The 144179-nt window shown below is 41.5% G+C and overlaps 1 long non-coding RNA gene across 2 annotated transcripts; it reads left to right on the top strand.

Annotated features, from left to right (window-relative positions):
• The first annotated feature begins 87526 nt into the window (after positions 1-87526).
• On the top strand, positions 87527-133449 carry LOC125628343 (uncharacterized). Of its 2 annotated transcripts, XR_012665751.1 has the most exons (4): positions 87527-87655; positions 125485-125563; positions 131717-131825; positions 132848-133449. It is a non-coding gene; the product is annotated as an uncharacterized LOC125628343 (long non-coding RNA). The 2 variants fall into 2 exon arrangements; XR_007354215.2 differs by lacking the exon at positions 125485-125563.
• The last annotated feature ends 10730 nt before the right edge of the window (positions 133450-144179 follow it).

Below are 144179 nucleotides of genomic sequence, written 5' to 3'. Positions count from 1 at the left end.
ATGATATCCAGTCAAGCAATTTGTAACAAAATAGGATCCCCAATTCAGGCCAGGACTTCATTGATTTCAATGGGATTTAAGCACACACTTATGGTAAAACACGTAGTTAAATGCTGCCCTAATCAGGTGCTATATCTTTCTGATCCAAAATACACAAGGCCAGTCACTGAGGTTTCATGAGTGCAACAGAGGGGAAAATTTGGCCCATGGAGTTTGCTTTAAGGTGTGCCCCCATGAGGGAAATTCCCACTGGTGTAGCTGTGCCAGTGCACATCCCTAGTGTTGACTTGTCGCACTGGTGTAAAATGGGGCTTGCGCTGGTGTGACTTACTCCAGTAGTTATATTCAAGTGCAAATTTCCCTAATGAAGGTAGGCCCTTAGTTACATTGAGACTGATACTCTACTGCTTTGCAGCTTGCCCAGTCATTTCTATCTGTGCAAAGAGAATGTAAAATAGTGTTAGATCAGAACAGTAGCATGTTACTTGCTTTGCACAGGTGTAAATAATGAAACAAAGGTAAGGTGTATTTTTTTTTCAGTTGAAAGATGATGATGATGGTACTTTACTTTCACCTAGCACTCGACATCTGCAAAATGCTGATAAAATAATTAACTCATTCGGGTCCTGATCCTGTAATCCATACTCAGGTGAGTAGATATTACTCATGCAAGCAGTCCTTTTGAAGATATCCTCGTGCCTCCTTTCCTAGAAGTGTTGTCCTACCTGTCTCCTGCTTAAAAACCCACCTCTTGAAGCAATCCCGCCTCCCTTCTCATCATTATTATTCCCCATAGCCTCCTCCAAAATTGCTGTTTTGTGCCTTGTCTCAGTTTTATTTATCTTATCTAATATGGACTGTACCCTCTTTATCTGTCTTTGTACAATGGCATGGAATTTTACAGTACATGTTCAGGGGGCTGATCCACCTTTTGGAAAGTGCAGAGCCTCCTCGATTCCTCTTGAAGTAAGGGGAAAGATGTGGGTGCACAGCACTTTGCAGGATGGATACCCAAGTTTTTTGTAATAATGTCATTGGAATGAACTAATAGTAATTAACAAGTCCCGTGGGATTTTGCGGGGGAAGATACTGTTGAAGTTGGCTGCCATGCTGGGCCCGCCCCCTGTCTTTCTTTATCTTTAGTTTCCAAGCTGCACAGCACTCATATAGACTCTTTTGAGAGTAGGGAAAGATGCAACAGAGGCAGTATTTCCAGCCCGTTTTGCCCATCACAGTGAGACCCACAGGATAACAGCTCTCTTCATCCACAGAAGAGGAGAATATGACTGAAAGTAAAATAAGGCCTAACACATTGATAAATGCATATGGATTATTAGTACTTTCTCATATTAAATCTGTTCTGTGCTGACACTAGGTTGAATTTTCAGAGTAGCAGCTGTGTTAGTCTGTATTCGCAAAAAGAAAAGGAGTACTAGTGGCACCTTAGAGACTAACCAATTTATTTGAGCATGAGCTTTCGTGAGCTACTTTTAGGGATTTTCTGTGAAAGGGGAATATGACTAATAGTAATAATTTTAAAAAGTATTAACTGGTGACTAACACAGCATAGTTTAAAGTTTCACCTGGCTGGAGAGCCTCTCTTCCCTGAAATGTGGTTGAAATGCCCAGTGAAGGAAAATAACTAAAGCTTTTAGGACAGCTTCCTTTTGCACTTTGGAAAGGGGAATAATTCAGTTAATCCAGCACTCTGACAACGTTCCTTTAATATAAAGAAAACCAAAACACAATGGGTCAGCTAGAGTCATTTTCCTCAGCACTTTTCCCCCCTGTGCTAGTGTCTATCTGTTGATATGACTAGTATTTCACTGGTGCTTTACTTGTGTGATTATATAGGACATAGCATTAGGAATGTTGAGAAAGAGCTAAAGGGAAGTAACCCTCTGCTACTTTGTTTACAAGGTGTTTGCCCAAAGCTATGGATGAAGCTATACATCATAAAATACTTCCATTCTGTTCACAGTAGCAAAAACCAGCTGTCTAATAATCTACAAATCATCCCAGCACCAGAGGGAGGAAGGTACTTGGAAGTAACTTAAACATATCTGAGTGTCTTGATGTATTTTCCCCAATATACTTTGAAAATGGTGCTTTCTTTCGTACTGGGACAAAAGAAGAGTGGTCTTTTTGTTAGAACACGTATATGGGAATGAGAATACCCTGTTTCTCTTCCAAGCTTTGCCACAAATTTTGTATGACCATGGGCAAACTCTGTTTCCTCAACTGTGAAATGGGATAGTAATTCTTCACACAGGTGTTGCAAGGCTCAATTAATTAGTATTTGCAAAGAACTTTAAAATCCACAGATGGAAGGTGCTATTGTAATGCAAAATATTATTTAAAATATATTTTTTAAACATATGCACTAGTTCAAAAGGAATTATTCTGGGGAAGTTGTATGGCTTGTGTTATACAGGCGCTCAGACTAGACGATCACAGTAGTCCCTTCTGGCCTTGGAATCTATGAATCTATATTTATAATGTTTCAAAGCAGCAAGCAAAACTTAGACTTCTGTCACATATGAAAGAGCCTACTAGGAGAACTCATAATTGCCCAAACTGCATATTTTATGTTATGGGAATTAATTAAAACAATCAAAATGTCTTTTCCATACAAGAGTATTCATTTTAGCAATGACTATTGTAAGGGAAAAATCATCTCCTCGTCTGTGATGTGAATGGATTTTTTAGAGCACAGTAAAGGAGGTGCTATTTACAGGTGCTACCTCTAAAAGAGCAAACACTAAAAGTATACATCTTTTACTTACTCCTAAGATGTCAAGATGCGTTGTGAAGAGGTTTTGTGCAGACATAAGCAGGGCCGGCCCACAACATTTTGGCATCTGAAGCGGGGAACTCAAATTCCCATGCCCCCTCACTTGGGCCAAAACTTGAAAGGTCTCCATTCTGCCTTCTTCCTGTTCTACTTCTCTCATGGTACTGTTCTGCTGCCTACCCCAATAAAGGAGAATTAACAATTTAAAATGCCTTGTACAAAAATGTTAAGTAACACTTAACTTTCAAATGCCTCAACAGCAAATGTAACTTTTCTTGTCTGCATAGTAAACACTGGCATTTTCGTCTGTTTGAATAATCAAAGTGGTGCTTTCCATGCCTTCTTGGCTGCAAAGATTTGAACTGCTTCCTGAAGGTCCACTGTCTGGGCCAGCTCATGCTCTGTGGAGATGGTTGCAAGGCCGGTCAGCCCCTCCTGTGTCACTGTGGAGCGTAGATGTGTTTTTATTAACTTCAGTTTGGAGAAGCTGCGTTCTCCACTGGCAACTGTTACAGGAAGTGTTAGAAGTATGCGCAGAGCAACAAAAGCATTTGGAAAGATGGTGGTCATCTTATTTGTGCACATATATTCCAGAACAGCCTTTGGAGTTGATCCTGCTGAAATGTATCTTGAAAGGGCTTTCAGTTCATCACCTAAATCACTCGCATCAATATCGCACATGTCATCATGTGTCAACGCTGTCTCTAGTGCACTGCATTGCTGGTGTAGGTCTTCTTCAGGTAGAGTGAGGAGTTTTGGAATATCAGACAACATCTCAGATATACTGCTGTGTTCCTTGAGCTGCATGAAATGTTCTTCAACTGACTGTATTGCACAATCTCGCACCTGGTTAAAGAATTCAACTTTGAATTGTTGTTTCGGGTCTCTTATGGGATTATCCTGTGCCTCATAATCAAAATGTCTTCTTCTTCAGTGACTCTTGTATTCTTGAATGGGGGGGAAAATAGCTTCAGTGTGAAGTTTCTCTGCCAACTTCTGTGCACTCTTCGGAACGTTTTGAAATCTCTCATCTGACCGGTAAGATTGAAGGTATGACTTTGCTTTGTCCAGTTGTTCCCTTACTTCAGATATATCAAGGTCAACACCTTGGAGTCTCTTGCTTACAATATTTATTTCAAACAGTATGTCATGCCACAACACTAACCCACACAGACATTTGAAGCTATGTATGTTTCTAGTGATTCCATTTCCCTCTCCACTGTTCTCCCATGAACAGTTCCTGTCATAGCATTATCTTCATAATGTCAACTATGGCATCATCTATCTTCCCAATTTGGTGTTTGATAAACTTTATCACCTCCACTCGACTTTCCCATTGTGTGGTACTCAGTGGTTTCAGTGTCAGAGAGGATGTTCCCAGATGCTGCTTCTAAATTTGCCATGAGTTGATGCAGAGAAAAATACATAGATGCTTTGAATTACATTCAGAAATTCAGACGCCTCAATAGAAGCTGATGCTGCATCACTGACCACCAAGTTCAATGAATGAGAACTGCTCGGGACAAAAAAAGCTCGGGGTTTAACTCTCGGATCCGTGTCTGCACTCCTCTGTTCTTTCCTCTCATATTGGCACCATTATCGTAGCCCTGACCTCTCATGTCAGCTATTGCAATTTCCATATCTTCCAGCTTTTTAAGAAGCACATTTGCCATACCAGCTCCTGTAGTATCATCAATGTCAATAAATTCTAGAAAATGCTCTCTGACAGTCACCATTGCAGGGACATTTTCACTAGGTTCTGTGGTTTTTACAAAACGCACCATTAAAGTCATTTGTTCCATATGGCTGATGTCAGGTGTGCAGTCCAAAATAACAGAGTAATATCTTGCTGACTTCAGATCTGCCACAATCTTCTGTTTGACTTTTGTTGCCAGTAACTGTATGATCTCATTTTGAATTGTTTTTCCATGGTAGTGGTGTGTGTACATTTCTTGGGTGGTGTCTCTTCTTAGATGCTCCTGGATTACAGCATCAAACTCAGTCATCAGCTCCCTAATTTTAAGGAAGTTTCCATTGTTTAGCACAATAAGCTGATCTGAAGTGCCACACAGTGCTAGGTTATGGGTAGCAAGCATTCTCACAATGGCAACGAGCCTTTTCAGAACATTTTGCCAGTAAGGAGAGACTGATGCAATCTTCTCTTCAGGCTGATCCTCTGATCAGCTGATCATCTATGGTGGCCTTTAACCTTACTCTTATCTCAAGCTCTTTCCACCTATGGATTGCTCTCTGGTGATTTGCTGCCTTCTCAGGGCATGCCAGATTTCTAGCCAGATTTTTCCAGTCCTTTGTTCCTGTAGAACCCAGTGTGGCTGGAACATTAGACTGGAAGAGTTTGCAACAAAAACAGTATGCAGCATTCTGGGGTTTTGAGTACATAAGCCATGGCCTCTCCACTATGTCACCATTGGGGATTTCACGCCAGTAATGTGTTGGATGGAAACTTCTATTTTCATTGTCTTTGGGGAACATGAAGTTTTTCACTTGCTGTGGCCCATGCAGTAGAAGGAAGTCCCTCAGGCTACTGCTCAAGTGGGTCCACAGTCCTGGATCATCTAGACTTAAGGAACTAAACTCAGCAGCAGCTGTTTCTTGCGCCTCCACCACACTCTTCTCTGATCTACACTTTTCTTCAGGAATGTGCATGGTTACATCCATTTGAGATGGAGATATGGATGCTGCAGTAGCTGCTAGATCACCTGCACTCTGACTAACTGGAAGATCAGGCATCTCCTCACCACTCACATCCTCACTGGGGCAAGAAGGCTCACCGTGAACATTTGTGTCTATGTATCTCAGGAGAGCTCCTTCCTGCTTAAATAGAAAAGCTTCCTTTGCTTTCTTTCCTTTTCTGAATGCTGCCCCAGACGGGTGTTTTCTTCTTTCACTCATGACTGTTGTTCTGTGCCAGCTATAGTGGCTTTCAACACTCAATTGAAGGGGACAAATAAGCAGGCTGGTAGCAGGGCCTCAGTGAGGGAAGATATCAGCGTCTTAAGGGCCTAACTGGCTCCTACTACTTCAGTTGACTGCCTGTTCTCCTCAAGTGGGTTCAGGGAAGCAGCAGGAAACAGGAAGCTCCCTGAGAGGCTGGTGTTAATCAGTCCAGGCTCCTTGGGGTGCTAGAGAGGTACATAAGAGGCTCCTCCTCCTCTGTCTCCCTGCATCTCCTGCTGCTTTCTGTTATTCCCTCTCACCTTTTCTCCTGCCTGCTTGTTATGTCTCTTGTGCCCTCCTTCCTCCAGCACAGCACTCCATCATCTCTGTGCATCTAGAGCAGAGAGAATACATATGCACCAGCAGCAGACACAATTTTCTACACTCTGGTGCCCCCCCACAGTCTGGCACCTGAGGCAGCCGCCTCAATTCGCCTCATGGTAAGACCAGCTCTGGACATAAGGTAATTTAAGGTGAACTAACTACAGTTTCTGTGATGTAACATCCCCATGTAGACAAAGTCTGAGAGAAGACAAGACTGCTGTTGGCTTTTCTATCAGTGAGACTTCACTTTAACTGCATAAATAGGCCCCCTCCCACATTCCTCTACATGAGTTATTCCTGCATATGAAAGTGGAAATCCATGCAGACCCTGGAGTGAAATCCAGCCTGGTACATCTGCTTTATTGAATATAGTATACAAACTTCCAGTGTGTATTATTTTAAATACAATGATACAAAGAGACCTCAATTTTAAAGCATATGCATAAATGAGCCCCTATATAGTGAAAAAGTGGCTCAAAACAACTTTACCCCCCACACTCCAAGCCTTGCACCAAGCCAGCTTGGCCAGACTCTGAACTTTGACCTTAAATCCATAATAAAAAAACAACCAACGAAAATACAAAAGCAGACAGAATCTATAAATCTAGTACATGAAGAAACCCAATAGCACTCAAAACAAAGCACCTCCACCAAAAAAGGGGGTCAACTGGTCAAAAAGATGAGGAGAAACAGAGGAGGCAGAGGAAGAGGCAGTTCCAAAAATAAAGAATGCAAAATATGGTCAATGATAAAATATGACCCAACTGAAGTAAATGGCAGTTACAATGTGCCTTAAAGGCAGCCATGTAGGGAATTCTGATGATTATCCTTTCTGATGCTACAAAATGAGTTTATCACACATCCACTCTGATATTTCATTGTGTGCACTACTGTTTCTGTGTGACACTTATATAATCTGACAACTTTATAAGGGCCAGACTGAGATACTCTTACTAACATTGAATAGTGTTTTACTCCACAAATAATTTCACTCACTACAGTGGAGCCAATTATAGCGTAAACTACTATTCAGTTTGAGTAAGAGTAGCACAGTCTTGTCCCCAGTGGATGTCCTTACCATTCATTTGAGATCAGGTTGCTTTCCTGTAGGTCTCCTGGGAAAACTGAAGTGTGGAACAACTTTTTATTTTTACTTGCCTGTGTGTTAAATTTTTATGAAGTACCTGAGGGGGAAAATGTTAAATGAAAATGTCTAACATCATCTCTTCTTTTGAAATCTAGTATGTAATAATATAATACTATTTTCACTGTCTTCCAATACAATACTTGATCATAACATATTTGATTGTTACAACAATTAGTTAAATGTGAAGAAAACTAGTGGCTATCCAGGGAAAGTATAATAATGATATTGTAAAAACTACTGTATTAGCAGAAAGGAATATGGAATAAACGGGAATATGTCAGTACTTCAGTTTAGTTAAGTTGAAATGTAAAGATCCCCAAAGAAACTTGGTTAGAAAAACTTGGTTAAAAAAGCCAGCACATACCCAGCTGCAATGACACAGTGCAGCACTGTCTATTACTCATGATAGTTTATGTGACACTGAGCAAAAAGATTACTGAATATTCCTAGAGTCGTTTGGTCTATAGAATGAGCCCCTGAGTCAAATAAACATGTTTTCTCTGTGTGTGGTAAAGACAGTGAGAGCATTTGCTAATTTATTGTCTTTCCATTGTGTTTAATGATCATTCTCAAGCCTTTCTTTTCCCATACTTAACTCTTACTATGCTTTAGGTATAAAGCAAAGAGGAAATCAGAAGACTGTTCAGTGTGATAAAAAGACATGTATACAGAAATTACCTTTCAATTACACTCTTCACACACCAACATTTAATGTGACGGATTTCTGTTTTAGTCATTAAACTGAATGCTAATCTGCATATTATGGCTTTTAAAAAGGAAGCCTCTGGCTCAAAGCAAGTGAAATGAGAATGCAAGGAATGTAATGTAAATTCTTGAGAGTTCTGAAGTATCTATAGTGTTGTGTTACTGACTGAAAAGAAGAACAGAGGCATGAATATATCTAACAAAAAATAGCAAAAAGTTTAATAGTCAGAAAAAATGTAAACTTATGGGACTCAATTTGCCCTCACTCCGTTCTGAGGTAGGGTAGTTACTTACAAAAGGGATTCTACCAAGGGAGGGCAGTTTTAAGTTACAGTTGATGCTCATTTATTTGAATTAAGTTACATTGGCATAAAACTGGAGAAATCCAGTGGTAAATCAGGGCCTGAATATTTTTCCATTATACTGTACAATGGGAAAAGTGAGAAAATGAGTGAAAATGAACATGAATTCATGTTGTAGAATTGCATGTCTAATATATAACAACAATACTTTTAGGTCAACTAATGATTTTATGAATTGAAATATACAACATTGTAATAAAGCAGTTTTAATTCTTACGAGTTTACTTTGTACGTTCACACACATTCACATAATATAATCCTGTGGCTAAATCATAGGTAAAAAATAATTTGACTAAATCTGAAATACAAAAAAAGAATAAAACCTCAGTACTTTAACATTATTTGGAATCATCAAGTTCTGCACACTTTTTCTGCTATATTTGTCATTCCTTCCCATTATTTCTCACCTTATCTTGGCATGTCTTATCTTAAATTTGGAGTTTGACTATATAAAAAGAGACCTGTTGCTCACAAAGGGAGTGTTGCACTGGAGTGTAGTTGAAGAAAAATTGCTTGAAACATGTTCTAACCAGGTTTCTGAAGTGGTATTGAAGTATTTTATCCCTGTCTACATTTGCAGTTGACACCCTTTGTCAGGCACAGGTAATTTTTGTAGACTAGACAAACCCTGAAGGTATGTCTACACTTCAAGTTGGAGGTGTAAATTCCAGTTCGAGGAGATACACCTGTACTAGCTCTAATTGAAGTAGTGCACTAAAAATAGAGTGAAGCCATGGTGAAACAAGCAGCGAGAGGGGTTAGCCACCCTGAATATGATCCTGTCCAAGACCATAGGTATGTACTTGGGCTGCTAGAGTGTGATTACACTCTATTTTTAGCAAGCTAGTGTAGGTATGCCTCCTCAAGCTGGAATTTACACCTCCAGCTTGAAGTGTAGACATACCCTAAATTGTAAACTCTTTGGGGGTAGGTCTTGTGTCTTCTTGTGTGTTTTACACGGTATCTACCACAATTGGGCTCTTTGGCACTGATTCTGAACCCTTCCCGCGCTGTTAGACAATGCTTAGGGCATGAGCAATTCTTTGCCATCCCTGTCTATCCTGGTCTGCTCTTTGCATGTCCTCTATATCAGTGGTGGGCAACCTGTGGTCTGTGGGCCATATGTGGTCCATCAGGGTAATCTGCTGGCGGGCCACCAGACAGTTTGTTTACCTTTGCACGGTCATCCGCAGCTCCCAGTGGCCACGGTTTGCCATTCCTGGCCATTGGGAGCTGCAGGAAGTGGCGCAAGCTGCAGGGACGTGCTGGACACCACTTCCCGCATCTCCCATTGGCTGGAAACGGTGAACCGTGGCCACTAGGAGCTGTGGACAGATTACCCTAATAGGCTGCAAGTTGCCCACCATTGCTTTAAAGCAATTTGTCTGGGAACAAGTCTTCAGAGCTACGTGGAAGGAAACAGTACCATGACATTACCAAAGCTGAGGAGAATTTTGAGATCCTATTATTGAGAGAAGGATGCAACTGAATTGACTACTGAGACTGAATCAAAAGAGGATGCCAGATCATCAACTTCTTCCTCGCCTACAGGATGTGTTAGATGGCTTGGATGAGACATCATGATTCTCAGTTCTAGGTCAGGGCAAGGTCTACCATCAATGGTTCATGGGCACTGAGAGTTGACCTCTCATCACCTTTATTACAACCTGGTATGAATGGATTCATAATCTTTTTGGGCTTATGAATGCTCCTGCCACCTTCCTGCCTTGAGGATCTGAGTGATAAGAATTGTATCGCATGTCTGGATGATACCCTGGCCTGTAGCAGAACTTTCTTGGAACATGTCAAGCATGTCAGGAAGTCCTCCAGCAATTCAAAAAAATATGGTTTCAAACTAAAAGCTAAAAAGGGCGACTTAGAAAGAGAATGTGTGATATCTGGGTATATAAAATAGACCCAGCTGACATCTTTGCTACAGGCATTGAAAGAGAAAAAGTCTTGCAATGTGGGTGAACTGTGGAAGATATTAGGATTGCTAAATTATTATTGTGAGTACATTAGGGACATAACAGGGCATCCAAAGCCCACTTCTGGTATCTTTTCCACCTCATAACAATAAGGCCATTAGTAAAGCCATGTGTGGGTGTCATAAATATAAAGGGAAGAGAAACCGCTTTAAAATCCCTTCTGGCCAGAGGAAAAATCCTCTCACCTGTAAAGGGTTAAGAAGCTAAAGGTAACCTCGCTGGCACCTGACCAAAATGACCAATGAGGAGACAAGATACTTTCAAAAGCTGGGAGGAGGGAGAAAAACAAAGGGTCTGTGTCTGTCTGTATACTGCTTTTGCCGGGGACAGAACAGGAATGGAGTCTTAGAACTTTTAGTAAGTAATCTAGCTAGGTATGTGTTAGATTATGATTTCTTTAAATGGCTGAGAAAAGAACTGTGCTGAATAGAATGACTATTCCTGTCTGTGTGTCTTTTTTGTGACTTAAGGTTTTGCCTAGAGGGATTCTCTATGTTTTGAATCTAATTACCCTGTAAGGTATCTATCATCCTGATTTTACAGAGGTGATTCCTTTACTCCTATTTACTTCTATTTCTATTAAAAGTCTTCTTGTAAGAAAACTGAATGCTTTTTCATTGTTCTCAGATCCAAGGGTTTGGGTCTGTGGTCACCTATGCAAATTGGTGAGGATTTTTACCAAACCTTTCCCAGAAAGTGGGGTGCAAGGTTTGGGAGGATTTTGGGGGGAAAGATGTGTCCAAACTACGTTTCCCAGTAAACCCAGATAAAGTTTGGTGGTGGCAGTGGAAATCCAAGGGCAAAGGGTAAAATTAATGTGTACCTTGGGGAAGTTTTAACCTAAGCTGGTAAAAGTAAGCTTAGGAGGTTTTCATGCAGGTCCCCAGATCTGTACCCTAGAGTTCAGAGTGGGGAAGGAACCTTGACAGTGTGGGAAAAGGGGTCTTGCAGAAAGCAGAAAAAGAATGGGGCAGGGCAAGTGCCTGCTAGTCAGCCAGTCATGTGGCCTGAGGACCATCAGAAAGTATGAAAAGAGTCACTTGGACCCCCCCCCCCACCGTGATAGCCTATCTGGATTCTTCCCTGCCATCCATTTTACATAAAGATGCATCTTCTGATGGATTGGGAGCTGTGTTGGCAGGAGGGCAAGTTACGAGTGATGCACTCTGATGCTACGACCCTTTCTCATGTAGAAAAAAGATATAAATTATCATTCTGGGAAACTGGAGTTTCTGGCTTTGAAATGGGAAATGACAGAGCGATTTTGTTGATTATTTATATTACATGTGATACTTCATTGTTTATGCAGATAATAACCCACTGACATATGTACTTACATCAGCCAGACTGAATGCCACTCGACACCACTGTGTAGCTGAGTTGACCAGTTTTAATTTCAATGTCAGATACTGGCCTAGAAAATGTAATGTTGATGCTGATATTTTGTCCGGTATACCTCTCTCTATATGGGTAAATTTATGAAAGGGTGTACTGAGGAAACATCTATGGATGTTGTAAATGCTGTAATAAAATCATCACAGGCCCCTGAGGAAGGGTTTGTGTTCTGGATAACTATCACTGTGAATGCTGCCATGTTGGAAGAAGATGAGCTAATAAGTGCATCTTCAACCCCTAGATCCCTCTCTTGGGTAGAATTATGTAAAATAACCTGATAATAAAAGCAATTCTTGAAGCAAAAGACAAAGGATCCAGGACACCAGTAAGAAAAAGCCAGAGTCTATACCCGGTGTTTGCTTTGTGGTGTGAGAGGGAAAAAATGGTACTTTGATAAGGTTGGTGTCCTTCATTGCAAAATCACTACTCACAATCAGTTGGTAGTACCTGAAAAGTACTGCAGACTAATCTATGCAGAATTCCATGAAAATGTGGGCCTCTTAGGTGCTGACTGAATTATTCACCTTGCTAGAGTCCATTTCTATTGGCCCCATATGAAGGAGACTATTGAGCACTATGTAACTCAGGTCTGTCAATGCCTGAAACAGAGGAGACCAAACCAACATACCAAAGCCTGGTTACAGGCTATCAGTACCACAGAACTGTTTGAACGAGCGTCAGTTGATTTTCTTCATCTTGAGAAAAGCAGCGGGAATATGAGTATATCCTGGTTGTTATAGATCACTTTACCTGGTTGTTATAGAAGCACAGGCTTCTCTCACAAGAACCAAATCTCAGAAAACAGCAGCTGACAACATTTGTAATATATTTTTTTTTAATTTGGATCCCCTAAATGAGTTCATCATGACCAAGATGAGAAATTTGAGAACCAGCTGTTCCACAGGCTGCAGTAGTACTGCCCGATTGCAGGGTTGAGAACGACCCCATATCATCCCCAGGAAAATGGGCAAGTTGAATGATTTAGTAGAACTCTACTAGAAACACTGAGAACTCTCCCTGAAGACCAGAAACCTCATTGGAAAGAGTCCTTAAACAAGCTTACATATGCTTATAACTGTATACATAATGAAATGAGGATTTTCTCCATTTTTGTGTGGAAGAGCCCTTTCCTTGCCCATTGACGTATTGGATTTAATGGGAAATCAGGAATTAGTGGAGAACTATGGTGATTATGTGCAAAAGTGGAAAGCACAGATGAGAGAAGCTTTTGATTTAGTCAAGCTGTCAGAAACAAGGATTACTATGATCACACAGCTCACAGTGCCACTCTCTCCCCAGGAGATGGGGTATCTGTCTGGAGTTTGTCAGTTTGTGCAGGAGCTGCAAAATTAAAAGTCTACTGGGACAGGCACATCCACATTGTTACCAAGAAGATGGGGAATCATACAGTGTGCAAAGTAGTTCCAGAGGATCAGCAGGGAAGAGCAAGGGTATTACATCACAGTCTCTTAATGTCCTGTGATTACTTGCTTATTGGTAGTCCAACAACAAGAAGAAACCAAGAAAAGCATGAATATTGATGCATTCCCCAGTTTTCCAGGAACAGGACTCCTCTGACAGTTCAGACAATGTTTGCAGTGTTGTTGTAGCCATATTGGTCCCAGGATATTAGAGAGACAAGGTGGGTGAGGTGATATCTTTTATTGGACCAACTTCTGTTGGTGAAAGAGACAAGCTTTCAAGCTTATACAGAGCTCTTCTTCAGGTCTTCTTCAGGTACTCAGACTGTCACAGCTAAATGAAAGGTGGAACAGATTGTTGAGCATTACGAGTTAAGACGTTGCAAGAGACCATTCGAGTTCAGATGATGACATACAGGTTCAGTTCCTCAATCATTAAGGTCAGACTAAACCTGTGCCTGTTAATACTGGTGAGCAACATCCGGGCACGCTGACTCCATCTGCAGGTGCCACTCTCTGCAGCTCCCATTGGCCACAGTTCCTGGCCAATGGGCTAGGAGCCGCAGAGTCAGCGCTCGGGCAGGGAGGATGGAGGCAGCCACCAGGCCACGCCTCCGCCAGCACCAGCAGGAACAGGGAGCTGCTTGTGGGGAGCCGCCTGAGGTGAGCGCCCCCCCCCCAATCGGGCACTCCGAGACCCTTCTGCGGCCCAACCTCCTGCCCCAAGCCCCCACCCAGACCCAAACTCCTTCCCAGAACTCATGCCCCACAGCCCCTTCCATGCCCCAGCCCCCTGCTGACCCCGCACCAACTGTACTATACACCGGGGTTTCAGTGCAGATCAGAAATGCTGGTTTATAGAGCTTGCTGGTTCGTGAAGTGCCAGATAAAAGAGCTTTTACTGTATTTCCATTGTCTCTCCTTGCTCAATCCACACTGGAGACACATTTAAGCAGGTAGAACCACATTCCTTTGTCGAGGATGGGCTGCCTTAACCCCTACCTGGCAAACCCCTTTTAAGAACATATTTCCAGCACATATTTATAATTTTTCATGTATCACGTGCACATAGCCCACACAGTGATATTAATGACCCGCATGATACCAGTTTGCATCTGAACCCTTACATGACACCTTTTTGATACAGATTATGACAACAGTGAGCTGGGTTCACTGAGCTGGTCAGGCCAGCTGAGAATCACTGCTAGATACCAGGGAGCCCCTTGCCCGTTCATGTTAAGATGCTGTAAGGGTAGCAGCTTATACTTCGAATAAAGTTATTTTGCTGTTATATTCAAGCTACATAATTTCCAATGCTAATTTTATTTGAGACTGACTGAAGGTAGAATCACTGTTTATTTGCATGTGGTGTGGGGGTGAGAAGCTGCTTGACAAAATAATGGGAGAGGACAGTTAAATCAATATGTTTGCTCCAGTTATCTGTGACACATTAGTGTCCAAAAGTGAAGGTGTTAATTAAGGTAGATTAAATGTTTAGTTGATTGGAAAGTTTTTTTTTTCTTGGATGGACAAATGTTGATCAAAAATGTCAAAACAAAAACCTTGTCAGACTTTGTATCATTTAGGGGAAATGCTAATGGAAGCATCTGATATATAAAACTGTCTGAATTATTTTTGGTAAATCTAACCTGTCCCCAATGCGATACAATCAGAAGATTCCATCTGTGCATATCATCTGCTGCCTGTTAAATTACTTTACCCAAATTGTCTTTGGTTATATCTTTTAATGTAATTCCTGAGGTGGTTAAACTTATTAGCAACTATTGGTAGCAATTTAAATTCTCACAGCTCAAAGGATTCTGGGAGATATTTTCCTATCAAAAGTCTATTTTTGGATTTACTCCATTTAGATGTAATAGTGAGTAAAAAGTCAAAATGCAGCGTTTGGAGAAGATAAAAAATCAATTTAGTTGCAAAAGACAGTAATGAGAGAATAATTGCTGCATTTAAAATCATGTGAGTTATGGATTCTAAGGATTTTTTTCCTAATTTTATGACTGTTTAGTATTTTAGAATGAATTTAGTTGGATTGACAGCACTGAAAATTTAAACTTCTAATTATGCACAAAATAGATACAATAATTAAGCAAGGGTACCGTGGTAAAAGACATTCTTAGGCTGGTTTAAACTACACGTAGATTAACACTAAGAAATTCATTTTACTCAGGCTATCAAACTGTTAACGAACAACACTCAGATGTTACATATTTAACAAGGACACCTAATAAGCCTGTATTCCCCAAATTTGGACTAGAAATGGATCTGAACCAAATCCCTGATTCACCCACTCCCCCTAAATTTAGTGAAGTTTGGATCTGTATTTGGCCTTTGTGGCTGGCCTTTATCTCTAAAACAAGGTGAATGGAAAGTCTTGCTCTGAGCCCTGGCAAACTAGATGTTAGTTTTATGGCTTGGGTGCATCTCAGTTTTGAATCTGTTCATTGACTTTGGATCAGAATTAAACTAGTGATCTACAAGTGATGATGGATTCTGTATCAGTTACCTGAATTCTGTAGTCCCCAATTTTATTATCATTACAGATTATAATGGCTAGTGGGTCCAAAGCCAGGGCAGAAAACAAATGGCATAAGGCATTCACTTTCCTTTCTCTTCCTTTTCTGATTTGTCAGGAAAATCATATAACACAATAAATTTTGTTTACTCTTTGTATCAACGTGTTGGAAAATAATCATGCACTATAGGGATGAAATTTCCTGATATAATATTGGGGCTGGAAGTGGGCAGTACTGGTGGTGCCATTTAGTAAAAAGTGGGCAATACCATTCAGTTCTGGAGTGGATGAACAAAGGTGTCTAATATAAAAAGAAGGAAGTTATTGTAGCCATGTATTTAAAGGAATAGGAAAGCCACATTTAGACTATGTATATTTTAAAGTTTTGGTCATCAAGGTATTGAAAGGGCAGAAATGGTAATTTTAATAATAATGACAAATTTGTAGGCGTGTGACATTCATCCCTAAAGGACTCTGGACAGGTATAGGATTATGAAACATAAACCACAAAAAAGAAAGGCAGCAGAGTACAATAGATTCCAGCTGTAGTGTAAATGCACAATCCTTTGATAAAACAAGTAAAACATCTCCTGCACCAAACCACATAAAACTCAAAAGGAAGGCAAACAGTACTGAGACTCACCCAGAGGGACATCAGAGATATAATCTGACATATATTGAGAGGGAGAGTCACACAGGCCTTTGAGAGAAAATATGTTTCCTTTCATTTGTTCAAGATTATACCATATTTAGAGACAGTCAGCAGTTCCAGCCTTGCTAATCCCAGTTGGTCCTTTATATGGAATAGTAATTTATTATTTAAGATTTAAATACTAACATAGTAAACCCCTGAAACACACTCATTGGATAACAAGTAGCAGGTTGAATACAAATTTAGGCACAGCTGTACAAAAGATTAAACTCTAAACTGAAAATACTCAAAATTAATCTTTAAATTCCTGACAGTGAAATTTATTAGACTGTGGAATAGTCTCCCAAAGGAAGCATTGGAAACTCAAATGTTGGGACATTTAAAACTAGGCTGGGCAAAAGATTAGTAGATGTACAATAGGAAACAATACTGCTTTCTCAGGCATAGACTGCATGTCTGTAACAGTGGATCACCATAACCCAACTCCAGTAAGGTTGGAGGACTCAATTTATGTCATCACATCTCCCCAATCCATCTGCTGTCTGTTGCCCAACTAAGAGGAGATACTGCAACTCCTCCAGAGACCCTGGTCATGAGTTTAACATCGCTTGTGTAAAACCATTGGTGGATTCTATCTATTTTCCCTTCCTCCCCTGAGCATGGCCATTTTCTGGGGCAGTCTTTGTTCTTCATGATTACTAAACAAATCCAAATTACAGTTGTATTCAAACAGAATGGGAGAGGAGAAACAAGAACACATAATATAAAATAAAGCATTTACTGATTCTCATCCAGGCAAAATACTAATAAAGTCCTTTGGAATGGAGCAGTGCTCTTAGTTACAAAGATCAAAATTTTGTAATATTATTCTTACAGTCAGATTCCTTGTCAGCAACTTTTGTTTTTTTCCTTTCACTCTCTCTCACTCAGGTCATGGAAAATGGATGGGTTTTTTTGCTCTGCCAAGTCCATGTCCCATTCCAGGAATGGGCTATCTCTTAGGCCTGGTCTTGACTGGGAAAGAGATCATGGTTGCCAGTATGTTAGCCAACACAGGTTAGCTACCATGACTTTAACCAGAACTTTGACCTTAAAGTAGAAAGAGGTTAATACTTTTGAACTGCTCTGAATATGTTAGCAGGTCTTTGTCATCCCAAGGCTCCCCACTAAGGTTGACCATGATCAGCTAATGTATGTTAAAACTAGGGGAAAATTAGGATTGAAGCTGTGGTAACATATATATATATATAAACTAACACAATATCAGTCGCAACCTCCTTTTCTAGTCAAGATGAGGCCTTGTATTGTGAAGCTCAGCCCTTTGCTCATTCTACAGGTCCTACACCTGTGCTGGCATCCAAGTATACTATTTCCAATGGTATGTCTCCACAGCAGCGGGGACAGGTGATTCTCAGCTTGGGTAGACATACATGCACTGGCTTAGCTTGAGCTAGTGCCTAAAAATAGAAGTGTGGTCATGTCAACACAGGTCCTGGCTCAGGCTAACTGCCCAGGTTCATACTCAGGGGGCCAGCTTGGATGGAACTCAGGCAGCTAGCCTGCCCCACTGTGCTGCAGAGATCACACTGCTGTTTTCAGGCTCTGGCTCACGCAAAGGTAGCGTGTGGATGTCAGCCCACACTGGGAATCACACCTCCGTGCACAGGTGCTCAGACATGTCTTATCAGACATGTCTTAGCCTTCCTGTAAGTTTCAACACTTTTAAACAATTTTTTTATGGAAAAAATACAGAGAGAGTGATAATTAAGTTGTTTTCTATCTTTGACTTCTGTGATTGAATGGTAAAGCAATTGCTTAGATTCCTTCTGGCTCATACAGTCTGATCAGAAGTATCCCGTGATTAATGTTACCAAATACACAAGACCAGTTTAATCAGAATGGTGAGTCAGATGAACGTACTGCATCCCTATCTCTTTTACTTTTTTTTTTGGAGGATTTTGATGAAAAAATTAACAAAATTAAAATTCTGACAATTTGCAACAATGTGATTTTCTTTGGTTTCAAAATATTCTATTTAGGATTTTAAGGATTTTTCTTCCCTCTCTCATTCTTTCTTTATTTCCTTCCATTTTTTCCAGTGAAGAAAGGGGGGTAAAGTTAAAAAAAAATAGAGAAACTGGAGAAAAACACACGTGCTTGTCTGACACATTTTAAAATACCTTTCCAGTGGATAAAAAGGGGAAAAAGTAAAAATAATGAGAAAGAAATTCCTTCCCCTATCCCTCCCACCTTGCCCCCCAGAATTTTCTTGTGGAAAAAAGTTTTAAAATGTAAGCCATTAAAAATAGTGTATGGTAGCAGGGTCCACAAAGCCAGTTAGTGAGCAGCAAGCTAATGTGTTACAGAGTCATATCCTGGTTTTCCATGCACTAAATCTCTTTTTTTCAGCAGGAAAAAGTAAATAAGTGAGAGAATTTTTCATTTTCTCACTTTCTTTAACTTTATTTTTTTTAAACCTCTCCTCTACTTTACCCATTCAAAAAAGTAAACAAACAACCTTGAAAGAAAATGGGAATCTCCACACTATTTTGTAACAAAACAAACAACATTTTAAAAAAAAATCACTTTTTTCAACATTTTTTCATTTTGAAATTTTTACAGAAAAGTTTTTTTCCTTGAAAAAAATTAATTTTTGATCAAACTCAATTTTTCAAAGGAAAAAATGTTTCCCCTTCCATTGCCTTCTCACAGGTTGTCCATTTAGATCATAAGGTCTTTGATGCAGGCACTGCCTCTCATTATGGATATGTACAGTGCCTAGCATAACAAAGCTCTGATCTTGGTTGGGGCTTTTAGACACGGCAGTAATAAAAACATTAATAATAAGTAAGGGACAATCAGGCCCATTGTCTTTAGTAATTTCTCTAGTGTATAAGTACATCAACAAAAGAAAGTGAAATAAAGATATACATAAAAAACAACTTCATGGTTGAACTTTTATGAATACAAAAGAAAGGAAACTCTAAGTTAAATAACGCTTGTGAGATGAATGTTAGCTAGTCATAGAAATGTCTTTTGATTCCAGTTGATGAAAGAGATCCTGAGGAGGTAAAATTTCAATTCACCAAGTAAACCTCTCTATCCAAAGTTTAAACTCTCTGTAAAAGAAATGCCACAAATTTGGGCAGATGATATTATTTGCTGAGTTCTGATGGGATGTTCAAAAATAAGTAGCTTTATTAGCTTTATACTAAAGGAGAGAAGTGAATTTCTTTTTCTTATCAAACAAATATCCAGGGTAAAATTTATATCCATTTATGCATAAGAAATGAACAAGCTGAATTTTCTTATACCTCAAACAAGTGAGGGGATCCTACTGTTCTGAATGTAGTAAAGAATTCTGATAGTGTTTGACGATTCTGGTGTTTCAATAACACTGCAGTATAAGCTTACTGTGAAATACTGGTAAGTGCCTATAGTGATATTATTAAAATTCTGGTACATTCTGTTGCCACTAAAACTAGTACTGCTCTTCCCCCTCCCCTATCCTGTTCAATCAACAAAGAGCTTGTTTTTACAACTCAGAGCAGCTTCCTGCTTTTCATGAAAGCAGTTCTTTCAACTAGCACCTTAATATTCTTTTTTTTTCTGAAATAATTTGTATAGAGTGTGGAGCTCCTTTGAACAGCAGAGAGAAGCTAAACAGAGAGCAGGCCTGGGAGAAGAACAGAGATAGCTGCCATCTGCTGCTTTAGCTAAGCTGAGGAAAACTGAAAGGGCTCTTCAACACAAGTTCTTTTAAGTTTTTAAAAATCTGATCTTATGGAAAAACAAACAAAAACCCTTTAGTGTTTTTGAAATATTTTTGTTTAAAATTGCATCTGGGTTTTATTGTTCTGAATCCTTTTTAGGGAAATAATTTTTCATGTGGGATAGCGAACTTGGCAGGGATTGTTAACATAGGGTCTGATCCAAAACCCACTGAAGTCAGGGAGAGCCCTTCTATTGGATTCTGCATCAGGCCCTACAAGCTATCTATATAAAGACTCCAGACTCCTAATTTACATACTATTGTGATGAGCATCAAAGGCATACAAATAAAATAAATGAATACACTTCTGGGGTTAAAATCACCACAGAGTATTAAAGAAATTCACTATTGGGGCCAATGCTAAAAACGCTTCCTACATATGCTTAATTTAACATGTTAGTAGTCCCATTGTCTTTATTGTCCTCACTGGGACTGAACCCATAGCACCTGCATAAGTGTTTGCAGAACTGGGACCTCTATCAGTCAATGGCTATAGTCACTGTATGAGTCTTATTGTCCCAATGAGTCATAAAAGAGCTTTGTCCTTGAGTAAAACCATTTAGGGCAAGACTGTGGCTCACCTCACATGCATGTGCAAAGGTAAGGTGCGTTACTAGTCACAGCAAAGGGGGAAGAGCAGCCTCTGTGGTTGCTTACTCAGGTTTTTAAAAGTTTTTCATGTTACACCCCTTCTCCCCCACTCCCCGCAAAGATGTGAGGTTTGGCTCTCTGTTTCCTCCCCCCCACCCCTCCCAATTCACCAGCAAGTACAGTTGAGCTGAGTATAGGGATGTCTGATGCAGATTACTTCCCCACAGGGAGCAAGTGGGAAAACCAGGGACTGAGCTGGAACTCTTTGTGTCATGTAAACTGGGCAATGTTTTGGTTGATCGAGTTTTAATGTATCTCTTACAACCTATGTAAGATTCTCTGTTGTGTAGAATGAATTATCATTTACAAATCAGAGAAATATTTAAGATTCACAAGTTGGATAGAGAAATTAAAAGCAAACTAATTCAGAATTTATTTACAAGTAATTTTCTTATTTCCTAGCTATTTACTAATACTAGCCAAATATATGGGACCACGATTATAACACAGTCAGCTGCATAAGTGTGAAAAAGACTTTCCAAAATGGATTGTGGGGTTTTCTATCCTGGATGTAAAAGTGATTAGTTATGCCTACTGAATTCTTGCAAGTGGTTAATTTGGACTAACAGACAATGTCTGGATGAACTGGTGGGAATATATGTAACTGATTTAGTATTAATGTTCACAGTAATGAATTAAAATTGTTTATGGGATTCAAATTTCAAAAGCTTTCACAATCAGAGAAATTCACCTGACCAGTTATGAATTCCTTAATAGAACATATGTGACACCATAGGTAATGTTTGACATAATAGGTATTTTCCTTTTGGAACTCTCTATCTGTGATCAGTCAGAAACTGATTTCTGCAATGATGGCGACTATCCCAGAACTAGTATTTTCAAACTGGAGATCTAGAGTTAAATAAAAAACATATGTAAACAAAATAAAAAACTGCTTTAGAACTTATACTGTCAGCTGTATTTATATTATAGATGACACTAGAAAACAGAACCATCCTTGAAAGACGCATAGCTAGGGTTAATGGTGATATTCTTGATAAGGAATGTTTAATTCACCATATTTTGAGTTATTAAAAGGATTTCAACATGATATATTGTTCTTTTATTTTGAAAAGGTGAAAGCTGTAAGTAAACTGTAACTACTGCAATTTTCTCAGTGTGCTCTTTAATCTGTTTACTTTTTATGTTATGTAACATTGCCCCTTTACAGGTCAAAAGGCCTGGGGCCGCCCAGCTCCCTTCTGTACTAGTGCCCCTTTAGAACGAGTGTTTGCCTTGCTAGACAGGATTAACAGACCCCACTGGGAAGGGGTCAGGTGACTGCCTAATGAGCACCTGATTCCTCTAAAGGTTGAAAGAGCTCAGTTTGAGTTACAGGAAGTATTTGGCTCCTAGAGCAGAGGTGTTTGTGTGTGCACTTCCAGGCAGATAGTGTATATGTGGATGGGGTAGAGATGTCAGAAGCTGGGATTTTTCTGACTGCCAGAATCTGGGACTGGATAACAGATGGATCACTAGATAAATTGGCCTGTTCTGTTCATTCTCTCTGAAGCATCTGGCACTGGCCACTGTTGGAAGACAGGGTATTGGGTTAGATCGACTATTGATCTGATCCAGTATGGCCATTCTCAAGTTCTAGGGAAACTCTGGCAAGGAAGCCCCTGGGTCAGGTACAATTAGCTGTTGGGTTTATGTTGAACTTGTATTTTATTTTTTTATTTGGGGTTTGCTAAAGATTGTTGGTCAGCTAATAAATAGTGCCCTGAAGAAATGGCCTGAACAGACTCTGGGGGCTAGAATCTCAGTGGGCACTTATATCCTTAAATCCAAAATTGAGGCACCACTGGCATTCACAAAACCACCCTTCAGTTGCTTCCTTACTCTGTCGGCCTTAAATCTCTAGGCACGTAAGTTTTTGTCATTAAAGTTCCCAAAGCACCTACATTGCTGCTGGTGGGCATGCGCACAGCTGACTAACACCTGACAGCACTAGGCTCCTTTGCACCTAATTCATGCCTGAGCCCTAGTGGGAACCAGAAACTAGGCATTCCCTCACCTATTCTGCCTGCGGGGCCTGATCCAGTAGGCATGCTTAGAGGCTGCATTAGAGCACACCTACCAGGTGGGGCTTGACACAAAACACAGCTGGCTGAGGAGAAGGGTTCACAGATGTGAACCCTGAGTGGAGGTAGGCACATCACTGTGGCTCAGGGTTAGGCACCTAAATCCCTTTGAAGCGCAGGGCTTAGGCCACATCCCTCTCCTTGACATATCCTATTGGCTAGTTTAGGGGGCTCCACATGCTGGCTTCTATGAATCCCTTTTTTAGGTGCCTACCTTTCCCCATGCATTGTATAGGGCAGGGACAAGGAACCTTTGGCACGTGGCCAGCCAGGGTAAGCCCCTGGCAGGTTGGGCCAGTTTGTTTACCTGCCATGTCTGCAAGTTTGGCCTATCGCGGCTCCCACAGGCCAGCATATCCCTCAGCCCACACCGTGTGCCAAAGGTTGCCGATCCCTGGTATAGGGAGTCAGGGTGCCTAACTCAGGACTGTGAATTTCACTAGGTGGCAGGGCACTTAGAAGTTAGGTGTTTCAGTGCTTAAATGCCCTTATGAATGTGGCCTCGGGCACAGTGTTTAATCCTTCCTGGGTGGGGAAGATGTACCAGCCATCCATAATCACCTAAATCAGGGGTTCTCAAACTTCACTGCACCGCAACCCCCTTCCGACAACAAAAATTACTACCCAACCCCAAGAGGGGGGACCCAAGCCTGAGGGTGCCCCAGCCCCGCTGCCCCTGGTGGGGCCAAAGCTGAAGCCCTGGGCAGCGGGCCTGTAACCTGAGCCCTGCTGCTGAGGGCTGAAGCCAGAAGGCTTCAGCTTAGCCCTGGGCAGTGGGGCTCGGTCTTTGGCTTCAGCCGCAGGCCCCAGCAAGTCTAACGTGTGCCCTGGCGACCCCATTAAAATAGGGTCGCAAACCATTTTGGTATTTGAGAACCGCTGACGTAGATGGAATTTTTCTGATTATTGCATCTGGCTATAGCTTATGTTATGTTTTTCTTTGTTGCCTTGCAATTATATTGTTCATGACACGTACAGTAGTGCCAACCCTAATGGTTCAAAAAAATCAAGAGTCAACCCATGTTTTAAAAAAAAGACTATACTGTGAATTTTTGGTTTGTTTTGATTTTTGACTTGCTGTGGAGAGTGTATGTGTGTGTGAGAGAGATTGTGCTCCAAAATTTATTAAGGCAATTTAGGCCACCATTGCAGGAGCACTCATCCCCATATCTGCCCATTCCCCTGTCCAGCAATTAATTTTTCCTCCCCAGTCCCACCTTCTGCTACTCTTGGGCTCTGCACCTCTGTCTCCCAGGCCTGAGGAGACCTACAGCGGGGTCCCATTTTCCCCTTCCACACAATGGGAGAAGGAAACTCCAGGGTCTCCCCCGGCCAGACTGATTGTTACAGGGATGTAGTGGGGAGGGGGATGGAGCAGAGGAGCCATTCTATTGCTCTTAAAGAGGTTGGGGGAGGAGGCACCAGAGCCACCTGGAGTTGCTGGGCTCTTTCTGCTCCTTTCTTCATCCTCCCCTCCTGTGAGAATGGTGTTAGGTCCTGAGGGGTGAACATAAGAACATAAGAACGGCCGTACGGGGTCAGACCAAAGGTCCATCTAGCCCGTATCCTGTCTTCTGACAGTGGCCAATGCCAGGTACACCAGAGAGAATGAACAGAACAGGTAATCCTCAAGTGATCCGTCCCCTGTAGCCCATTCCCAGCTTCTGGCAAATAGAAGCTAGGGACACTATTGCTGCCCATCCTGGCTAATAGCCATTCATGGACCTATCCTCCATGAATTTATCTAGTTCTTTTTTGAACCCTGTTATAGTCTTGGCCTTCACAACATCCCTTGGCAAGGAGTTTCACAGGTTGACTGTGTGTTGTGTGAAAAAATACTTCCTTTTGTTTGTTTTAAACCAGATGCCTATTCATTTCATTTGGTGGCCCCTAGTTCTTGTAATGAGAAGGAGTAAATAACACTTCCTTATTTACTTTCTCTACCTGTCATGATTTTATAGACTTCTATCATATCCCACCTTAGCTGTCTCTTTTCCAAGCTGAAAAGTCCCAGTCTTATTAATCTCTCCTCATATGGAAGCTGTTCCATACTTCTAATAATTTTTGTTGCCCTTTTCTGAACCTTTTCCAATTCCAATATATCATTTTTGAGATGGGGCGACCACATCTGCACGCAGTATTCAAGATGTGGGTGTACCATGGATGTATAAGAGGCAATATGATATTTTCTGTCTTACTATCTATCCCTTTCTTAATGATTCCTAACATTCTGTTCGCTTTTTTGACTGCCACTGCACATTGAGTGGATATTTCCAGAGAACTATCCACAATGATTCCAAGGTGTCTTTCTTGAGTGGTAACAGCTAATTTAGACCCCATCATTTTATATGTATAGTTGGGATTATATTTTCCAGTGTGCTTTACTTTACATTTATCTACATTGAATTCCATCTGCCATTTTGTTGCTCAGTCACCCTGTTTTGAGAGATCCTTTTGTAGCTCTTCAGTGTGCCTGAGACATAACTATCTTGAGTAGTATTTTATCATCTGCAAATTTTGCCACCTCACTGTTTACCTTTTTCCAGATCATTTAGGAATATGTTAAATAGGACTGGGCCCAGTACAGACCCCTGGGGGACACCACTATTTACCTCTCTCCATTCTGAAAACTGACCATTTATTCCTACCCTTTGTTTCCTATCTTTTAACCAGTTAGCAATCCATAAGAGAACCTTCCCTCTTATCCCATGACTGCTTACTTTGCTTAAGAGCCTTTGGTGAGGAACCTTGTTAAAGGCTTTCCGAAAATCTAAATACACTACATCCACTAGATCCCCCTTCTCTGCATGTTTGTTGACCCCCTTAAGGAATTCTAGGAGATTGGTGAGGCATGATTTCCCTTTACAAAACCATGTTGACTATTTCCCAAGAAATTACGTTCATCTATGTGTCTGACAATTTTGTTCTTTACTATAGTTTCAAACAGTTTGGCCGGTACTGAAGTCAGGCTTACCAGCCAGTAATTGCCAGGGTCTCCTGTGGAGCCCTTTTTAAAAGTTGGCATCACATTAGCTATCCTCCACTCATTTGGTATAGAAGCTTATTTAAATGATAGGTTACAAACCATAGTTAATAGTTCTGCAATTTCACATTTGAGTTCCTTCAGAACTCTTGAGTGAATACCACCTGGTCTTGATGACTTCTTACTGCTTAGTTTATCAGTTTGTTCCAAAACCTCCTCTAATGACATGTCAGTCTGGGACAGTTCCTCAGATTTGTCACCTAAGAGAATGGCTCAGGTTTGTGAATCTCCCTCATATCCTCAGCCGTGAAGACTGATGCAAAGAATTAATTTAGTTTCTCTGCAATGGCCTTATCATCCTTGAGTGCTCCTTTGTTATCTCAATCGTCCAGTGGCCCCACCAGTTGTTTAGCAGGCTTCCTGCTTCGGATATACTTAAAAAAATTTCTATTACTTTTTGATTTAGGGTGGGGGAAGAGAACTCCACCTGCTTCCTGCAGCAACTCAGATTGGCTGCTCTTCACATGGAGCCAGGGCAGGGAGGGAAGGCAGCTAATCAAAGGGGTTTCTGCCTCCTAAGCAGAGCTGAAAATCACAAGGGTCCTGAAGGCTCTTGCATCATTGCTAGACTGGCTCCAGCCCTAGTGGAAATCTTGTGACTTGCAAAGAAATAGCAAGAGTTGGAAACATTGCATTTATTTTAATTTCTAGTGTCACTGCTTTCTTTTAGAGCCAAGTAAAGTGGTTCTCTTAGGAACTCTCATTGCTTCTACTATTGAATTAGCAATATATGTATGTCATAAATTTAAAGCGAAGGGTAACCACCTTTCTGTATACAGTGCTATAAAATCCCTCCTGGCCAGAGGCAAAACCCTTTCACCTATAGAGGGTTAAGAAGCTAAGGTAACCTCGCTGGCACCTGACCCAAAATGACCAATGAGGGGACAAGAGACTTTCAAATCTGGAGTGGGGGGACAAAGGGTTTTGTCTGTCTGTGTGAAGCTTTTGCCAGGAACAGATCAGGAATGCAAGCCTTACAACTCCTGTAAAGTTAGTAAGTAATCTAGCTAGAAAATGTGTTAGATTTTCTTTTGTTTAATGGCTTCTAAAATAAGCTGTGCTGGAGAGAATGTTTTTGAGAGTATTCCTGTTTTTGTGTCCTTTTGTAACTTAAGGTTTTGCCTAGAGGGATTCTCTGTGTTTTGAATCTGATTACCCTGTAAGGTATTTACCATCCTGATTGTACAGAGTTGATTCTTTTACCTTTTCTTTAATTAAAATTCTTCTTTTAAGAACCTGATTGATTTTTCATTGTTCTTAAGATCCAAGGGTTTGGGTCTGTGTTCACCTGTACCAATTGGTGAGGATTATTATCATCAAGCCTTCCCCAGGAAAGGGGGTGGAGGGCTTGGGGGGATATTTTGGGGGAAGATATCCCCAAGTGGGCTCTTTCCCTGTTCTTTGTCTAACATGCTTGGTGGTGGCAGCATACTGTTCAAGGACAAGGCAAAGTTTGTACCTTAGGGAAGTTTTTAACCTAAGCTGGTAAGAATAAGCTTAGGGGGTCTTTCATGCAGGACCCCACATCTGTACCCGAGAGTTCAGAGTGGGGAAGGAACCTTGACAATGTATTTTTATGCCCTTGATGTGATGTATTAATAAAAAATAAAATATATATCCTGCCATTGACCTGCAAGTGGGAGTTGTGTGTAGACTGAAAAAAACAACAACCTTTTATTTGTATTACATTAGTTATCAGAGATCCCATTGTGGCACTGTGCATGCACAGCAAAAGAAAGGCCCTGCTCTAAAGAGCTTTCGATCTAAATAAAATGTACTCCTAAATCTTTAAAGGGGGTTTAGCACAAGGCTTGTTCTTACACATATTGAATTGCAGAAGCAAACTTTCATTTGTTAAAAGAAAGGCGAGATATGTTTAAAATCATGGCCTGGATTTTTAACTTGAGAAGAAACTGTATATCTGCGCAGAAGCGTACCTGAGATTGTTCCTTTAAAAAGCAAAAAGCATCAAACTATGTGCACTTCAAAAAAATTGCTGAGTAAACAATACATTCCAGTTATTATCACACATTCTATTATTCTCTGTCTTACTGTGCAAACATATGTGGTCAAATTCTGCTCACTTTGAGCCCAGGACTGATCACTATGAAGTCAACGGGAATCTTTCCATTAATTTCTATGGGCTTTGGATCAGGTCCTTTGGGTAGACTTCCTGACATTAATGGGACTACATGTGCAAATAAAGTGAGCAGGATTTGACTCAGTACTGTGCTGGCTAAAAGAGAACTCAAGCAGATTACACAGATCATTAGAGTCAAGCCTTTCAGCATCAGTTATAAAGAACAAAGTACAAATTTGTGGAGCATAGAAGTTATGAGTCTGACAGTTTTTTTTGCTATAAAAGTGAAAGCTAGGAGAGACGCCTAAACAGCTAATCATTATGGACTCAAAATGAAGTGAAAATGGAACACAGTGAGACCCATCAGTTAGTCACATTACACAGGAGTAGGCAAACAGCAGGGAAATGACATTATTAAATTCTATACAATGAAAATTTAAAAGGAGGAATTAGTTAACATTTCCCAGCTAAAATTGTAATAGTTCTATAGCTATTCTAACAATGATGGTAACTTTTTTTTTCTCACAGGGTTGAAGTAGAACACCCATAAAATAATGGCAAAAGTAGAGTGAGTTCGCACATAGAGGTGTGATTTTCAAAGTGCTCTCACGCATTGAAACCCCTCTGTTTTCCTTGGCGTCAATGTGAGTTCCACAACTGACTTCAAAAAAGAGGCAGAGTTAGGCCAATGCTAAGTGCTTTTAAAAATTCCACTCATAAATTCTAAAAAGATGGCTGGAGATAATCAAGGGAGCTCGAAGGCCCCCAAATCCCCTTGTAAATCAATGGGATTTGGGCATATAATTCCCACTTTGTGTCTGAAATCTTCTGTTTGCTGTAGAAAATTGCATGCCCAACATTTTCCTACATCTCTTTTCACCATTTTAATGCATTTTCCCTGTGCAAACATGGATGTTTATGACAAATATATTTGACATACATTCTTGTCCATATGTTTTAACAGTCAAACTAAGGAAAATTGTTGCTAATATTTATAACAGGATTTGGGATGTGTATACAATAGTTTATGTCGAATATAGTGTAAATGTTAAAGGGCAGTTATTGTATTACACTGAAACCATTTGTTTAGTAAATAAGACTTCTTTTGGTGGATCTATTATATAGATGCATAAATACCTATAATAATCAACTGGTATTTTACTATCATGCCATAAATGTATGACTGAATCTGAAGTGGTGTATCTCCCATTGTTCATTAAAAAACGGATTACAAAAAATATTTAATGAGATTAACAATTATGTAGTGCATAATTTCTACAGAAAAATCTCTGATACACAATAGTTAACCATCAACATGTTTATAATCAATATTTAGCTTGCTCCAAAATTTAAATTAAATCTTTAAAGTATGGAGCCTGATTCTTAGGTGCAGAGTGGCTGCTTTGTGCTTCACTAGCAGTAGGATTTGGTGTTGAGCTGCTGTATCTGACTCCATAAAGGTCATCTCAGTACCACGATGAGATTCTGGTAGTGTAGAGGCTGCTGAGACATCACTATATTGTGTCCATCCCCAATTGCGGTTTCAGCACTCTGGAACCATTAGCCAGTTTAGGTTACAGCAGCTCTTAGCCTGCTGTAATTTACACTGAGGAACTTGCCCTGCACACAGCTGTGCCAGGATTGGGAGAGTGCAAAGGTGAACTTCACACCACCTGTGTATGTCCATATCTCTAAGCTGTACTGAGTGTAGTTCATCCAGCTTTCAGTGCCTGGAATTTAGTGAGACCTTGCCAATATTTTGGAGTGCTAGATCCTGATAACTCTGTATTTCACTGCTTCACAGAGTTCGCAATACTTGGGAGTTTGGGGACCTTGTAAAAGTCTAATCCTGCACAAGGTTATTAATAGGAATTTCACTTAAACACCACTTTGGGTGTGCAAGCAATCTGTACATTTTTGCAGTGGCTATTCCATATGTCGCATCATGGAGCTCCTTCTGCATTAATACAGGCAATATAATGTCACCCAGTGGTTCCTGCATCAAACCCATAATTTCTGGAGCACATCTTTTAGTCCAGCATCTAATCTTGACTCAATACTTCAGTTCAGACACTCCCTTTGTAACTTGTCCCAGTGGTTAATTACCCTCACAGTAAATTTGTTTAACTTTGGCCTCATTAAAGAGTCCTCTATTACTAGGCCTGAAGAAGAGCTCTGTGTCAGCTGGAAAGCCCGTTTCTCTCACAGGGGAGAAAGTAATATTAAACAGTTACTGGTATGGGCCCCTGGAAGGGGTGGGGCCTCGGGCAGAAGGGGCGGGGCTGGGGGTCAGCCTCCCCCAGCCAGCCCATCCCCACTGCCTGGCCTCTACTGCCAGGGGCTCGGGTGGTGATTTAAAAGGGCCTTTTTAAATCGCTGGCCCTGGATCAGCTGTCCCTTTTGCCCCCCCTCCCCCATGTTGGCAGGGCCACCGACAAGGGTGGGGGGGAAGGGGCAGCAACGTTAAAGCACTGCCATGGCAGTGCTTTAACGTCGGCTGCATACGGCCTACTTTCACCCATGCTCTCTCACCAACAGAAGTTGGTCTAATAAAAGGTACTACCTCACCAGTCTTGTCTTTCTATTACTAGAAACTGGTTTGACATGGAGACTTCCAAAACGTGGCTAATTTGGAGCAGCATCTATATATCTGGATACTTATCTAAACAGACGCACACAGGAACCATGATAGTTACTCAGCCCTGGTCTACGCTGGGCGGGCGGGGGTGGGGGAAGGAATCGATCTAAGTTATGCAACTTCAGCTACGTGAATAGCGTAGCTGAAGTCGACGTACTTAGATTGACTTACCATGGTGTCTTCACCATGGTGAGTCGACTGCTGCCACTCTCCTGTCGACTCTGCCTGCGCCTCTTCTGGCGCTGGAGTATAGGAGTCGACGGGAGAGTGCTCGGGGGTCGATTTATCACATCTAGACTATACGCGATAAATCGATCCCCGTTGGATTGATTGCTCCCCACCCATCTGGCGGGTAGTGAAGACATACCCTCAGTGTTTGGTTATAAGGTAAAATTTTAAGAAAAATGATACTCAATTGTCTTCAAAGGAGGCAGTCACAACTATAAGCTAGAAGGTCTAATTTTTATTTAAATACCAATATCAATCACTTAAACACAGAGTGTCAGCATGAAACTTTAAAATACCAAACAAAACCCAGGTTTCTCCCCTCCCAATAATCTGTATTTCTTAAAACAAAACAAATATAGATTGATGCATCAGATTTTATAACCTTTGTTTTACATGCAATTAAGAAGATATTTAGGGATCTTGGTACAAAAATTTCCATATAAGGCTAACCCACATCCCTGAAGTGTCACATGTAGTTCCTCTTAATATATTTATTGCAACTAGTAACAGTATACCACATTAACCTGAGGTTTTCATAGAACACCAACTGCCATCTGCTATGATGTATTATCTGCTAACATCACTGCATCAAAATATAACAACACATCTAGTTGGAAGTGGCAAGGCATTTTCTGTTCATGTTATTCCAGGTTAGGGATATATTCTTAAATCTGTAGTAAGCATCACAGGCAAACATATTTGGACAAAATAAGAATAGAAGTGAATTTTTGCTTCGAACTTGAGTTGAACCCTTGTGAGACTAAAAAAATTCAGTAGAATTTTAATCTCATTTTCACACACCTCCAAGCCTCTTGGTTTTGGCTGGGAAAACAAATGTCCTAATAAAGTAAAAGTCTCGTTCTTGTGGTATTTCTGGCTTAACTGAAACCAGGAAATACTGGAAATCTCAAAAGAGCCTGTTAACGCTGAACATCTTGTGTGATTTCTAAAATTTTAGTTAATCATCTTATACACTTACCTAAACCAAAGGTAAGAACATTTGGAGCCTTCTCCATCACTACTTATAATGAAATCAACACAATCTATAGATCTAACTGACAAGATATTGAAATGATTAAATATTGGCTTCCAGGAGGTTAAAAAAATAGGTTACTACTTACACTGTAAACAAATAATATATAACATTCTAAAACATTTGATTTCTATGCATTGAATAACTGTGAATCTACATATTAACAAAATAACTTGGTCTTATTTTTAGCATTAATGGATACTTGGGGACAAATATATTTTGAAAGTCAGAAAATGAATGATAGAAAAAAAGGGGCAGTATTCCCTCTCCTACAACATAACATCAGAGAGTAGACCAATGGGAGGAAAACTCCCTTCACAGAGTTGTTACCTGATCTTTCACATCATGGGGGATGAGGGAGACCGGGTTTTCCCCCCTGTGGAATGAATCACGAGAATTTCCAGACTTCAGTAGAGCCTGGAAATTCACATGGAGGCTACAGCTAATAACACATAGCTTATACTTCTATACTGGTGCTAGAGCCCCAGCATTCCCTTCTCAACATCCCTCTTCTCAGGCAAGGTAGCTTTAAAGGAGATGTAATACCATGGGCTTACCTTGGTCACCACCACTCAGGAGGTACTGTGGGAAAAGTAGTACAGCCCCAAAATGTGAATGATAATTGGGAATTGTTTAAGAACATCTTGCTAAACCATATCCAAAAATCACAATTTCATAATTGTGAAAGAAGGCCATGCAGATTAAAAAAACAACAACCTGATTTAGAGGAAAAGTGAAGACAGCTGTAAAAACAGATAAATAAAAATAAATCAGAAGTTAGGAACTGTAGAAAATTGATAAGGGAAGCCAAGGGACACAAGAAGAACTCTATGACTGGCAGAGTTAAGAACAATAAGAAAGAGGATTTAATTTAAATATATTAAGAACAAAAAGAATCCTGGCAGTGGTATTGGTCCATTACTACATGGAAGTCGTGTAATTCTCAATAACAATGCAGAAAAGGCAGAAGTATTCAATAAATGTTTCTGTTCCAGATTTTGGGGAAAAATAGATGGCAGTCATATAATATGATATAAACACTTTCCATTTCACTAATAGCTCTGGAGAATATTGAACAGAAGACACTAAATAAGAACATAAGAACGGCCATACTGGGTCAGACCAAAGGCCCATCTAGCCCAGTATCCTGTCTTCTGACAGTGGCCAATGTCAGGTGTCCCAGAGGGAATGAACAGAACAGGTAATGCTCAAGTGATCCAACCCCTGTTGCCCATTCCCAGCTTCTGGCAAACAGAGCCTAGGGACTCCATCCCTGCCCATCCTGGCTAATAGCCATTCATGGATCTATCTTCCATGAATTTATCTAGTTCTTTTTTGAACCCTGTTATAGTCTTGGCCTTCACAACATCCTCTGTCAAGGAGTTCCACAGATTGCCTGCACATTGTATGAAGAAATACTTCCTTTTGTTTGTTTTAAACCTACTACCTATTAATTTAATTTGGTGACCTCATAGTTCTTGTGTTATGAGAAGGAGTAAATAACACTTCCTTATTTACTTTCTCCACACTAGTCATGATTTTATAGACCTCTTTCATATCCCTCTTATTTGTCTTCTTTCCAAGCTAAAATGTCCCAGTCTTTTTAATCTCTCCTTATACGGAAGCTGTTCCACACTCCTAATCATTTTTGTTGCCCTTTTCTGAACCTTTTCCAATTCCAATAGATCTTTTCTGAGATGGGGCAACCACATTTGCACGAAGTATTCAAGTTGTGGGCCAGGATTTATGGTATTTTTTTCCTTATTATCCATCCCTTCCTTAATGATTCCCAACATTCTTTTAGTTTTTTTGACTGCCACTGCACAGCGAGTGGATGTTTTCAGAGAATTACCTACAAAAACTCCAAGATGTCTTTCTTGAGGGGTAACAACTAATTTAGACCTCATCATTTTATATGTGTAGTTAGGATTATGGTTTCCAATGTGCATTACTTTACATTTATCAACACTGAATTTCATCTGTCATTTTGTTGCCCAGTCACCCAGTTTTGTGAGATCCCTTTGTAGCTCATTGCAGTCTGCTTTGGACTTAACTATCTTGAGTAGTTTTGTATCATCTGCAAATGTTGCCACCTCAGTGTTTACCCCTTTTTCCAGATCATTTATGAATATGTTGAATAGGACTGGTCCCAGTACAGACCCTTGGGGGGCATCACAATTTACCTCTCTCCATTTTGAAAACTGACAATTTATTCTTACATTTTGTTTCCTATCTTTTAACCAGTTAGCAATCCATGATAGGACCTTCCCTCTTATCCCATGACAGCTTACTTTGTTTAAGAGCCTTTCATGAGAGACCTTGTTAAAGGCTTTCTGAAAATCTAAGTACATTATATCCACTGGATCCCCCGTGTCCACATGCTTGTTGATCCCCTCATACTTATAGACTCAACATGCTTGTTGACCCCTCCCCCATTTTTAAATCAACATGTCCAGGTAACTTGCATCCAAGATATTATAAAGAGCTTGCTGAGGAGCTCAGGGGACTGTTAATGTTGATTTTCAGTAAGTCTAAATTCCAGAACCCTGGAAGAAAGTTGATTTTGTGCCAATTTTTAAAAAAGATAAACCGGAGGACCTGGGTAATTATAGGCTTTTCATCCTGACATTATTCCCAGGCAAGATAATGGAATGGCTGATATGGGACTCGATTAACAGAGAACTAAAGGAGGGTAATGTAATTAATGCAAATCAACATGGGTTTATAGAAAATAGATCCTGTCAAACTAACTTAATATCCTTTTTCGATAAGATTACAAGTTTGTTTGCTAAAGGTAATAGTGATTTCTGTAAGGCATTAGACTTGGTACTACAGGACATTTTGATTAAAAACTTGAAAGATATAACATGAATGTGGCACACATTAAATGGATTAAGAACTGGCTAACTGATAAGTCTCAAAATATTTTAAATGGGGAATCATCATCAAATGGGTCTGTTTCCAGTGGAGTCCCACAGGGTCAGTACTTGGACCTATGCTATTTAACATTTGTTATCAATGATCTGGAAGAAAACATAAACTAATCACTGATAAAGGTTATAGATGGCACAACAACTGTGGCGGGGAGGTGACACATAATGTAGAGGACAGGTGATTGATTCAGAGCGATCTAGGTCACTTGGTAAACTGGCGCAAGCAAACAATATGCATTTTAATGTGACTAAATATAAATATAACAAAGAATGTAGGCCATACTTACAGAATGGGGGACTAAACTGGGAAGAAGTGACTTTGAAAAATAAATTGGTAGTCATGATGGATAATCCGGTGAACATGAGCTCCAGGTCTGATGGCCAAAATTGCTAATGTGATCCTGGGATGCATAAACAAGGAAATCTTGGAGTGGAGAGGTTATTTTACATCTGTATTTGGTACTGGTGCAATCACTGCTGGAATATTTTGCCTAGTTCTGGTACTCAAAATTCAAGAATGATGTTGATAAATTAGAGACGGTGCAGAGAAGAGCCATGAGAATGCAATACAAGAGGTCAGAGTAGATTATCACAATTGTCCCTTTTGGCTTTACAATCTCTAAATCTATGAATAAACCCACACCTTGCTGTACCCAGCTGCCAAGTTCCCACCCATAATGATCCCACAGAGCTTCATCATCTACGCTTTTACGTTATCAATAGAATAGTGCACTTTAAAAGCTGTGTTTGACCATAGGAAACTCCATATTTCTACAGCTAGCAATTTTTCCATTTATTTTTTCAGTTTTTTTTAAGACAAAACAAAGGGAAATTAAATGGAAACAAAATTATTTAACATATTTCATGGGATATTTAGGTTGTAAATCTATAATAAAAATAGCCAGTGAATGCAATTAAAGTTTGTGTAGTGACATTAGCTTATTTATATTGTACATATGTAGTATTTTCAGTTGATGGTTAGGTTAACTTCAGTAAACAGTATGTACATAGGGATGTGTTAACAGTGCTATGGGAACCTAAACTCTTGCTTTCACTGATTTTTTTATTTTAAAAATTGCATTTTGGTCTGATAGTCATTTACGCCCACAGGTGTAAATGACTACAAGTTGAAGGGCAGTGGGAAATCAGGCTCACAGTTTCTTACTGCCTGGGAATGTTTTATTTTTGTTACCTTCTGTCATGTTTACTTACCATTGTAGCTCTCCTATCACCTCACATCTCTCTGAAAGTCTTTGTAGACATAGTCCCCTTGTTTTGTCCCACCACAGATATATCTGGAGCTGGTGGAAAGGATAATGTTGTAATAATAATTGTCTGTTTTCCATTCTCCTTAGTGGCTTTAAACTCACACACTTAACTGATCCTGCCAGGCAGCTCCCTGTTGCTGCCACACAGACAACTGTGCTTAAAATTTCTTGTCTTTAGACATAGAGCTGACTAGGCTGTAATAATTTAGATCATATCAACAGCAACTCTATCCTATTTATCCTAGTCATAAAGATTATTCCTCAAAGATACTAAATAATAAGAATACCTTTTGAAATTAAACAGTATCTAGGTATAGCTTTTAAAAGAAGCAGTTTTTCAAATGGGGAATGTAATTCTGTTTCTTAAATTGCCCTTCTCTTAAATGTTGTTGATAAAGAAACCTTGGAGCTACTACATATTCAAGACTGCCTCCTCTAAACTATAACAATTATGCAAGGACACCAGTTAGTAAGGTTGATCTATAAACTTTAGACCTTAAACTTACCACAACTGGAAATATTGTGGTCTTTTTTATACAACATCTCAGAGGGCTGTTACTTTAGTTTCATAATCGGGGGGAAAATTATATGAAATAATGTCCAGTAGGAAGCAAATTCAGGGAGGAACCCTATAAATGAAGCAATTTTATAACGTGAGAACATTAAGAGGATGTGGTAGGATGCATGTCAATCACAGCCATAACAAGAGGAGCTTTCTGACCACCACATCCGACTCCTATCAGCCGTTACCACTAACGGGACAGATGGTTCCAGTTTAGTCAGATATCGTGGTAATGTCTCCTCCAGTAAAGGGAAAATAATCAAGGAACTTTTATAAACCTACAGCTAGACTTTTCACTCATTTCATGAAATTAGAACTTGGATATAATAGTAGTTGTACAAATGTATTAGAATGTTTTATCATATAATTGCACCTTGTACAGCTACAGGCATTCTGTTTATTCTTAAATACTGGGGCATAGTCAGTGAAAAACTACCTGAAAACACAGCAGGAATTTGTCAAAAGAAATCCAATCAGAAGCTCTGAGGAACCATACTTCTGACTTCCTAGTTGTTTAAGTCTTCCTTTAACTTATCACTGAAATACTCTAAAGAGGTCATGATGAACTTACAACGTACCTGGTCATGCAGCTGCTCAGCCTGAGGAACTTCCACTGATTTGAATATGATTGATGTTGTGTGGTAATTGGAATAACTACAGGATTGGGTGCAGCTAGAACAAGTAAAAGGATCTAATATATAGATCCAGTTTAGCCAAACTGATGAGTCTTTTACTAAGAATATGTTTGCCTTTGTGAATTTCCTTCACAACTACCCTCCCTCTCATACTGACATAAAATTAATTGAATGTGTGTGGAGGAGCCTGAGATGACATTCTTAACAGTGTCAAGTCCAAAGTTCAGATTCTTATTACAATATTTGTCACAAAGTCAAATTAATATTCTGCCATTTCCAATCCTCATGTATCCTGAAAACTCTTGTGAAGATCAGTTACTTTTGGCTGTTTTCTGCTCTTTCTATAGTTCTGGACACAAAATATATTTCCCCTGAATGCTAATGCCCATCATGGCTCTGTTTACTTTGAATACTTTATTCTTACTACCTTTTTTATGAACAGTGTTGTAAAGAAGCAAGCAAATAAAATTAACACAATATCCACTTGACAAAGTTTTAACAGTAGCAAAAAGAGATCTAATTGTCTATAATGGATAGTATATTAACTGCAAAATAGAAAACTATACAAACATATTTAGCAACAAAACAATAATACTAGTAGTTTTAATTTCAAAGTACTTTACAACCATTAACTAATTCACCTGCAAGGTAGGGAAGTATTGTTATTCCTATAGGTAGGGATTTTAGTTTAAATAAACTATCCTTATCCATGGGCCACATTCAACCCTCACAGGTGCTCACGGGCTTCTACCAAAGTCAGTGGGAGCTCTGCATTATTTGTGTCAAATTCTGCTCTCAGTTACATTGCTGTAAATCCATTTACTTCAATTGAGTCTATTCAAATTTACAACAGTGTAACTCTGAGGAAAATGCATGCACCATCATAGCATCTCAGTATTGCTTATGCATCTGAGGGCATATTTGGGCTTCTGAAATCCAGTAGTACTAGAAACATTTACAGCAATATTTCATTTCATTAACACTGCATTTCTAAAGTATAAAAAGTTGTCAGTCGTGAGCTATTTAAATACTTGCACCAAAGAGTCTGAGTGAAAAATCCTTATGGAATGGACAAAATCCAAAATGATTTGTACATCAGATTGGTTCAATGCCACTAAAAGTACTTTGGAACAAATTGGTACAGTAAGTTATGATTACTGCTACAACACAACACTTTAATGAGGTCCATGTATTAACTATCACAAAAATGTCTGAGATGAACTGCAAGGGACATAGTTGAGCTCTGTCTGGCCAGAATCTCAGGTAGTGTAAATCAATGAATCCATGCCCATTTATACCAGCTGAGGATCTAGTCTATCATCTTTAAAATTATTCTCATGTCTACTTTCCAGGCACTATACTTATGCAGTAATGAAGAAAAATGTTATTAAATTAACTGGACAAAATAGTGCTTCCCAACATTTTCCCAGGACCTCTGTTAAGTGCCACTTTGGCTGTGATTTTGTTAGACCTATCACAAGCAGCATCAAGCCTAGTTTCCATCAAACACCAATGTGCTTTCAGAAGTAGTGCTAGTGATTCTCTAGATAGCATTTTTCCTTCTGAGTCAACACAACTAATGCCCCAGCATGGTGCTAGGAGACACTGTGCTGCATAGTGTTTTCTTGTGGGTGAGATGTAAAACCAAGGGTCTACAGCCGTGGTCATTAGGGATTCAATGGCACTTTTGACAAGAACAGGAATGTTACCTTCAGGGTCCTCCTGACCAAAATACAGTTCTAAGTAATTAAATCCTAACAACCTAAATTTTCTGTTGTGACTCCTGTTTAGATGATCATAGAATCATAGCATATTACGGTTGGAAGGGACCTCAGGAGGCCATCTAGTCCAACCCCTTGCTCAAAGCAGGACCAATCCCCAACTAAATCATCCCAGCCAGGGCTTTCTCAAGCCTGACTTTGAAAACCTCTAAGAAAGGAGATGCCACTACCTCCCTAGGTAACGCATTCCAGTGCTTCACCACCCTCCTAGTGAAAAAGTTTTTCCTAACATCCAACCTAAACCTCCGCCACTACAACTTGAGACAATTACTCCTTGTTCTGTTATCTGCTACCACCGAGAACAGACTAGATCCATCCTCTTTGGAACCCCCCTTCAGGTAGTTGAAAGCAGCTATCAAATCCTGCCTCATTCTCCTCTTCCGCAGACTAAACAATCCCAGTTCCCTCCGTCTCTCCTCATAAGTCATGTGCTCCAGACCCCTAATCATTTTTGTTGCCCTTTGCTGGACTCTTTCCAATTTTTCCACATCCTTCTTGTAGTGTGGGGCCCAAAACTGGACACAGTACTCCAGATGAGGCCTCACCAATGTCAAATAGAGGGGAATGATCACATCCCTCAATCTGCTGGCAATGCCCCTACTTATACATCCCAAAATGCCATTGGCCTTCTTGGCAACAAGGGCACACTGTTGACTCATATCTAGTCAGGCATAGCTCAGTGGTTTGAGCATTGGCATGCTAAATCCAGGGTTGTGAGTTCAATCCTTGAGTGTGGCGTTAGGGATCTGGGGCAAAAATTGGGGATTGATCCTGCTTTGAGCAGGGTCTTGGACTAGATGACCTCCTGAGGTCCCTTCCAACCCTGGTATTCTATGATTCTTGTCCATTGTACCCCTAGGTCCTTTTCTGCAGAACTGCTGCCTAGCCATTCGGTCTCTAGTCTGTAGCAGTGCATGGGATTTTTCCATCCTAAGTGCAGGACTCTGCACTTGTCCTTGTTGAACCTCATCCGATTTCTTTTGGCCCAATCCTCTAATTTGTCTAGAGTCCTCTGTATCCTATCCCGACCCTCCAGTGTATCTACCACTCCTCCCAGTTTAGTGTCATCTGCAAACTTGCTGAGGGTGCAATCCACACAATCCTCCAGATTATTAATGAAGATATTGAAGAAAACCGGCACCAGGACCAACCCTTGGGGCACTCTGCTTGATACCAGCTGCCAGCTAGACATGGAGCCATTGATCACTACCCATTGAGCCCAACAATCTAGCCAACTTTCTATCCCCCTTATAGTCCATTCATCCAGCCCATACTTCTTTAACTTGCTGGCAAGAATACTATGGGAGACTGTATCAAAAGCTTTGTTAAAGTCAAGGAATAACACTACCACTGCTTTCATAGATTCATAGATATTTAGGTCAGAAGGGACCATTATGATCATCTAGTCTGACCTCCTGCACAACGCAGGCCACAGAATTTCACCCACCACTCCTGCAAAAAACCTCTCACCTCTGTCTGTGCTATTGAAGTCCTCAAATCGTGGTTTAAAGACTTCAAGGAGCACAGAATCCTCCAGCAAGTGACCCGTGCCCCATGCTACAGAGGAAGGTGAAAAACCTCCAGGGTTTCCCCTCATCCACAGTGACAGTAATCTCATCATAGAAGGCAATTAGGTTAGTCAGGCATTACTTGCTCTTGGTGAATCCATGCTGACTGTTCCTGATCACCTTCCTCTCCTCTAAGTGCTTCAGAATTGATTCCTTGAGCAATTCCCTGCTCCATGATTTTTCCAGGGACTGAGGTGAGGCTGACTGGCCTGGTTCCCTGGATCCTTCTCCTTCCCTTTTTTAAAGATGGGCACTACATTAGCCTTTTTCCAGTCTTCCGGGACCTCCCCCCAGTCACCATGAGTTTTCAAAGTTAATGGCCAATGGTTCTACAATCACATCCGCCAACTCCTTTAGCACCCTTGGATGCATTGCATCCGGACCAATGGACTTGTGCTCATCCAGCTTTTCTGAATAGTCCTGAACCACTACTTTCTCCACAGAGGGCTGGACACCTCCTCCCCATGCTGTGCTGCCCAATGCAGCAGTCTGGGAGCTGACCTTGTTCGTGAAGACAAAGGCAAAAAAAGCCTTTTTCCCACATCCTCTGTCACTAGGTTGCCTCCCTCATTCAGTAAGGGGCCCACAATTTCCTTGGCTTTCTTCTTGTTGCCAACATACCTGAAGAAACCCTTCTTGTTATTCTTAACATCTCCTGCTAGCTGCAACTCCAAGTGTGATTTGGCCTTCCTGATTTTACTCCTGCAAGCCTGAGCAATATTTTTATACTCCTCCATGGTCATTTGTCCAATCTTTCACTTCTTGTAAGCTTCTTTTTTGTGTTTAAGATCAGCAAGGATTTCACTGTTAAGCCAAGCTCGTCACCTGCCATATTTACTATTCTTTCTACATATTGGGCTGGATTGTTCCTGCAACCTCAATAAGGATTCTTTAAAATACAGCCAGCTCTCCTGGACTCCTTTCCCCCTCATGTTATTCTCCCAGGGGATCTTGCCCATCAGTTCCCTGAGGGAGTCAAAGTCTGCTTTTCTGAAGTCCAAGGTCCATATTCTGCTGCTCTCCTTTCTTCCTTGTGTCAGGATCCTGAACTCGATCATCTCATGGTCACTGCCTCCCAGGTTCCCATCCACTTTTGCTTCCCCTACTAATTCTTCCCGGTTTGTGAGCAGCAGGTCAAGAAGAGCTCTGCCCCTAGTTGGTTCCTCCAGCACTTGCACCAGGAAACTGTCCCCTACACTTTCCAAAAACTTCCTGGATTGTCTGTGCACTGCTGTATTGCTCTCCCAGCAGATATCAGGATGAGAACCAGGGCCTGCGATCTGGTAACGTCCGTTAGTTGCCAGAAGAAAGCCTTGTCCACCTCATCCCCCTGGTGCAGTGGTCTATAGCAGACTCCCACCATGACATCACCCTTGTAGCTCACACTTCTAAACTTAATCCAGAGACACTCAGGTTTTTCTGCACTTTCATAACAGAGCTCTGAGCAGTCATACTGCTCTCTTACAAACAACACAACTCCCCCAACTTTTCTGCCCTGCCTGTCCTTCCTGAACAGTTTGTATCCATCCATGACAATACTCCAGTCATGTGAGTAATCCCACCAAGTCTCTGTTATTCCAATCACATCATAATTCCTTGACTGTGCCAGGACTTCCAGTTCTCCCTGCTTGTTTCCCAGGCTTCTTGTATTTGTGTATAGGCACTTAAGATAACTTGCTGATCATCCTGCTTTCTCAGTATAAGGCAGGAGTCCTCCCCTCTTCTCAGTGAAGCCTGCTCATGCTTCCTCCCGGTATCCCACTTCCCCACTTACCTCAGGGTTTTGGTCTTCTTCCCCCGTTGAACCTAGTTTAAAGCCCTCCTCACTAGGTTAACCAGTCTGCTTGCGAAAATGCTCTTCCCTCTCTTTGTTAGGTGGAGCCCATCTCTGCCTAGCACTCCTCCTTCTTGGAACACCATCCCATGGTCAAAGAATCCAAAGCCTTCTCTCCAACATCACCTGCGTAGCCATTTGTTGACTTCCACGATTTGACAGTCTCTACCCGAACCTTTTCCTTCCACAGGGAGGATGGATGAGAACACCACTTGTGCCCCAAACTCCTTTATCCTTCTTCCCAGAGCCACATAGTCTACAGTGATCCGCTCAAGGTCATTCTTGGCAGTATCATTGGTGCCCACGTGGAGAAGCAGGAAGGGGTAGTGATCCGAGGGCTTGATGAGTCTTGGCAGTCTCTCTGTCACATCGTGAATCCTACCTTCTGGCAAGCAGCAGACGTCTCGTTTCTCCTGGTCGGGGCAGCAGATAGATGACTCAGTCCCCCTGAGGAGGGAGTCCCAAACCACCACCACCCACCTCCTTCTTTTGGGAGTGGTGGTCGTGGAACCCCCATCCCTAGGACAGTGCATATCATGCCTTCCTATCGGTGGAGTCTCCTTCTGCTCCCTTCCCTCAGATGTATCATCTAGTCCACTCTCCGCATTAGTACCTGTGGAGAGAACATGAAAACGGTTGCTCACCTGTATCTGCATTGCTGGTACATGGACACTCCTCTTTCTTCTTCTGGAGGTCACATGCTAACAAATTTCTTCACCGTCCCTCTGTCCCTGCTGCGCAACCTGCTCTGAATCTTCAGAATGTTGTGCCCATAGAAGCATATCCTGATGTCTATCCAGGAAATCTTCAGTTTCTCTGATTCAACGCAGGGTTGATACTTATTTTTCCAGACCTTGAACCTTCTCTTCCAATATGGAGACAAGCTTGCACTTTGTGCAGACAAAGTCGCTTCTGTTCTGTGGAAGAAAGACAAACATGGCACATCCTGTGCAGGTAATAACAGCTGATCGCTCACCATCCATATTACCTTCCTTCTATGAGCTTCCTCAGTTGCTGCTCAGTGAAGCCTGCAAGATAAACGACTCAGTGGGCACTCCCCAGGCAAACTCCCTCTGTTCGCCGCTCTGCTGTTTGCCGCTCAGCTGGTTCGCAGCTGACTGGCTTTTTATAACAGTCAGGCCCACTCAAGGCCAACCTGGAACAAAGCACTCCCAATTCACGTAATGATTGTTTTAAGCTTGATCCTTGTTACCTTGTGCTTCCCCTTTCTGTGTCATAGCCACATGTTGCCTCCCCTATTAAACTTAGATTGTAAGCTCTTTTGGGCAGGGACCATCTGTTTATGTTTATCTGGTATCTAGCACAATGGGGACTTTTTCCTCTAGGGCCTACTGCAATACAAATAATAACATACAATATGTATTTGGATACTTTGTTGTTCTACTTGTGAAACTGATCTGGATATAGATCATCCCTCTTCCCCCAAATATAATATCATACAATATTGAAATATGCCATAGTGGATTGTTCTGCACTAGCAACATGTTGGATTAGACAGTATGAAACATGATAGACATACAGGCAAAACTCCCTGTAAGGGAGAGTACTGTACCAGCAGGGTCCCAAAGGAAGTGCCCTGTAGCCGGGCCAGTGTCTGAACGTAGTGATAAAGTGTCTTTTCATTGTGAATTCCAAATTGACCCAAGGCTACTCTTCCACAGAGAAGGGAAACCAAAGGAACTGATAAATGACTCCTCCTCCTTCATTCCATCCTTGGTATAAGGAGTATGTGCATAGGTCATTTTCACACATGGGTTAAGTGAGGAGCAGATTGTTAAGTGACTACTCAAACATTTCATAAGAAGTCTGTGACAAACCAGGGATCAGAAATATGACCTCTGGGATGGCAGACCCATATCTTATCTACTAGACAACACCGTCTCTCACACACACATTCAAATTTCTGCACTTAGGCCATCTGTAAAGTGAGGAAAATTACGGTTGTCCACTTTCACAAAGTGCTTTGAGATCTAGATCCTTTGATCATAAAGCTAGAACAGACCACTTTGATCTGACCACCTGCTGTAACACAGGCCACAGAATTTACCTACATTAATTGCTGTTTCAAATAGAGCATAGAGGTTAGGAAAACTTCCAAACTCAATTTAATAAAAAAGCGGTTAGCAAGTACCAACTATTATTAGCCACACTTTTAGAAGAGGTAACTAGATTATGGCCATTCAGCAATTTAGCTGGGAGGAACTGTGGCCTAGCAGGTCACAGACCTGGATTCTAACCTGGGATTGAACACTTAATTTGCTATGACTTTGTACCACTATTCAGAGTGAAGGTAGGTTGCATATGCTTACATGGCTAACTTAGCTTCTTAAAAATATGTGTATCTTGTCATCTGTGCAAAACATAGGCAGGACACCCTGAAAACCATTAGTAACTTGGCCAGCACTACTCACCCCTTTAATGTAATAATAAGTATCTCATACATCCCATTTATTTATCCAGTTAAGGAAGGGAAACAATGCCATATGCCTTTGTACCTATTCACAATTAACCAACACAGCTTGAATGTTGGCTATTGAGTACTCTCAGAGATTGGCAACTGAATCATCTATAGTCCAAGAATTATATGGAGAAACTAATTTTGTGATTAATTTTCACAAATGCATTAGAAAATAATGTAAGTTGTTGTGACCCTGCCAACTACAGGCCAGTAAGCCTCACTTCAGTACCAGGCAAATTGGTTGAAACTATTGTAAGGAACAAAATTGTCAGCATAATTTGATGAGAAAACATGCAATGAACATAATTTGTTGGGAAATAGTCAACATGGTTTTTGTAAAGGGAAATCATGCCTCACCAATCTACTAGAATTCTTGAGGGGGGTCAACAAGCATACGGACAAAGGAGATTCAGTGGATATAGTGCATTTAGATTTTCAGAAAGCCTTTGACAAGGTCCCTCACCAAAGGCTCTTAAGCAAAATAAGCAGTCATGGGATAAGAGGGAAGGTCCTATCATGGATTGCTAACTGGTTAAAAGATAGGAAACAAAGGGTAGGAATAAATGGTCAGTTTTCAGAATGGAGAGAGGTAAATAGTGGTGTCCCTGAGGGATCTGCACTGGGCCCTGTCCTATTTAACATATTCATAAATGATCTGGAAAAAGGGGGAAACAGTGAGGTGGCAAAATTTGCAGATGATACAAAACTACTCAAGATAGTTAAGTCCCAGGCAGACTGCGAAGAGCTACAAAAGGATCTCACAAAACTGGGTAACTGGGCAACCAAATTGCAGATGAATTTTAATGTTGATAAATGTAAAGTAATGCACATTGGAAAACATAATCCTAACTATACATATACAATGATGGGGTCTAAATTAGCTGTTACCACTCAAGAAAGAGATCTTGGAGTCATTGTGAATAGTTCTCTAAAATCATCCACTCAATGCGCAGCGGCAGTCAAAAAAGCAAACAGAATGTTGGGAATCATCAAGATAGATAATAAGACAGAAAATATCATATTTCCTCTATATAAATCCACGGTATGCCCACACCTTGAATACTGTGTGCAGATGTGGTTGCCCCATCTCAAAAAAGATATATTGGAATTGGAAAACGTTCAGAAAAGAGCAACAAAAATGATTAGGGGTACAGAACAGCTTCCGTATGAGGAGAGATTAATAAGACTGGGACTTTTCAGCTTGGAAAAGAGGTGACAGAGGGGGGATATGATTGAGGTCTATAAAATCATGAGTGGTATAGAGAAAGTAAATAAGGAAGTGCTATTTACTCCTTCTCATAATACAAGAACAAGGGGCCACAAAATGAAATTAATAAGTAGCAGGTTTAAAACAAACACAAGAAAGTATTTTTTCACACAACGCATTGTCAACCTCTGAAACTCCTTGCCAGATGGTGTTGTGAAGGCCAATACTATAATGGGATTCAAAAGGGAGCTAGATAGATTCATGGAAGATAGGTCCATCAATTAGCCAGGATGGTGTCCCTAGCCTCTGTTTGCCAGAAGCCGGGATTGGGTGACAGGGAATGGATCACTTGATGATAACCAGTCTGTTCATTTCCTTTGGGGCACCTGCCATTGGCTACTATCAGAGGACAGGATACTGGGCTTGATGGACCTTTGGTCTGACCCGGTAAAGCTGTTCTTATGTTCTTTGAGAAGGGATATGATAGTCTAAGGATATGAGATTTACATTAAAGTTAAATTAAGCAAAACAGTTACTCTGAAGAGGAAATTAATTGAAGTCAAGTAGTGGGAGTTTCAGAAGAGCTGCAAGAGAACTAGTTATTTTAAGAGTGAAAAGTTAAGTGACAAGAGGTGTTGAGTGATACTAGTTGCGTGCACCATCCGCTGCATTTTCTCAGCACAGCAGGCCTGTACAATTATAGATAATTATAGATAATGCTACAACCTCTTCAAAGACAACTGGAGAAGATAAGGATATTTAGTTTAGCCCTTAACAGGCAACTAGTGGTAAGGAACAATTGATATGAACTGTTTGTCCAACAGGGAAATACAGTGGTTACTTGAAATGGTACAAGAGCTTTTGCCTGGTACCATCAGTCAGAACCTTCCTAGCACTGAATGAGCGGGTATTCTAGCACAGATTTCTCCATCAGCTGGGTGTGACCTGCAGATGGCCTGTGAAGGGGTGTCCACTAGATCTGGTTGACAGGGAGGAAAACAACACAAAATGATATAGCTGCTAGCACTCGGCTGGAGCCAGGGAAGAGAAGCAGCAATTTCTTGCTGCTGCTGCTGCTCCTGCTCCTCTCCTCCACACCTGAAATGGCCTCCATTCCCATTCAAACCCAGAATAGCTCTCCCCTTTCTCTCACCCAGGCTTCACAGCTGTCAGCTTTATGGCAGAAGTAGCAATTCAGAGGCTATGTAACCAGAATCACAGCCTCTTGGGCTTTGACTACACTGGGAATTTTCCTTTAAAATACTCACCGTTATACTACTACTGATCCAACTACTCCTCTAGTGGCAACAGTGGAAGCCCTAGTGTAGATGCAGCACAGGCAGTCACCAGTGTTTCTACCACTGTGTCTTGTAGAACTCCTTTGAGCAAGCTTTGTTCTATCTGGTCTAATGTTACTAGCAAGGAAGTTGAATAGGTGGTATTGCAGCACTGGAAGATTAAGAAAAATGCAAGCGACAACATGGCCTCTAAAGTGGCATAGCCCTAGAGCTGACTGCTGGGGGTTTGGAGGTGAATCTAGTGGAAGTGAAAGTGCTTCCACTGGGAATCATTCCTACCCAGCAACTGTTCCCGGCCCCCTAATCCTCAATACAGCTACAGCACCTCCCCCTACTCCCATATGTATACGCCAACACCAAAACCTGCCCATTTTTTTTTGCCATGACATGAATCCCACACTCCTTTGGAGTCAAAGAATTGTGGGATATAGGCACCAAATGATTTTTTGGCCAGGTTGAGAACCATTGCTCTAGGGGATTTTTAAGGTTCTCTGATAATCTCAACCACTAACTTGCCATCAGATTGTATCTGTATTTTTATAGGGTATTTTTTCATAGCAGGTAATGGTTCAGGGCTGGAGCACTGATAATTATAATAATTTACTTTTGCTAATAAGACTAAACTGTTTTTTAAAAAATTCTGTCTGAAGAAAGGGTTAGAAAAGTGAGAAGTTGAAAAAAACCTAAAAAGTTAATGAGCCTATATATAGGGAGACTATGCAGGTAATTGCTCTCTGACTCTGATTAAATTGTGCATTTTTTTAACATCCCCTTCCTATATCCATTAAGGTACTGTTCTTCCTTGGAGGATTAATCACTTAATCCATCCCACTCTACATTTTTATGATGATCTGGTGCAGATACATTTTCTTCCTTTGAAGGCATGAATCCACATTTGACATCATATACATAGCCACAGCAAATAACTTTGATACCACGTACAAGGATTAACTTTGCAAGTGAGGACTAAACAATAGGAACAAATGAACTCCTAAGAGCTTCACCACTGAAGTCTCCTCTTAATGGAAAGGACCTGGGAAGGCCCTGAATATTGGCTAATCACTCAGGCCAAAAGGGGCAACAGCTCAATTGTGACTTCATCCTTGGATGTAGGATTCGAAGATGCTGAAGCTGTACACATTTTGGTAAAGATTTTAAAAAGGAGCATATTTCAGGATTAAAAATGAAACTTGATTTATGCAAAACAACTTGTGCATATTTTGGAAAGTCTCTGCAGTTGCATTCAACAAAAACCCCACTGCCCCCAATATCCTATAAAAAATGCTCAAACCTCTCCTAACCGCTACTAGCGAACTTATTTTAAGGGGCTGTATTTAGGTCTTTTTCAAAAGTAAAACTCTCAGGGCCAATGTGTGACAGCCCTTATAGAGTTGCACATATGGCCAAGGTGCCGTACAAAAAGGATCCCAACTGGAGCCAATGCAAGGGTCATTTATAGTGACTGTCGCTGTGGGCAAGAATTGCTTGCTCCATTTCTCTTCCTCAAGGGGAACAGGGCAAGGTAAGGAAGCAGGTAGGTCCACAACAACTGCTTCCATTTCACACCATCCATGAAATGGGGCCTGCACATAAAGAGGAGCAATCTGCCTCTGTGCACCAAGAAGCTCTAGGAGAGAAATTGCTCACGGAAGCACTGAGCTAGTACGCCTGTGGTGGTGCAGCTCAGCACTGTTACCTAGTTGGGACTACGTACATATCACACAAGCTAGCCTTTAATTAGATATAAATGAGCAGATCTAGTACAGCTCTGGTATGTTATTGTACAAGTGGGACAAATTCGGCATTCAGTCACACCCACACAACTCCACTGAAAGTAGTATTGAACATAGCCTATCACTGTTATCAGGTAACTCCCATTAACACTGATGGGAGTTTATGCACTCATCCTCCCACAGCTAGACTTCTGGAACTGTTCCTTCCCTGCTTAAGACTAAACACACAGGTCCTGATTTAGATCTCATTGATACTGGTATAAATCAGGAGTAATTTCTGCAATCAGTGGAACTCCACAATTGTAAAAATCATGTACATTAAAAAAAAATCACAATCAGGCCCATACATTTCATTACTTTTCCTCAACTGAGTAATAAGATGCGGTTCATGATTTTATTCATTGGTATATTCTGTGTAAATTAAAATGTTTCACATAATGAGAAGAAGATAAGAGAGGAAAACCAGCAATCATGGAGAGGTGAAAAGCTGAGATCCCTTTTAGACATTGTTAGTGCTACTCTGTTTAAAATGTTGTGTTTGCTATTCACTACCACAGTGATAAGTACATTAGATAATGTACTTTTCACTGAAACTAAAAAAAGCTGGTGAGTGTGTAGGTAGCTCCCATTAGCAATAATGGGAGTTCAGGCACACTCACAATTTACAAAGTACTCTGTTTAAAACCTTTTTATCAGATAATGGTTATTGGCCCAGAGCGGGAGCATGGGAGCACTAAATTAACATAACATCTTTTCACGCCCACAGCCTCTTGCCGGGAAATGCTTTATGAGAGCTTTTTTGTTTTGACTCCAGAATTTGTTTTCCTTTCAAGGTTTTTAAACCTCACAATATTTTAGAAATGGATGCAGTGTTAGGATAAAGCACTGTCTTTTTCTTTTTTTTTTTCTAATTAAAGATAGTGAAAAGTAGCTATAACTGCATTTACACTTATTAAATATGATTTGCCATATGAGGTCAGACCAATAATCTACTAAATATAATGCCCTGCTTCATGAAGTTACCTGTGAAAGGAATCAGAGAAAGGTGAAAATTCCATTTCTACCTGAACATTTGTACAATGCTGGAAAACACCCTTCTTGACTCTGGAAATGATCATTCACTAACAGAGAGGTCACCTAGGTATCCATAGCAACATGAGATTAACATATCAGGACTCTGTATATAAAGAGAAGATACAGTATCACTGCTACAGATAGAAGAACTGATATAATAAAATTTATTAGATCAAATATAAAGAAAAGGACATTTATAGGTTTATACATTTTAATATCAATAGTGTAAACAGAGACATTGGCCAACATTTTCAAGCCTTGAAAGTGAATCTCTGATCCGGTCAAGAGAAACATGCAGCAGACCTCCAATCTCACATGGGTGTCTCTGCAGGCTTGGGGGCCTTAGATTCTTAAAGCCATATCTACAAATCTCAAAAAAGTGACCTGATTTTCAGAGGTGCTGAGCTGTGCTTGACTTCAATAAGAGCTGTATGTGCACAGCACCTCTGATAATCAGGTCACTGTTATTTGAGGGTAAAATTGTCAAAAGCAGATAAGTGACTGACGTATCTAAAAGCCAGATTTTTAAATCAATACGAGTTAGGTGCCTAAATACCTTTAAAAATCTGGCCCAAAGTCACTTAAGTGCTTTCTCTTTCTCTCTAGCCCAATGACTGTTCCACTGTGGATAAATACTTAAATAGTCATTGGGTGAGAGAGAGAGAGAGAATAACTCTCTAGCTCAGTGGTTAGGACATCCACCTGGGATGTAGGAGACCCAAGGCCCAGTCCCTCTGCTTCAGTCACTTTTTCATTGTTTAGCCACAGTGGAACAGCTTCAACAGAGAGACTGAGGGAAGCCCCCGTCCCATCCTATCAGAATATCCCATAACTCAGGAGGTAGCACTCTCTCCTAAGATGTGGGTGATCCCTGTTCAAATTCTTTCTCCCTGTGACGTGGTGTACTCACCACCTGTTGTATCTCCTCGTATCAGGGTGCAATACTGCAAGGAGCCCTTGTGTCCAGCACCTCTTGCTGTCTGTCTCTCAGCAGGCTCCTTTTGAGGTAACAAAAAGATCCAGCTGGAAAGTTCATAAAAGTCCCAGTACAAAAGAACTTTCAACCCCCATCGTGGGCTAGTCCTTGGCCTATCCTTTGAGGTGAGTCTTCAGCCCCACCCTGGGCTCAATATTCCTTGCATTGTGCTTGCAAGCCCCTTCCTTAGGGCCAGTGTTTTCCCCAGGAATTGAAATTAGTGGGGATGTTGGAATATTCGAGGCAGGGGGTGAGGGCTGATGAGGGTTGAGACCGTGAGGGTGAAGGTGGGCTGTACGGCACCAGAGTAAAAACTGAAAAAAATATTTCACAACCATTTTATTAGATTTAATTCATGTTTTTAAAATCATCACAAAAATTAAAGTTGGCTACTCAAGCTTACTATGAAGCTCTATATCTACAGACTTCTTGGTTTCTTGTTGTAATTTTGCACTCTTTAGTGTCTTCTTGTATGTCCAGTACTTCCAGTCCTTCATGATATGTTCATGATCAGGCAGACTTCTTTCAGAACACAGAATTCTATTCAATGAGGAAAAAGAATGCTCAACTATAGCTGTTGTGACTGGGAGTAACAAGAGATGAATTCCTACTTCTTTCATCCCAGGAAACATAGCACAAAGATTGGGTCGAACCACTAGTGATGATAAAGAAGTTGAAGTTAAATCTTCATTCATCATATGCTATTCCACTCTGTGTTCAAAATTCTCTGTTCTGTCCTAATCACATAGCAGCTCTATTGCTGGTAGTGCCTCACTCCAGTCAACCATAGGTGTTTTACAGATGCCTATCTTATAAAAGCTACATGGAGGTTGAGTAGAATCCAGAAATTGCTATTGTAGATTTGTAAGAATCAAGTCTGTGTACTTTTTCAACTGGCTTAACAAACACTTCTTCTCCTCTTCACTTAAGGAGTCAATATAAGTATCCTCATTAGTCAAATTCTGGACTGAAGTCTTTGCTTCTTCCAGTACATTTTCAATGGATATCTCTGATAGATCCAAGGGTAGCTTCTATTGGTGGACAAAGATCAACTACTTTTGTAGCCGATGCCTGGATGACATTTGTCAAGGTTCCTCCCCCACTCTGAACTCTAGGGTACAGATGTGGGGACCTGCATGAAAACCTCCTAAGCTTACTTTTACCAGCTTAGGTTAAAACTTCCCCAAGGTACAAATTAATTTTATCCTTTGTCCTTGGAATAACCACTGCCACCACCAAACTCTAACTGGGTTTACTGGGAAACGTAGTTTGGACACGTCTTTCCCCCCAAAATCCTCCCAACCCTTGCACCCCACTTCCTGGGAAAGGTTTGGTAAAAATCCTCACCAATTTGCATAGGTGACCACAGACCCAAACCCTTGGATCTGAGAACAATGAAAAAGCATTCAGTTTTCTTACAAGAAGACTTTTAATAGAAATAGAAGTAAATAGGAGTAAAAGAATCACCCCTGTAAAATCAGGATGGTAGGTACCTTACAGGGTAATGAGATTCAAAACATAGAGAATCCCTCTAGGCAAAACCTTAAGTTACAAAAAAGACACACAGACAGAAATAGTCATTCTATTCAGCACAATTCTTTTCTCAGCCATTTAAAGAAATCATAATCTAACGCATACCTAGCTAGATTACTTACTAAAAGTTCTAAGACTCCATTCCTGGTCTATCCCCGGTAAAGACCAGCATATATACAGACACACAGACCCTTTGTTTCTCTCCCTCCTCCCAGCTTTTGAAAGTATCTTGTCTCCTCATTGGTCATTTTGGTCAGGTGCCAGCGAGGTTACCTTTAGCTTCTTAACCCTTTACAAGTGAGAGGATTTTTCCTCTGGCCAGGAGGGATTTTAAAGGGGTTTACCCTTCCCTTTACATTTATGACAACATTGTTTAATGACCCAAATGGTTTCAACAGTAGACTCACAAGAGAGAGAATGGTGATAGTCTTCTCGGAACTTAGGAATAAAAGTAGTCCACCAGCCTCACTACTTAGATCTGTCCTATCTTGGTGGGTACTTTCCAACAGGGCTTTGGAGCTGTGCTCTGGGTCCGCTCCAGCTCCAGGCAAAAACCTGCAGCTCCACTGCTCTGGAGCTGCTCCGCACTCCAGCTCCGGGCCCCACTCCAAAGCCTTGCTTTCCAAAGCCAGTAATAACGGCAGCAGTAATTTTAAGACAACAGCCAAGAATCGCTCATGAGAAAGCCAGCAGGTTTTCCCAGGCTGGACTAAACTGAACTTCAATCCCAGTGTATCTTCTATGTGTTTCCAAGACATTCAGTCCTTTTGGACTCTTGCTGAAAAAAAAGAGTATAAAAAAGCAAAAAAAAAAAAAGCCATTAAATTTATGGCTTTTTAATGTCTTTTGAAGATTCTACAGTTTGTACTAGCCCTAGCTGGAGTAGATGGCTTCTGCAGTATGTATAGGAGAGATTAGGGTTACACTTTTCTCTGAGCAAAGCTTGTACTCCACTATGTCTTCCAGAGAAGTTTGTAGCTCCATCAATTTACAAGCATTTAACTCTTCTAAAATGTCACAGATGCAGCTGATATGTCTTCTATAACCTGAACATCTAGCATGCATCTACTGGCTTACCATGGGCATAAAGATAACACATTCAATGACTTAATAGTTGATGCCTATTTGCATTGGTGAATTCATCAGCCATGTATGCACATATTGTGAATATGGTGAGAGAGTTCTTCACTTTTTCAACTGCTGAGTCTTTCACCGTTACACCGCATGCTTCTAGAGAGTCAGCTGAGTTTTTTTCAGAAAGATAGCGAGCATTTGTCAGTCTTGTTCTAAACCAGTGTCCAACTTCAGGATTAACAAGTGACAATGCACTTAACATTGGCCTCCAGTTTGTAGTACCTCTTGCTTAAATAGAAAGTATGATGCAACAACCATGCTGGTTCACATAAACTGAGTTGTGTCTCCAGCATTCTTAACAGCCTCATTAAGTTCTTCTAAAATTGGCTTTGACAGTGACTGTCTTATAAGGCTTTCTACATGTTGATGCAGTCTAGAGGCATGGTGTTTTGCAGCCTTTTTATGTAGGTTGTCAGTATTGGCTTAGCTGATCAGTCTGGCAAACCAAGCTCCTCCACTTTTACTATATAAATCCATGATATGCCCACATCTTGAATACTGCATGCAGTTCTGGTCACCCCATCTCAAAAATATATATATATTGGAATTGGACAAGGGACAGAGAAGGACAACAAAAATGATTAGGGGTATGAAATGGATTACATGTGAGGAGAGATTAAAAAGATTGGGACTTTTCATCTTGGAAAAGAGACGACTAAGAGGGGATATGATAGAGGCTTATAAAATCTTGACTGGTGTGAAGAAAATGAATAAGGAAGTTATTTACCCCTTCACTTAACACAAGAACCAGGGGTCACCCAATGAAATTAATAGGCAGCAAAGTTAAAACAAACAAAAGGAAGTATTCCTTCACACAATGCACAGTCACCTGTGGAACTTTTTGCCAGGCATGTTGTGAAGGCCAAAATTATAATAGGGTTCAAAAAAGAACTAGATAAGATCATGGAGGTTGGGTCCATCAAGGACTATTAGCCAGGATGGGCAAGGATGCAACACCATGCTCTGAGTGTTCCTAGCCTCTGTTTGCCAGAAGCTGGAAGTGGACGACAGGGGATGGATCACCCGATGATTCCCTGTTCTGTTCATTCCCTCTGAAGCACCTGGAATAGTCACTGTTGGAAGACAGGTTACTGGGACAGATGGACCATTGGTCTGACCCAATATGTCCGTTCTTACATAAAAAAATTATAATAATCCAAAAGTTTAGTACAGAAACCCCGCAAGATAATGGCCTCTGGAGATAGCAATGATGTGAGATAATGACCTTGGCAAACAATGCATTTTAAAAATCTTGGACTACTAGGAAATGTATATTTATATAAGTTTCTCAGTCACAAATCTAGCATTCTGGAGTGAAGTCACTGAAACACAGTCCAATGCTCTGGCCGCTGTTGTTTGTCATGCCACCGTTCACTCTATTGCTCGGCCCAAATGGCCCTGCACTGACACCTTCTGCTGCCACCTGCCACTGTGACCTCTGTGAGTCAGTCTCTCGAGGTTCCACCCAGATCTCAAGGATTTCAGCTCTCAGTGGGGGAATCTTGCTGCTAGTGCAGGCTGGGCCATCTCTTCCACAGAAACACTGTCCCACAGCAGATCTAAGTGATTTCAGCTGTAGTGGTCACTTAACAAAAGTGGAGCCTAATCAGCTCTGTCTTTAAACAGTGGAGAGGGGCAGGTCAACTAGTATTGTGACTCAGGCAGACCATCAAGCAAAACACCTGTCCCCACCCTCTCTCTTGATGCCCTCAATCAGCACAGATTAAGTACAGTTTACTTCCCTTTACTCATACAATAAGAGTAACAACATTTCATTACCCCCACCCCCGCATTCAAGTGATTTGTAACCCAACCCAAGCCAAAATCTTATCTATCACTTGGGCAACACAGCTCTGTTTGCTGGATACCTAGGTAGATTAGGTGTGAATGTAAATACAATCTGATCCTGACACCTTTCGCCCCAGCTCATCACTAGCTATCAGGGAGAGCTCATTTAGACTTTGCTTACAAATCATAATTTGAAATTATTAGGTTGGCCAACATCACCGAACTGAATGCACTGACATTGTCATAAAAAACAACAGCTGCATAAGGAAGCTAGTCTGTGTTCATACTTTTCAAATCTATTATACTTTTTCAGATACACATATTTTATCATATACTGTATATGCTTTTAAAGTGTGTATTAATGTTTCAATTTCAATTTCCAGACAATCACTAAATTGGCAACACTGCATGTAACTAGTTTACAAAACTGGGGAGGGGCGTGTTGGGGAAATGCAGGGGCGGTGTAGGGAAATCCCTGCTTGGGGCTGGTAGGTGAACAAATGCTCACCCTCTACTCTACTCTAGTTCTAGTCCGGGGATCCTGTATGAAGCCAGTAGGTCTGCTTCTTCAGATGTGCTGCTATTTCCCTATGCTACTTCCTATCTCTAAGACCCTTTGCGCTGCTTCCCCACAGCTTGTGCTTAAAACAACCTCCCTTGGATCTCAAGCCTCTGACTTCTCCTTAGATCAGTGGTTATGCAACCCACAATGTGTTATGTGGGCTGCAGGTTGAGAACCACAGGGCCTCCACCAAACCTCCCCAAAACCCTCCCTATGTCCAGCGTCCCTACCCAGACTGGAGCCAGGAGCAGAGTCCTGGGTGCTGGGCTGGGCAGCTGGCACACAGACCCCCGACATTGGACTGGGCAGCTGGACCCAGGACCACGCAGCAGGGCTGGGCAGCAGAACTCTGGGATCCTGCCATGTGGGCCAGGCAGCTGGTGGCTGGACCCTTGGACCCTTCTGTGTGTAGGGCTTGGCGGCCTGCGGCCAGACCCAGACCCTGCAGCACAGGGCCGGATGCTGGACCCCAGGACCCTGCCTCATGGGGCCAGGCAGCCAGAAGCAGAACCCCAGGACCCCACTGCATGGGACTGGGCAGCTAGTAACCAGACTCAGGACCCCGCTGCGTGAGGCTGGGCAGCCAACAGCTGGACACGACCCCAGGATAGTTTAGGAGCCCCACCTAAAACCTGGTGGTGATACAGCATCCCCTCAAAACTCTAGTTCCCAGTGCCCCCACCCCTTCACTGCCTAGAATCCCCCCCCAAACCTACCCAAAGACCCATTCTCCCACCCCTGAGGCACTCACCAGCCCCCTGCTGACAGGAGTGCTCATGCAGGCTACAAGATGCTGTCTCCCCCTCAGCCAGCCCCACCCCCTGCAAGACCAGAGAGGCAAATTGTGAATTTTTTTTTAGCACACAGCTGGGCTGCAGCTGTGTGCTAATTGGGCCACAGGCAGCCCATGTGCCGCAGTTTGAGAACTAATGATCTAGGCAATGATTTGAATAATGAGCAGCTGGATCTGATAATGAGCCATCAGGGCTCCCTTGCAGGGAGGTAATCACAGAGAGAGAGAAGCTCCTGTAAGGGACAGGAGCTCTCAGAGAATGCTACTGCTTGTTAACCTCTCTAAGGTGACAGGTAAAAGCCCTGAGCAGAAAGGAGCCAGCTCGGGGAGAAGCTGACTGAGAGCTACAGTTGACCTGAAACATAAGTAGGGCCCTACCAAATTCACAGTACAGTTTGGTCAATTTCATGGTCACAGGATTTTAAAAATCATACATTTCATGATCTCAGATATTTAAATCTGAAATGTCACGGTGCTGTAATTGTAGGGATCCTGACCCAAAAAGGAGCTGTGGGGGGGGGCTGGGGGGTGCAAGGTTATTGCAGGAGCAGTTGCTACCCTTATTTCTGTCTGCTGGTGGCAGTGCCGCTAACTTCAGAGCTGAGCAGCCAAAGGCTCGGAGCCCAGCTCCGAGGGCGGAGCAGCCGCCAGCAGCAGCAGAGAAGTCAGAGTGGCACGGTGTGGTATGGCCACCCTGACTGCTGTGCTGCTGCTGATGGGGCGCTGCCTTCAGAGCTGGGCACCTGGCCAGCAACCGCCGCTCTCTGGCCTCCCAACTCTGAAGGCAGTGCGGAAGTAAGGGTGGCAATACTGCAACCCCCTCAAAATAACCTTGCGACCCCCCTGAAAATCCCTTTTGGATCAAGACTCCCAATTTGAGAAACATTGGTCTCACCCTATGAAATCTGTATAGGGCAGGGTAAAAGCATACAAAAGACCAGACTTCCTGGGGGGAGGCCAGATTTACTAGTTTGTGACACATTTTTCATAGCCGTGAATTTGGTAGAGCCCTAAGCATAATCCATCTCCAGAAAGAGAGTTGTGGATTCCTTATCTGAGGAGCGAGGTAACCCTACTTCAGGAGAAGGGCTGGGGACTCCTGGATCAAGAAGTGGGAGACTGGACTATAACCCAGCTCTGGAAGGAGGGCTGGGGACTCCTGATTTAAGAAAATCCTGACAAGAAATCCTCTCAGCCCAATGGTCCTAAGAAAGAATCTGTGGTCCAGGGAGACCAGGACTGAAACACCAAGAAGAAGTGCTGGGAATTGGGAAGACCCCTGAGCCTAAAGGGGGAGCTCTTAGCTGATTGAACTAAACAAATCAGACCACAGGAAAAGGGGAATATTATTTAAAGACTGGATGCAACTAGTTTATTTCTCAACCCTGAGAGAGCTGAGGGCTGTGTACCTGCAGGGGAAAAAGGGGGCATGCTCAAGGGCATTGCCCCATTACAATTCCTAAATCACCTCCTAATGATCACTGAATACCTTCCAGATAAGAAACAAACTGGTAACAATGCTCCAAAGGATGTTTCTTTCAAAGGTAATTAGAAGGTTGATACCAGAAGAAGGAAAGTCACCTCGTAACTTATGCCAGTGGAGGATACAAGTCCCAAATTGATTTCTTTTTAAGAAGAAACAGCAATAGATCATGAATAATCAATTGTAAGGTAATACCTGGTGAGTGCATTGTGAACCAGCACAGACTCTTATGGACTTCTGGATGCATGAAATCCTAGGAGTGATGAAACCAGTGCCAAAAAGGATAAGAAGGGAGACTTGATGGTGGAACCCTCAAGTTAAAGAATCAGGTAACTTTTAAAAAATGGCAGGCCAGTGGCTTGACAACATGGTATATATAGAGACAAAAAAGAAAGCCAAAAGAAATGTTGTAGCAACTAAAAATTTGGCTTCCGGAAAGCCATATAATCGACTCGGAGGAACTAAAAACATATGAAGCCAAACTGGGGTGTGATAGATTGCATACAGGAGGAAGAGGTTGTACAGGCAGTTAGGTAAATGAAAAAAGAGAAAGCACCTAAACCAGATGAAGTACCAGTGTATGCACTGAAGTCATTGGGAAAGGAAGGCATTAAGTATTTTACAGGTCTGTTCAATGATATTCTTAAGAAGAGAAAATGCCAAAAGAATGGCATTAACACTTTGTGATGCCCAGTTTTAAACATAAAGGAGATATTACACCGTGTGGTAAACATCGCCTAAGTAAGTTGAAGTCACATAATATGAAAGTATGGGAGAAGATTATTGAAAAGCACTGTGTGGAACAGTTGATATTTGGAAAGGTCGGTATGGATTTATGCTCAGAAGGAATACAATTGATGCCATTGATGCCATATTTGCTCTGTGAATCCTGATGAAGAAGTTCAGGGTTGCTTGTTGACTAGTTTTTGGCTTGTAGCTTGTTGCTTTTTGTAGCTTGTTGCTTCTTTTTTTTTAATCGGCTCCCAGCAAGCAAAGGCAAGGGGGTGCGAGCAAGCAGGGGCAAGGAGCATGCAGGGGCAAGGATGGGAGAGATTCAGGGGTGTACAGCAGGCCCACCGGAGTCCCAGACTGCACACCAGGGGGATCTAGTCACCTAGAGTGTTGCGGTTCTTAAGGATTGGCTTGTTTTGGCCTTATTTTGAAATGGGATTAGCTTGATTTTTGGCTTATTGTGAAAGTCGGGGTGCTTATTTACTGCGTGAAAGTTGGTAACTGTGAGAACATCCTATTTTCAGATCAGATAACCAGTATCTAGAGAATAGGGTGTATTATTAGATTAAATATTTTGTTGCAGAAGACTTTGGTATTTACAATGTTCACAGAGCAATGACTACTGCCATTCAAAATCTCAGTTATTTTTGGATGGGCATACCTGTAAATTGATCCAACAAAATGTGTTCTTCCCTCTTAGAGGAGACAGTATAAACATCTTCTTCCTCTCTGTCAGTGACTCTGAGTCTTCTGAGAGAATCAGACTTCAGGTTTGCTTAAGTGATTAAATCACTTATAATCAGTTTCATCCATCAGGTGCATTTAGTTAGCAGTCTTACTTTTGAAACCTATTTGATGACAATTATTTGAATTGCATTAATTCCCTAAGTCTACAATAAGAATCAAGGATCAGTGCAGAAGTGCTGGAACAGTTTTTATAGTGGGGGTGCCAAGAGCCATTAAACCAAACTGTAAACGCTGTATATAATGGAAAGACCTTCAAGCCAGGGGGGGAAGCAGCACCCCGTAGTTCCAGCACCTATGGACCAGTGTACTAGGTGGTGTACAAACATGGAACAAAATGATGTCTGCCCCCAAAAAGATTATAAAAGATCAACTGATTTTGTTTTACAGTTTTTAAAAAATTTCTGTCGGGGACAGTTATTCAAACCACAACAACCAGTGGCCAGAAAGTTATTTGGGTTGGTATGTGCTTGTCTATCAACTCATACATATTTATATGGTTTCACCTTTGCACTGTACTTCCATACAACTATCCCAAAGGAATTTTTTAAAGAAATATAACATAATGATCACTCTTATGCACCCTTTGTTTTAAAATATATTAAAGATCAATTATACACTTTCTATGTAATAAAGCAAAATTAATGGGAATGCATGGTTGTAATTGAGGACAGAAAGTGACCCAAGCTATATAGAGAAGAACATCTCAGTATATGTGTGAGAAATGTACCCTGGAGTTAATCTTGCAGTATTCATTCTTATTCATCACAACTGAACATGACATTTCGGAGCCCGGCACAGAGAATGGTGAAGGCCACTGGTTTTACATGATGCTCCCAGATGCTGAGCTGCAAACAAAAATGTATAAAAGGCATAGCATGGTACCAAAGTGCATACACAGAAAAATTCTCTAGTTAGGCCTTGCTGACGCATATTAACTACACTTTCAGTTGCACTCTCAAGGCTTACGATGATAGGACATCTCCTTGAGTAATTTCCATCCTTGTACTCATTCTGGAACCATTTTTTATCCTATGTGTATCACAAACAGCAGGTACAATACTTACTGTAATATATATTAAATAAAGGGCTCAATCCACAGCAATGCAGAGCTAACCTGTCACATAGGAGGGGTCAGGATCTGCTGATTCCAGGGGCTATGGTTACAAAGGGCATTACTTGGGGGCATGTAAAACCCTTCACAAGCTCTTCTTCCAGGCCACTCTCCTCCTTCCCTGCTCATCCATTAGAAAAAAGGTGTTTCCATGGTATTTCATTTCATGTTAGGTGCAGCGGAAGGGTGAGAGGCCAAGGCTTCTGCCTATTCTGGGGTACCTGTGCAGGTGCCAAATTAGCCTGCTACAGGAGCGACAGGTCTATTTTAAATTATACCAGGTGGAATGGTCAGCCAGGGACCATTCTGCCAGCCCAAAATTGCTAGCTTGCCATGGAACACTCTCTCTACAGGGTGAACCAGAGGGGTGAGGAGAGTGGGTGGTATAAATCCAGTTATGTTAGCTTTAAATTGACAGGTATTACCCCTAGAACTACCATGGAAATACCCACCTGCCCCTTTAGTGCAGCTTTAAGCTTCATTTGTGATGTTCCAGAAGTGCAAAGGAGACTTAGTTTGGGCCAAAGCACTGACCCTAGCAGTCTTATTTTGTAATCCAATAAGGCCTGATCCTGCTGCTATTATAGCCAAAGTTCCACTGACTTCAATGGGAATGGTAACGGAACTATAATGATCCTCCCATAAAGTCATTTGGCAGCCAATACCCATAACTGTGAAGAAAGTGGAAGAATGGAGTTTCCCAGCAAACCTTTTCTGTTAACTCATATACTTTAAGGCCTTAAATATGATCATCTTATCTGACCTCCTGCACATTGCAGGCCACAGTCTTGAAATCAGTGAGGTTTTTTGCCCCCACGGTTCCCCTTGGAAGGCTATTCTAGAACTTCACTCCTCTGATGGTTAGAAACCTTCATCTAATTTCAAGCCTAAATTTGTTGATGGCCAGTTTCCACATTGACGCAGTTAAAGAGAATCCACCATTTACATTACTTTAAACCTGCTAGTGACCCATGCCCCATGCAGCAGAAGATGGCAAAAAAACCCAGGGTCTCTGCCAATCTGACTGTGGGAAAATTCCTTCCTGATCACAAAAAGGGTGATCAGTTTGGGCAAGCCTCTCTAGCCAGACACCTGGGAAAGAATTCTCTGTAGTAAATCAGAGTCCTCCCCATCCAGTGTCCTATTACTGGCCATTGGAGATATTTGCTGCTAGCAGTCGCAGATTGGCTACATGCTTTTGTAGGTAGTCTCATCATACCATCCCCTCCATAAAAACTCTCTCTTGCAACTTTAATTTGCTAGTTGAGAGGGAAGAAAGAATGTAACAACACATTTGAGTGGAAGCTTCCTCACTAAGTGAAGAGATTCACTGATTTCCATATCCTCATTAGTTTCTGGGCACTGTTTAATGCAGCGGTAATGGTCCATGGTATTGTGAGCTGGTATAAATATGCCCAAGGAGGGGGATGGTTTACAGCTAATGAACTAAATTAATCCCTGGTGTAATTCATTAAAAATTATAGGAGTTACACCAGGAATTATTTTGGCCCAGTACACAGAGGCAGGACTGTTTGGAAAACACATCTCCTTTCCATTCCATAGCTCCATGAATTAGGGAAGATAACTTTCTCATAACATGCAGCTGTACTGGCAGCAAATATGTAGCTTACAAATCCAGTGATGGGCATAAGGACTGAATTTCTAAGGAAATTGTCAGTATTACAAAGAAAGAAGCCCTATCTTATCATGAACAGTCAGGAAGCTTTGGAAACAAAGAATTAGTTATTTTCAGCTTATAAGAGTAATGAGTGGATGCTGATATAGGTTTAATAAATGAGCATTTGCGATATTTAGTTATAATACACACTGTCCTAAAGTATGAAGAGAGGCGGATATTAAATGGCAAAATAACAGTGTGGGCTTGCTGACTCACATAACTGCTGCAAACATTTCTTGGTGTAAGTCTTTTACTATTCCCTCAGCCAGCATATGCGCAGGGACAGAGTCTGCACTTCTGTTGCACTCTACTCCAACAGGCTCCAAGTCTGACTGTCCACTCCAGTGTAACTCCATTGACTGCATAGGATTTATTCTTGATTTACACAAACATGAATGAGAGGAGAATCAGGGCCTTTGAGTTACAGAGAATTTTCCACAGTTAAGCATCACATGAGTTCAGAATCTCAGGGTGAAACGTAGGTTCCATTGAAGTTAATGGCAAAACTCCTGCTGACTTCAATAGTGCCAGGGTTTCATCCTACATAAGTAGACTCACTTCATCTGGGCCTTAATACACAAAAGTGAGGCCAGTATAGAGTGTAACATAACAAGTGTTTCCATATCAAAAGAAGGCATTGGCTGTCTTGAAAGTGGGAAACAAGTTTCCTCCAAGAGCTCAAGGAGAAGAAAGCTAGGCAATTATACCCAGTCATCAGAAAGTGGGAGTGGGTGATGTTTCTGGAGAAAACAGCTCTACACGCCCTGAAGAATAGTCAAAACTGTATGTACACTTTTGGACTTTTTAATTTTGTTGTGAATTTTTGTTTTCACTGAGCAGCCCCAAGATCTGAGAGTCTTTTGAATTGACTTGTCTCTGTGGTGTTTCTCCTAAAATAAATTAATAATCTTCTTTATTAAAAGAAGATGCTTCTTATACACGGTCTTCTGTGGTGAGCTCGGCCACAAATGGCTACGTACTGTGTTTTGAATATTAATATTATTTGGAGCACAATAGCATCCAAAATGTGCTTTGTGTTCTATAGCCACAGACGAAAAAACAGTACCCAAAATGCTTACAGCCTTAAAAGACAGCATATCCACTAAATGACCAGGGTGAAGAGAGGTACCCCTCATGTTAATTTGATTGGGAGGAGAGGTTTGTTTTGTATTATATATTAACAATTCCTAATTGACCCTCAGGCTAGACATTACTAGAGTCTACTAACTTTTTTTTAAGTGTTGTATTCATTTTTGTAGGTATAGCTGCAGAAATGGGTTTTATAATGAAATGTCCATTTCTCTGTCTAGTGATTAAAATGCTTTTGACATAGGTGGCTGTATCAGAACAGGCTGAATGATGTGATCTATTTCCTTTCTGTTTCCTGTGGAAACCCAGATACTTGTACATTTTGAAAACTTGTAGATAGAAAATGGTCTTATTGTTGGATGTGATTTCCAATGCTATTTCAAAAGGTAAGAGGCATTTGTTGTCAAGCAGGGGATAATCTTGTAGGCTGATGATGGTGAAGCAAACTTTACCCAGGCAGGATAATCCCTAGAGGGAAACAGTCTACAGGTATCAATGACTTTCTGCCATGGCCACTAGGCATGTCAGACATTTTTGTTAGCAGGAACTGCTGATTGATGTAGTATGCATGTTGAAATCATGACTTAAGCCTGCTCGTCAAAGCCTGGAGATCAGACTGTTTGTGAAGAAGTTCTTAGTCTTAATAAGACCTTGATTTTCTTTGTGAGAAAGGAATCTTGTGATCTTGGTTGTAGTGATGTTGGAATCACCAATCTGGTGCCTTGTAGTAGGTGACTGTTCTTACGTAAATATTATAGGATGATTCTAGCGTTTGTCTATCTATTTTGAAGTATCTGGATAGTTTCATAGAGTTCATTCTAGCATCTGGTATGAGAGGTGAGGTTGATCTTGCTTGGGTGAAAGTTGAAGATTGGGCAGGAGAATTATGCTAAGTGCTGTATGTATGGCTTATATCCCTGTGTTATCAGAGTGGTAATTCCAAGGTTGGTACCTATAGCAGACAGTAGAGAGATGTGTAGTCTGTCAGGCTGGTTTTACCCTTATAGTGGATTATGTCCCCATTTGAGGCGTGCAGGTAGCTTAGGTATTGTGTTAAATGTATGTTCAACAGGTTTGTGATCTGTGTTGATGGTGAATAGTGCTCATTGTAGGGACAGCTCCAGACAATGAAAGAGCTTCTTTCTTTAAGTGGAAATATCTGTTCTGTGGATATTGGTGCTCAACTGGTGTAGAAACTATGTGATAGTGCCTGACACTGAAACTTTCGGTGTGAGGAATGTACAAAGACTAACAGGGCTTGACGCAACAGTCACTTTTGACTGTTTAGTTGGGTAAGAATAGGACTATAGAATGTCACTTGTCAACTGATCATGATGCTAGTTGAAAGTATTTTCATATTTATCTTCCCATGTCTGTGGGACAGAACTCTGAGGGAGTTCATGCACTGACTGAGGCAGAATTCTGTAATCAGGAATGGAGTGTGAACAATTGAGCATTCCCAGGAGACTGAATTTTACTGGCATGCTGTGGCACTGACAAGCTTTTAATGGTTGCTATCTTGTTAGGATCTTGTGCTATTCCAGCTGCAGAAAAGACACAGCCAGAAACGCTAATGGAGATTTATGTAACTCACATTAAATTTGGTTCTGAGTGAGATTCATCTCCTAGTGTCTATCAAAAACTGCTTTAAATGCTTTGTTGTGGGGCTCATGTTATGTCCAATGATGCCATTCTGACATATGGAAGTCTTTGACGTTAGGGATGCCTTGTAGAAATGATTGGATTGCATTGTGGAATATTTCAGCTGCAGAACAGACGCTGAAACTGAGATTTGTGGGTCACTGAAGATCAATGAATGCGGAGAACCTTCTGAAATATTGATTCTGGTGCAAGCTCAGCTGGTAAATGATAACACTGAGGTCAAGCTTGGAGGAGGCTGTGGTTGCACTGTGGTCACTGTCAGCATCTGTGGGTGAGATATATCACTCTTAGAGGACTGAGGTGCTTGGGAGACACATGTCTATGTAAATTCTGACTTTCTCTGGGATCTTGAGTTTGGCAATTGATACTGTTTGAGAACCCCATGGCATGAGTCCTTCTAGTTTTTCAATGAGCCCCACTTAAAGATATTCAAGCTCTTGTTTCAAAGAGTAATGAGTTGAAGATGGCCACCAAGTTATGGAATAGAGTGACAGAAAGACCGAGGTGGTGTCAACTCTAACAAAGAACCCATCTTAGAGGGGGATGGCTTTGGAGGAAAGATAATGAGTTCAGTTTTGGACATGCTGAGCTAGAAATGAAGGTAAGAGAAAGGTGAAAGAATAAGAGAAGGCCAAGACTAAATGGACGGGGAAAAGTGAGATAAAGAACAAAAGTAGGAAATATGATATTCTTTATAAAAAAGACAAAACCTTTGTAATTAAAGATAGATTTTTAAAAAAATGTAAATACTTTTAGAATATTACTTTTACATATAAATAATTGCTGTAGTTACCACAGGGATGCTATATGACAGAAACATAGGAACTGTGATACGGTATTAGACCAGTGGTCCTTCTAGTCCAGTATGCTAACAGTGGCCATGAATGAAGTCATCATGGATAGGAGAGGAAGTGTTAAGATATGGTCCACAGTATGAAAAACTTTGAAAACCCCTAACCTAGCACATTAAGAACGCTTCTAAAATAAATAAATGTGGTTTCAGTAATTTAGTAGATTGAGACATTCCTGGTGTAACCCCCTTGAAATCTACGGAAATAGGGGGAGATTCAACTCCATATGTCCATAATCTTTATTTTTTTTGTTTTTGATGTTTTGTAAAACAAAACCTTCACAATTATCCAAGTGGAAGCAGTTGGGAGAGATGGATCTACAGGGAAATCCAACCTGATAAGAGACATTAGGGTATACACAATTGCATCTCTCTCACAGTTACAGAGGTTTTATTTCCATTCAGATTATTTTCAGCTTGTTTCTATAGACTGTTATGGACAGAATGTAAATCAACATTTGAAGTAACTCTGCCACTCTCCATAAAATCTAAGTACATTCCATGAAACTAGATTTTAATGCTAATAGATAGTTTGTAGCTAACTCCTTGAACACTTCACTGAAGATCTGCACTGAAGTGACTGAGTCTGATAAAAGACTAAATGGTCCCTTCTCTGTCAAGAGAGTTTGGGAGACTGTGAATATATTCCTAATAAAATTTTGAGTTTCTCCACTGGGCATTAGATGGCAGTATTAATCAAGACATTCAGGACTGTATTAGCTTATGGCTATTTTGTAAAGGAAAACATAACTCAAGCATACAGGGTGAAACATTTATCTACTGCATTTTCTATTTCTAAAGGAGAATGTATATTTAATATTTGTTGCAAAAGTATGGGAATGCCAGTCTGTATGATTTCATAAACTGGTGTCTCTTCATGTCAGGCAAGGGAGGAAGAGGGTGTTGCGGGCACACAGAGTCTCTGTGATGTGGGGGGAGGCAAGAGTCCCTGCCCTGTAGAACAGGGTGGAGGATGGGAGAGCTTATGGAGGAGAATGGAGGCAGTAACAGAGGGAGAGAAAGACTGGCCCCAGTGCAGGTTTTAATTGTGGGACCCCTCTCTGACATCTGGCCAGAGTGCTTGGAATCTTAGTTCTGAGCCTCCCCAACCCTTCCCAAGATGTCCCTGCATGTGGGGGCCCACCGAGGAGTAGGGACTCGGAGCTAAGATTCCAGATGCTGCAGTCAGGTATGAAAAGCTGAGGAACACCACTACCCACAACTAGGGGGAGGGGCAGTGAGCTGAGATATTCCCAAAACACACAAGTCCCCCCACACAGCCCAGGAGGGGAAGAGGGGAAGCGGTGTGTGGAGTATATGTGGGCCTGGAGATGAGGTGGGGAGATTGGGAAGCTCTGGGGGATAAGGAAGGAGTTGGCTGTTCTGCAGGGGCTGCAGAATGAATTGGAGGACAGAGGAATGTGGCGTTGCTGTGGGGAACTGAGGGGAAGGATATAGGAGGCAAGCTGATAGCTCCCCAAAACTACACACAGCCCCATACACAGCCCATGGGGGAAGATGGTGAAATGGTGAGGGATTTGGGGTTCTGCGGTAAAGTGGGGGACTGGAGACAGGAGTGGGGGCAGAAGGGGCTTGGGGTGCAGTGGGGGATGTTCTGGGGGTTGTGGGTCCAGGATGGGTGGTATGACAGAGGGGGAATTGCCTCGCTGTGGGGAAAGGGTACATCAAGGGGCCCAGGCTGAGGGGGCAGGACAGAGGGTATAGAACACAGGGTATTGTCTGGCTGAATGGTCGGCGGGTGGGGGGGGGTGTACATCAGGGTGCCTGTACTTACAGGAGTATATGACACCAACAGCTCCCCCCTGGCTCCTCTCCCATGGGCTTGGCTTGGCTTCCTGCTTCAGATGTTATGACCTCCTCAGTCACACACCACTGCTCAGGTTTGGCCTGGTCCCCTTGGGTTGCAATGACACTCATACAACCTTGGCCCCACTATCAGCCCGGAGGAGCAGCTGGGCCAAACCTGAGCGGCACCGCAACCATGGGATGAAATGGCAGAAGCGGGGAGCTGAGGCCAACCAGCCCTGCTACCATTTGACTCATTCTGGTAACCCAATATTGGGCTGAGACCCACAGATTGAGAAACCCTGCTCCAAGTTGCATGAGTCCCTGTGCACTTAGGGTTGCCAACTTTCTAATTGCTGAAAACCAGACCCCCTGCTGCACCTCTTCCCCCCTCTGCCTGCCCTCTGCCCAACCTCCTCCCACTCAAGGCCCCACCCCTACTCCACCTCTTTCCCCCAGCTCCGGTTCCACTTCTTCCCTCGAGGCCGTATCCCTTGCTCTGCCTCTTCCCTCAAGGCCTTGCCCCAATCACTTGTCTCTTCCCCTTCCCCCGTTGCTCATTGCTTTCCCCCCTCAGCTCCAGTTTGAGGAGTCCCAAGGAACTTGCAAACCCCAGCTTCAGCAGGACACCTGGGACTGCAGGTCAGAAGAGCACTGTGGCTGCACGAGAGCAGCCAAGCAGCCCCACTAGTGAGCTAGGCTGTGGCCCTCCTGCACTGCAGCCTTCCACCTTTCTCTGCGCTGCCTCCCCAGCAGCCCCCTTCCCCACCTGTTCTAGCCATCCCTGCCCTGGAGCTGCCTGAGAGCATGGCCAGGGGAAGCACGGATAGGTGCGGCAGCTCGCATTCCTTCCCTCCCGGGGAACGTTCCATGCCTACTGAGAGCCCCTTACTGCACTCGCTGTGGGCCCCACACTCTGTCCTCCATCACAGCGCTGCAAACCGTGCTCCTCAAAGAGGCTGCCCAAACCAGTACATGTGTGCTGCCACGGGAGCTGCCTCTTGAAGGTCAGGCAACAGGCTGCCACTTCCCCCACCCACTCTATGGTAACTGCACTTTTGGTAAATCGGACTGGACACTGCCAGGTCCCCTTTTCGACTGGACTTTCCGGTCAAAAACCAGACACCTGGCAACCCTATGTGCACCCTTTGCCAGGCAATAGGGGTACACAAGGAGCTAGTGTGTGCAATGAACTCGGCCTATAGAAGCAAAGTGTGTGACTTTAGTTTTATGAGCTATTAAAATTATTTATTGATCTATTAATTAGTTGACTGATTCACTTTAAATTATGTGTTGTTTGTTTAAGCAACATTGTGCAGCTTTACACTTTGATTTCTTTTGCTTCTGAGCATGTATCTCGATCTATAACTGTCAATAATCAAGTCACATGCCAGCTATAGTTAGTAATAGCTGAATGCCTACCTTTTTAAATTGGAGCAAATTGATTAATTTGTTTGGCTGAAATTGATGATAATGGGACTTGCGCAGTTAAATTACCCACAATTCTTTACAAATGTAGCAGGAAGAGCAAAATTTTACTGTCAGATCCACATGATGGATCTCGAGCCAAATCTGACATTTTGCTTTCTATATAAGCGTGGCTCTTCAATTGACAGCAGTGGGAGTTTTGCAGGTGTAAAGAGAGCAGAATACCGAAATAGAGATCTGTAATGCAGATCTAAGGACAGAATTTTGTCTTACAATACACGTACAACTTAAACCCACAAAAGCAAGGTGATCCAGAATTACAGTTGATTAAATGTTGTCTCATTTCCTTTAAGTATTGCAACATAGATACTAGTAACATGGAACAGAGATCATTGTTTGGAGACTCTCTGAATTACTTGAATAGCACAGGTTAAAATATGGAGTTTTAGCAATTAGACACTCAGGACTATTTTATGGGGTTCATTAATGCTGCATATACCGCACTGAGGTTAAAGACCATGAGCCTGTGGCTGAGGCTTTTATTTACAGCAGCATACAACATAACCTAGAATTTTATTGCAATGACCATCTTTAGTTTTCATTGTCACTAGAGTTTTTTTCTCCTTATTGAAAAAGTCCTATAACATTTAACTATTTTTTTCATTCTATAGAATTCTATAGGAAGGATATTTCCCTATTAAATGCAATAAGGTGGTTTCAAATTACTTGAAGGTTATCATTCTGTATCAAATTTCATGAGGGTTATTTTCCTGAACATATTGATCCAATAGTGGAAAATAATTCAAATAGGAAGAATGGAGAAAAAATTGTTTGTATGGTGGGGGTGGAGAAAGAAATGAGGAAAGTGAGGGAGGCAGGGGATCTGTAAATAGCTTTTCTATATTATTACATGTTTGTGTTTTAGTTTTCATAATTAACTAATGGTGTGATACAGGACTCTTAACTGCTTCAGTGTTCCCTGCTTTCCTGCTTTGGTCCTACCTCCTCCTTTCTTCCATTCTATCCACATATTTACCTGTCATTTTCCAATTTTTATTTCTATAGCTCAAATTCTGCAGTAGTTTTTTTTAGAAAATTGTATGCCACGTGTAAGCCAAGTTCAAGCCTTAACAAAAACATTTTCTGGTGCTATATACTTTTGAAAAATATGTTTAAAATGGAAGCATCTCTGCCTTTAATTGTGACAGTGCAGGATTCCATCAATAAATGTAATATAATATAGATGTCTTTAATAATTATCAGATATGTACTCTACAATGACATGAACAACTCATGTTCCACACATCAGCTTCATGAAAACTTGTGCATGCTAATTTCAAACAAAGCATTAGATGGCACTGTTTACATGACTTTTGCATTATATTCACTGCAGGAAGCTTTATGGCATTGCATAATTCTATACATTCATTTATTTTAGATTTTATACACTACTGATTTTTTTGATTTTTTTTTTACAACACTAAAAGCAACTGCACACACACAAAGATGTCCCCTGCCTATAATGTGATCCATTGCAGGGCAGCTTCAGAGACACAGCTTGATTCCTTATTGTTATAGATCCTCTAGTAAACCTGCATTTAAGCAATAAGGCCAAGGCCAGGTAGACCATGAAATAGTGTTGATTAATGCACACCGCAACTGTGTAATGGGCAAAGGCACATTACCACACCATCTGAATTGTCTTAGTGAAAATAAAATATGCATTTCAAAAAATAAAAATGTGGTATTTTATTGATTAAATATAACATTTGATGTAACACAGAAAAATTCCTTAGGAATGATTTGTAAATGAATTATTTTACAATTTTAAACATTTAATTTGAAATATTAAACAACCTAATTTCCCTCCTTCTCTGGGGTTCTTTGATTCTATTTTCTTCTAGCTCATTAATATTGTCAATTAATTGTTTTTATGTCATATTAAAAATACAAGGTTCTATACTGGGTTGCTGGATAATGTATGCCTTTGCTTCAATGTTCGCTTGTCTATAAAATCCAAAGATGTTTTAGAGGTGGCTTCAGGAGTTCATGTGACTCTCCGCTTACTTTCTATGTAAATAGGGGATTTGTATAATGGGGAAGTGGTCAGATGGTAGGATAAACTGAAAGGAGAGTTGGAAGTTAAATGCAACTAGGGAAGACTATATTTTACATTCTACTCATTTGGGGTTTGTCTTTGGCTCAGACAGTGAGTTTCAAAGAAAGGGCCAGATCATCCCCTCCTGAGGCAAAAACTGGTGGCTCAGGAGAAGACAACCTATGTGAGGATCCCCTGGTGGAGATTCTCCTACACCACCCAATGAGGCAGGGTTTGCCCTCTCACAGACAAAGCTGTGGAGCTTACCCAAAGTGGATTTCCAGAAGGCTAGGGCTATCCACAGAGGGACCTGTATCCTGCACTACTGAAATGCTGTTTTAATTGATAGCAGTGATAAGGATGCTGTTGTGAAAGATACAAAGCGGGGGGCCCATTAACTGTGACAATACTAAATTCTGATCCATGGAGGTATTGGATCAGAAATAGGAGGGTAAGCACGTTTAAGTCCTGTTAGAAATCTATTTACTAAGGGATGTGAAAAGATTGCAAATCCATCCACAGGCAGGTATAGTGCAGAAATGGCTGCTAACTAGACTTTCACTGAACTAATTGAAAGATCAGATGATTTCAAATGTAATAGGTAGTCCAATATCCATCTGCGCTCTGTGCAGTTCAGCCCAGACCAATTTTTTTTCCCCATGTCACCACATAACTGGCTCTGGTGGAGTCCTTTCAGCTGTTGATCAAAATGGCTTGGACATCCTGAGAACAGATTTTTCTGTATTATTCTGTCAGAGATCATCCAGGACCTGAGGAATAGAGATTGCAGGTTGGGATGCACTGCTTTGCCCTGGTTCTGAGACAAGAGATCCTTGACCAGAGGTAGAGCTTGGCCAAATTGAGAACTGATGCAGGTTTGAATGCCAGTTCTGCCTTGGGCGGCATATGCTACGAGGTTCATGGTTGTCTTTTTTCAGATTCCTGATTACCCTGAGAATTAGAGGAATTGGAGGGAGTGTATGCAGTACATGCCTTGACAAAGAAAGAAGAAAAACATCCAATATGGAGCCCAGGCTGCCACCTGCCATGGAGAAGAATTTCCTGCATTTGCTGTTCAGGTTTGTCACAAGAGTTCTATTATTAGTTATTCCTACTGCTGGAAAATCCCTTGTAGAATCTCCTTCATGATGGCATGCAAAGTGTCTGCTGAGAGACTCTGCAATAAATATTTTTCACCCCAGCAGATGAAAAGCCTTTAGCAAAATATTGTTCCTTCTGCAGAAGTTCCACAAGGGAATTGCTTCTTGGCAAAGCTGAACTTCATACTTCTCTGCTTTTTTTCTGATGAAACATAGCAATGGTGTTGTTGGTAAGAACTGGAAACCCTGGTTTCTGATGGTGGTAAATGTCTTGCAGGCTTGAAGCCCCAATGTATATGCAGGATTGCCTCCTGCTCTGTTGGTAACACCTGAGCTTGAATACATTCCAGATGAGCACCCTAGCCCTTGGTGGAAGAATCTCTTACAAGGGTCAAGGTTGGTTCTGGTGGCAAGAAAGGTGCCATTCTGAAGACATTCTGGGGATCCATCCACAATTCATGGACTGAAGCACTTATGCAGGTACACAAACGAGTCCAGAGAGTGTCTGCTTGGATGGTACATTGAGAGAAGCCAGGTCTTCAGACACCTCAAGGAAAGTCTGGAATGCTGAGTCACATACATGCATAAGGCCATATGCCCCAAGAGCTGGAGGCAAGAACACACAGTTGTCGTAGATCAGACCTGAGGTTTTTGAAAAGGATGGGTATGGACTGAAACCTATCTGTTGGGAGATAAGCCATTGCTGACATGGCCTGGAGATCTGCCCGTATGAATTTTATTTGTTGTGTTGGTAGTAATATTGATTTATCTGCATTTAACTTTAACCCCAGAGGAGAGAGCAGATCTCCGATGATGAAGATGCTCTTTGAGATGTGATCCTTTGATGTTCCTCAGACTAGCCAAATGTCCAGATAAGAAAATATTTGAAAGCTGGAATGACAAATGGCCGCTATTACTATCATACACTTAGTGAACACCTGCAGGCTGAAAAAAGACCAAAGGGGATCACTGTATGCTGGTAGTGAATGTTCCCCACTATGAGTCAGAGATACTTTCTGTGGCCAGGATGCATTGTCATGTGAAAGTAAGTGTCTTCCAAATTGAGGGACGCATACCAACCTCCATTCTCCAGGGAAATGATAATAGGTGCAAGGGTAATCATCTTGAATTTGATTTTCTTGAGGAAACTTTCCTGTTTTCTCAAATCCAAAATGGGCCTTAGACCATTTTTGGGGGGAAGAATCAGTTAATGGGAATAAAAGCCTTGTGTTGGTAGGGAACTTCCTTTGTTGTGCCCAGTTTAAAAAAGACTGCACTTTCTGATGTAAAACAGCCTCAAGAGATGGGGTAGGTGGGTGGGGGAAAGGGAAGGAAGTGAACTGGATGATGTATCCCTCCTTCACAGTGCTGAGCACACACTTATATGATGTAATCTCCATTCATGCACCGTAAAAGAGAGAGAGAGGCATTTTCAAAAGAGGGTTTCAGATAGGAGATGTGTTCTGGTTGGTGTGCTGTCCTCTATGAAAACAGTACATGATTGTTTTGATGTAGTAGAAGTTTGGTGAGATGCGCCTGCAGTAGACAAATCTGACAGCTGATGTCTAGGACTCTTAGACCTATTTTTTAGAGACATCCTGGGATCTTTGGTAAAAGGAAGTCCTGTAGTGAGTTGGAGGTTTTAAACTGTTTCCTTTTTGCCATAGGGGTGTAAATTCCCAGACAGCAGAGAGTCACACAAGAGTCCTTCAATGTGCACATGGCCTAATCATTTTTTGTGTGTGAAAACAGTAAAAACAGTTCAAATGGAAGGTCTTTGGTTGTATTTTGAAGCTCTTCAGGTATGTTTCAGGCCTGCATCCAAGAAAAGTTATCTAATTGAAATGGCCATAGTAATGGAATGTGAAGCAATGTCTTACACATCAATGGCCACATTAAACAGATATGTGGGCTATGAGGTGTCCTTTGGAGACTATTGCCATAAACTGGTCTTTGTATTCTTCAGGCAATTTGTCCACAAATTTTGCAATTGCTGACCAATTAATTAACACATTTGGAAAGCAATACCTCATAATTTGATATCATCATTTGAACACTATGGTATAGCCCTTCCTTCCATGTAGGTTCAGTCTCTTGTGTTTTTTTAATCTTTTCGGGGTAGCCTTAGGATCAGACTGCCTTCGGCATTTGTTAGCTGCCATAACTACCATCGGAGTGGGTGAAAAAAATCAAGTTCTCCAGCAGGAATTTGACTATCTCCTGTGCACAGATTTGGCAGTGGGTAGTATAGAAACTAGGATCTGTGAAAGGATTTTACCTGGATCTAAAGGCACCTCATTAATGGGAAGGGAAACCCTTCTAGAGGTTGGAGCCAACAGAATGTCTAAAAGTTTGTGCAGATTGGGCTTCACAGCCTCTGCCTGCATACCCACTTTCATCATAAGATCTTGAAAGACCTGAAAGTCTTAATGAGGAAATAAAGAAGACTATGGTGTAAGGGCATCATTAGGGAATGATGAAGATAGGTAGTGGGGGGAGATATGTTGGTTCCTCCCTGAATTCCTCTTCTTCAGTTGGTTCCAAAGTTGGGGAAGGTCATTGAACTGGAAGGGGTTCTTTCCTGACAGGAACAGAGGCTAGAGATGTTGATGTTCTCTAGACAGCATTGCAGATTGGAATCTGGAATCTGGGAGCAGCCCAGGGTGCCCAGTATGGCCAGGGTGGACATTACATTCTCTGTACTGCCTGTGGTGGTACACACCAAACGAACATCCTTATAGGAGTAGTGTTCTTGCTCTGTACCACAAGTGTGAGTTTATCCCTAAAGTGTGACCTATAGGAGACCTGAAAGCTCTCACAGGAGAAATAGGTCTGTCATGCTCTGAATCTGAAGAGGAGGAGATGGAGCTCTCTTCAGGAATGGAGGAGCTGCTTCAATGGGTGTCAGTGAAGACCTCAACACTGATGATGCATGCTGTTGCATTGGTAGTACCAATGTCAAATCTGGCTCTATTGGCCCTGAAGGAGGCAGCTGTGGAGGGCAAAAAGCTGACTGGTGTCCAGCTTGTGCTGATGGTACAGATATTACAGGGCATGCCAATAAAATAGGTGGAGGCAACAGAACAGAGGGAGGTAGTCAGTCTCAATGGTGCTGTTGCAGATGTAGCTGTTTCTCTTGGTACTGGATGGTGCGGTAATTGAGAATCAAGCATAATAGGTCTTTTGCTGCAAAGAATGTCTGTGGCATGAACTATACCAGTATGGGAGGTAAGTGCTTCTCAGATAGTGCAAGTGGTACAGGGCTTAGCAGTGCCGGGGTAGCATTTGCTAGAGAAGATGAAGGCACTGGTTTTCACAGCCCCTCTGGAGCTGGAGCTGATGGTGCCAACATGTACACTACTAGTGTATGTCGGTGTCTATAACCAGACTTCAACAAGGTACCAGAGGACTTTTTAGATGATTTGTCCCTTTTTTGGGATGAAGTATGAGAACTAAATAGTTTGCTAGTCTCAGAGATGAAGATATCTTACCCTGCTTCGAGGAGGCTGCAAGAAAAGAAGAGGAGCATATCTTTTCTCCTGGCTTTGATTTTGAGCTGGAGCAGCTGGAGGTGTACTCCTTGTCAAAGAACTCTCCATCCTTTTATGGTCAGGGTCAGGCGCTGAAGAGGGACACATTACCTTTAAGACAGGAGTCCCTCTGTTTTTTTGTCCCTGTTGGGAAAGAGGTACACATAAGACATTTGTCCTTACAGTTTCCCACACCCAAACAGATTAGACAGATGCTGGCTTGCTCCATCTATTTCCAACAGCTGGGACAGCTCCTAGTGGTTGTGCATCTGGAGTGCACGATAGACCAGTCCAGAGGTCTGCCTTATCTTCAGTCTGTGGCAGCCCTCAAATATGGGAGGCATAAAGCCAAATTTCTGCCACCATTTGATCCCTGCATTGAGCTCAGCTCACATATAAGATTAATTGTATTCTTTATGTTTTCTAAAACAGACTTTCAAAAGCAAGAAGATATTAGACAGTTTTAGTACAGTGTTTGCTGTATATTCCCATTTTAGTTCATGTTTCCTGATCTATATAACAGTAATAATGCTATAATGCTGTTTCATTTAATTATATTTAGCAACGTAAGAACTGCCCTACTGGATCCAGTAACTTGTCCCAGACCACAGCCAGTATCAGATACATCAAAGAAAGGTGTAAGAAAAATGGCAGTAGGCAGTTCTGAGGTAATCTGCCCACAGGGAAGTTTCTTCCTAACTCCAAACAGTTAGAGGTTGCTTATGCCCTGAAGAATGAACATTTCTATCCATTCTTAAAACTCTTATTTTTAATGTTTGCTATTGTAATTGGATATTCTTGTTATCCATGTAAAGGTCTGATCCTTTTAAAAACACCGTTAAACTCTTGCACCATAACTATCTTGTGGCAATGAGTTCCACAGGCTAACACTTCTTATTTGGAAAAGGTATTTATAAGTAAATACTGAGTATGCAACCTTTCAGTTTCATTGGATGCCCCATTCTTGTATTAGGAAACTGACTAGAAGTTCCTGATCTACCTTCTCTATACCTTTCATTGTTTTGCATACTTTTATCTTGTCCATTTTCTCTGTAAGGTAACCAGTCCCAATTTATTAAATCTATCTTCTTATGAGTCTTTCTATTTCCACAATCAATCTTGTTACCCTTTTTCAAACACCTCTGTTTCTGTTATTTTATTTTTGAGATGAGATGACTAGAACTGAAAACAGTATTACAGGTGAGAGCAAACAATTGATTTATGTAATGACAAATATTTTACATATTATTCTCTATCCCATTCCTTATACGTCTAATTTCTTGTTGAATTTTTTGACCACTGCTGCATATTGAACAGCAATCTTTATTGAGCTGTAAACAATGATGCCCAAGTATTTTTCCTGAATTGATACAGAGCTTATCCTCTCTAGAAGTGATTCTAGGGGACATGATACTCTAAAGAGAATCTATGTATTACAGATGGCTCTGTCTGTCTCCACTTGTGAGGCAGACAGGAGAGAACAGCTTGAAATATAGACCCTGGTGTAAAGTGAAACCACTGGTCTTTCAAAGACAAGCCAGGAATATTATACCACAGAATACCAATTTTGAACGGTTCCTAGAGTTTTAGTAGCCTTATATGGGTTGAGCAGACACATTATTGAAGCACCCTCTTTACTTATATTCAACACTTCTTCCCTCTTAAGATAGTTTATCCTATGTTGTATTGTTGCAGACTTCCTGCTTCATTGCTACCTGTAGTGATGCTTGAAGTTTGGACAATTTCAAGATCCTTCAAGATCCTTGTGTTTGGAACAGTGGAAAGAGGTAGAAATATCAAGAGCATAGGGTCAAGGAGGAGTAAGCTGAAATTGACAAAGCTAGTTGTTATTGTTGTTTTGGATTGCTATGGCACCTTTTGTCTGAGGCTCTGCAGGTATTTTACAAATGTTAAGTCTAGCACCACTCTAGTGAGTTAGGAAAGTTTTACCACTACAGCTGCTAATTTTTTTTTTTCAAAAGTACAGAAAAGTGTCTTTTCAACCAAATGAAATTTTTGCAGAAAATTTTCATTTTGGTCAAAGTATTGTAGTTTTTCAATGAAAAAAAAACACAAATGGAAATATTTTCTGTAAAATCTTTGATTTTTTGTGAGAATGTTCAGGTTCTGATTTTCAAAATACAATTATTTTACCAAAAATACTTTTCAAAAATGGAAAATTTTCCAGTTTCTCCATAAAAAATGCACATTTATGGGAAATTTTAGATTTAAAAAAAACAAACAAACAAACAAACCGTTAAATATTTCCAGCAAAACAATTGGTAGTTTTCACCCAGATCTAATTATCACCCATTTTTAAGTGACTGCTTCACGCTAGTTCACTCCGGGATGTGACCTACCTTAAAGATGGTGGGTTAGAGCTGGTATAATAGATTGTCACCTCATGAGTATTTGATGTCAGTTGTTGTATGGTAACTGAAATCTAAACTCAAGTAAATAATGGAGGAGAATATGTTCAAGAACCATAAACCATATAGATGCTTTTTGTGTCATTAAGTTAAGCCAGTGCTTCATTTAACATATACTTGTTATTTTTAGATCTATTTTATTTTAAGCATATTATAAATACCTTCTGAAAGTACTGAATTTGCCGCCCCGATACAAATTTTGGAGGATTTATTTACGCATTTTAATCCCTTCATTGTCCGTCTTCTAGTATTCCATAGAGATAAATCAAATCAAGCTGCGACCCCTTCTTGCTATACCCTTTATATACAAACAACATTCATCTGGGTAACAAAGCAAGATCAATTTATTCACACCATTGACAAATTCCAGGCCCAAACCTGTGTGCTTTACTCAGGTCAAACGTCTGTTGATTCAATATGAGTTTTGACTAATTAAGATGTTCAGAACCAGGCCTAATAACACAGGAACTAAAGAAACAGGAATCAAATGATGAAGAGTAAATGCCATCTGATCTCCATCGCCACAGAAAAACTCAACTTCCTGCAGATTCTCCAACAATTTCCATTTCAAAGTTTGACACTTGGAACAAAGTCGTTAACCTCTCTAGCAAATTCTTGATTGGAAGACTTCCTGAACTAGGCCTTTGGCAGGATGAAAGCTCCTAAATTAGGTTGCACAAGGACATGGAATTCACATATCCCCAATGTCACCATTATCTTTGAGAGTGACCCTGCTTTCATTAAAGTCACTGGAAAGACTCCCTCATCAACTTCAGTGAGAGTTGGATCAGACCCTTATAGCCTAGTTGAATCTGATTGAATCTACCTGTTGGTATGAGTCAATTGTAATCCCTCTTAATTTTCATACAGGGTTCAAACAACTAGTAACATGACAACTCAGAGGAACCTTGCCTCCCTAAACAGAGTTCCACAGACTACCACTCTCTTACAAACAGCTAAATGAAAAATCAGAATAAGTGAGCAAGGTACCATGCCATGCCATTATCTTCAGTACAGACAAGTCACTAATAGAAATAATTATTGCCAAATAATCTGAGGTCTAATTGTGATTTGGCTTCTGGACCAAATAACTTTTTTGGACTATATAACTGCTGATTGCAGGGTTTCTCAAACCTTCCTCTAAAGCAGCTGGTGCTCACCATTGCTGGAGACAGGACACTGCCCTGGTCTGAGCCAGTATGTTAGTTCTCATTTTCCTATGTTGGTCAAGTCCATTGGATAAGAAGAAGCTCTTATATGGTTTGGAAAAGATAATGTACAAAGATGACTTTCAAGTAACAAGTCTCTTTTTGATATCTGATGAATTTTAAAAGTCTTAAGGGAAAATGTTGTGCTGGTGCAATATTCAGTGAAAGAAGTCTTCAGTCTCCTTGTCACCCAATGAAACTATTGTTGCTTCTGAATTTTCAAGTGGCTGAACAATCTAAATCTCTCTTTTAACTCCAGCTTGTAGTCTTAACTCCAGTAGGGAATAAAACACGTTATCCAATGTTAAAAAAGGATAGAAGAGAAAAATGCATCAGAACAGGTGAAGGTGATGATCTTTGGTGATGTTCACCTGCATTATCTCAGTTACCCTTTGTGGATGACTTCTTCTACCCTTTGCGATGTATTATGTTCAGTGCTGCAACTTTTTACAGTAGTGTCATGACTTGGAGGTGACACTCCAGCTGTGGTTGTTTCTTTGTTAAGACAAACATGATTGACATATTACAGAATACTTTAGCTTAGCCTATTTAGTTCCAGTACTGTACATACACAGTTCCTGTTCATATGTTTTGAATCGAGTTATTAGATAACAGAAGCAAATCAAAGTTATGTCTAACCTATTTAGATTATAAACTCTTTGGGGGAAGGGACCATCTTTTTGTTCTGTGTTTGTACAGACCCTAGCACAATGGGATCCTTACCATGACTAGGCAACATGGTAATACAAAAAATTAATAATAATATAGTCAGATATACTTCTAACACACAATTCACAGGACTATATCAAATCTTCTTTGATCCAGTTACCTGCCAATTCCTTAATGCTGAATTGCTTCAAAACACTCCAGGTCAAATCCTCATTTACATCTATGCAGTCCTTTGACATCAACAGGGCTGCAGAAGAGTAACAGAAAGCAGAATATACCCCAGTGTTTGCTCCATCCCAGCAAAATAGGTGCCTGATTTTCAGATGTGTTGAGCATGTGCATCTGGAGTTTTTGGTGCTCAATATGCCTTAAAACCAGGCTCTAAGTCATTCGTGTTATGAACGTATGCCTGTGCTGTCTTTTGGAGTCACTCCTGTGTCACCTGAGGCCAACTCTGAAGCAGTGTGGTCAATTTTTTTGCATTTCTCTCAGATTTACCTGTTAGACGTAAAGAAGCCATTGGCCAGCTGGAAAGGATCCTAACAAACTCCTGCCATTTTGTCTTTGAAGTAATAGGTTCTATGAGCCCCGTGTTTAGTGAGGCAGTGTAGTAACAATTACCCAAGCACCTGTCCTTTATCCCATTTATTACTCGACTATTAAGTGCTGCAGAGCTTTTTAACCCCACTATATGGAGGTTCCTCTCCAGCAAGATGTAACTTATTTAATTGAATTTTTTAGTGTAATAGGTTTACATTTTTTAATACTGCACCACTGCTTGTTGTTTTCAATGGTGGTATGCAAAGGAATAAAAGTGAGTACATAAAAAACCTAAATACATTCTTAAAAGTTTAAAATCTTTTGTTGTTCAGTGAATATATGTACTTTGTATCTGGTTAGACAAATACCATGCATACCAAGTCCAACCTCCCTTTCTATCAGCCATAAAATCTGACAGGAAAGAAAGGTACAGGGAAGTGTCTCAAAATAAACAATCCATGTAGCATTTCAAGTGTAATTGAAAAACTAACAATGAAGTTGTGAGCTTGTTTCCCTCCAAATCCTGGAAATAAAAGAAAAATATTTCTTTGCATATTAATTTTAATCAAATAGCATCTGTAGATAAAGGTGTATTCAGGAATCTAGGAGAACAGTTAAAAAAATAATTCAGTCTCAGTCCTGCAATTTCCCTTGTGGTCAAAGCCTACAGAGTCTGCCTACATGGAGTTTGCTGCATGATCAAGGCCTTCGTGAATCTTAAAAAAAAAAAAAAAAAACTGAGCAGGAGGATGTATCTAGAAATACAACACCGAGGCAAACATTTTACCAGCAGATCGAAATACTGCTTTTTAAAATGCTAGTCCCTATTTAGATTTACAGACAAATAAGAAGTTCGTGCATTTGTGACAAATGCCACATACTCAACACCAAATGGCAAGATAAAGTCACCAATGCAGAGTTTCTTCAAAAGGCAAATTTACCAAGTGTGACAGCCCTGCTCAAGCAAAGATGACTGCGCTGGTTGGGCCATCTAAGTAGGCTGGAAAACAGATGCAGAGGCAGGAGCAGAAAGAACTGAGGCTGTGAGGAAAGTGGCCCAGGGAATAGAGACAGTGAGCAGGAAGGAAGAGGCAGCAGGAAGCTGCAGTTTGCAGGGTCCCTGGGCCGGGCCCAGAGTAGTGGGCGGGCATGGCCTCCCCCGACTAGCTGCTGAAGGAGCGGCCCGGCTGTGGACTGCCAACGCACTGTGAGTAGTGGCTGGACTCTTATTGGAGGAGCCCCCCAGAAGGGGGGAGGAGGTAACCAGATGGTGACACAGCCGGAGGGCTGTGCCACGAAGCAGACGCTGAGAGAAAGGAGCTGTAATGGGTCTGCAGATGGTGGTGAGGATGGGAGAGCCAGCACCACCCAAAGGTGCATCCACTAGGACTGAGCTAATTTCCAAAACACCCAGCAGGAGATGCAAATATGGTGGGTGACCCCGTGACACAGTCCCTCACTTGTTCATCCTTCAGGTGATAGGTTTCCCTATCTTCATTTCTCTCTGGGTGGAACCCTGTGTTTCTACCACTCTTAGAGTCCTGGGGGAGCGGGTACTCCCCTTTTTCCAACTGTGTGACATGACAGGCCCAATTGCAACTGGTCCCTACAGGACACTCATAAGCAGATGCCTGTGACAGCGACTGATTAAAGGTGATGGAGAACAGTTCCTTCCAAACAGATATATTAGGCAATTTGGGTTAAAGTGGTAATGAAATGATAGATTTTGGGATTCTAAAGAAAGGAAGGAGAGCAGCAGAATAAGGACATTGGGCTTAGAAAAAGCAGACTAACAAATGCAGAGAACTGGAGGTAAGGTTCTATGGGGAAAAAATCTAAGGGATAAAGGAGTTCAGGAGAGCTGGCAGATTCTCAAAGAGAGAATGTTAAAGACACAACAGCAAACTATCCCAGTGTGACGGAATGATAGAGTGAATAGTAAGAGGCCTTAGGAGGTCTTAAATGACCTGAAAATCGGAATGGAATCCTATAAAAAGTGGAAACATGGATGAATTGCTAAGGAGGAGTACAAAACAATAGCACAAGCATGCAGGGATAACATCAGAAAGGCAAAGGTACAAAAATGGTTACACCTAGTAAGGGACATAAAGGACAATAAGAAGAGGTTTTATAAATATATGAGGAGCAAAATAAAGATGAAAGGAAGTATAGACCCATTATTTAGCAGGGAAGGAGAGCCAATAACAGTTAACAACAAAAGGCTGAGGTATTTAATGCTTACTTTGCTTCAGTCTTCACCAAAATGGTAACCAGGTACTTAACCCAATTAATATTAAAAGAAGGGGGAAGGAACACAACCCAGAGTAGGAAAATATCAGGTTGAAGAATTTTTAGATAAGTGAGATGTATTTAGCTTGGCAGGGCCTGATGAAATTCATCTTAGGGTACTTAAGAAACTAGCTGAAGCAACCTTGGAACAGCTAGTGATTAACTTTGAGAATTCATGGAGGATGGGTGAGTCCCACAGGACTACAGAACGGCAAATGGTATCTATTGTTAAAAAAGGGAATAAAGAGGACCCAGGGAGTTACAGGCCAGTCAGCCTAACAGTAATACCCAGAAAGACACTGGGTATTTTTATTCTTGAGAAAAGAAGACTGAGGGGGACCTGATAACACTCTACAAATATCTTAAGGGCTGTTATAAAGAGGATAGTGATCAATTATTCTCCATGTCCACTGAAGGTAGGACAAGAAGTAATGGGATTAATCTTCAGCAAGTGATATATTAGAAAAACTTTTTAACTATAAGGATAGTTCAGTTCTGGAATAGGCTTCCAAGGGAGGCTGTGGAATCCCCATCACTGGGTTTTTTTAAGAACAAGTCAGACAAGTATATTCTCTTTTCCACGGAGCCCCTCTTGGGTGTCCCAGAGACAGCTGCATGCCGGGGAAGTCCATGTTAGTGCAGCTCCAAAGAAACCATAATGCTCAGGAGTTGGGGTGAGATAAGGCCATTGGGGACTAGCTAGAGCTGGTGTAGAGGTAAAAGGCCCTGAGAGCCTTGTGGATTTCTGGGCATTTATCTAGCTTTGGGGTGGCCCGTGTGTCTTTTCTGCAAGGAGTGGTGCAAAATCTGGTTCCACCAGATGGTCTGGGAGGATCCCCAGGAGGAGACTTCAGAGGAGATTTCTAGCCCCTTCCCCATGGATTTTACCTTGAGGGGGTATGAATGGGGCAGATCTTATTAAATGAAGATCTGCATACTTATTTGGGGAAAGAAATAGGTCAATAAATCTCCAGATTGTAATGGTGTTGGGGCACCAACAATACATAAATTCAGAATACTTGTTCATTTTCTGTCTTTTCATATTGTAATAGCTCTTCACTTTCTTTAACTATTGCATTTTCAGTTCCTTCAATTTGTGTGTGTTTATGACTGAGATTCTTGAGTTCACCCCATATGGCATTTGCTGCCTCTTGATATGTTCTGACAAATTCTATGATGACCACCTCCAAACTAAAGGGGAATTCATCCAATACTGATGGAGAATGAATGTTGCCATTTTTCTCATTCCCATGAATTTTTTTGTATTTAAAAAAGAAAAAATCTTTAGGAGAGACCAGTTTAACTTTAATCTCGTCCAGTGAATTAACATGAATAAAACCTCATGGTAGTGAATTCCCATGGAATGTGCTGCCTAAGAAAACAAACACTAAAAGGAATTGAGAGCACAGGATTAAAGAAAACATTCAATTTGTTTCCTGAAACAGTTCATGGGCCGAATTCTGATATAATGGAGAAGTTCCATTAAATCAATAGTCTGGATTCAGGCCCTTCTCGTTGAAAATAGAATCTCTCCCTTCTCCGTTTGTTTCAATGCTGCATCTACTTGAAAGGTTACATTGAAACTAAATTTAAGATCAGGCTCCATAACTCAGAAACACACACCAAATCCCTGTGCCTTCTATGTGATGGTTTATGGTGAAATCCTGAGATTCATTCTTAATGCTTCTTGATGAATATGAAATAAGAATAATCCAATACTCAGTTAAAAATAAATTAGCCAAAGTTATCTGAAGTATTGAGATCTAAACAGATTAGTGAGTTTGAACTTCAACTAAATGATTTTACTTAAAAAAAGTTTGACATTCTCTAAAGTTCATTTCTTACTAGTCACAGTTTAAACAAAAAACAAACAAATGAAATTAAACAATAGATTCCAAAAGAGTATGACTGTAATCAAGCATAATTTCACCTTTTTGAGATAAACTAGAAAAATCAAGAAATAGTACTTATTTTGTTTTTACACATAGATAAATTCAGAGTCGGCATTCAAAAAGTGTAAATGATGGAAATAGCAGGGTATGACCAAAAGCTGTTGTACTATGGCTTCTGCTCAGTAGCCTATAGGAACTGATCTGATTGTCTCCGTTCAGTTTTAGGGTCCATGTCCCCACCACAAAATCAAACAGGACAAATTATGTACCGGTTTCTTCAGGTCAGGTGAGACTGTGAGGGTGATTGCATTGCCATTGCTTCATCTGTGCACGTTTTTTTGGATGAATCCTAATCCAGCAAGAAACTAAGCATTTCCTGCTATGTACTTTGTATTGTCAACTCCCACTGAAGTTAACAGGAATTGTGGGTGCTCAGGATGGGGCCCAAAGAGAGAACTTCAGTCTCCAGGTGCGTCAAGCAGTATGTGTGGAAAGCAATAAATATGCTTTCAAAAGCAGTACTGACATTTACAACATTGTAATGAGAAGCATGAGGACCCCAAAATGTTAACTTAACATACTATTCAGCTTTCTTTTGACTTTTACATTTATTAGTTTTACTTTTGAAATATTTGTTTCTTTTTAATGTATCATAACGACATAGAACTATTCTCCCCACCAGATAAGAGCTGACAGAGGCCCCTGCTTCTGGGCTGTGACGAAGGAGCAGTCTGAACAACTCAGGGAAAGAGCATGGACAAAGGTCTCTTCATTTCACCCTCCCCTCATGACCTCGGGGTCAGTTCCCAGCATAATTTAGAGCAGCTAATCTAATTTGTGCCAGGGGATGGGGAGAAGGTGGAGTAACAGTAAAACTAAGTCAGTAAACTGTAAAATTCATTCCCTTTTGAAACCCATGGAATGAAAGCTATGTAAATTTTTTTGAAATTCCTTCTAAAATTACTGCTGCTATGCACATTGATAAATCCAAAGTATCTGAAGAATGCTGCACACTTGCAACTCTCATTGAAGAAAATGAAGATGAAATCTGGCCCCCACTAACTTCAATAAAGCAAGGATATTACTCTGAGAGTTTCGGGGACTTATCTATTGAGAATCAGACCTCAAAATTGCAGTATATGCTTTATCTTACCATGCAGAATTCCCCATTTGTGATTTTGCTCTCGTTTAGCGGCATTGGTCTGGAGATGAAAAGTACAGAGGTTAATGATTACTTGGAGTAAGCACAGAGCCGCACATGTCAGCAATTTACAGCGGCTAGTCAAAATGCAAAGAACTGCAAAGGTTGTAAACAAATACCCCCTGCCCCCCCCCCACACTTTATGGTTGTTATATGATATAATTTGTAATTATGTGAAAATAAATATACAAGAACAATATTAACAGAGCAGGCTGTACTCCAAATGTGGCATTATTGTCTCAACAAACCTGGAAATATGTTTTAAATAATGAGCAATCCCTTGCTTGATAACTAAGCACTGACCTTTTATTTGTATGATGGATGAGTTTATAAATGCAGCGTAGTCAGGAGAGACATGAAACTGACAATCTCTGTGGAATTTGCGGTGGACAGAACTCCAGTAAACAGGATTATAAATATATGAAAGTAACTGAAAAGCTGAGCTCTGCAGAAGCCCACACTACATTACCTGCCATGTCGTTCACCTTTTTAAAGCCTCTAGCATTTTTTCCATACACAGTTAACCCAGGTAATCATAGATTTGGGGGTGGAGGGGTGTCATAGTTAAAATTGTATTTTATTGCATCCATCCTATTTCAATTGCTGTTAAAAGATTACATGCTTTGTCTAGATAAAGTATACAGTGAAACAACCAACCTGTGAAATGTACCACTTTCCAGAAACTTCATTTTCTGTGTGGAAATTACAATTTTGTTAGACAAATTTCCCATATACATTGGGCTATTAAAAACCCAACCAGGCAAGTGCAAGCCTGATTTTCCACTGCCCTGAACATTGTTCAAAAAATGCCTAGCTCTTATCTAGCATGCTTCATTCTTAGATCTCAAAGTGCTGTACAAAGGAGGTCAGTCTCATTGTCTCCATTTTCATTCACAACAATGCGGAGGAAGTGCAAAGTGTTCTACCATTCTGACTTGGTTGTATATTAGAACCACGTTACACAAGTGTAAATGATTACACAGCATGCAGTGGAGAATCTGCCCCAGAAGGTGCTGGTTGCAACGATTGACAGTTGCATAACTCTTTACCCTTGCAATACTGAGACAAAAACCCTTTCCGGGTATGAAATGGAAATTGAATGAACACTTATATAACAGGGGTTGCCATATGTCAACGTTAGTTACAGGTGAGTACCACAGCTCACAGATGCAGGTGGATTTCCGTAACTACAGCCTTCTTTTTTTTCATTACAATGAAAAGGATTTGTTGAAAAAGAAGCAGCAAGCATTTTCTCATTTGTCCTAAGCTACAATTTTAGTACCTGTGGAATGCTTTTGAACTGACATTTTTCTGGTACTCCTGACCAACAGATGGATATGAAATAAATACTACATGTGAAATTAATTCAGTAATTTTATTCTGTTGCTGCTGTAGTCTTATAATTGTAGTATATATGCCACCGGGCTAAAGAATGTAGTTTGAAAATTACTGGGCTCTTTAATACTCTCTGTCATTAGCAACATCTTAGTAAATGCTGATTTGTTATATCAATGTGTTAGTAAATAACAGGGTTAAATGCTTACATAAAGGGAATGGAAAATGAAAAGAAAAGTAAATTCCTCTTCAGAGACTGTTCTTCAGTCTGTTTCTTTTTATATTAAAAAAAACTAGGACCGTTGTGACCCTGGTCACCTTTACAGAAGAAGTATATATAACAAAGCCACAGATGTAGGATAGCAAAAAGAAAAGGAGGACTTGTGGCACCTTAGAGACTAACCAATTTATTTGAGCATGAGCTTTCGTGAGCTACAGCTCACTTCATCAGATGCATACCGTGGAAACTGCAGCAGACTTTATATACACACAGAGAATATGAAACAATACCTCCTCCCACCCCACTGTCCTGCTGGTAATAGCTTATCTAAAGTGATCAACAGGTGGGCCATTTCCAGCACAAATCCACCCTCCACCCCCCCACACAAATTCACTCTCCTGCTGGTGCTAGCCCATCCAAAGTGACAACTCTTTACATAATCAAGTCGGGCTATTTCCTGCATAGATCCAGGTTTTCTCACATCCCCCCCACCCCCATACACACACAAACTCACTCTCCTGCTGGTAATAGCTCATCTAAACTGACCACTCTCCAAGTTTAAATCCAAGTTAAACCAGAACATCTGGGGGGGGGGGGTAGGAAAAAACAAGAGGAAACAGGCTACCTTGCATAATGACTTAGCCACTCCCAGTCTCTATTTAAGCCTAAATTAATAGTATCCAATTTGCAAATGAATTCCAATTCAGCAGTTTCTCGCTGGAGTCTGGATTTGAAGTTTTTTTGTTTTAAGATAGCGACCTTCATGTCTGTGATTGTGTGACCAGAGAGATTGAAGTGTTCTCCGACTGGTTTATGAATGTTATAATTCTTGACATCTGATTTGTGTCCATTTATTCTTTTACGTAGAGACTGTCCAGTTTGACCAATGTACATGGCAGAGGGGCATTGCTGGCACATGATGGCCTCTGAAAGATGTAGGATAGGTACAGAGGCAGTGAAATTCATTCTGAGATCCTAATCCAGATCCAAAAACAGGGATGGGTATGTACTATAGTTACCAATTTGGTAAAACTGATTGTCTTAAATAATGACATAAACCAGAAAGCTGTGAGGCTTAATACTCCTCTAATCTCAAAAGAGGATGAGTGTTCTTGATCGGGAATGAATATGTTTGGTTGATCACTAGACTATATCTAGATACCTATAGTTATAGCCGCAGTATCTGAACTTACTTTTCAACTCCATTGGTTCCTAACCTTTCATGAGCTCTTAATTCCTCACATAGAAGGAAATAGTCACACTGTAGAATCCTGTGGACCATGAAGGGTAATTGGATAACATTTTTTGAAAGATTTACAAGCCTGCCAAGGATTTTGCCAGCTTTAGAACTGACTAATTCAGTGTGAAAAGATCTGGATGATTCTGACTCAAAAGTTGAAAGAGAGACTTTTCCTGTGAAAATATAATTTAGGGCTTGCAATAAAAATGTATCAAAAAACAGCACAAGGAAGAAAACAGCCATAGATAGTATAACTTAATATTACAGGAAAGCACCATTTGCTCTGAAATATCCTTTTCCCCCCCTTGCAGTGCACCTGTTTTTTACCAAATATTTTTTAATTGTGTCCCTTTATGGTTGTAGTGATAGTTCATCAGTAATAAAAATAAGAAAACAATATGTAAAAAGTAGCTGAGAACTCATGACAAAACACACACTCTCTCCCCTTGTATATAAGCAGATACAAAGCATAAGCCATTCAGTAGCCAAGGACTAGACTGCAGTTCTCCCTGATGCCTAAAGGAAGGCCAATATAGGATTTTCCCAAAGCCTTTTGATTTATGAAAATAGATTAAACAAGAGCATTTTCAAATCACTGGAGCTTTTCTGGGAGAGAAAAAAATACAAGTTAATAAGGATATAATTAACTGTGGCGATGTGGGTTGGCTTGCATGTTATGCTAAATCTCACACTGAATTAATAGCTAAACTTCTGCTAACTAATTACTCCAGAATATTTGTTGTTAATTATCCTTTCAAAAGTATATTTTTGTAGGTGTATTGGTTGTTTAGACTCCTTCTCTAAGACATGTGAAGAGAAATGTTTGCTGAACTGTATGGGGCAACTGGAACTGTATCCTGTACCATAATGCTAAATTTGCCTCTGGAATTTGCTGGAGATGTGTGTGTATTTAATTATAGGGGTTTACTAAAACAATCCCCTAATGCTTTTCTTGATGTTCAGATAGCATAACGACCCTCATTACATAAACATGTGATGTGCTAAATTCAGGATCCCCATTTGACTGCTTCTTATATAGTATAGTTATCCCAGGTAAAAGTGAGTGCAGAGTGACCATGGCTGATTTGACAGCATTTTGCACAGCTTTACACTGCTTTAATTACATTACAATGCACAAGGCAATCGAGAATCAGGCCCAAGGTTTAGAGTTTCAGTCTGGATAGTCCTCTAAAAGCCTAGTGCTTTTGTTTTGCGGCATTTTTCTATGACTGTCAAATATTCTTTGTGTACTACTCCCTTCTTCTCTGATACCAAGATTTTCAGCAAAAACAAGGAGTCCTTGTGGCACCTTAGAGACTAACAAATTTATTTGGGCATAAGCTTTCGTGGGCAAAAACCCACTTCATCAGAGGCACGGAGTGGAAATACAGTAGAGAGGTATAAGTACCCAGCATATGAAAAGTTGGGAGTTGCCTTACCAAGTGGGGGGTCAGTGCTAACGAGCCAATTCAATTAAGGTGGAAGTGGGCTATTCTCAACAATTGACAAGAAGGGAGGAAAAATAACTTCTGTAGTGCTAATGAGTTCAGTGTAATCAAGGTGGTCCATTTCAAACAGTTGAGAAGAAGGTTTGAGCAGGAGGAAAATTAGTTTTTGTAGTGACTCATCCACTCCCGGTCTTTATTCAGGCCTAATTTGATGGTGTCCAGTTTGCAAATTAATTCCAGTTCTGCAGTGCCTCATTGGAGTCTGTTTTTTAAGTTTTTTTGTTGAAGAATTGCCACTTTTAAGTCTGGTATTGAGTGTCCAGGGAGATTGAAGTGTTCTCCTACTGGTTTTTGAATATTATAATTCTTGATGTCAGATTTGTGTCCATTTATTCTTTTGTATAGAGACTGTCTGGTTTGTCCAGTGTACATGGCCCTCCTCTGTGACATGTATCTGTGTTGTAGAAGTGAGGTTTTTGGAAGCACTTGACCAAAGGGTTGGCGTGAACAGCATCTTTGTGCGGCTTCACAATTACTGCATTGCAAATTAAGAGTTACCATGAGGCTTCTCTTTAAATTGTACATAAGTGAATTAAATGCCTCTGAGATATCCAAGAACATTCTAGAGCTTGAATACCACAGTGATAGTGATCCAAGACAGACACAAGTTCTCACTATGAGAAATGCTAATATTGGGGCGGGGAGGGGAAGGATGATTAGAATGCAATTTGGAGGTTCAGTTTATCGGAGAATCTCCAGGCAGTACCACATATAAAAAGAGCAGCAGACAGCTGACTAGATCTTAATAGAAAGGGAGGCCCTAAGACCTGGCACTGGGAGAGAGCGAGTTATCCTGCCAGGGGATAACAGGTTTAGTTAATCTCTAAATTTAAATTGTGAAATCACAGACGAAGAAAGTTTTGGACCAGCTCTTGCTTTGTTCAGATTGGTTTAACTTTTCCTAACCTTACTTCTACTAAAGTCAAGAAATGTGGGCCTGATTCTGATCATATTTACACTGGTGAAAATCAGGAGTAATTCTTCTAAAGTCAATGGAGTTATACTGGTGTGAAACCAGTGAGAAATCAGAATAAAGCCCACACAGTAAAAATTATCAGTTTAACTTTAACACAGCCTTTTCTTCTACTAGGTATTGTATATTGTCCTCATATATTGTACATTGTCCTCATATATGCCCATGTATCTCAGTTGAACTCCAGGAGGCCACACAGGAATAAATGAGATTGGAATTTGGCCATATCCCTGCAACTTTTACATAAAATGTCACATAAGTCTGAGAAACACAGTTGTGGAAATCATTAGGACATTCTGACATGTTATAATGACCATATGTTGTGCTGATTGTTACTTCCAGAATGTTCTGAAGTCCAATTAAATTGCATCTAGCATCAAAAGATTATAAATCTTTATTCACAGATCACTGGGACATCTCCAAACCATACATTTTTGAGGAATTATTGCAATTTTATCATAATGAGTAACTTTAGAGAGTCCTTAATCTGTAAATAACTGCAGAGATAACAGGCAAGCGTACTGTTGGGGACGCTTAATGCACTGGGTTATTGACAAGCTAAATAAAAGCAATTATGTTTTATTATTTTCATGGTATTTAGGCACATTTTTCATATTTGAAGGGGTGAGAAAACTTTTCTCTTCATGGTAGTATACAAAATAGTTCATAATTTTTCACTTTGTCATTGAATATTTACAAAATTTAAAATAAGCTAAATAAACTGTATCTACGGATTATGTGCCTCTTCTGAGCACACCTATACCATTGACATAAATATGGTCATAGTTCAGGTAACCTTCAAGTTATAGAAATGCATGATAAATATGTTTACTATACACTGTGGGCTCAATCCTGAGTCCTTGTTGTCCCTTTGTGCTGTGATGATGGTGTAAAGGTATCACACACAGCCAAGGAGGATTTACCTGCATGTAAGGAAAACTCTGGGTGAAATAAATCAAGTGTAGTCAGCTCTAGCTCAGCCCCTTTCTGGGCCCTTAAATATGGGGCCTGCTGGGATATGGGAAAGGGATATGACCCATTCATGGGGTATGGGGCTCTGCAGTCTGGCCATTCTCAGCTAATGGATGACTCCTTGGATGCTGTTGCAGCTAGGGTATAGTATAGAGCAGTCCCAAGGCTGCTCTGAACCATAAAAGGGGACCTAACTCTCCCCAGGACGAGGAAACTGCAATCAGTTCCTTTGCAGCTGCCCCACCAATACTGTGCAAAATGGAGACTGGGTGCAAAGGATTGAACACTGTCATAATAATAAGTAGGAAGTGCTAAACAACTGCAATATTACTACAGAGTTAATATACTTGCATTGGAAAGTGAAATGTATTAACTATTGAACTCAAATGGAAAAGGAGTACTTTTGGCACATTAGAGACTAACAGATTTATTTGAGCATAAGCTTTCGTCAGCTACAGCTCACTTCTTCGGATGCATGCTGTGGAAAATACAGTGGGGAGATTTTATATACACAGAGAACATGAAACAAAGGGTGTTACCAGAGACACTGTAACAAGAGTGATCACTTAAGGTGAGCTATTAGCAGCAGGAGAGCCGGGGCGGGAGAGAGGGAAACATTTGTAGTGATAATCAAGGTGGGCCATTTCCAGCAGTTGACAAGAACATCTGAGGAACAGTAGGTGGGGAGGGGAAATAAACATGGGGAAATAGTTTTACTTTGTGTAATGACACATCCACTCCCAGTCTTTATTCAAGCCTAATGTAATGGTGTCCAGTTTGCAAATTAATTCCAATTTAGCAGTCTCTCGTTGGAGTCTGTTTTTGAAGTTTTTTTATTGAAGAATTGCAACTTTTAGGTCTGTAATTGAGTGACCAGAGAGATTGAAGTGTTCTCCGACTGGTTTTTGAATGTTATAATTCCTGATGTCTGATTTATGTCCATTTATTCTTTTACGTAGAGACTGTCTGGTTTGTCCAATGTACATGGCAGAGGGCCATTGCTGGAACATGATGGCATATATCACATTGGTAGATGTGCAGGTGAACAAGCCTCTGATAGTGTGGCTGATGTGATTAGGCCTGTCATAAATATAAAGGGAAGGGTAACCATCTTCCTGTATAAAGAGCTATAGAATCCCTCCTGGCCAGAGGCAACATCCTGTTACCTGTAAAGGGTTAAGAAGCTCAGCTAACCTGGTGGGCACCTGACCCAAAGGACCAATAAGGAGACAAATACTTTCAAATCTTGGGGGGTGGGAAGGGTTTTGTTTGTGCTCTTTGTTTAGGTGATTGATCTCCCTTGGGACTGAGAGAGGCCAGACAGAAATCCATCTTCTCCAACCCATCCCAATCCAAGTCTCCAATATTGCAACCAGTATAGGTAAGCCAGGCAAGGCGGATTAGTTTATCTTTTGTTTTATGTGAATTTTCCTGTGTTAAGGGGGAGGTTTATTCCTGTTTTCTGTAACTTTAAGGTTTTGCCCAGAGAGGGATCCTTTGTGTTTTGAATCTGAATACCCTGTAAAGTATTTTCCATCCTGATTTTACAGAGATGATTTTTACCTTTCTTTTTTTTTTTTTTAATAAAATCTTTCTTTTAAGAACCGGACTGATTTTTCCATTGTTCCAAGATCCAGGGATTTGGGTCTTTGATGATTTTGTAACAAATTGGTTAGGATATTATTCTCAAGCCTCCCCAGGAAAGGGGGTGTGTAGGGCTTGGTGGGGGGATATTTTGGGGGAAGATGCCTCCAAGTGGTCTCTTTTCCTGTTCTTTGCCTAAAACGCTTGGTGGTGACAGCATACTGTTGAAGGACAAGGCAAAGTTTGTACCTTGGGGAAGTTTTTAACCTAAGATGGTAAGAATAAGCTTTGGGGGTCTTTCATGTGGGTCCTCACATCTATACCCTAGAGTTCAGAGTGGAGAAGGAACCCTGACATGGTGGCAGAGAGGTGGGATCATTTTGAACCAGAGATCATTTTCAACCAGAAGCACAGACCTGAAGAGGATTTTGTTGAAGCTGAGAGCAGCCAGAGGGTTTTCTGTCTATGTGCCTGGAGACAGAGGTGTTAGTTTTTTTTATGAAGGGATTTTGCTTTTTTGAGCTGGAGTTTTCTCTACCTAAAGGCAGGGTAGTTAACCTCCTGCAGGGAAATTTGCAAGTTTTTTTGTTTTTTTTCCCTAACTCTCAGGTATAGCTAGAGTTAAGCACAAGAAAGCAGGAAAATGACTACCAGTGAAGCAGTTAGCTAATAAACTAGAGCTGGCCATATTCGAAGCTGAAGAGAAACAAAAAGAGCATGACAGACAGATGGCCTTAAGGCACTTGGAGATGGAGGCAGAAAAAGCCAGGGTGGAGGCAGAGGAAGCTGCCCAGAAGAGAGCTATGGAGGAGAAAGAAAAAGAGAGGAAGCATACACTGGAGATGGAGAAGGCAAGGGCTCAGTGGAATATACCAACCAACCCTAGCAATCCTTCTCCAGGTACCACTTCCCATCCCAGAAAGTTCCCCACCTACAAGGCAGGCGATGATACCGAGGCCTTCTTAGAAAACTTCGAAAGGGCCTGCCTTGGGTACAGCATCTCTACAGACCAATACATGGTAGAGCTGAGGCCGCAGCTCAGTGGACCCTTAGCAGAGGTGGCGGCAGAAATGCCTAAGGAACACATGAATAGTTATGAACTTTTAAAAACCCCGTCGAGAGTCAGAATGGGGCTAACACCTGAGCATTCCCATCAGCGGTTCAGAGCCCGAAGGTGGAAACCAGATGTGTCATTTACCCAACATGCCTACCACATTGTGAAAAATTGGGATGCCTGGATATCAGGAGCAAGTGTTAAATCTCCAGAAGATCTGCCCTTCCTAATGCAAATGGAGCAGTTCTTAGAGGGTGTTCCTGAGGAAATGGAAAGGTACATCCTAGATGGGAAGCCCACAACTGTGATCGAGGCAGGGGAGATTGGAGCCAAATGGGTGGGGGTGGCAGAAAAGAAAAAAACTAGTAGCAGTTGGAGCGAATATCAGAAGGGGCAACCCAACACAAAACTCTATCACTGGGGGCAACCCAAGTCCCCACCTACATCCCAAGGAAAACCCCAGACATCTTATCGTCCCACCACACCGTTCTCCAGCAACCCACCTCGCCCCAGTGACCAGTCAACTGAGCAATGTTTTAAATGTAATGAGCTGGGGCATGTGAAGGCCAGCTGCCCCAAGAACCTCAACAGATTACATTTCATTGCACTGGGGTCACACCAAAGGTCCTCAGGCCCAGATTTCTCCCAGATACCCTTAGAGTGAAGGGAAACTGTGAATGTGGGCGGGAAGAAGATTACAGCATGGAGGGACACTGGAGCGCAGGTGTCAGCTATCCATCAATCCTTAGTGGACCCCAACTTAATCAACCCAGCGGCCCAAGTGACGATTCAACCCTTCAAGTCCAACTCTTTCTATTTACCTACAGTCAAGTTGCCTGTCCAGTACAAGGGCTGGTCAGCAATGTGGACTTTTCAGTCTATGATGATTATCCCATTCCCATGCTGCTGGGGGAAGACTTGGCCAACCAGGTAAAGCTTTCCAAGAGGATGGGAATGGTCACCGACAGCCAGACAAAGCTAGCTTCCACATCTATCCCTGTTCCTGAGCCTTCCACCAGGGCCCCATCTGTGTTACCAGAGACCCAGAGGGAGGTGGTGGAACTGGATCCCCTGCCAATGACTGCAATGGCCGTAGTGGATCCAGTCCCAGAGACCCAGCCAAAGCCAGTCCCCGAACCAAAACTGGCGAAACAACCAGCACCAGAACCATTGCCAGCACTGAGTCCAGTGCTTGCAACCCTGTCTACAGCTCCAACACCAGAGGGCACCACCGAGCCTGCACTGGCACCAGCAGCAGATGATCCTACACACGAGACTCAGCCAGAGCCTGTAATACCCCATAGTGCACCAGTGGAGAGAGATTCACTATCAACGGAAACAGGCCCATCACCTGCATCACTTCCAGAGGGACCAAGCCCAGGTCCACAATCCAGTGAGGAACTGATGTCTCCAGCATCAAGGGAACAGTTCCAGGCTGAACAGGAAGCAGATGAAAGCCTCCAGAGAGCTTGGACTGAGGCACGGAGCAACCCACTGCCTCTCAGCTCTTCTAATTGATCCCAGTTTGTTGTAGAAAGAGAACTTTTATACAAGGAAACTCTTTCTGGTGGGCACCAGGAAAACTGGCATCCTCAGAGGCAGTTGGTAGTTCCAACTAACTACTGGGCCAAGCTCTTGAGCTTAGCCCACGATCATCCTAGTGGCCATGCTGGGGTGAACAGGACCAAAGACCATTTGAGGAGGTCATTCCACTGGGAGGGAATGGTCAAGGATGTTTCTGCCTATGTCTGATCTTGTGAGGTATGCTAAAGAGTGGGAAAACCCCAAGACCAGGTCAAAGCCCCTCTCCAGCCACTCCCCATCACGGAGGTTCCATTTCAGCGAGTAGCTGTGGATATTCTGGGTCCTTTTCCGAAAAAGACACCCAGAGGAAAGCAGTACATACACCAGGGCTAAAAGTGTGTGCCAGGTACCAACAGACATTTTTGCCAGGGTAGGTTGGCCCTCCGACATCCTTACAGATGCAGGAACTAATTTCCTGGCAGGAACTATGAAAAGCCTTTGGGAAGCTCATGGGGTAAGTCACTTGGTTGCCACCTCTTACCACCATCAAACAAATGGCCTGGTGGAGAAATTTAACGGAACTTTGGGGGCCATGATACGTAAATTCGTAAATGAGCACTCCAATGATTGGGACCTAGTGTTGCAGCAGTTGCTCTTTGCCTACAGAGCTGTACCATATCCCAGTTTAGGGTTTTCACCATTTGAACTTATGTAGGCTCAGGAAGAGCATAAAGCCTGGTATGATAAACATGCCAGACAGCATTCCTTCAAAGTAGGGGACCAGGTCATGGTCTTGAAGGTGCTCCAGGCCCATAAGATGGAAACATCATAGGAAGGGCCATTCACGGTCCAAGAACACCTGGGAGCTGTTAATTATCTCATGGCATTCCCCACCTCAAACTGAAGGCCTAAGGTGTACCATATTCATTCTCTAAAGCCCTTTTATTCCAGAGAATTAAAGGTTTGTCAGTTTACAGCCCAGGGAGGAGATGATGCTGAGTGGCCTGAAGATGTCTACTACGAAGGGGAAAGTGATTGTGGCATGGAAGCGGTGAAACTTTCCATGACCCTTGGGCGTATGCAGCAACAGCAGATCAAGGAGCTGTGCACTAGCTATGCACCAAAGTTCTCAGTCACCCCAGAACTGACTGAACGGGCATATCACTCCATTGACACAGGTAATGCTCACCCAATTAGAGCCCAACCTTACCGGGTGTCTCCTCAAGCTAAAACTGCTATAGAATGGGAGATCCAGGATATGCTACAGATGGGGGTAATCAGCCCCTCCCGCAATGCAAGGGCATCTCCAGTGGTTCTAGTTCCCAAACCAGATGGGGAGATATGTTTTTGCATGGACTACCATAAGCTAAATGCTATAACTTGCCCAGACAACTATCCAATGCCCATGCACAAATGAACTATTGGAGAAACTGGGACGGGCCCAGTTCATCTCTACCTTGGACTTAACCAAGGGGTACTGGCGGGTACCGCTAGATAAATCCGCCAAGGAAAGGTCAGCCTTCGCCACACGTGTCGGGCTGTATGAATTTAATGTATTCCATTTCAGGCTGCGGAATGCACCCGCCACCTTCCAAAAACTTGTAGATGGTCTCCTAGCAGGATTGGGAGATATGCAGTCGCCTACCTTGACGATGTGGCCATATTTTCGGATTCCTGGGCAGAACACCTGGAACATCTACAAAAAGTCTTTGAGTGTATAAGGGAGGCAGGGCTAACTGTTAAGGCTAAGAAGTGTCAAATAGGCCTAAACAGAGTGACTTACCTTGGACACTAAGTGGGTCAAGGAACTATCAACCCTCTACAGGCCAAAGCAGATTCTATCCAAAAGTGTCCTGTCCCAAAGTCAAAGAAACAGGTCCAATCCTTCTTAGGCTTGGCTGGGTATTACAGGCAATTTGAACCGCAATACAGCCAAATTGCCAGCCCACTGACAGACCTAACCAAACAGAAACAGCCAAATGCCGTTCAGTGGACCGAAGACTGTCTGAAGGCCTTTAGCCATCTTAAAGCGACACTCATGTCTGACCCTGTGCTAAGGGCCCCAGACTTTGACAAACCGTTCCTAGTAACCACAGGTGCATCTGAGCGTGGTGTGGGAGCAGTTTTAATGCAGGAAGGACCGAATCAAAAGTTCCATCCTGTCATGTTTCTCAGCAAGAAGTCGTCTGAGAGGGTAAGCCACTGGTCAATCTGTGAAAAGGAATGTTACGCCATTATCTATGCTCTGGAAAAGCTACGCCCATACATTTGAGGATGGCGTTTCCACCTGCAAACCGACCATGCTGCGCTACAGTGGCTTCATACTGCCATGGGAAATAACAAAAAACTTATTTGGTGGAGTTTAGCTCTGCAAGATTTTGATTTTGAAATACAGCACATTTCAGGAGCTTCTAACAAAGTGGCTGATGCACTCTCCCATGAAAGTTTCCCAGAATCAACTGGTCCAAATCGTCCTTAAGATGTGGAAACTATTGTTAGTCAGTTAGTAGTATATTTAGAGATGCATGTGTCTTATTAACTCTGTTTTCTCCTAGAGCTCCAGAAAGAAATCACAGCCACCATCAACCTCAGCCTGGACCAGTCCACACAAAAGATCCACTTTCTGGACACTACAGTGCGAATAAGCGATTGTCACATAAACACCACCCTATACCGGAAACCTACTGACCACTATACTTACCTACATGCCTCCAGCTTTCATCCAGACCACACCACACGATCCATTGTCTACAGCCAAGCTCTATGATACAACCGCATTTGCTCCAACCCCTCAGACAGAGACAAACACCTACAAGATCTCTATCAAGCATTCTTACAACTACAATATCCACCTGCAGAAGTGAAGAAACAGATTGACAGAGCCAGAAGAGTACCCAGAAGTTACCTACTACAGGACAGGCCCAACAAAGAAAATAACAGAATGCCACTAGCCCTCACCTTCAGCCCCCAACTTAAACCTCTCCAATGCATCATCAAGGATCTACAACCTATCCTGAAGGACGACCCATCACTCTCACAGATCTTGGGAGACAGGCCAGTCCTTGCTTACAGACAGCCCCCCAACCTGAAGCAAATACTCACCAGCAACCACACACCACACAACAGAACCACTAACCCAGGAACCTATCCTTGCAACAAAGCCAGTTGCCAACTGTGTCCACATAGCTATTCAGGGGACACCATCATAGGGCCTAATCTCATCAGCCACACTATCAGAGGCTTATTCACCTGCACATCTACCAATGTGATATATGCCATCATATGCCAGCAATGCCCCTCTGCCATGTACATTGGACAAACCGGACAGTTTCTACGTAAAAGAATAAATGGACACAAATCAGACATCAAGAATTATAACATTCAAAAACCAGTCAGAGAACACTTCAATCTCTCTGGTCACTCGATCACAGACCTAAAAGTTGCAATTCTTCAACAAAAAAACTTCAAAAACAGACTCTGACGAGAGCCTGCTGAATTGGAGTTAATTTGCAAACTGGACACCATTACATTAGGCTTGAATAAAGACTGGGAGTGGATGTGTCATTACACAAAGTAAAACTATTTCCCCATGTTTATTTCCCCTCCCCACCTACTGTTTCTCACACGTTCTTGTCAACTGCTGGAAATGGCCCACCTTGATAATCACTACAAAAGATTTTTTTTCTATCCTGCTGCTAATAGCTCACCTTACCTGATCACTCTTGTTACATTGTGTATGGTAACACCGATTGTTTCATGTTCTCTGTGTATATAAAATCTCCCCACTCTATTTTCCACTGCATGCATCTGATGAAGTGAGCTGTAGCTCACGAAAGCTTATGCTCAAATAAATTTGTTAGTCTCTAAGGTGGCACAAATACTCCTTTTCTTTTTGCGGATACAGACTAACACGGCTGCTACTCTGAACTCAAATGGTAACCACAAGAAATTTCTATGGAGAAATACACTCAGAGAGCGTGAAAATTCCAAGCCAAACATTTTCAAGATTGTTTTCTGCTCCTTTTATAAAATACTTTTATTGTCCTTACTTGCCTGTCTTGTCTCATTTCTGTGTCCACAGCTTAGAAAATCCAGCCATTTCAGAGTAGTGCTTTTCAAGCAAAATTTATTTTAGTCTTATTGGAACAATTTGGAAGCTGACTTTAATACCTGTGTTTTCTGGTGGGATTATCCCTGAGCTGCGGCCTGGTTTAAGAAACTAGTCACAAGATCTAGCAGAGGAATCAGTGCCAATTAAAGATTTTATATATTATAAAAATATTTTTAAATTGAGATTTTTTTGGAGCTCTCATATATATATATATATATATATATATATATATATATATATATATATATATTTGACTTCAATTTAAAACATGAGGATATTAGTAGAGTTGTAGGAGACTTTTGCAATAAAACTCAAAACTATATGAAGCTGGTTCTGAGTTTTGTTACAAATCTTGGGCCATCGTCTGGTTTATTGTTTGATAAACTCCATCAATATGCTTAGTATTGCATGGTCCCTCTGTTGAGAAGCATACAACAGGAAATACACACACGGAGAAGACAAGATACACTGGAAGAGCCAAAGGATCATCTTAATGTAGGGCCAGACTGTGCTATTCTTATTCATTTTGAGTCGTGCCTTGCTAGGCAAAGCCCCTCTGGAAAAGATTGTGAACATTTTACTCATCCTGAGTAGTACCCTAATATGCAGTAAGTCCTGTTCAAATCAGTGGAACTACTGAAAGTGAGTAAAGGGTTCAGAAGAAACTTGTGTAATAAAGTTACTACACTGTATGAATGAGTGTTGCACAATCTACCCTTAGCTGTCCTGCTCCCAGCCCAACTCACTGTCTTACTCCTTAATGTAATGTTTGGGTAGGGAAAGTAATTGATTTAGGTGAGTGGTTGCTAGCATTGCAAAAGTGAAATATTAGAAGGAATTTGAACAAGGATGGGAGTCTGGCAGACTAGGATTGGAAGGATTGTTGCCCCAGATTTGTGGTGGTGAGGGGGTACCCCAGAATTTGATCAAGCTAATTGCAACCATATGGTGTATATTCAGCCACCATGAATTCATGAAATAGAACACCATATAGTTAAGGGTTAATTGGAACAAGCCTGGCTTCTGGAAGCAAGGTCAAATGTTGGCTGCACACTTGCAGTTTCTGCTAATCAGCACAAGTGGAGGGGAGAAAACAATCAACCAACTAAGACTGAAAGAAAATAGATAGATGAAAACCTTGAATTTGGGTGCCTTTGATATAGAAGCTTATTATGACTAATATTGTTATTAAGGTTTGTTGATAAATTTGTTGAAGTTAGGAGAGGTGATGACCCAGTAGGGGTCACTATGAGCTGTATGTTTTGTAAAAGTTAGTAATAAAAAGACTAGATAATAGCATGTACTTTGGAGCAGATCTCTGAAGCTATCCTGAAAGATTTTTTCCTGACATCATACTCCCCAGCGGGGAAGCAACCGTACATTGCTGACTTGCTGCAAATTACTCAATACCATCTCAGATTCTGGGTTATTATTTGGGATGATCTAAATCTATTGCTTATGTCTCTGTGTGCTTACATTTAATAAATACTTTACTTGTATTAATCTTTCATCAGATGGAATTGCTGTGTTCCTTTTGATTTATTTCTGACACCACCTGGAGTGAAACAGTTAACTTATTACTGCTTTGGATTCTGAAAACCCTGAGTAACATGACCATGGAAATAGTTTGTTATTTGAATAGTGAATCACTTAAAAACTAAGAATTTGACATTTTGAAGGCCAGATTCACTGGGAAGTTCCAGCTGCTAAGCATTGCTAGAGCAGAATGAAGCAGCCAGAGTGTACCAATTTGGTCCTTGAAATGTTACAGCAGAATTACCAGTTCTCAAATTTCATTTAAAAGAAAAGTGAACAAATCATAGTGATGCTACTTCACCACTTCCTTTGTCAGATAAATTAGAGAGCTGTGCTGAGGAAGTAGAAAAGGGGCAGAGTCTGGGAAATGTTAGGAGAAAGCAACAAGCTTCTTGACCTACCTAGACATCACCTTAATCCTCTTATACAAACCTTTTCTAGACTAGAAACTGCATTCGCTAGTCTTTTCCAATCATTTAACAGATTAATCCATAGATACATTTGTGCAGTTATAGAATTCAAATGTTGAAGATTATTCACCATGAGAAAACACGGTAAGCCCTGTATTTTGCTGTGCTTGAAAAAGGTTGGTCTTTTTCTGGCTGGGCCTGCTAATCATCACCAGTTGTAAAACAAACTTTTACATAATTTATAATTCTTGAGGCTTCTTGGTAATCAGTATTATTGTAAAAGAGCATTTGGCAGAACTTATTGCCATAATTAGTGACATTTAATGTAGTGCAAAATGGCATACCTATACATTGCAAAAACTGCACACTCAATAGATTCTCCCCTGTATGCACAACTCTTAGTTACAGCATGTTGAGTATCAACTTCCTGTTGAACTAAATCTCTTTTGAATGTCAAAGTGACTCCTTTTCAGTAGGTTTCATAGCCTTATGAGTTTTGTTTCTGTTTTCTCCATTTCGCTGATATGTTTGGGCTTTCTTCTCACTTATTTTTCCACTTGCAGAAACATAGAAACTAGAGCTGGAACAGACCTACTTCTGGTAGGTTATATTTTCTCTCTCTCTAACCATGTTCCCTTCAGTGCACTTGAGTGCTTTGTCCAGTTCAGTTTTAAATAACTCAAGTGATGCTACTTCACCATTTCCTTTGTACAACTATAGTCAACTAGTTTTCACTGTTAGGAATACTTTTTATAGTCATCTGTCAAAAGTCTACTCACTGTAGAAATGCCCCCTTATGGCTGCGTGTGGCATAGCAGCTCATTCATCTCCAACTACTGCTTTGCCTGTGGTGGTCTCTTTTCTAATGTCCAGGGCCCTACCAAATTCATGGCCCATTTTGGTCAATTTCACATTAATAAGCATTTAAAAATAGCCAATTTCATATGATACTTTCCATCCATAACAAATTTTCCCATGTGTAAAAGTTTTGACTTCATTCAGCTTTTCCTTGTCTTTCAGCTCCTACATCCACACTTTGATTCTGCTATAACTTCTGCTTTCTCATTATCAGAACTTCTAGCTGTGTTGTCAATCCCAATAAGACCTGGGAGGTGACTCCTTATCTGACTTCCATTCATTCTTCTAATTGGCCTTTATATTTCTTGATATCTTGGTATCTTTATTTATCCACTTGCAGTATTTTCTCCAATTCTCTTTCTTTGATTTTTGTATAATCCTTATGCTATTGTCTTATTTCTTTTATACTTTATTACATCTTCACTATTCACTGTATTTTTTTGCTTTTTAATAGGCTTTATTCCTTTCTTTAACTGCCATTTGGCACTCCACTTTCCACCATGGAATGGAGTTTTTAGTTTTGGGGTACTTCAATATCCTAGGTCTGGCTACAGTAGCTGTTTCTATTAACCCCTTTATTTCAGTGTCATTGAAATTCTCTGTGTTAACACTCTTACAATGATTACAAATTCACAAATTCAGTACATTTATGTGTAAATAGCTCCCAGTTAGCTTTCTTAAAATTGCACGGAGTTAATTTTATATTACCTTCAACCTTATATTGCCCTTGAAAAGTAATAAATATAGGGAAATGATCACTCATCATTCTTTCTTCCTTAAATATTTCCCAGTTGCACTTACTTGCAATATCTGCTGTTATAATTTCCAGGTTTAAGCAGGAAAAACTACCATCTGCTGCATTAAATCTAGTTGGTGTGCCGTTATTTAAAACCCATTGATTGTTTTCATCAATGAACTTTCCTAAGCTGCACCATATTTATTAGTTGTCTTACTTCCCCACATTTATTATGACTAGGTCACCACATGTAATATATGGTTTTTTAGCATTCTTCACTATTTCTTATAGCTCTGAGCTTTCTAATTTCCCACACAGGTTATAGATATTATAAGTTCTTAAAGAAATATTTCTCTTCCGCATTGGGATCTCAACAGCATTATATTCTGTGCTTACTTCTTCATTCTTTACTGCTATGTAATTTAATCTTTCCTGTATGAAATTACAAATGCCTACTCCTCTTTCTAGTTTTTAGTCTTGCCTAAAGGCAATATACCCTGGAATTTTAAAAGCAAGCTTTTGAAACCAGTCATGTTTCTTGGATACTGACAATGTCTGGTTTAGTTTTCATTTCCAGGATATTTTATTTTAATTCTTGACCATGTGCTATCAAGCTCTATGCGTTCATAAGATTGTGATCCCCATACTCAGGGCCGTTCCTATAGGGGTGCGGGGCCCAGGGTGGAAGTGACGAATGTGTCACTTCCAGGACCGACTGTGCCCGGTGCCGGCCAATCACAATGGCGGCCCTTGGGGCCCCCAAAAGCTTGGGGCCCGGAGTGGTTGCCCCGATTTGCCAACAATCAACAAACAATAAGCCAATAGCTTATTACCAACAGAAGAGTGGGTTTGTGTGTGTGTGTGTGTGGGGGGTGAAAACCTGGATTTGTGCTGGAAATGGCCTACCTTGATTATCATACACATTGTAAGGAGAGTGATCACTTTGGATAAGCTATTAGCAGCAGGAGAGTGAGGTGGGGGGAGGTATTTTTTCATGCTTTGTGTGTATAAAAAGATCTTCTACACTTTCCGCAGTATGCATCCGATGAAGTGAGCTGTAGCTCACGAAAGCTTATGCTCAAATAAATTGGTTAGTCTCTAAGGTGCCAGAAGTACTCCTTTTCTTTTCACTGCCTGTGTGGAGTAAACACCCCATCACACCATCCTAAATGTTTCCTTGCTTAATTTAATCCCATTATTCTTAGCTATACCCCCTTTAATCCCTTAAACCATTCTTACCTCTTATTGGTTCTGGTCTAATTCCGTGAGCCTCCAATCCTAGCTGTAGCTGTAGATGTAGCTCTTGGGCTGCATCTTTAGTATTCTTTATGTGGTATTGGTGGTTTCCAGACATCTGACTGGTATTTCACTTACCAACTGTTAATCACAAGAGCACTCCCCAGAAGCCAGCGGAAATGGTATGAAGTAGAGAATGCATCAATAACCAATCACATTGCACATTACGACTTTATGATATTGTGATGCTATTGTTCTATCACTCTCTGCTCTCTTTGCCCCTCACTGCTCTAGTTCAATAGATGCTAGAATATTTTACCATCTTGGCCTTGTGGTGAATGAGTCCAAACCTCTATTGTTCTCAGGCAGTACCTGACTCATCTCGGATTCCATGTCATGACAATTGAGGTCTTACTCCAGGAAGAGTAGCTTTGATAAAAAAAAATTCCAACTCCAGCACTGTGAATGAAGTCCAAGTTCTATCCTGATCTGAAGATTAATCTTAATAACAGATTTTAAAGCCAGAGTCTAGGACAGATTTTAAGGTAATCCAATCTGACCTCCTGCATAACACAAGGACATAAAATTTCACCCAGTGATTCCTTCACTGAGCCCATAAAAGATCTTAGTGGTGAACTCCTGTGTGAGAGATTACATCTTCTGATGTACTTGTGACTCTTTTGTATTTTCATCCTGTAGTTAGCACCTTAAACTAATGGCAGGAATGGAAGTAAAAAGGGGAACTCACAAGCCAATGGAGAGGGATTTAGGTACATTTAGCCACATAGATGTGAACTGGCATTTTCAAATATTTTCTTGACTTCATAAATCAGTACAAATTGCTCTTCTAGTCCTCCCCCTTTGGATAGTATATACCAGGGATCGGCAACCTTTGGCATGCAGCCCATCAGGGAAATCCGCTGGTGGGCCGGAACGGTTTGTTTACCTGCAGCGTCCACAGGTTCGACCGATTGCAGCTCCCACTGGCCATGGTTCACTGTTCCTGGCCAATGGGGGCTGCGGGAAATGGTGTGGGCCGAGGGATGTGCTGGCTGCCACTTCCCGCAGCCCCCAATGGCTGGGAACGGCGAACTGCGGCCAGTGGGAGCTGCGATCAGCCGAACGTGTGGATGCTTCAGGTAAACAAACTGTCCCGGACTGCCAGTGGATTTCCCTGATGGGCCATGTGTCAAAGGTTGCCAATCCCTGGTATATACTCAGCCTCACAGTATGTGCCAGTGCAATTGTCCTCTTGTGCAGTAACATGTGTTGATGACTTTGCTACAGTGTAAGAGCTGGAACAAGTGTAGTGCCTAAAAAATATGAAAAGTCAAGGTTATTTAGGCTATGAGTCATTTCACTATAAGGCCCTAAATTGTGCAAGAAAAGATTAAGCCAAACTGTTAAATCGTGTGGGGAAAATGTAAATGAAAATAGACAGCCAATTGCTGGTTAGACAGACATTCACTAAATCCTTAATCTACTAAAGTTGGTTTTACCTTACACATTTGAAACTCACTCAATTGCAGACAGTATCACTCAAGCTGAGAACTAATAATTTCTTCTCAAAACAAATCCCTCCTTCACTGCACACATTTGATAAACCCTTTTAAAGTGGTGGAACATTGGGACATACACGAGCTGCCTTTTAATAGTGTCTGCTTAATTAAGATTTTCATCCTTTGTTTCTGTACTAATAGTGCAGGTCACTTATCAGCTATTGGCCTGCATGATAAACTTGATTATCTTGATTTCTACTCTCCCAGTCAACATAATTTTAGGAAATTGGACAGGTTATTAAAACTGTATTTTATTCTGCTGCACTACTGAATGACAAATCTACTGTTAGAGGTCATGCTTTTTATGGTGAAAATTTCTATTCCATTTCTATTGAGATCCTTTGTTTTCTATTTCCCACTGTCTTTCCATTTGGTTATCTCTGAAACCAAGAAGTTGTGCATGCCTCGAGTTGTGCTCCCACAATTGTTTACAGTGAATACTTAAACATCTGATGCTACTCAAGTGTGAAATTAATAATGAAGCTGCGTTACTTGTGTGGCATCTAATGATGCCTCTCCACAATAGGCGATATGCCAAGAATTATGTTTGCTGCTGAAACTAGCTTGGGTAGGATTTGCAGTTGTCTGGGTTTTATTGAAGCATTCTCTGTCCTGATGTAGTAGAGGCAGAATACTATTTTCTGTTCATTTTGTTGCCAAGCTGTGTGTAAGCATTGTCATCCTTTTGAGTACACCTACAGAATTTAATTAGTTTTAACATATTAACATAAATACAAAAGGTATACACAGAGCATCATCCTAATGTAGAAAGTCCAGAGGGACTGCTTACAACTGATTTAAAAAAGAAACTCCATCCCAAGGAGAATAAAGTATCATCCAGAAAGTGTGTGCAAAATTATGCTCTCCGTTACATCTGTATAAATCTGGAGTAATTCTGTACAAGTCTGTGCTTCTGAAGAAAGGCCCTTTATCCTCTCTTCAAGATCACAGAAAAGATCTTCAAAATGTAGTTTTTCAATTCTTTGCACATTCTTAATGTAAGAACAGTATCTTTTCCTGAGATCATACATTACTAGGCTATAATCTTACATAATATGGGTATTCTATTAGAGTTCTTTGAGATCTCAAATTAAATGGAGCAGAAAGCTTCAGCATCTTATTAAATAACTGCTAAACCAGGAGAACTTTAGTAATCAGCCCCTCTGTTGCTTACCAGTTATACCTACAGTTCTTACAAAAATATTTTATGGAAATTTAGGATTCATAGTACTAAGAATCTTTCCCCTTCCTCCTCTCCTCTTTCCTGAGTCTAGGTCCTCATCTTCCATCTTAACTACTGCAATTTTTGCCCCTGCCGTGGCCTCCCCTTCAACCAATTTTTCCCCTCCAGGCCAATCAAAATGCAAGCTGCTATCATCTTTCTTTCCAGTTGCTGTCACCATATTACTCCCGCACCCTTTGGATTCCTTCTCTGGCTCCCCTTTTCACCTACTCCAAGTTCCAGTTTCTTCTCATGGTGACAGCCCTTCACAGCTCCTCCCTCTGTGCTCATTTTCTTTCAGTTCTTTTAGTGTCACCACAGCCTCCGCCATTTGGGAATTGTTCCATCCTTAACTGCTTGTTTGTTCTTCTTTCACACAACTGTCTTCATGTCTTCTTCCATGCTACCCCCCTTCATATGGAATGCCCTAGCCAGCTGATCCTTTAGGCTACTATCTTCTCCTCAAAACACACAGCCTCTATGATGTCTTCAGGATACTTTGAGAGGCCAAGTGGGTGCAGCTGAAGTGTAACATATCCATTATTTGAAAAGATTAGATAATGCTTTAATCTATTTGCCTGCATCTTTCTGCTCCACCCTCCATATGTTGATTGTCTTCCATAAATTGTAAACTCCGCGGGGTAGGCAATGTTGTCTTATATGTTTGTGCACCATCTAGAACAATGTGCCTCAAATTCTGAGTGGGACATCTGGGTATGATAGCAATACAAATTAAAATAAATAAATAAAATAAATTATTCATGTGTCCTAGATTCTTCCTCTTTGGCACATTTAATTTTAAATCAGCACACCACCATTGCTGGCAGCTCTGGGCCAGGACTTTGGGAATGGATATTACTAGAGGACGAGACAAATCCCCCAAACTTGCTAACTAAGACTGTGATATCCTTAATCTGTTTAACAGCATATTACTTGACAAGTACTCCCATTCGTTAAATGGAACTATTTGTAGAGTAAAATACCATTTCTGCATCATCCTATAACTCAATCTAAATTCATCGTAATTGTATCGACAGGAAAAAATTTCAATAGAGCCTGAAGGATTTCATAAATTCCATTTTCAAAGGAAACTTAGGTATTCATTCTTGTCAATTTGGAGCTGTTCCATTGTATAAAAATAACTACCTGTAATTATTCAGTGGCCAGAGAGAGAGAGAGACTGTGCAGGTTAGTGTACTCACTTGGAATGTGGAAGATGCAGGCTCAAGTTCCTGCTCCAAATCAGGTAGATTTGGGGGATTCAAATGTGGGTATCCCACATCCTAGTTGAGTGCCTAAACCCACTGAGCTATTTGGTTTTCTGGATACATGGATGGCTATTGCTAACTCCCTCCCCACTTGTCTTTTGTGTGGACCGAAAGCCTGTAGGTGAGCTCACAGTTTGCCATCAGGGGTATAGGTGTGTAAATATCTATTTTTGAGAATCCCTCTTCAGGGCCACTGGGGTTTGCATTAGGGCTTCTAGCAGCTTCTTATTTGTGGGGTGGTGTCAGAACTTAGGCATTTTTATACACACCTTCAAGGGAAATTTAGACGCCATGCAGACTTGGGTTATGTAGCAGCTGATAGGTAGTCTTAAAAATGACAGGTTTCAGAGTAAAAGCCGTGTTAGTCTGTATTCGCAAAAAGAAAAGGAGTATTTGTGGCACCTTAGAGACTAACCAATTTATCTGAGCATAAGCTTTTGTGAGCTACAGCTCACTTCATCGGATGCATACTGTGGAAAGTGTAGAAGATCTTTTTATACACACAAAGCATGAAAAAATATCTCCCCCCACCCCACTCTCCTGCTGGTAATAGCTTTACCACTTTAGATAAGCTATTACCAACAGGAGAGTGGGTTTGTGTGTGGGGGGGTGGAGGGGGGGGAAACCTGGATTTGTGCTGGAAATGGCCCAACTTGATTATCATACACACTGTAAGGAGAGTGATCACTTTAGATAAGCTATTACCAGCAGGAGAGTGGGGTGGGGGGAGGTATTTTTTCATGCTTTGTGTGTATAAAAAGATCTTCTACACTTTCCACAGAATGCATCCGATGAAGTGAGCTGTAGCTCACAAAAGCTTATGCGCAAATAAATTGGTTAGTCTCTAAGGTGCCACAAGTACTCCTTTTCTTTTAGTCTTAAAAATGTCAGTGACACTTACATGTTGGACTTAGGTGCCTAAAGAGGCATTTAGGCATGTCAATCATTTAGGTCCAGATTTTCAAAGGTATTTAGGCACTTAAGATGCAGATAGGTGCTTAGTGTGATTTTCAAAGGCATTTAAGCAGGTTAGGTGCCTACCTCCTATTGAAATCAGAGGGATGTAGGCACATCACCTGATTAAGTGCTTTTAAAGTGGGTGGGTGCTCAGAGATGATGCCAAGAATACTGTTTCTCAGGTACTAGGCTGGTTGGTGGGTCTTACTCACATGCTCAAGGTCTCACTGATTGGCATATGTGGGAGTGATGGGGTATATCTACGCCGAACTGGCCCTGTAGGGGTTAACTGTGCATTGCAGCCTGAGGAAGCCATGCCCCTCTGTTCCTGCTGGGCATGCTCAGCCTGGAGACAGAGTATAAAGGGGGAAGCAGCCCAGCTCAGTTTGGCTGGACCACTGAGGAGAATGGACAGTTATTGCAAGCTCCCTCCACAGAGCTCTGGGAGCCCCACTTCACAAAGGCCAGGCTCACCGAAACCCAGGTGGACACCAGGTGGTCAGTGCAGACCTTGCCAGCAGATGACCCCAGAGACACAGAGGATCCATGGACCTCTGTACTGGGAGACTGGGTAGGAAGTGGTCCAGGGGAAATAGACACTAGTCCGGTTGTAGGACCAGGAGACTCATCAGCATGTTTCGGTGGAAGCCCTGTTGACGCAGTGATGAGACCCCCCAGCCACTGTTAGGGTTCTGGGCTGGGACTGGGTGGAACACGTAGGCCCAGGTCCTTCTACCCACTGCCGCCACCCCACATCAGAGTGGCAGCTTCCCCCCACCTTAGGCCTAGAAGCTTGCGGTTGTCCACCGTTCACCAGAGACTATTGAGACTGTTTGCTGCTCTGCCCTACCTGAGGGCCTGAGCACCCCAGACTGTCCTGAGAACAAAGTTAGCCCAAAGACTCTGACCACCAAGTCACCCTCTCCCGTTTTCTGGCTTAGGCCATCAGAGAGACTCTAGCAATCGGGGTGTAAGCTCCAGGGCCGGCTCTACCATTTTTGCAGCCCCAAGCAGGTCGTCTGAAGACAGAAGCTGCTGCTGAATTGCTGCCGCGGTGCAGCCTGCAGAGGAGGGCTGCCGCCGAATTGCTGCCCCGGCAGACAAAGGAAAGAGGCTGCCGCTGAATTGCCACCGCTGCGGAAAGACGAGACGCCGCCCTGACGGCACACGGATTGCCGCCCCTTTCACAGTGCCGCCCCAAGCACCTGCTTGGAATGCTGGTGCCGGCTCTGGTAAGCTCCCTGCTGACTATACAAACACCCATTGGTAGGGTGTATCTACCCCACAACAGTGGGATCAGTAAGGAATTTTCCCCAGTCAGATTGACAGGGACCTTGGGGTTGGGGTTGCCTTTGTCTGCAGCATGGGGCACTGGTCATTTGCTAGGATCATCTGGGTATATCTCACTTAGGCCTTGTCTACACTGCAGAGTTTTGACAGCAAAAAGCAGCTGTTGGCAGCAAAACAGTGGAGGTGTACACACTGCAATGCCACTTTTGGCGACAAAACTCTGCAGTTTTGGCAACCAAATAAAACCACCTCGTTGGGAGACATAGGGCTTTTTGCGGCAAAGTTAAAGTGACAAAGTGTCAGTGTAGACACTGCCGTTTGTTATATCGCCTGAACTGGCCTCCCCCAGTATCCCACAATGCCTGTCGTGACCGCTCTGCTCACTGTTTTGAATTCGGCTGTCCTGCAGGGATGTGCCCCTCCCCTTTCAAAGCTCTGTAAAGTTCTGACAGCTCAGCTTGCTGCTCAGCTCCAGAACAAAGAGCAAATTATTAATGTGGAATGCTCCTGCTCCTGCACTACAAACACAGAGGCAGGCAAGCATGCAGGGGCGTGTGTATGTGTGTGTGTGAGAGAGACACTGAATTGCTGTGCAGAGCCAGGGTGGGAGGTGGGGGCTGATGTCAGGGGTGTTCCCTTCCGTCTTCCTCAGGACTGGTTGCTTTCAACAGCTGTCTGAACTTAGAGACTGCATGCCAACACACTTACTCTCCTCCAATACACTCTGTCTCTCTCACATACATCCCTCCCATACTCTCTTGTACATTCTTCCAACACACACTGTGTCTCTCCCCCGCCCGCACCACACACACTCCCTGTCACACGCTCTCCCCCTGCTTCCCCACTTCAGTTGAAAAGCAGCTCGCAATCTAGTAGGATGCCCACGGAACGATGGGATTGAGAAACATGCATCATGTGACGCTGTACCTGCCCTTGCGGCATTGCAAACCCTTCCTAAAGCACCCTGCGACCAGTTGCACAGTGGCATAGTTACCCACAGTGCACTTCTCTCTGTGTCAATGAAAGAGCTGCTAGTATAGATGCACTCTGCCAACACAAGAAGGATAGTGTGGACATGCAACGGCAGTTTAATTAAAGAGCTTTAATTAAAGTGGCATAACTTTGGTGAAAAAACTCTGCAGTGTGAACATAGCCTTAATGAATTCCTTGCCATTGCAGGGGACTTGGACACTGGTGTTCTTTAGTCCCTCCCTCCTGTTCTCTGCCTGTGTCACAAAATGGTTTAGTCTCCTGAGGGCTAATACTTTGGTCTAATTCTGGTTGTTGGCTTGGTGTGGGGATAGCTGCATGTGTTTAGTGGCCTGTGATATACAGGAGGTCAGAATAGATGATTTGGTGATCCCTGCTGGTCTTAAATTCTATGAAAATGCCACCTTTCAGAGCTCAGCCAGTACTGCAGCTTTAAACACACATTGTACCCACTGTATGTTTCTGTTCTTTGTGTGTTTGTAAAAATAAAGCCCAAACCAAGAAAATGCTATTCTATCTACACACATGCACACAATTCAACCTCAGACTGGCAATACTAGTTATTTATTTGGGTCCAGTTATCCAACCAGGTTGAGCACATGCAGCCCCACACAACCACAACTGAAGATTTTAATTGACTTGAATGAACTACTAAATAACTACCTGAAGCTAAGCCACAGTGTAAAGAACAAAAACAAACAAATAAAAAACCCTTTGAACACATGGGGCTCCACTGTACTCAAATAAACTTTCTTTGATTATATAGTAGAAACAGAAATGTGCCAATTAAATGATTCAATGCTACAGCTGACTGACCTCATTGTTAAGTTTCAATATCACAATGGAACTTCATTAAGGTTCTCCGCAACACGAGTTGCAACCTAGAGGTAAATTTTGTCCCAAATATCTCATGCTGTTAAGTGATTGATTATTAGGGCTTGTCTACATGGTTCAGCAAAGTGCTCTAGAGGGCTGTGATATGTAGAGCACTCTAATGTGTTGCAATCTAACTTCCCCATGTAGACCCTGCTGGCACACTCTAACAAGTAAATAATTGGCATTAATGTAATCCTGTTTTAAACAGCGGTGAAATCCTGGCTCCACTGAAATCAATGGTGAAAATCCTATTGACTGCAGTGAAGCCAGGATTTCACCCCAGGTACTTCTTGTTTCACAAGGTGTTATCTGGCTTATTTTATTAATAACCACAAAGTACCATAAAGAACTCTAGGGTCCAAAGTATTATTGTTAATTATGTGAATAGGATACAAACAACATGCCATAGAAATGGGCTTGCTGTGCCACTAACATATTGTTTAGAATAACGGACATGTATTCCACTCTCTCTATTTATATTACACTATCAAAATGGAAGGCTTACATAAAAAAATTACTTAATCTCAATGCCAAATTACCTTTGTACTAAAATAATTCTTGAATCAATTGGAACAAGTTATGTCCATTCAAATGTTTGAAGCATTTTCTGACTCTCATATTGTTAATCATGTGAGCAATTTACTGTTCCTTCCCTTTAATTAGCCAGTTTGAAATAATGCAGTATTAGCTAAATCACCCACTGACAGCAAAGAGAATTCTAAATTATATTATGCATTTTGTTAGGATACTGAGTACAGCTTGTCTAGGTAGGGCAGTGCAGTTTCATTTCAGTTGTTAGATGTGTCTGCTCCAGATCATTGATTCCTACTGGAATTCCAAGCTTGTCTTTTAGTATGTACTTCTTTTCCCTAGAAAATGCTGTGTAAGCTGCTGACCCTGTTTCATCAGCCCAAGAGGGATTAAAAGAAATAGACTCTGGGGGCAGACGACCCTGTTACAACTTGTCTCCAGATTTATCTTTCTAAAATTCTGTTACACTCTCTTTATCTTTATCTTTATCTTTAGCATTTCTCCCATCCCTTTCTCCTCTGTCACTGGACAAATTAAGCCCATGTCATCAGTGACTGAAAGTCATGTTACCAGTACATCTGACTGTTTGGTATGATGGGGGAAATGAAAGTATGGTAGAGCTACTCCAGACTTACATTCTGAAACCTAAAGCCACACATACACATGGTACCTAATTTCAGTTTTCTTCACAAATTTAAATTGCAACCAAGGCTCGTTGACAGAGTCACTAGTTGTAACTTTTGCCTCAATGGGTGAAATTGGGTTCTCAACATGTGTGAAAATTAGGCAGGTCTGTATGGTTTGGGAGCCTAACTTTAGGCTTCTGTTTTTGAAAATCTTGGCCCTTTCATGAGCACTCAGTTTGTACATTCTGTTGTTTGCTTTACCTTTCAATGGGGGCAGCATTAGTTTTCTCAAAGTAACACCTGCCATGTGATCAATCGTGGTAAAATAATAAAACTTTTCAGAGAATAATTTTCTGGACAGTGAACATTTTCGGTGTGATCATCTGTTAAAGGAATAAAACTGGTAATTAAGAACTGCACCTTGGGTCAAGACTCAGGAATCCACTATAATTCTGATCCATATGTTATAACAGGCAAGAAGACATGACAAGCATTCTCATTAAGACTCTGCTCCATCTCCAGCTCAATAAAAGGGAAGATTAGTGATGCAACCTATACATGAAGGGCAGAGTGTTATGATTAGCCATGCTGGGGATGGGGAAGAGATGCAGCTCCTGGATATTATTGTTGTTGTTATTTATTATTTGTATTTACCATAGCGCTGAGGAGTCCTAGTCACGGAGCAGGACCCCAGTGTGCTAGGTGCTGTACAAACATAGAACAAAAAGATGATCCTGCCTTGTGCCATTTGCAATCCAAGTATAAGACAAGAGACAACAGATAGATGAGGGAGTACAAAGAAACAACGAGACAATATTGAGCAGCCTGATAGGCAGTGGTCTAATTTTTGTCAAGTTTTCTGTTAGCATCACAGCAAAGGAGAGTTTGGAGAAGGAATTTGAAAGTGAATAATAAGGTAGCTTTGCAGATGTTTATAGGGAGCTTCTCCCAAGTGTGCAGGGCAGCATGAGAGAAGGCACAGAGGTGTTTGTTTGAAAATTTAATGAGTGGGCAGTGGAGGCTGGCATGGCATGATGAGTCAATCGGAGGCAAGCATCAGTATTGAAGGAGAGATGACAGGTAGGGTGGGTATTGAGTGTGAAGGGCTTTGAAAGTAAATACTTATGTTTGATGCAATAAAGAAAGGGGAGCCAGTGGAGGGAATCATGAAGTGGGTTGACATGGTCAAAGCGATGGGCTAGAAAATGATCTTTGCAGCAGCATTCTGAATAGAATTTATCTAGGCCTGAGAGAAGGATGATGTAGAAATTGAGACATGAGATGAAGGGAGTTTGGACAAGATTTTTAGCTGTGTGGGTGGATAGGAAAGCTCATATTTTAGAGATGTTATGCAGAAAGATAGGTTTAGATATAGTCTGGATGAGCTAGAGAGGTGTATCTGATGTACCTTTCCCAGGTAAATTATCTTTTGAAATCTGGTGGGGAGCATGTGGAGTGATGTCCTTTGTCATACTTGCCTAAAAGACGGAGGCAGTGAAACTGCTATCTCTGTAATAGTCCCCATCCTAACATTATCCAGAAACACTTCTTGTGGGCTGCTAGTGCAGTCAACAGCTTTAGCCTGCCTTCTGCAGTGAGTGTTGGCAGCTAGATTATGCAATGGGGGATGGATGATTCCTTGCGCTCTCTGCTCCAGCACACCAATTTATCCCAAAGGCTTTCAAAAACTTCTGAGATTTCAGCAAAGCCTTCTGGAAATTGGGAAGATCAGCAAGACAGAAGAATGACATTGGGAAGAGGATGAAAGGCAAGAAAAGCGACTCAGAAAGAAGAATTTCTGAATTCTGAAAACGTGCAGATAAACTTTGAATAAGTATTTACATTTCTGGTAGTTCACCTGTCACTTTGGGCTACCTGATTTTTAAAAAGGGCCTTGACACAGCCCCTGTTTTTGAGGTGAAAATTTGTACCTGCAAATTATTGTGCCCATACTTTTGCACCCAAATGCAACTGTTAGTGCAATCCCTACTATTTACACATCTGGAAGTGCTCCCTTTATGAATGTAGTCAAGTTCTTTGAGAATTTGGTAGGTAAGTAGTAAGACTTGTGTCCTCAAAAAACTAAGGATACAAAAAGGTTGATTCAATCAACTGTGAGTGTAAAACAATGAGGCCAGCACTGAAAATCTGGGCCTATATTGTAGGCAATATCTAACTGTGGAATTGGTAATTAGAAAAACTCTCCCTCCCTACCCTAATAGGATATTATTCCTCATCCAAATTGCAGTGCTATAGAAGATTAGAACCATAGAGTTAGTATTCTTAAATATTGTACCTATAGGTAAACAAACACTGTGAAATAACAGTGGGTTGTTAAATTGTGTGCAGGAAACAGAGAATAAGTTCAAGTGTGAGGTTTCATCTTCAGAGCTTGCTTTAGTCAAGAAGATTGAGGAAAGAAAATACATTCATTAAAACAATTGTAGGAAAGCTTTTTTTTTTTACACAATATGATTATTTCTTAAAAAGTGATAGTTGAGAAGCATTGTTTAATGTTCGTTCAGGGTAATGAATACAATACAATAGCCACTCATTCAGCAAAAGACTGTTTCAAACCAATGCACACATGTTCTGATAAATGAATTTTTATTGTGCAATTTTATTATATTACAGAGCTGCTAATTCTAGTATTATCTCCATCTACCAATTTCTTTTACGAGTTAGCAGTAATATTAAATTGTAGAGAAAACAATCAGAAATACATGTTTTTTCTGTTAATATAGAACTGATGCTAAGGAACAGCTGTTCTTTTACCATATTCAGCTGCTTCAGTTACAACAGTCATCCATTTAATAGCTGAACACCTGTCTCTTATTATATTTGATAGAAATTGTTAATTTCATTTAATCCCCAATCCATTTTCCCGTTTTAAAAATGTTGTATTTCTCTAATGCACGTTTACATGGTCTACTACATTAATTCTTTTATTTAATTTTGAGAACCTTAAAAATGATTAGGAAATTAATTTTGCAGGAATGGAATGTTTCTCAGTTACAGCATAACTGAGTTAAATGTTACCGCTTGCTCTCGCTTCTTGATGACACATGACAAAATGAAAAGGTTTCCGTAGAATTAAGAGTTCAATTACTTTTACAGTGTTAATCATAGATCATTATATAGGAAGACAAGTGTGTGCTCCTCAAACACTTTCCCACTACTGCATGTCACTAAAATGAAGGTATTATGAGCTCGGTAAGCCAGCTGACTAATACAGGATGTAAGTAATAAATGGAGAATAAAGGAATTTGAGTTAACATCACTAGGTCTTTTGTTAATTTCAGTGATAAAGAGAAACAGTGACATAGCACCTATAGCCCCCCCACCCCCCGCCACTCGTTCCTCAGACGTTCTTGTTAAACCCTGGATTTGGGCTGGAAATGGCCCACCTTGATTATCATACACATTGTAAGGAGAGTGATCACTTTAGATAAGCTATTACCAACAGGAGAGTGGGTTTGTGATTTGTGTGTGTGGAAAAAGGAAGGGGGGGGAGGGGGAGAAAACCTGGATTTGTGCTGGAAATGGCCCACCTTGATTATCATACACATTGTAAGGAGAGTGATCACTTTAGATAAGCTATTACCAACAGGAGAGTGGGTTTGTGATTTGTGTGTGTGGAAAAAGGAAGGGGGGGGAGGGGGAGAAAACCTGGATTTGTGCTGGAAATGGCCCACCTTGATTATCATACACATTGTAAGGAGAGTGATCACTTTAGATAAGCTATTATCAACAGGAGAGTGGGTTTGGCGGGGAGGGGAGGGGAGAAAACCTGGATTTGTGCTGGACATGGCCCACCTTGATTATCATACACATTGTAAGGAGAGTGATCACTTTAGATAAGCTATTACCAGCAGGAGAGTGGGGTGGGGGGAGAGAAAACCTTTTGTAGTGGTAAACACCCATTTTTTCATGGTTTGTATGTATAAGAACATCTTCTGTATTTTCCACAGTATGCATCCGATGAAGTGAGCTGTAGCTCACGAAAGCTTATGCTCAATTAAATTGGTTAGTCTCTAAGGTGCCACAAGTACTCCTTTTCTTTTTGCGAATACAGACTAACACGGCTGTTACTCTGAAACCTACTCTAAAGATGTTACCCTTCCACCTTGCTGTCTCAGAACTGCCTTGGGATACTTTTTGGGTATTGAAAACACTCTCACGATATATGCTTTTTGTATTTAGAATAATGTTGACTGTTCAGATAAATAGATGCTTTTCTGTTGTGCTTTTTGGCTTCTTGATATGTCAAAGGGAACTGATCAATTACTTCCTCCTCTATCCCATAAAAATATAAGTCTTCTTAGCTCAAATATAGGATATGGGGACATAGGAAGGGCGATACTGGATCACACTAGTGGGTTATTTAGTCTAGTAGCCTGTCACTAACAATGATCCATATCAGATGCTTCAGAAGAAGACCCAAGAAACCCTGCAGCAGGCTGTTACAGGTTGGGAAAGTGTCTTCCTAATCCCCATTAGTTCATGTCCTGAAGCATGAGGGTTTATATCCATTCCAGAACACTTTCTTGTGTTTTTTTTTAAATGTTGCTATTGTAACTGAATATTCTTGTAATCCATACAAAACAAGGTCTAGGTTGGATATTAGGAAACACTGTTTCACTAGGAGGGTGGTGAAGTACTGGAATGGGTTACCTAGGGAGGTGGTAGAATCTCTATCATTAGAGGTTTTTAAGGTCCAGCTTGACAAAGCCCTGTATGGGATGATTTAGTTGGTGTTGATCCTGCTTTGAGCAGGGGGTTCTTCTAGATGACCTTCTGAGGTCTCTTCCAACCTTAATCTTCTATGATTCTATGAAGGAGAAGGGAAAATCTTGCTTCGCCCCTCAATGCCCTAGGGGCCAGGAGAGCTGACATGTCATTATATAAGATCCAGGAGTTGTAATTTGTTGATGTTATGCTCTTGTAGTGGCACAATGATGTCTTACTCTCTACCAAAAGTTGTATTGTTTGGATATAATCTAGCACTAAATTTTTGAAAAAAAGCATTTTTGTTGTTTCTTTGTGACTTGTTCACATTTTCCACTGAAAAAGAGAGAGCCACTCTCATAGCACACACACACCCTCTTTATTTTCCATGAAGGCTTTAATTCCACATTCACAAGGGACAATTAGATTCTCTACATAATTCAATCCATCAGAAAATGAAAATAAGGCAGAATCTCTGAGTGTTGCTAAGTAGAAATCAAGTATATGCAGTAAACACCATTGGGGGTTACAGGACGAGTAAGTCAGAGGAGAATTTAGCCCTTTGTCTACTGAAAGCGGGATCAGCAGACCATGCTCCAAACTCTCTTACACCTGCTTTTCTCTTGTTTACAGTGAATTGTAAACTCTCTACACAAGACATTCATGCTGAATATCTCTGTCTACATATGATCACACATTATGGGCCTTCCTCCTGCATGCTCCCCATACAGGTAACTCCCACAGACTTCAATGTGAGTTACATGATCTAAGCACTTGGAGGAACAGGCTCTAAATTTGTGTCTGTTTATTTGTCTGCATATTGTCTATGTGAACTACTGTCCTCACTGGAGGGAATGACTTATCTGTTCAATGGTAAGAGAGCTGGACACCTTCTACAGGCTGCAGCCTACCCAAAGTAAACCCTATTACTAGTACAAATGTTAGAGTGCTTCATGGGTTGCCTATAATTAACCAACTTCATGTCCAATTATTTTCTTTCTTTCTTTTTTAACATCTGGAAAAAAACCACAAAAGAGATAAATTGTTTATTAAGTTACAAAGTTAACCACCATAATTTATCTGGAGCAAAAGGTTTCTTTTTTTTTTTTCAGAATTTGTTTTCCTCCTAGAATTATTTTGATTTTTTCACATATACTCCTGTACTGTCTTCAAATTCATCTTGACATTTTTAATTAAAAAAAAAAAAGAATTCAAAGTGACATATCTGGAAAGGACAAATAAGGACAGAGAAGTAGCAAAGGAAGAAAAGAAAGAGGCAAAGGGTAGAAAAAACAGAGGATTCCTTTTGTGTTATCCAGGCATGCTTGGAGGAAGAGGTCTATAAGTAGGAGAAAATATTCCTCAACCTCATAATTCTCCTTCCATTTCTATTATAAAAGTCAATATTATAGAGGCATCTTCATTCTTGGTCAAACATTTAGCAGCATGGTCATTTCTATGTTCAAGATAGTTAAGTCCCAGGCAGCCTGCGAAGAACTACAAATGGATCTCACAAAACTGTGTGACTGGGCAACAAAATGGCAAATGAAATTTAATGTTGATAAATGCAAAGTAATGCACATTGGAAAACATAATCCTAACTATACATATATAATGATGGGGTCTAAATTAGCTGTTACCACTCAAGAAAGAGATCTTGGAGTCATTGTGGATAGTTCTCTGAAATCATCCACTCAATGTACAGCGGCAGTCAAAAAAATTAACAGAATGTTGGGAATCATCAAGAAAAGGACAGATAAGACAGAAAATATCATATTGCCTCTATATAAATCCATGGTACTCCCACACCTTGAATACTGTGTGCAGATGTGGTCGCTCCATCTCAAAAAAGATATATTGGAATTGGAAAAGATTCAGGAAAGGGCAACAAAAATGATTGGGGTATAGAACGGCTTCAGTATGAGGAGAGATTAATAAGACTGGGACTTTTCAGTTTGAAAAAGAAGCGACTAAGGGGGGATATGATAGAGGTCTATAAAATCATGAGTGGTATAGAGAAAGTAAATACGGAAGTGTTATTTACTCCTTCTCATAACACAAGAACAAGGGGCCACCAATGAAATTAATAGGTAGCAGGTTTAAAACAAACACAAGAAAGTATTTTTTCATGCAACGCATTGTCAACCTCTGGAACTCCTTGCCAGAGGGTGTTGTGAAGGCCAATACTATAACAGGGTTCAAAAGGGAGCTAGATAGATTCATGGAAGCTAGGTCCATCAATGGCTATTAGCCAGGATGGGCAGGAATGGTGTCCCTAGCCTCTGTTTGCCAGAAACTGTGATTGGGTGACAGGGCATGGATCACTTGATGATAACCTTTGGGGCGCCTGCCATTGGCCACTGTCAGAGGACAGGATACTGGGCTTGATGGACCTTTGGTCTGACCCAGTATGGCTGTTGTTATGTTCTTATGTCTTTTTTGAATCCTCTGATTCAGCACTATAAATAAGTACCAGTATTTCTAGAGGACATGTATATTACAACCTGCAGAGGCAAGCAGTAAAGGAAAAGGAGTGAAGGAAGACATTGCCAGTAGTACAGGTAGTGCTAAGAGTCATGCTGCTGGGTCAGGGATACCACAATGATGGCAAAGAAAACCTCTGTTAGGGTGAAATCCAATTCTCCCTGAAGTCAATGAAAGTTTTTCCACTGATTTCATTTGTAGCTGACTAGAGCCTTTGGTGCATATACTGAGATGCCATTTTCAATATAGAGAGTTAAGATTTACTGCTTAATAAATCAATCAAGCTTCTGAGCTTATCTTGTAAATTATTTGTATCAAACTGCTATGGAAAAAATGATACAGAACCACTATATCACATAAGTGATACAGAAACAAATGTACTAATGTTCACCTAGTAAACAACTTATACACAATTTCCCCCTTCTCCCCACCCCCCAAGATCTTTTTAATTTGCTGCACTTGTTCAGCGAGGAAACTAAAAGAGTTGTGAAGGCTGAACCAATGAAATTTAAAATAAAACTTTGGGACAGAGTGGCCCACATCCTTTTTTTACTGATTTTAGTAAATAATTCTTACTTTTTGGCACTATCTTCATCACTAACATGCTTTTAATGACACATGCATTGCTTCTCCCCCATGGATCAGTCATCAGCCAAGACCTTCTATATTGCATGCTCTCGGGGGCAAAGGCTATTTGTTGATTTTGATGAACATCACTGTCTTCAAATTACTTGTAGAGAGAGAATTCCTTTAGTCATTGCCTCATAAAAGTGCCAGCAGCATATAAAATGTACTCCGAGTAGACAGAGTAGATATTTGAGGGTAGGTAGCTAAGATATTGTACCACAACTTTATTCACTGTTGGCAATACCTTTTTCTTGTTGTGCCAAGGAAAGGCTCATTACTTTGGGTGAATAATACTGTTCATTCAGATGTGGTTCCTACTATAGAGAAACAGGCAATGAAGATTTAACAGGAACCACAACTTGTGTCTTCATCAGACCAAAATAAAGAAGTCGTTCCTGGAGCTTTTTTGGATGGTGTTGCATAGGACTCAGAGATAGTGATGGATATATTTGTGAACATATTTCCCTTCATGCCTTTCAGCCTGTAATGGTTGAGAATAGTGCAGTTGTCTCAGAGTTGGTTCTGGATTCAACTAAAGCCCAGGAAGGGAATGGTCCTAAGTTTGCGTCTGCTAGGGAGAATGGCTCTGTAACTAGGTTGCATATGCTCAAATAAATTTGTTAGTCTCTAAGGTACCACAAGTACTCCTATTCATTCACAGTTGTTTGTGGCTTGAATAGTTGCTCAAGCAGGTACCAGGTGGAACTCTTATGGTGAGAACACAGAGCTTGAGTTGGGACTAGATTCCTTTGTTTTTCAAGCAATTATAAGGTGCAATGGGGGAGGGGGGGGGAAAGAATGAGTGTTAACACCAGGGGCAGCTGTCAGTAGGTTTCCCACATCCTAATATTTCTTTGATAAGTCAAAGACTCTAACTATCCTAAACACAGCTGAGGTGTAAAATGTCCATCTTTAATTGACCTTGGGGGACAATTTCACAGACACAAATGGCAGTTAAGCATCTAACCCACACTAATTTCCAACAGGAGTTAGGTGATTAATTAGTATTGGCCCCTTCCCTCCCTCACACATGATTTGCCTTGTGTGACAGGCAGGTCAGAGCAAGAAAGGACTTTGCCCTTGTAGGTGAAGCTTAAACACCTTTTTACACAAACTTAATCATAAAACAGAAGAGTAAATGTAATTGCAATTGAATGAATTGATCCATGGCTAATCAGTGTGGGCCAGATTTGAGACTAGTCTGTGAGCATTAATAGAATAAAAGCAAACAATATATACACTGTACCTGTTAACAACTCTCCCAGGGTGATAATCCCCACCCCCATCCCTCGTGTGGGGGACCAGCATCACTGCAAGGTCCAGGCACCACTTAACTCCTACTTTAGCCCTCAAAATAGGGGCCTTGAGCTGATCCTATGTACAGACATGAATTTCAGTTTATGTGAATATGACATTTTTAAAAATGGCATACAGTGATCAAATTCACATAATGTCCTTGTGACAGGTTTCCTCCGGGGTGCCACCTGGAACTGGGGTACCACTGAGTCTGCCTGACCCACCAGTCTGGTCTCCCTTTACACTGTACTGCTGTGACAGGCCCTCAAGAGCTCTCCAGCACACATACAGGAAGGGACACACCCAGCTGCAGCTACATACAGATGCTGAGATCAGCTCTTCAAGGGAAGGCTTCAGCTCCCATTGGCCGGGAACGACAAACCGCAGCCACTGGGAGCTGCGGGCGGCCGTGCCTGCGGATGGTCAAAGTAAACAAACTGTCTCGCAGCTTGCCAGAGTATTACCCTGACGGGCCGTGTGCAGGTTGCCTATCACTGATCTAGACCATCTCGGACAGGTTTTTGTCTGATCTGTTTTTAAAAACTTCCAGTGATGGGGATTCCACAACCTCCCTTGGAAGACAATTAGCTATCTTTAGAACTAGAAATCATTTCCTAATATATCACCTAAATCTCCCTTGCGGTAGATTACACCCATTACTTCTTGTCCTACCTTCAGTGGACATGGAGAACAACTGATCACCATCGTCTTTTTAACAGGTCTTAAGATAGTTGAAGACTGTTATCAAGTTCCCACTCAGTCTTCTTTTCTCAAGACTAAACATTGCCAAGTTTTTTTTTAACCTTTCCTCATAGGTCAGATTTTCTAAACCTTTTAATCATTTTTGTTACCCTCCTCTGGACTCTCTCCAATTTGTCCACATCTTTCCTAAACTGTGGCACCCAAAACTGGTCACAATACTCCAGCTGAGGCCTCACCAGTGCAGAATAGAGCAGGACAATTACCTCCCATGTCTTACATCTGACACTCCTGTTAATACACCCCAGAATGATAGTAGCCTTTTTTGCAGCTGCATCATATTGTTGATTCATATTCAGTTTGTGATCCACTATAACCCCAGATCCTTTCCAGCAGTGCTACCACCTACCCAGTTATTCCCCATTTTGTATTTATGTATTTGATTTTTCCTTCTCGGTGAAGTACTTTGCACTTGTCTTTGTTGAATTTCATCTTGATGAATTCTCCAATTCTTCAATTTGTCAAGGTCATTTTGAACTCTGTTCCTGTCCTTCAATGTGCTTGCAACCCCTCCCAGCTGGGCGTCATCTGCTTCCCATCTGACGGTATGTCTACATTTCTATTAGAAGTGTGACTGCAGCATGAGCAGAAATACACAAGCCAGCTAGCTCAAATAGCAATTGCAGTGAAGCTGTGTTAGCATGGGCATCACTACAGGCTAACCATTCAAGTACATATCTGGGTTGGCTTGTGACAGCCTTTGACTTCAATGGGACACAGATTTCACCCACTTATTTCAATAACACAACTGGTGTTATATCTTTATCATTTTTTCTACACTCATTGGGTACTATATACTATGTGCATGGTCTTCTTCTGATTTGATCAGCAAAAAACCTCTCATTCTGAAGGATGAAAAAAATGCTAATTATTTTCCAGAGTTCATTGATGTTCTGTTTCCCAAAATTTCCCATTTCAATTATGTCATGTTTGTTCCTTTTATGCCAATGGCAACCTGTTCTCTAGCTTTGCTACTTTGTCTTCATTATCACTAGTTTTTTGTTCACTTACAGACTTTATTAGTCAAGCTAATAACCGTGAGTTGTAGTTCATTAACTGAACCTTTATTCTCAATGGTTTTAATAAAAAGGTTCACATTTACTCCTTTAATCATCTTCAGAAGTAATTAATTCCTTTCAGAGTGCATTTGTTTTTCTTCTGTTATCTCACTGTGTAAGATGTTAATGGTGATTTTATTATTAATAACCAGGAAATTGCTGAATCCTTAATGCTGTTATGATTATGGATGGCAAGTTGAGTATACATCACAGCTAAAGCAGACAATGGGAAATCTTAATGCCAGACAAAATCAAAATACTTTTGCCTGTGGACGACTTTGTAAATGGTTTTCCTTAGATTCTTTTGATTGTTTTTTCCTCCATTCTTCTTGCGGCCCTTTTGTGCACATAACTGTCATTTAACTCAATGAGAGTTCTGCAAGGACTTCTGAATGCAGCTTAATTTGTCTCACTCAGCCTGTGTTCTCTAAGGCAGAAAAAAGAGATTTGGACAACATGTTCTACATTTTCAGTTTTTTCCAAACTAAGTGTTGTGTAACCCTTCTGCCCATCAGAGTTGGCAGCAACAAGGGCCGGGTTCAGTATCTAGGGGTTCCATTCCAATAACACAATGCAAAACCGGCTCGAGCCCCCACCCAGTGACCTGGGACAAATATATACAACCCCTGCTGGGTGCCTCCAAGAGGCAATACTTCCCCTCTCGCAAGCACAGAGTCTGAGTGTAGCAGAAAACCTTTTAATAACAGAGAGAAACAATGTGGCATTATGTTGGGGAAACACCACCAACAGGATTCATAACACAACCCATGAGGAAAAAACCCACCCCAAGCAAATTGGGGCATGTCCTTTCCCTTTAGTTCTTGAGTCCAGGAACCCAAAATCACCCACAGTCCCAAAAGTCCAATGACGCAAAAGTCTCTGTCCCTGGTCAGGGCAGGCCCAGAGTTCGAAAGTTTATCTGCAGAGTTTTACCTCCCAACCTGGGTGGAGATGGGGGGGGAGGGGTTTAAGGCTCACCTTACGTGGTCCAAAGCTGATGGCCCCACCTTTCCATGGGGCTCTGCTCTGCCAGCCGCCCCATGAGCTGCTCCAGGCATCCGACAAACTGCTCTGCTCCACCAGCCGCTCCGCTCTGCCAGCCATCCCGCAAACTGCTCCGCAATATATCTTCAGGCTCCCCCAGTACTTAACACAACACTCAATGATTTCAGCTCTTAGTAAGTTTAGCTCTTTTGTGATTTCAGCTTGTAGTAGGGGAGCCACAGTGTTGGTGCACCATTAGCCCAAAGTGAATTTAGCTCAGCAGCCTATAAGTAGACTCCTAATGGAATCAAAATTAGCTCTGATATTCCACAGTGGAGAGAGGAGGAAGTGCAATTAGCCTCAGCAGGGGACCCATACCACCAAGTATTAATACCTATCTCCAGCCTCTCTCCATTCACTGGGTTTTGGAACCCACGACCCTTGCCTAGCGAGTGCTGCTTAGTTGATGGTGAGTCCCTCCATCCTAACAAAAGGCCAAGTACAGTTCCACTGACCTTGATTCACATAATCAGGATAATAACTGTTTATTCCTGCCCCAATAACAGAGAAACTGGGGCTCCTACAGAAGCCAAAGTGAGCATCTAGGCAGTATGGGTGTGCCTATGCAAATGAGATCAGCCCCTGAAGTTCTTTTCCACAGCCCACCATGACTCACCACCAGATGTGAGGGTAGAGCTCATCCTGACTCCGCTTACAGTTGGATTGTGCAACCCTTATTTATGCAGGTGAGCACTTGCTCACATGAGTATTCCCACTGATGTCAATGAGACTACTTATGTGAGTAAGCACAATGAAGCCCAAAGGTTCCACTAACATAACTCAGAGAGAGTTGTACCTTACTATGCAGGTAATCCTGATGAAGTCAATGGGACAGCTGGTGAGTTACAGAATCTGGCCCCATGACAGTATATACCAGTGACAGGGATTAGCAATCATAAATAGAACAGGCCAAAATTTTTGAACAATATTTTTAAAATACTCTTTAAAAAACTTCATAAGTTTAATAAAAATTGACTTTTTCAAAACTTCATGTTTCACAAAGTTTTTTGTAACTTCTTTATCAAAATGGTTATTGAAACTTCATTTACTAAAAACCACTTTGTAGGAGACAAAAATCTTTAACTGTTTTGATAATGTGGTACATAAAAATTATGATTAAATTATCATGTACAATTTTTAAAAGGGTCTAAACTCTACAAAAGGGAAATAAACATCAACATTTTGAAGACATATATTTTTTTTACATTATGCCCCCTACCCACAGCAGCTGCAGTTGTCAGGTTTTAGGTACAGTTAGCCAAATACATACTTGTAGCCCAGACCATAAAACTCATTCCAGTTCCGCTACTAAATCAGCTAGAAGAAGGAAGCAGGAAGAAGGAATACATAATGGAGCAGAGCTGGCATACAAATATATACAAGGGAGCACTTCATACTGTTGAAGTATTAGACAAAGGCTGGCTGAAGAAGTCATCACCTCACAGCTGCTGAATGTGCATCTACCTAACTAATGATGGACAGTAGTTGGGTCACTGACAAATGTAACAGTTAAGGGAAAGATTCTGTCCTAATTTAAACCATTGTAAATCTAAAGTAAGTCTATTGACCAGTGTAAAGCCAAGTAATTCTATTCTATTTTAGTGGTTACTCTGAATTTACACTAGTGTAACTGCATGCAGATTCTGACCCCATGAACTTTGCTTGTGTACATTAGTCCATCCTAACAGCACATGACCGAGTTGGGAATGTAGGGTTCCATGCAAAGTGAAACTGACTAGCTCTGTAACCTTGAGCAGGTCACTTAATCATGATTCTACCCAAGATTCTTAACCTGACTGAGTCCTGTGAACTAGTCCCCTAATAAGAGGAGATACACAAGAGAAAGGAACCAGCCGTCATTCACCCTCCACTGCGGGTACTAGCCTTACAGGGCTTAATGGGCCCATCCCTGGGAATATCTGAGGCCTCCATAGCAACCAAGAATAGCAGCAGCAGCAGCAGGAGAGGCCTGTGCAGTGCCCCTATCCCATCCCCATTAAGTGTCACAGGCTCAGCCCCTGGGTGTGAATGATGTCAGCAGAATGAGTTTTACAATTTGAAATCTGGACATTCTTTTCTGTCCGTGGTTTGACTTATGTCCTCCCACCTTACTTTCCCTCACAGTTCCTGCACCATATCTCACTCTCCCTACCTTCCACATTGCTCTTCATCCTTCACTCCCTTTTTTCTTCTCCCTGTCTGAACTTCCCCTTCAATGTTCATCCTTCCCTCTCTTTCTTTTCCTCTGCTTATGTTTACTCTCTTCCTTCAGTTTTCTGTCTCATCCATCCTATGCCTTCATTATATTTTTGGCCACATTATATTTTGTACCCCTTTTCCTTACCCTTTATCTATTTTTTGTGTTTTTGGATTGTAAGCTCTTCAAGGCAGGGCTCATATTTTTGTACACCACATCACAAAATGGAACCCTTGTCCTGGTTGTGGATTTTGGGTACTTCTGTGGTATAGATAATAATGACAACAGTCAAAAATGTGAGATTTTTTCCCCCACATCCATTCACCTTACACCTCCGTGCCTGATATAGCTTCATAGACACCCTATGGTGCTGTTTTGATTACCTGATTTTGTCCCAAGAATACCAGTTTATTTACATGTAAATGGAAATTGATACTACAGTGTCTTGATTTAGGAAAGTAATTGTGAGCTATTTTGATGTGTAATAAGCACAACATACTGCAAAAAATGTTGGAGAAAAATGCACAGTTTCATAGTACCTATTAATAAAGTCCATTAATACTTGCTGGAAACTTCAAAAACTTTTCCCTCTGTTTTTCTCCAGCTCTTAAAAAGCAATTTTTAAAAAATTGGCATAAACTACTTTAGAACTTTTGTTTTGAACTGAGTCCACAGGGATACGGATAATTTTTGCATCTCAGAGACAGGCAGTGTCTCAAAGAATAAGTCATTTCAAAGGCAAAATATACTATTGTGCCCACTGTTGGTCTGAATTATTCTTTGAAGAATCTGTAAAATGGCTATGTTAGAACTGAAAGAAACAAATCCCCCAAAATGCAATGCACAAGCATCTGAAAGCACTTATGAGATGAAGAGTGAATTTTTAAGGTACCATTTAAGGACATCGTTATTACTCTATGAAGTATAATTCAACAAAGATGAAATAAAAAAGCTGGCTAAATTATTATTTGATTTTTTTAAAAAAGTTTATTTTTATTTTATGTTTCAATTATAGATAGGAATATGAAGTTAAAGAACTCATTAAGGCAGCAGATTGAGTAGTTCAATAGACAAAGTAGAAACAGGATATTCTCTGTCTTCTGTTATTTATTCTTCTTCAAATAATATCAGTATCTCACAAATCTATTGGGTAAGTCTATTGTGACTAATCTTGATTCTTTTTCTGGGAACTCCTCATTACATATGATTACTTACAAAACCTTTAGTGGGAGAACTCCCAGTGTTTTAAGTGAATGAAAATGCCACACTAAACCAGAATTAAAAACTGAGTCATAAACACATGGCTGATTCTGATTGGAGTAGATGAACTGTGGATCCTTTTGTAGCCCATATCTATTGGCAATGGAACAGTCTTTACTCCAAATATTCTCCTCCAAATTCCTCATATTAGCTTTTTTGATCTAGCATTTTTGAAGAATACTATTTTTTAACCATCTGAATTACGATCGGTGAACAAAATATAAGGTGCAAAAAGCACGTACGCTGAAAGAGGTGGACAAATTGGAGAAAGTCCAGAGAAGAGCAACAAAAATGATTAAAGGTCTAGAAAAATGACCGATGAGGGAAGATTGAAAAAATTGGGTTTGTTTAGCCTGGAAAAGAGAAGACTGAGAGGGGACAGGATAACAGTTTTCAAGTACAGAAAAGGTTGTTACAAGGAGGAGGGACAAAAAATGTTGTTCTTAACCTCTGAGGATAGGACAAGAAGCAATGGGCTTAAATTGCAGCAAGGGAGGTTTAGGTTGGACATTAGGAAAAACTTTCTAACCGTCAGGGTGATTAATCAATGGAATAAATTACCTAGGGAGTTTGTGGAATCTCCATCATTGGCGATTTTTAAGAACAGGTTAGAGAAACACCTGTCAGGGGAGGTCTAGATAATACTTAGTCCTGCCATGAGTGCAGGGGACTGGACTAGATGACTTCTTGAGGTCCCTTCCAGTCCTATGATTCTATGATTCTATGTCTGGGGCTGCCTCATGTGGTGCATGATGGCTAATTCTTCATTGTCTTGAACCTTGTAAAATGATATCATTCTGACAGTTTGTAATATGACTACACAAGGTGCAAGGCAATGGCAAATTCGGCTTTGAAAGTACCAGCACTTTAGAGGAATACAATGCTGAAAGGGTAAAGACCATGATTACTAACCGCAAATAGGTACAAGATTGGGTATGAACACTGCAGTCCAAAGAGCAGACAAGAGCAGAGAAGAAATGGAACTGTTCCAAACTTTTTTAGAAGGTTTCCCTATATATCCCCTATATGTAAACCTTCCTCTATATACAAGGCTGTGTATATTTCTAAAAGATATAATAGAGCTTGTGGTATATTGTGAAATCTGTGTTAAAATTTTGACCTATCACTTCAATTCTCAGGGCTTTTCCTAGTTCTGCTTGCAGACTAGCAGCTCTGTATGGAAGCATGGCATCAGAGTCAGTTCTACAGATAGCCTGGATCAGGATGGCTTGAGTTGTGTCCCACTGGGTATGTGTACACTGAAGTGTAAGCCCAGGGTTAGTAGAACTCAATTTAGCAGACCCCCAATTTGTTAACCTAGGGCTTGAGCATGTGCAGCAGTGGTGGGCAACCTGCGGCCCAAAGGCCACATGTGGCCCATCAGGGTAATCTGATTGTGGGCTGCAAGACATTTTGCTGATGTTGACTGTCCGCAGGCACAGCCCCTCCCCGTGGTTTGCTGTTCCCGGCCAATGGGAGCTGTGGGAAAATGTGGGCCGCAGGGATGTGCTGGCTGCCACTTCCCGCAGCTCCCATTGCCCGGGAACAGCAAACCATGGCCAGGCCAGTAGCATGTAGTGTGGAGTCATTGCATAACAAAGCATGGCAGCGTATGGCCCCGGTGTTTGCTGGCATTCAAGCAACATCCGTTCTTTATCTCTCTGTGTTATCCTCAGGAGAGTGATATCATTCATGGTCACCTGGTTGAAATAGGGTAATTTTATTAAGGGGACATTCAGAGGTGGCCGTTCCTGCTGGGCTGTTTCCTGTGGCTGTACAGAAATCTTTCCCGCTGTTAGCCACACAGTGAGGGGACGGGTGAAGCGATCATCCCAGAGAATTGGGGATGTGTGTGTGTGTGTGGGGGGGTGGTTAGTTGGGTTTGTGCTGCACGTTAACCTGAAAACCACAGCCCCTCCTTTTAAATTGCCAACCCATTTTAAATGGCCAACCCAACGCCTGTTTGGTATGGGAAATGAGAGTGCTGCTGTTTGAAACCATTCCCACATGTTATGAAGGTTAAAGAAGCCAAAAGACTGTGGCTTACCATGGCTTTCTGCAAGCTGAATACTGTTGCCCGCCAGCCCTGCGTGTGTGATCTCTCACACCAAACTGGCAGACCCTCAATATAAGAGGCAAAATGTGACCTTGTACTGAATGCACATGTGCTATGTAATGTTAACAGCAAGATGCACCCAGAAAGAGTCTACCCATTGTTCTCTAAAATGTGTCTTTTTAACTACTACTCTCCCTTTTTTTTCCTCCCACAGCTGAAAATGTTTCAATGCTTACACTATCTTCTCCTTCCCAGAGGCTAGTGAAGATTAGAAGGTGAAAAAAACACACTCGCGATGAAGTATTCTCTGAGCTCATGCAGTCTTCCCACACCGAAAGAGCCCAGCAGAATGCATGGAGGCAGACAATGTTAGAGTCCAGGAAAGCACAATATGAAGGCGAGCACAGGTAGTCGGCTGAAGATGATAGATGGCGTCAGCTTGCTCACAGAAGGCAGGAGTCAATGCTGAGGCTACTGGAGGATCAAACTGATAGGCTCTGGAGTATGGTTGAGGTGCAGGAAAGGCAGCATGAGCACAAACCGTCGCTACAGCCCCTATGTAACCAACTGCCCTCCTCCCCAAATTCCATAGCCTCCTCACCCAGATGCCCAAGAATGTGGTGGGGGGGCCTCTGGGCACCCAACCACTCCACCCCAGAGGATTGCCCAAGCAACAGAAAGCAGGCATTCAATAAGTTTTAAAGTGCAGTTTGGCCTTGTCCTTCCCTCCTCCCCCACCCCTCCTGGACTACCTTGGCAGTTATGTCCGTATTTGCATGATGAATTAATAAAGAATGCATGAATTTGAAGCAACAATGACTTTATTGCCTCTGCAAGCAGTGATTGAAGGCGGGAGGGGAGGGTGGTTAGCTTACAGGGAAGTAGAGTGAACCAAGGGGCGGGGGTTTTCATCAAGGAGAAACAAACTGAACTTTCACACTGTAGCCTGGCCAGTCATGAAACTGGTTTTCAAAGCTTCTCTGATGCACACCGCGCCCTCCTGTGCTCTTCTAACTGCCCTGGTGTCTGGCTGCACGTAACCAGTGGCCAGGTGATTTGCCTCAACCTCCCACCCCACCATAAACGTCTCCCCCTTACTCTCACAGATATTGTGGAGCGCACAGCAAGCAGTAATAACAATGGGAATACTGGTTTCGCTGAGGTCTAACCGAGTCAGTAAACGGCACCAGCGTACTTTTAAACATCCAAATGCATATTCTACCACCATTCTGCACTTTCTCAGCCTATAGTTGAAGAGCTCCTGACTACTGTCCAGGGTGCTTGTGTAAGGCTTCATGAGCCATGGCATTAAGGGTAGGCTGGGTCCCCAAGGATAACTATAGGCATTTCAACATCCCCAACGGTTATTTTCTGGTCTGGAAAGAGAGTCCCTTGCTGCAGCTGTTGAAATAGACTAGAGTTCCTGAAGATGCGAGCGTCATGTACCTTTCCCGGCCATCCCATGTTGATGTTGGTGAAACATCCCTTGTGATCCACCAGTGCTTGTAGCACCATTGAAAAGTACCCCTTTCGGTTTATGTATTTGCTGCGTTGGTGCTCCGGTGCCAAGATAGGGATATGTGTTCCATCTATCACCCCACCAGAGTTAGGGAATCCCATTGCAGCAAAGCCATCCACTATTACCTGCACATTTCCCAGAGTCACTACCCTTGATAGCAGCAGCTCAGTGATTGCACTGGCTACTTGGATCACAGCAGCCACCACAGTAGATTTGCCCACTCCAAATTGATTCCCGACTGACCAGTAGCTGTCTGGCATTGGAAGCTTCCACAGGGCTATCACCACTTGCTTGTGAACTGTGAGGGCTGCTCTCGTCTTGGTATTCTGGCACTTCAGGGCAGGGGAAAGCAAGTCACAAAGTTCCATGAAAGTTCCCTTACGCATGCGAAAGTTTTCCAGCCATTGGGAATCGTCCCAGACCTACAACACTATGCGGTCCCACCAGTCTGTGCTTGTTTCCCAGGCCCAGAATCAGCGTTCCACAGCATGAACCTGCCCCATTACCACCATGATGTCTACATTGGGGCCCGTACTTTGAGAGAAGTTTGTGTCCATGTCCTCATCACTCTCCTCACCGCGCTACCATCGCCTACTCACCTGCTTTTGCAGGTTCTGGTTCTGCATATACTGCTGGATAATGCACATGGTGTTTAGAATGTTCATAACTGCCCTGGTGATCTGAACGGGCTCCATGCTTGCCGTGGTATGGTGTCTGCACGAGAGCAGAGTGGCAGCGGAAGCAGCGGGTGGATGACGATGCTGACAGCAATATGGCGCCCACACAGAAAAGGGCACAAAATGATTGTTAGCCATTGCTTTCACTGGGGAGGAGCAAGGGGTAGGCTGGCAGCAGATGGTGCAGTATGACTGCTAGCTGTCATCATCTCCTGGGTGGTCACAGTGCTGCTGACTGGGAGAGCAGCTTGAGGCAGAATACCCCCCTCAAGGATTGAATTCACAACACTGGGTTTAGCAGGCCAATGCTCAAACCACTGAGCTATCCCTCTGTCAATATTCCAGGCAGAACTGAATCTCCATTAGACAAAACTTAAAGAAGCAAATGACCTGAGTCACTCCAATTTATGTCCAGGCGCCCCTGACAGACCTCACCAAGATCTGCCAGGAGCACCTATGTCTGCCCAGACACCCCGACTGACCTCACCGAGGCCAGCCAAGAGCACCCAGGAGACAACGAGGACAGCTACCAGTCATAATGCACCATCTGCTGCCACAAGGCAATGAGCTGCTGCTGTGTAGCAATGCAGTCCCGTGTCTGCCAGCACCCAGGAGCTGTATGGTGACTGTGAGCTGAGCGGGCTCCATGTTTGCCGTGGTAACCCAGGAAAAAAGGCGCGAAACGATTGTCTGCTGTTGGTTTCATGGAGGGAGGGGGGCCTGACGACATGTACCCAGAACCACCCGTGACAATGTTTTTTGCCCCATCAGGCACTGGGATCTCAACCCTGAATTCCAATGGGCGGAGGAGACTGCGGGAACTGTGGGATAGCTACGCACAGCACAACGCTTCGGCAGTCGATGCTAGGCTTGATACTGTGGATGCACCCCACCGACTTAATGGTCTTAAGTGGGGACACACACAATCGACTGTATAAAATCGATTTCTAAAAAAACGACTTCTATAAAGTCGACCTAATTTCGTAATGTAGACATAGCCTCAGAGCACAAGTCCAGTGGGGCTGTATCTACACTGTGAGGCAATAGGGCTTGAACCCTAGGTGTTGGCTTGACTCAGGCTTGGAACCTCCACCCCTGTGGGGTCCTGGGACCCTGAGCTCACATTACAGTGTAGACATATCCTCTGTTTTTAGGGAGCTGCCTGCTTTCTCTTTCTCTGTTTTTCGGTTCGTCTGGGTTAATTTTCTCAATTCTAAGAAATAAAGTAGTACTATGCTGCACCCTTCCTGCAACAATATTTAATGTTTTTATCTAACTTCTCTGTGTGTATGCTGTGAACATAACAGAGCTCAAACAAAATGTATAGGCTTGAAGCAGAGATTACTGGGTGAAGTTTTATGTCCTGTGCTATGCAGGTGTTCAAACTAGATGAAAACAATACTGCCTTCTAGGTTTAAAATGCATTAATTGTGTCCGGTTGGCATTTATTATTAATCATCTTTATTATGATAATGCCTCAAGGACCAACCTTTGTGCTAGGCAGTGTACAAACAGACTAGTAGACAGCATGTGCAATAATGGTGCAGCCTGGTCCCGTTTGGGATGTCTAGTTTGTACCTTTCTGTCTATTGCATGTTGGAGACAGAACTAAGGTAGATGGGTATGCAGGTGTATATCCTTAAATATCCCACAAATGATAATTGCAATTAAACTTTAAACAACCTAAATTTCATAGTTTGCACACTGACAAGTGTTATTTACCCAGTGAACTTTTCTTCTGGTTGGCTGAGCAAAATGGGTGGTTTTCCTTTAAGCATCTAAGCCAGTTATACCTTGACATGCCTTTTACCAAAGTAATTGCCCATTTTTCTCCTTGACTCTTAGAACATGACTTCTGCTAGTATCTCCTGGGGAAGACAATTCCAAACACTGATTACTCTCAGAAAATTAAGCCGCTCTATGTATTTGCTTTATTTAAAAAATGTCCAGAGCTACCCAAACACTCTGCTATCGCTGCTTATTTGAAAGAGATTCTTTGTCTTTACCTACATTGCTCAAATCCCTTCCATGAAAAATTCTCCCACACAGCCCCCTTCTGTCATTGTTTCTTCAACTCCAACTTGTATGGCCTTAATTTTTTCAGTCTATTGTCATAGCTAAATCTTTTGTAAATCTGATCAGTGAAGTAGCTGTTGTCTGTTCTATGTATTGCACAGTTAAGACCGCTCAGCCTGGATGGAGTACTCTAGGTACCTCATAAGGGTCTTGTCCAATATCTCCTTATTAATACCCTTGTAGCAACCACCCATCTCTAAAGATGGTGTAAGTGCCAAATTACTTCAGTTACTATGTGTCATGATGCAGACTGACAAGTGGCTAAAAAGTCCAATTCTTGAGTGACAATCCTTTATACAGATAATGCAAGTATAAAGTGCAGAGCCAGGAGAAGCTGGCATATTAGTGGCACTTGAGGCCTGCTACAGTATCCTCTTCGATCTTGTCACTTTCCTCTCTCTCAGCCACCTCTCTTCAGCCTCTTTGACTCCCTGGTGCAGCACAGCCATTCACTGTAGCTTTGAATAATGACAGGTTTCAGAGTAGCAGCTGTGTTAGTCTGTATTTGCAAAAAGAAAAGGAGGACTTGTGGCACCTTAGAGACTAACAAATTTGAGCATAAGCTTTCATGAGCTACAGCTCACTTCATCGGATGCATTCAGTGGAAAATACAGTGGGGAGATTTATAACACACAGAACATGAAACAATGGGTGTTACCACACACACTGTAAGGAGAGTGATCAGGTAAGGTGAGCTATTACCAGCAGGAGAGCAGAGGGGGGGGCAGGGGGGGAGAATCTTTTGTATTGATAATCAAGGTGGGCCATTTCCAGCAGTTGACAAGAATATCTATCCAACTATACTCTTAGCCCAGCAGAAGAATCTGTCCTATCTCGGAGCCTCTCCTTCTGTCCCTCCACCCCCATGAACATGATACAGTTCTGTGGTGACCTAGAATCCTATTTTTGATGCCTCCGACTCAAGGAATATTTCCAACACACCTCTGAACATCATACTAACCCAGAGAGCTTCCTACCAAGACTACAAAAAGAAGGATTCTGGGTGGACTCCTCCTGAAGGTCGAAACAGACTGGACTTCTACATAGAGTGCTTCCACTGATGTACACGGGCTGAAATTGTGGAAAAGCAACATCACTTGCCCCACAACCTCAGCTGTGCAGAACACAATGACATCCACAGGCTCAGAAACAGCTCTGACATCATAATCAAAGAGGCTGACAAAGGAGGTGCTGTTGTCATCATGACTAGGTTGGAATATGAACAAGAGGCTGTTAGGCAGCTCTCCAACACCACTTTCTACAAGCCATTACCTTCTGATCCCACTGAGGGTTACCAAAAGAAACTACAGAATTTGCTCAAGAAACTCCCTGAAAAAAGCACAAGAACAAATCCGCACAGATACACCCCTGGAACCCTGACCTGGGGTATTCCATCTGCTACCCAAGATCCATAAACCTGGAAATCCTGGACACCCCATCATCTCAGGCATTGGCACCCTGACAGCAGGATTGTCTGGCTATGTAGACTTCCTCCTCAGGCCCTACGCTATCAGCACTCCCAGCTATCTTCGAGACACCACTGACTTCCTGAAGAAACTACAATCCATTGGTGATCTTCCTGAAAACACCATCCTGGCCACTATGGATGTAGAAGCCCTCTACACCAACATTCCACACAAAGACGTATTACAAGCCATCAGGAACAGTATCCCTGATAATGTCACGGCAAACCTGGTGGCTGAACTTTGTCCTTACCCATAACTATTTTACATTTGGGGACTATGTATACCTTCAAACCAGCGGCACTGCTATGGGTACCCGCATGGCCCCACAATATGCCAATATTTTTATGGCTGACTTAGAACAATGCTTCCTCAGCTCTCGTCCCCTAATGCCCCTACTCTACTTGCACTACATTGATGACATCCTCATCATCTGGACCCATGAAAAAGAAGCCCTTGAGAAATTCCACCATGATTTCAACAATTTCCATCCCACCATCAACCTCAGCCTGGACCAGTCCACACAAGAGATCCACTTCCTGGACACTACGGTGCTAATACGCGATGGTCACCTAAACACCACCCTATACCGGAAACCTACTGACTGCTATTCCTACCTACATGCCTCCAGCTTTCACCCATATCACACCACACGATCCATTGTCTACAGCCAAGCTCTACGATACAACCACATTTGCTCCAACCCCACAGACAGAGACAAACACCTACAAGATCTCTATCAAGCATTCTTACAACTACAATACCCACCTGCTGAAGTGAAGAAACAAACTGACAGAGCCAAAAGAGTACCCAGAAGTCACCTACTACAGGACAGGCCCAACAAAGATAATAACAGAACGTCACTAGCCATCACCTTCAGCCCCCAACTAAAACCACTCCAACACATCATCAAGGATCTATAACCTATCCTGAAGGACAACCCATCACTCTCACAAATCTTAGGAGACAGGCCAGTCCTTGCCTACAGACAGCCCCCCAACCTGAAGCAAATACTCACCAGCAACCACATACCACACAAAAGAACCACTAAGCCAGGAACCTATCCTTGCAACAAAGCCCGTTGCCAACTGTGTCCACATATCTATTCAGGGGACACCATCATAGGGCCTAATCACATCAGCCACACTATCAGAGGCTTATTCTCCTGCACATCTACCAATGTGATATATGCCATCATGTGCCAGCAATGCCCCTCTGCCATGTACATTGGTCAAACTGGACAGTCTATGTAAAAGAATAAATGGACACAAATCAGACATCAAGAATTATAACATTCAAAAACCAGTTGGAGAACACTTCAATCTTTGGTCACTCGATTACAGATCTAAAAGTGGCAATACTTTAACAAAAAAAACCTTCAAAAACAGACTCCAAAGAGAGACTGCTGAATGGAATTAATTTGCAAACTGGATACAATTAACTTAGGCTTGAATAGAGACTGGGAGTGGATGTGTCATTACACAAAGTAAAACTATTTCCACATGTTTATTTCACTGTCCCCCACCCTGCACTATTCCTCAGATGTTCTTGTCAACCGTTGGAAATGGCTCACCTTGATTATCACTACAAAAGTTTCTCCCCCCCTGCTGGTAATAGTTCAACTTAAGTGATCACTCTGGTTACAGTGTGTATGGTAACACCCATTGTTTCATGTTCTCTATGTATATAAATCTCCCCACTGTATTTTCCACTGAATGCATCCGATGAAGTGAGCTGTAGCTCACGAAAGCTTATGCTCAAATAAATTAGTCTAAGGTGCCACAAGTACTCATTTTCTTTTCACTGTAGTTTGTTATCTTCAGCTTGCCATATTGATGTTGAAAATTTTCAAGTCGCCATTGCAAATGTCCTTGAATCTGAACGTAGATTGACCCAGTGGCCTTGGAGCATCTGCAAGTTCTCCCTACAGGATATGATTTGGAATGCATCTATCATCCATCCTGTGCAGATGACTAAGCCAACAGAGACATCTGTGTTTGAGAAACTTAGTAATTTTGCTTTCTCAGGTATTTTGGTGTCAGAAAATCTAGTGTCCCACTTGATATTTAGAATATGGCAAAGATAGTGGGTGTGGAAGGTGTTTAGACTTCTCTTATGCCTGCTGTAGGTAGTCCAGGTTTCACCACCACACAGCAGCTTGATCAAAAGGCATGCCTGGTAGACCTATATTGTGGTGTTCAGTGTATCTCACATGCACTTGGTCAGGTGGCTGAATGTAGTGGCTGCCTTTCTCATGGGAGTTGTGATACAGCAGGGCCAGGGGGCAGTGGTAGAGTATTAGAGGAGAAATATATAAGCCCTAGGCTTATTAAGGTGTGGTTCCCTGTAGAATAGGGAGGGTTGTAGTCAAATAATGACCTGTCAGGAACCTAATAAACCCCCCTGCTTCAGGCAGTCAGAGGAGGAGGAGGAGGAAGAAGAGAGGATTGGAGCTTGGAGGTGTGTTGTGAGATTTGGAAGACCAGAGAACCGAAGTAAGGGAGACCCTGCCCCAGCAGGGCAGGAGACTCCCTCCCTGCAGCATCTAAGGACCAAGGGTGACCCCACCTAAGGGGGAAGAGGGTAAGAAACCTGCAGGGGTTGAGAGGGGCTGGGACTCAGAATGACGAGCAAACCCAGACCTCTCCCCTGCTTCCCTCCTCTATCACCTTCCTGGGCCACTAATGGGGCCCTGAGTGCCCAAGAGTAGGGGCAAGGGGTGCTCCCCCCCCCCGAAAAGCCCAGGTCCCACGATACAAACATCGGCCATCTTGTCACAGAGTATTAAGCAGAATGTGTACCTAACTTTTAGCTATGGAAACTTCTGGTGTAGTCAACACATCTTGTGCCATAATCATTATCTTTTTTTGACTGATGGTTAGTCCAATTTCATCACAAGCTAGTGCAAAGCTGCTGAAGTTCCTCTTCACTGTCTGAGACAAACACTGTGTCATGCAAAAAGAAGCATTCTTATCAGTAGGTGCTCAACTTTGCTTTTTGCTCTTAAATGTGAAAAGTTGAAGAGTTTTCCATTTAATCTTATACAACGATGTACACCCTTGGTGCTAGATGAGAACACATGATGAAGCAGCAGAGAAAAGATTATATTGAAAAGTATTAGTGCAAAAATACATCCTTTTTTTAATTTACAGTGGTGTCAAAACTGTCTGATTGATCACTGTCATACTGGACTGTAGACTACATGCCATAATGGAACAATCAAATAAAACTGAGGAGTCTAGAAAGGCAAACAAGTCCCTCTAGTATTTCAAAAAGCATCTTTCTGCGGACCAAGTCAAAAACCTTTGTAAGATCTAGGAGGTGTAGAGAGGTTTTCCTTATTCTTGACACATTTCTTGCCGTTGTCTTAGTACAAAGATCACGCTGATAGCTGATCTACCCACATGGAAGCCACAGTCTCTGGATATACATGTTCAGCAAGAACTTGCATTCTTTTGAGACTGACCTATGCAAATGCGAGAAACATTAAGGAGAGTATCAGAGCAGTTTCAAAGAGAAACTGCTGAGCTTCAGTTCATTTGCAAATTTGACACCATCAGCTCAGGATTAAACAAAGATTATGAATGGGAAGCCAACTACAAAAGCAGTTTCTCTTCCCTTGGTGTTCACACCTCAACTGCTAGAAGAGGGCCGCATCCTCTGATTGAGCTAACCTCATTGTCCCTAGCCTGATTCGTGCTTGCATATTTATACCTGCCTCTGAAGTGGGTATTCACCCACGAAAGCTTATGCTCCAATACGTCTGTTAGTCTACAAGGTGCCACAGGACTTTTTGCCGCTATTAAGGAGAGAGTTATTACAATCACTCCATTTTCCTTTGTTTTTATACTATGTTGTGATGTTAGCATCCTTCATGTCTTGTGGTACCCTTTCTTGTGGTACCTGTCATCTGCAAGACATTGTGCAGATGTTTAAACACAACCTGGACTCCTTTTTTCCATACTTCAAGATCTTTGGTAGTCTGGAGCCTGGGGATTACATTTAGCGCTGTTTCAAAAACAGAGGTTTCATGTGAATAGAGTTTATGATAATGTTCCACTCTGCATTCCATATGTTTTTGTTTCGGTTAATGATGTCAGATCAAAAATACATCTCACATACCATCATACATACCTCCATCCTCAAAGGACATTTGTTATCTTCTTGCACAGATCAAGCAAGCATGACTCAGCCCATTGCATTGCTGTGCATTCCAATGCACTCTTGGCTAATCTGAGGTTAGCACATACCTCAGGAGAGGGGTTCATGCTGTGGTAAAGATATACAGTACTTAGGTATACAGTATATACAGATATACAGTACTTACAGATATAGTGCCTGGTTTGTCATTGCCTTGCACTATGGGTCTTTGGTCTCCACAGCTTTTCATTCTGTGCAGCTATTTAAACTAGAACAAAGTGAGCCAGGTTCTTTGATCAGGCTGAGGTGGGCTTCGTGCAGCACTGGGAGTGGTGGAGGGGTTAAGATGGCTTTCAGCAGCGTATTGGTGGTCCAGAGTATTGGTGGTCCACTGGTCTGATCTGGCAACACAATTCCTGTGTAAGGAGATAGCAAATGCAGTGAGAATTGTTTGGAGACAGAATAAATGTAGAGGGGGGAAATGGAGAAAAAAACATGATTGCTGGGGGAATGGAGAAGGACTTAAAAGTGAAGAGGAACATGGGAAAGATAGATGGAGATAAAGAAAATGGACTCAGAATAAAGAATTAAAAGGAAAAAGAGGAGGGACATGACATTTACAACAATGAGGAGAGAGGTTCTGCTAAATGTAATAGCATCAGAAGAAGTAAACACAACTATAGGAAACTTAACTTGAACACTTGACCTAGTCTACACTTGAACTTAGGGGGAATTTGGAACCATAGCTGGAGTTGAAAATGGCGGTTGAGAAGTCATAGCAAATATGTGAGAGACAAATATTAAAAGGAAAAAGAAGAAACTAAGCAGGAAGGCAGAATTTAAAAAAGAATTCTTGTCTTGGAGATATGAAAGAGTGACAGTGATGCCCCCCCCCCCTTCCCCAGGCTGAAAACATGAAAACCTGACAGTATTGAAAATTAGTCCAAGAGCCCTAGTGATTTACTTAGGCTTGAATGGCTTAGTTTTGCCACTGTATGCGTTAGAGCAAAGTGCAGTACACAAGCCAGTACATCTGGCACTGCTACAGTATGTAGTCTCTGTGGCAGCTCCTTAGAAATCGCTCAGTAGTCCCCATGGAACTACTGTCACATTGTCCTTGCAGCACATTAGTTGTCCACAGGTTCCATCTCAGCATTTCTTTGAATACAGTAAGGCAAAGACGTACTACTGCAGGCCCTTAGTTGGTGATTCAAGACTACAGAAGGTGTAATTATGCTTCAGGCATGCTGATAGGAAACCCAGGACTGTTCCTCCAGCATGCATGCACTACAAATGAAGTTCCTGTTGTTATAAAAGAGTCTGTTCCAGTTCCCTACCATTCCCATTGCAACCTAGGACTCCTTTACAGCAGAGAATCTTTTTAGGTAAGGGCAATAAGAACTGACTACCATGGAACAGCCTGACATGCTTTTGTGGGGCCTGGGAAAGGGGTTCAGAAAGTCACAGACTATAGGCTTTTTGAAGTCTGGCGCACTTAACTCCCTGATGCTAGCAGTGAGGATTTTCTGATGTTACTATAATGCCAAAACTAGTCACATTAACAAGGGGCACTTGACAAGAAAAAGGTTTGCATTGATTTGTGAGCATCTGGAGTTTTGCTACTTCACTGTGCACCAGCATCACAACATCACATATTACTTAGCCCTGGTC

This window comes from Caretta caretta, chromosome 1 (genome assembly GCF_965140235.1).
Source record: "Caretta caretta isolate rCarCar2 chromosome 1, rCarCar1.hap1, whole genome shotgun sequence".
Classification (NCBI taxonomy): Eukaryota; Metazoa; Chordata; order Testudines; family Cheloniidae; genus Caretta; species Caretta caretta.
Note: the sequence above shows the minus strand (reverse complement) of the source record. Positions and strands in the feature narration are given on the sequence as shown.